Below are 144,179 nucleotides of genomic sequence, written 5' to 3' on the forward strand. Positions count from 1 at the left end.
GTGCACACCCGGCACCATCCCCGACATCGGCGATTCGCCATAGACATCGGCAAGAGCGGATCAACTCTCGGTTAGTCCTTTGGCATTGATTCAGTTTATGAAATTAATTTCGACACCGATGTCAGCAACCACTACACCGCTCTTGCACATTACGCGACGGATTTCCAACATCCGAGCCTGACACGTGTGTTCCTGCGAACGAGCACGTTCCCGCGATCGACGATCGTGCTTGCGACATGCGCGGGTGAGGTACCTCTATCATAGAGGAGTGACACCCGGCATCGGCACCGAGCGCACTGATCACCCTGTACGACATAGTTTACGGATACGACACCTTTGGCGGCTATTCGACTAGCATATTTCTGCCCGGCGGCAGAAATCGGCACATAGCGACACCGGAACGCAGGTTACAGGCTACAAGGGGGTTTTTCAGCCCATCACTCACAGATTCTCCAGGTTACCAGACACAGCGCTTTCACAGGCGATTTGGTAGTCATTTCGACAGCAGATTCTCTGCGGACACATGCGTTGACAGATGCATTTTGTTGAGAGCACACCTAGTGCTACTGAGCTCTTTTGAGAGCAGATATCCCCATAGGGATCACTGTCACTGCATGCAGTAGTTCTTGGTGCCTGTTTGAGCGCGATTTTACTCATGTACGTTGAGTTGCGGACACTGTCCACTGTACTATGTGTGGAGGCATTTTTTGCTATTTTGGCAGTTTTTCCCGGCCGTTTCTGAGACTCGGACCGGAAGAGCCCTTTCTGAGACTATGGCTAGTCCATTTGTGTCTACATTAGCCTTTGGAGGGTCGATAGTGTGAGGTTTTCTTTGAGCTGGGGAGTGCTCGAATGTTGAGACACTTTCGGTGATATAGGTAGCTGGAGTTCCCCTTTACGGTACCCTCGCCATAGTATATGTATCTGGACGGTTATTTATGCTTTTGACGTCGAGTTGGCACTCACATAGCAGTTGTTTTTGTGCAGCAGATGCCCAGTTAGTGCAGTTGGCACATTTATATGCATTTTGAGTTGAGTTTTGACTCCTCATACAAAGGAAACTCTGCCGGATTTATTTCCCGCGAGTCGTGACTTCCATTCTTGGCACTTTTGAGTCTATTTCGGTTGAGATGTTACTCCCGATACAAAGGTTACTCAGCCCAAATTTCTACAGCTTCTCGCCATAGTTTGGCACCTCTCAAACCCTCTTATCAGCGATGGCTTCCTCTTCAGAAAAGGAGGAGTATTTCATTCGGAAGTTCAATGGTAGCAACTTCACCATGTGGAAAGAGCGCATGAAAGATGTTTTGATAAACAAAGGCCTCTCAGAACCCTTGAAAGAGCGCGCAGAGGATGATGATTATACACAAGCTCAATGGGAGCTTTTGGATGCAAAAGCCATGGCTACGATACGTCTACATCTAGCCGAGTCAATCTTCTTCACTATCATAGGGAAGAAAACAACCAAGGAACTTTGGGATAGCTTATGTTCAGCATGGAGAGCAAAAGTGCATCCAACAAAGTTTTTCTCATGAAAAAGATTATGAAGCTCAACATGAAAGAAGGTAGCACAATTTCCAGTCATTTAAATGAGTTCAACTCCTTGTTCAGTCAGCTGACATCTCAGGGCTTTAAAGAGTTTGACGATGAACTCAAGTCTATCTTCTTATTATGCTCTCTACCCAGTTCATGGGATATCTTTTGCATAGCCATTAGCAATTCGACTCCGAATGGCAAGTTAGAATTCAATGTTGTCACACAGATGCGTTGCTCACTGAAGAGATTCGTCGTAAATCTCTCGATAATGCTAGTCATGGAGATGCATATATGGCTGGCAGTTCAACAAATCCAAGAGGCCGTGACAGGAACAAATACAAAAGCAAAAGTAGAGAGCGGAATCCTCGTAGTCCTAGCAGACACAGGAACCAAAGTAGAGACCGCAATGCCAAAAATGTCGAGTGTTACTATTGCCATGAGAAGGGTCATTACAAAAAGGATTGTCGCAGTTTCCTAAGAGATCAAAAAAACATGCAAAAGGATAATTCTGACAAAGGCAAAAGTACAGTAAAGATTGAGGAGCTCAATATTGTTGAGGCTCCCATGCCTACCACTGCAGTAGAGGATGCTCCTCCTCCAGTGATGCTCATTATGCCCACAGAGATTCATGCCTAAGTGACAACAGATGCCTCCGATGTTCTCATTTTCACTTCAGATCTCACTCTAGATGCTTTGGTTGCACAAGATGAGGGTTATGCACAGAATTGGATCCTTGATTTTGGTGCAAGTTTTCATGTCACACCGCATAGAGAGTGGTTTTCCTCTTATGCATCCATGCATGGAATAGTCAAGCTTGGTGATTCCTATGAGCTTGACATTATTGGCATTGGTGATGTGAAACTTCAGATGCATAATGGCACTACTTTTGTGCTGCAGAATGTCAGACATGTGCCCAAGCTTACCAAAAGCTTGCTTTCTATAGGGCAATTGGATGAACTTGGCTACACTACAGTTTTTGGTAATCGTTCTTGGATGATCTGCAAGAACAACCTTATCATGATGAAAGGCAATAAAAACGGATCCCTGTACTCTTTGTTTGTTTCGAGTGTCGACGAACACTCTATCTATGTTGCCGAGCTGCCGTCTCTTGAGTTGTGGCATAGCCAGCTAGGGCACATTAGCCAAAAGGGAATGAAAACACTTCAACATTTTGGCTACTTACATGTGTTAGATTACACGGACTTTCCAATGTGTGAGCATTGTCTATATGGCAAACAGACTAGATTGACATCTTCGCTATTGAATAAGAAACTAGCGAACCTCTAGACTTGGTGCACAGTGATTTGTGTGGTCCAATGCCACATAAAACTCTAGGGGACTTTCTCACGTTCATAGATGATTCTACCAGAAAGGTGTGGGTCTATCTCCTTAAGCGTAAGGAAGAAGTCTTTTCGACATTCCAAAAATTCCTCGCCATGGTTGAGAACCAATCAAGAACAAAGCTCAAAGCTTTTCGCACGGACAATAGGGGGGGATTCTGCCTCCACAGAGTTCAAGGATTTTTACAATAGAAAAGGCATTCGGCAGCAGTTTACTTCTCCATACACACCTGCACAAAATGGGATAGCTGAAAGAATGAATTGTACGATTCAAGAACGAGTTGTCTCTATGATGTCTATGGCGAAACTTACTCCAGAGTTTTGGGGGGAAGCTGTTCTGACAGCAGTGCACATGATTTTCAATGAATCAAAAATGCACAAAAAGCCCATCAAAGATGTTGAGTACAGATGTGTTCTCTTTGAGGATGTAGCCTCCGAACCAACTCAGTTCAGTAGTGTTTCACCTACTCCTCAAGTGCCAGATACTACTATTGCTCCGGAGAGAGCAGAGTCCAGCAGTCAGGCACTGAAACGCTCTGAGAGAGTATCACGTGCACCCGAGCGGTTTGAGCCGGGTATACACCACATTTTGGTCATTGACAGTGGAGAGCCAACCTGCTACAAAGAAGCTATACAAATGGATGATAGCGTTAAGTGGGAGCATGCTATGCAATCAGAATACAATTCGATTGTGGCTAATGAGACATGGGATTTGGTTGAATTACCGAAAGGCAAAAATACTTTACCTTGCAAGTGGGTATACAAGAAGAAGTATACAGTGGAAGATCCCGAGCCTAGATACAAGGCTCGTCTAGTTGCCAAGGGATTCAAGCAACAAAAAGGTGTGGATTTTGATGAGATTTTCTCTCCAGTAGTCAAGATGACTACACTTCGCACCATGATTGGCTCGGTTGCTATCCAGGACATGGAACTTGTCCAAATGGATGTGAACACAGCATTTCTTCACGAGGATCTAGATGAAGATGTCTACAAGAAACAACCCGAGGGATTCGTATGTGAAACCCAAAAACCAACGAGGACAGAATTGGTTTGTAGACTTAAAAAGGCACTCTATGGCCTCAAGAAAGGTTCAAGGCAATGGTATCAAAAATTCGTCAAATTCATGCAATCTCAGGGTTACATAAGAAGTCAAGAGGATCATTGCTTATACACAAAAAGATTGAACGATGGTTCTTTAATCATCTTGATCTTGTATGTAGATGATATGCTTATCGCAGGCAAATCAATTGATGAAATCAATCAGTTGAAAAAGATGCTAAGCACTCAGTTTTTCATGAAGGATTTGGGAGATGCCAATCACTTTCTTGGTATGCACATCAAGAGAGACAGGCAACGTGGAATTCTTGAATTATCTCAAGAAAAGTACATTCACAAAGTCTTGCAACGTTTTAGTATGCAGGGGGGGAAGTCATTGAGTACCCCAATGCAAGCATACTCCAAACTTAGCAAGGAAGACTCTCCCAAGACAGTGGCTGAGAAAGAGGAAATGGCAAAAGTACCATATTCTTCAGTAGTTGGCAGTTTGATGTACACTATGGTAGCCACAAGACCAGACATTGCACATGCAGTGGGAGTGGTTAGGGTACATGGCAAACCCTAGCAAGAAGCATTGGGAAGCAATAAAGAAAATACTCAGATATTTGAAAGGTACAGCTAACAAGTGTTTACGCTTCGGAAACAGTGATGCATCTATTGTAGGTTACACGGATGCGGATTATGCGGGTTGCGTGGATCGTAGAAGATCCACATCTGGCTATGTGTTCATGTTTGCTGGAGCAACTATCTCTTGGAGATTGTGTCTCCAAGATTGCACGTCTTCATCTACCACTGAGGCAGAATATGTTGCTGCGTCTGACGCCAGCAAGGAAGCCATATGGTTGGCTCGTCTAGTGGGAGATTTGGGCATTCACGAGGTTCCAGTACTACATTGTGATAGTCAGAGTGCCATTGCTTTGGCAAAGAATCCAGTGTTTCACTCAAAGTCGAAACACATAGAGGTCAGATACCATGTCATACGAGATGCATTGGCTGGCAAGCGTATCGAGCTTGTCAAGGTTCACACTGATGACAACCCCGCAGATGCTCTCACAAAGAGCCTAGCCTCGGAGCGATTTATACATTGTATAGAACTTATGGGTGTAGGATGAAGCCTCGGCAATGCTTCATCGATTTTGTATAGACTAACTATACTAATGCCACTATTGGCCACCATGACCTTCAAGTGGGAGGTTGTTGGGGTGTAGGCTAGGTGGCCGTGGGAAACCACCCTTGTACACTTGATTTCACCTAATCAATATAGGGAGAAAAAGAGGAAGAGTTGACTCTTCTCTTTCTTCTCCACTAACCCAACATAGGCTGTCTGTGTATCATCCCCTTCCCCATTCTCTTCTTCCCCCTCTCTTGCACACACTCCGTACACACACACGCGCACTCATCATATATAGGCCCTTGACTCCAACTATCTATAGACCCCCCATATCGCATGTGCATCCTAGCCCTTGGCCTAACATTACTCCCCTCTTGGAGAAGTTTTTTCACCCTCGAAAACAAAACGTGGGAGATCTTCTCAAGAACACTAATCTTTTCCATAGTGGTACCTCTCACGTATCCAACTGTCCATTTGACCGATACACAGTTCAGTAAGAGATTCAATGAAACCAAGACAAACATCTTGAATTTTCATATTGTTGTCCCTTTATAACCATTTCTGTAACTGGCTTATATTCAAAATAGTGTGTAGACTCTATTTATAACTCACTTGAGTATTTTAAATGAGTTACCACAACTAAGAAGGTGACTAAAAAATGACTAGTTTCTAGACTTTCTGAAGATGCTAGAACATGTAAAAATACCTCTTCTCAACTTTCCATGAAAATGAGTAAATGAGAAACCTCATCAACACAGATTAAGTTCTTGACTTGTTGTCATTCCTCATCAATAAATAACCCCGCCATAACCGGTGATCGAGGTTGAGAGCCTTACATAAACATGAAGGGACTAATTCTAATTGCAACATGCTTTGCATCATGATACATAACTCCAAACTAGAGAGGTAATCTTTTCAATTGGATTTTTTCTCACTAATGTATGCTCTAGCATCTCCTCTAGCAATAGATTAAAACTTGCAAGCTACACATCCATCTTTGGATGAGTGGTAGTACTGATATTGAGTTGTTTCTCCTCAATCGTTTACAGACAATCCTCCAGAAATGACTAATAAACATGGGGCACAATTACTCCCAATATATAGATTATGAACAACCAACTTGGTTAACTTCAGAGATTGAATAGTGATTTGAATAAACCTTACAAATTTTATTCAAGTTATGTACAAGCACCCATATCGAGCCATCACCTCGTATGGTGGTTGGGAGACCCACGATAAATCTCATAAAGATATTGCAATTGTGGTGCAAAAAGCTTCATAAGCTATCACATTCATGAATTTGCATGCTGCTCCAGGTCTACTTTTGCTAAACACTAGGGCCCATAGCACCTAGTGTATATGCTTTTAGCAAAAACCTAATCGAAACCTGTATTTTCATTACTATAGTTGCCAATGCTTATGGTAGATGGTATGCTCATACCACACATTGAAGAGGAGGGAATGAACGTGTAAATATCTCTACAAAAAGAAACTAAATACTTCTCACTCCAATTACTTGAAAGCCTTGCAAATCGTTTGAACCACAATAGAATATAAATAATAAATCATATTGAGGTACAAACAATGAAACAACAATATATAGCTTTGATATATGCATAAACAACCATCCGTTAATAATGTTTAATAGTATTTGTAACCATAACAAGTCTTACTAGGTATCCAACAATTTATGGCCACTAAAATTGTTCCCAATTGCGTACTCAAAATGGTCTAATAAATGGATTTGACCAGCATCTAGGGACTCTATTACGACACATAATTTGAGAAACAGACAATCCTAGAGACTCATATTCTCCACATATGGAATATGTCTCATATAGTGATGTTAAGAAATAGAAGATCCATCAAGCATAAAATGTACGTGTGTGTGGAGATAACGAGAAACACTTAGCGACTTTGAGTGAGAGTGACCCTCATAAACCTTGTTTTCATAGTGACTAAATCGAACTCCATGAGTTCCCAGATCATGTTGCACGCCTTGTGACTAACAATATGTCCTAAACAAAACCCTACCAAGTAGGTCTAGAATTTTTTCAATAGGGAGTGAACCCTTTATTGTAGCATAATGAACAGTTAAGAGAGTGTTGTCTTGGCAATCCAAACCCCTGGGTTAGATTCTGCAAATCCAAATCCCTTGGGTAGATTCAGCAAAGAAACTTCTTAAACTATCAGTTAATTGTGGCGAGCATAGTTTATCGTGTCACCAATAGGTATTGTAAGCAACTTGGTAAGGTGAACTTAGCTACTACCCCTTGGCAGTTGGCAATTTCTTTCCTTGAAAATATAAGTGTGAAGAGGCTAAGCAATGACCATCAACACATATGGATTGATTTGTCATTAGCTAGGTTATACCTCTAAAAAGATCACTTTTATAGACACAATTAGTGAGCAATTAGTGCTATAGACTAAGCATGAGGTCCTCTAAAGTTGAAATCTTATTCACAACTAGATATTTGAAACAATCGTATCTCCTTCTTGAAAAATTCCCCAAAAACAAAAAAAGAAGAGAAAGATTCCCAAAACAAAAAGGAAGATATTCTTTGGTGTACAAAACAAGAGATTACCTGCCTTGAGGCTCTCTTAGCCATTTCATGATATCCCATAAATTATTTACTTTATCTTGAGGTCGTGCCTATCTTCTACAAACAAAAATCATCATCTATAGTGCATGCACCTTGTTCATATAACCAATTATATAAAGTGCCTGTTGTTGCAATCATATGCAAATATCACAAACAAATATACTAGCCTCAATTGTTACTGAGTAAAGTTGACAGCTATGGGTAACCCCTACAAAAACTTCAACGACAATACCTTACCTTGTCTGCGACCGAGTAGCAAGTGTTATAGCGGAAGTGTAAAAAATGATTTGGTGGAATTAATTCCACCTTATATGGCACACCATGCATGCAAATTATAAAAATTAAAGCGATGAGTCCTTGGCTATAATGATGGCCTAAATAGTTTGAACCAATACTATACGTGCCTTACATGATCTATATTGTCATGGATACATCATAATTTGATGTTGTCATATGTAAAATGTGAGCTTATATCCTTTTATTGCCAACGCCCAAACCTATATGTCATTGCCCTTGAACCCAAGTCAATAAGCAGTACCTTGGCATGGCGTAGAAGCCTTGATTCTCATGATTGCTTGCAAAACCATACAGAATTCTCTCTCATAGAGATGTAGCAAAAACATAAGTCACATCTTGACCCAACTATCTTGTGTGTGGTCGTGACTATACCAGGTTAATTATGGCACTTTATTTGTTAATTAAGTTTTTTTTATTTAGGTTCCTTTTATTGTGTAATGCTTGTTCTTTGTTAGCAGACACCAGAATATACACTTAATTATGGCACTTTATTTGTTAATTAAGTTTCTTTGATTTAGGCTCCTTTTATTGTGTAATGCTTGTTCTTTGTTAGCAGACACCAGAATATACACCTAATTATGGCGCTTTATTTCTTACTTAAGTTTCTTTGATTTAGGTTCCTTTTACTGTGTAATGCTTGTTCTTTGTTAGCATGCACCAAAAAATACAATTCTCTATACCAAAACAAATAATGTAACGTATCGATGGGTATCCCAAACCCAATGTGCCAATGCACCAAAAAGAATGAGCTCATGATAGGCCATTGTTATGCCTTTCCTGTGGACAATGCTGTCATTAGTCTGGTCCCAAGCAATTGAAGTAAAGTTTCCGGCACTTTACCCTTTGAAATTTCAGTTCAGACAATCTATTCTTCATTAATATTCTATCCGAAAAATTATCTTGCTCACACTTCCCCACTATCTATGCTAGAAACTGAATTTAGACACGTTGCAAAGTCCCCCCCAAGTTCATATGCTGATAGCATATTCCAAACTTTGGAAGCCTCTATGCAATGTGCCTAAATTTGAAGCCATAAGTACATCGAAAGGATAAAACATGATGGACCCTTTGTGCTCATAGCCAACGGGTGCTTTACTGATATATGGATATCATGGAAAAATAAAATCGACCTTGTCAAATTACACCTGGTGTTGAGAATCATAAAGTGACTTAGATTGCCCAATGTTGAAAGGAGATAGCTCAAGAACCTTAGCTATCAAACTACATCTGATTGCAAAACCTTTTGTGACCAAAGCAACTTTTTGCTTGTGAACTAGTTTTGTAGAAAATTATACAATATGTAACAAGCTCAAAATTTTAAACGATAAATTGAACTTGTTGTAATGGAAATGGCCTATGAACTTTGAGAGTAGCGAAATTAGGAAATTAGATAAAGCCTTTTGTGAGATTACTTTGTGAGCATAGCGAGTGAACTTAATTGATGGTAGCAACATAAACATGGTACTTAGTTAACTTGGCATGAACAATACTTTTGCAAGAGAGAGAGTTTAGAGAACATGACGACAATTGAGGACCAGATTCATACGGAGCGGTTCCTCCCTCCAATAGGCATTTGTATTATAGTTTCTCCCAGCAAGAGAGACTTTCTACAATACAATCTTTGTGTTCCTTGTGACCTTGGTGATGCAATGAAGATGGAAAGCTTCATGCATCACAAGAATAACATAAACTATCCCAAGCCTCAGTCCCAAGGTCTCAAACACCTTCGAAGGTGGAGAGAGCTAGTGGGGAATGAGGATACGGAAGAGGAAGAAGAAACATTCCATAGGAGAAAGAAATAGTTCCTCACTTATCATCACTCTTCTTGCTAGCATACATAATAACATAGTAATGAAGATGGAGAAGATGGCAAGCTTAAGCATTGAAGCATGGCTCTTGGTTGGATTTGCATTCCATAGCCAAGAGTGTTGGTGTAGGCTCTCACTTCTCACAAGCTTGGAGAAGGAGGTGGAGTTCCTCTACTTTCACCAAGTGAGAATCAATCCACAAATGAGTGTGTGAGAGGTGTATACCCCCCCCAACACACCCATTGCTTGCTTGGGGTGAGTCCTACGTTTTGCTCGTGCCTCAAGCTCATTGGACCCCTCTCTCCCTATCCAATCATATGCACCATGCATTTTAAGTACATGAGTAGTCTTTGGACAAGTGTCCTACTGACGCCTTAGAGAGAGAGAGGGCTTGAAAATATCTAGATATTTGTTGAATGGAACTAGAAGCTCATTGGACCCCTCTTTAGCCCAACCAATAGCATTCAAGCACACCATGTGGCTAAGCATAGGGAGAGTCTGACATGTGTCCCATGTGCCCCTTGAGAAAAGGGTGCCCTTTGGGTGAGTGGGAGGTTAAGTACAAGATTCCCCTAACTTTAGGGCTTTCCTCCTCCTTTGTAGGGTCTCGTTTTGACTCAAGCACCTTACCCCCCATTCATAGGAAGCTTCTCAAGTACCTTCCTCATCAAGCATGACAAGCACCTCAAGTACCTTAGTCATCAAGCACGACAAGCACCTTAGTCAACAAGCACAACAAGCACCTCAAGTTTAGGTCCGGTTCCCACCTCAAGCTCACCTCAACCTCATCCCTAGCTTGCCTAAGGTCAAAGGTCTTTTAACACTAACTATTGGAGGTCTTTAATGAAGCTAATCCTAAGGTCTTTTAAGCTCCATTAGATGCATGCTGCTCTTTGATAGACTACCTCCTTTTGGACCCATATTGAGATCTAACCATCTCTCCTCTTGGTCCCCTATTGAGATAAGTCTAGAAGCACTTATTGCGCATTGCTCTTTGGTAGACCGTTTCCTTTTGGACCCCTATTGAGATGCAACCATCTCTCCTTTTGGTCCCCTGCTGAGATAGGTCTAGAAGTACATGTCTCTATTTGAAATCTTGTTCCCGTTTATTCTCCCACATTAAATAACTAGTTTAATATGAGAAAATCATTTGGGCTAGTTAGATATTATGATTTATGACATTACCTCTCTCTTGAAATCATAGTCGTCCTCGACTATAAGGTAGAGAAGATAAAGCCTAGTCATTAGTCCATGTTTCTTAGCAGGTAGAGGATTCCTTTTTACACTACGACATTATTCCAAGATGGATGACTAATCCATTTGGTGCTTGGGAGACGTAGCTGCCGCAAGTGTTAAGTATAGAGCCCGATTTACCCCTTGTAAATTTTTGTGGTAAAAGCGCACATTTGTAAGGCCCCCATTATGAAAAGATGCCATCGTGCGTGAATAAAAATCACTCGCCGAAAACCAAATTTTCATGGCCGGAATATTATGGCCAGACGACGGTCGAAAACTGGTCGGAAAATGACCAATCGGTTGGCTGGTGGTCAGAAGTCAATAGCCGATGGCCGAATTCAAAAGTGGACTTGTCTTCTCAAGGGCGGCCACACATGGGCGGATTGGAGGGTCCAATTTGGACTTTTCTACACAAAGGTGGCTACACATGGCTTCCTCTCATGAGAGAGGGCAGCCCTTTTGGCCTATAAAAGGAAGCCATTTCTACACACATTTCAGAGTGTGAAGCTGATGCAAGAAAGTGAGTGTGAGGTGGTGAGAGTGAAGCAAGCCGGGAGCTCTATTAAGGGTATAATCCCTTTGTAAACTACTTCTTCTTTTGAAGTACTAAAGCCATTGAGTGGCTGCTTTCTCGTGGACGTAGCCCACATTGGGTGAACCACGTATATCGTGTGTACTCTCTCTCTCTCTCTTAATCTCGTGTGTGTGAAATCTATCTCTCTCCATTAAGTGATCTACTCAAATAGCTATTTAGCTATGTCATCTTTCCTAACAGCAAGCATGTATGCTCTTTAGTCCATATCATACTTCCAAAGTAGAGTGACAAATTCTACTTGGTGTTTGGGAGACGTCGTCACCACAAACATGATTCTAAGCATGCATACTATTTAACTTTGTACATAATAAAAAGAGAACTAGTCTTATAAGACAAAAACATTTTTCATTTAAAATTCATTTCATATGCTTACTCTAGTGTAGCATTGTAAGTATTGACAAGGTTCATATTATCCTTAAGCTAGGTTCCTTGCATCCATTTAGTATCTTTGAAATGATAATTCTTTAACGTAATAAGATATCGTTAGATAATCTTACCATTTCTTAATACCTTGTCTTCATGTCATAGGATGGACTTAGATTGAAGTACTTCTTCTTGATCTTTGATTTTTGGAGGGTCTGCAACTATTGCTTCTTTTGATGGTGCTCCTTTGTAAGGCTTACGTAGGCTCTCATGGAAAACATGGTGCATGAGCCAATGGTTGGGCAACTTTAATTGATAAGCCATCTCATTGATTGGCTTAAGAATTTAAAAAGGACCATAGTATCTTTTTGCTAGTTTAACATAATACTCTTGATGGCCCGAAGGATTCTTGCTCGTAGTATGCCTTAGATGAGCCTTGAGAAAATTTAGCAAGACCTGTTACCATATACATGTGGTAGTGATGTGTGTGAACACACTAGGACCTCTGGGGCATTTTTTTCCTCTTTAGGAGGTTTTTTCCCCCGTGCATTGTATATACGCCCATCACTCTAGGGCTATCTATCTTTCCATTGCACACTAAGTAACACACTCTCTATTGTGTGCCTTGAGCTTCCTTCGTCTTCTCCAAGCTGTGTGTGTTTCTCTACAACCCTAATTCCAACAATTGGTATCAGAGCAGGTCACGTCCTCTTGGGCTTAGTCGCCAGCTGCTCCAGCACACGCATGCTCACCATCTTCGATTTCAGTGAGCTTTGGCGAGCGTTCGCAGGTCGACAAAAATTTTGGGCAAGCTCGAAGAGCTTGGTCTGCTCAAAATTTTGATTTGGGCTCATTTCGGCCTCTGTTTCCACTACATGCAGTACTACACATGCTATTTCGTCATTTTGTGCTAGTGTCAAGGATATGGACACTTTCCTTGCTAGTGTCAAGGATATCAATGAGCAGCTTATTTTTGCAGGTGAAGTCATTTCAGACACTTCCCTTGTGCAGACTGTTCTTGATGCCTTACCAGATTCCTACCAGACTTTTGCTACTACTTGGAGACTTATGACCCAAGGAAATCTTGAAGTTGTCAAGTTTGATGCATTATGCACATTGCTGTTGCAAGAGTCACTTTCCAGAAAAAACAGGACTAGGCAGTGTGCAGTTGAACATGCTTTTATTGCTTCTCAAAGAAAGGGTGGTAACAGTAATGCAGCCACTTCTTATGGTTCTGCTGCGAGTGGCAAAAATTCTGTTCATAATGCTTCTACTGGCAGCACTTCGTCTGGCAATTCTGGTGATAAGGGCAAAAAGAAGATGCGTTGCCATTATTGTAAAGCCAATGATCACTTGATCAAGTCGTGTCCTAAGTTGAAGGCCAAAGAGGCTAAGAAGAAAGAGGGTGGTTCCACTGCAAATGCTGGTTCCACTGCAAATGCTGGTTCCACTACAAATGCAGCCATTGTTGAGTCTTCTGTGAAACGAGACTGTAATGCTGACGTTGATGTAGAATGGTCTTTTAGCGCAGAGTGCACTTACAATCTTGCTGTCCATGATGCATGCTTGTCAGTTGCTGCAGATTCACATGTGTGGTATTTCGACAGTGGTGCTACAAAGCACATTACCTCACATCGTGAATTGTTTACCTCTCTTGAGTCTGTCCCTCATGGGAATTCAGTCACTTGTGCCAACAACGCCTCTTATCCAGTTCAAGGAGTTGGAAAGATTGTGCTCACTGCTGCTAATGGCAATTCCTTCACACTTGTTGATGCACTTTATGTACCTGGGATCAAGAAGAATCTCTTGTCTGTATCCGCACTTGCTAGACTTGGACTTGTAGTCAAATTTGTGGATGAAAGATGTACGCTTCATGATCTGAGTTTTGGTGATGAAATTGATGCATCTTGCCTTTTGTGCCGTGGGTTGTATAAGCTCACTTTGTATGACAAGTGTGGACAAAATTTTGCAAATGCTGTTGCAGATTGAAGGGCTATTTCAGATGCAAAACTTTGGCATGTACGTTTTGGTCATCTGAATTTTGCCAGTTTGCTACGTTTGCAGAAATCTGATATGGTTGCTTCTTTGCCGCCTCTTGAAGCACCTGTCAAACATGTTTGTGAAGGCTTTATTTTGGGTAAGATGCAACGTTCTAAGTTTCCAAAGGATGGTTCAGTTCTGGCCACATGCAGGTTGCAGCTTGTGCATAGTGATGTTTGTGGGCCCATGCAAACTCCGTCCTTGGGCAATTACCTGTACTTCGTGACTTTCATTGATGATTACTCCAGGCATGCATGGGTATTTCCGCTTAGAGCGAAGTCCGAAGTTTTTATGAGCTTCAAACAATTTCTGGCTATGGCTGAAAATGTCTCAAAATGTACTATGGGCACCCTCCGTTCCGATCGAGGGGGGGAGTATATGTCTCATGAATTTAATGCATTTATGGCTAGTCGTGGGATAAAACACCAATGTACAATGCCTTATACACCTCAGCAAAATGGTGTTGCTGAGAGGAAAAACAGGTCACTGACGGAAATGGCACGATGTACGGTCAAAAGTCAAGCTTTGCCGCATTCTTTTTGGCTTGAGGCCATTATGTGTGCCACTTATGTACTTAATAGGTGTCCTACGAAAGCTTTGCACTCTATTACTCCATATGAAGCATGGCATGATAGAAAGCCTTCTATTGAGCACATGCGTGTTTTTGGCTGTTTGGCATCTGCTTTGGTGCCACAAGTGCAGCGCAGAAAATTGGATGATAAGGCTGTCAAATGTATTTTTGTTGGTTATAGTGCTGAAAGAAAAGGTTACAAGTTGTATCATCCGCAAACAAAACGTATTCTGGTTTCTCGGGATGTAGTGTTTGTGGAAGATTCTGTTCAGCCCTTTCTGTCATGTACTAGAGACAGTAATGTAAGCTCACAGGACATTTATGACACTTTGTTGCCTCTTTTCAGTGGTGGAAATACGAATGTAAGTTCCAATGAGGCAAATGTACAGCCTATGGGGCTTTCTGAAAATGTTCTAGATCAGCCTATTACTGATGCAGATGTACATAATGTACTTGATGAGGAAAGGGCTGAAAATGAGCAGGCTAGAGGTATGCCAAAATGGCTAGTGCACACTTTGCGTGACAGTAAATTGGATGCACCTTTGTCTAGTCGTACTCTTTCAGGCTCTTGGCATGCATCTTATGCATCAGATTGTTATGCTTTGGCTGTGTCTAGCTTACATGATGTTGAGGAGCCTCTGACTTTTTATGAAGCACAAAATTCAGAAAATTGGATGGCTGCCATGCAATCAGAATATGATGCACTTATAGAAAATGACACATGGACTTTATGTGATTTGCCTCCTGGCAAAAAGGCCATTGGTACGAAGTGGGTTTACAAGTTGAAACGCAAGCCGGATGGTGAGATCGATTGCCATAAGGCTCGACTTGTTGCAAAGGGTTATGCACAACAAAAAGGCATAGATTATGAAGAGACTTTTGCTCCCACTTGTCATATGACTACTGTGCGTTTTCTATGTGCATTGGTAGCTCATTTTGGTTGGGATGTACATCAATCAGACATTGTTACTACTTTCTTGAATGGTGACATATTTGAGGAAGTTTATGTAACGCAGCCTCGCGATTTTGTCAGAAAAGGACAAGAGGAAAAAGTGTGCAAATGTAACAAGGCTTTGTATGGGTTGAAGCAATCTCCTCGTGCTTGGTATGAGAAAGCTGATACTCATTTGGTCAAATAAGGCTTTCGTAAGAGTCCAACAGAAAGCACATTGTATGTAAAGCATGAGGGTGATGTACTTCTCATTGTGGTTCTTTATGTTGATGATTTGTTGATCACTGGACCAAATGAGAGACATATTGCTGAATTTAAGGCTGATTTGAATGCTACTTTCAAGATGAAAGATTTGGGACTGTTGCATCATTATTTGGGTATACAGTTTAAGCAGTGTGATGGTGGTAGTTACATAGAGACGTTTCTATGCAAGTTTGGACTTGAGGATTGCAAACCTATTGCCACTCCCATGGAAATAGGTTTGAAGTTGAGTCTACATGATGATGGTGATCCTGCTAATGTCACTCTTTACCAAACTGTTGTTGGCTGCCTCATTTATGTATGCAACACGAGGCCAGATATTCAGTTTGCAGTCTCACATGTCAACAGATTTATGCATAGCCCAGGGTCTAAGCATTGGTAGGCTGTCAAGAGGATTTTCCGCTACCTTAGTGGCACTTTACATCTTGGCTTGTTTTATCCCAAGGGGGGATCATTGCCGCCAGACTTACATGCTTTTTCGGACTCAGATTGGGCTGGTTGTTTTGACACGCGAGTGTCCACAAGTGGTTTTTGTTTCATGCTTGGCAGTTCATGTATATCATGGTTGAGCAGTAAGCAACCTACTGTGGCCACTTCGAGTTGTGAGGCTGAGTACAGGGCAGTCTTCACATCTACGGTTGAGTGTCTATGGCTCAGACACCTTATGGCTGATTTGGATGTTGGACAGGACACTGCCAACACTATCTACAGTGACAGTCAGAGCGCATTGGCAGTTGTGAGGAACCCAGTTTTTCATGCTCGCACAAAGCACATTGAGGTGCATTACCACTATGTCAGAGAGAGGCTCTCAGCAGGAGAGATCAGCTTGGCTTATGTGCCAACACAGGACAAGCTTGCATATCTTTTCACAAAGGCATTGTCTCGTGAGAAGCTTGAAGCTTTCCACAAAGCTTTGGGCTCACTCCCCTTTGTGGATTGATCCTCTCCTCAGGGCATGGCACTTCCCTTTACGCATGTGCCAGCTCTCGTTCACCGCATCACTCCAGGGGGGATTTGTTACCATATACATGTGGTAGTGATGTGTGTGAACACACTAGGACCGCCGGGGTATTTTTTTCCTCTTTAGGAGGTTTTTCCCCCCGTGCATTGTATATACGCCCATCACTCTAGGGCTATTAATCTTTCCATTGCACACTAAGTAACACACTCTCTATTGTGTGCCTTGAGCTTCCTTCGTCTTCTCCAAGCTGTGTGTGTTTCTCTGTAACCCTAATTCCAACAAGACCCAATCATTTTTTTTAAGGCTAAGGCTCTTCTATGCTTATTAGCAGCAGCAGTCCTTTTTGTCTTTGCTTTGAGATGGATATAACCTCTTTAATCTTTGGAAAAAATTCTTGTGAGTCTCGGCTATATTCATCAGCAGGCGAAGATCTTCCCATGTACTTTAAGTAGTAAGAGACTTTTGGATCTTCCCTCTGTAACCTCGAAAGGTGATTTCCCATAGAACTATGTACAATGTCATTGTATGCATACTCTATAAGAGGTAGGTACTTCTATCATTGAGAACGTTGATCTAATTCCATGACATAGGCTTTTAGTAGATTCAAGAATCATTAGATTAGTTATTTCACTTTGGTCATCCGTTTGTGGATGATAGGCCAAAAGATAAATTTAATCTACTTCTTAGATTCCAAAAGAGACCCTTCTAGAAATTACTGGTCATTTTAAGATCTTTGTCCGACACTATGGATGTTGGAAATCCATGATACTTAAAAATTTGAGATCTAAAGAGGGTTGCCATTTGATGTGCCTTAATAGTCTTTTTGACAGGCATAGAGTGTGTTTTCTTGCTAAGCCTGTAGATTGAAACAATCCAAGTTGCTTCCCTCGATCAAATTTCAACTTTTGGTATACCACACATTTTGAAACGTACTCTTGTATGTTTAATTTTCATGGTAGACCAAAAGAAAAAAATTTCTACTCCTTGAAAAGTAGGTTATGGAATACCTCTTTGCCCCGCATAAGGAGAAGTATGGGATTCATATGTGACTTTCTTATTGTATGGGTGAGTAATACATAGCCTATTGTCGTTTGGAAGATAACCATCCTTCAAGGTGAATGGTTCTTTTTTCTTCCCTATTGAAAAGGCTGTAATTACGTACTTAAAGTCTCGATCAGTAGCATACTCATCTATCATAAAAGATAGATCATTGTGAGTTGCTATAGACACCACATTTACCCATGGTCGTTGTGAAAGTGCATCGACCACTTGATTGTGCTTGCTAGCAATCACTACAAGAGATTGTGTGCTCTTGTGACGCTGTTAGCGACGGAAATACACTGGGTTTTTATAACCCCCGGCGTGGCTAAAACTGTCGCTAATAGCGTCGCTACATGCGTCGCTATGAGCGTCGCTATATAGCGACGCATATAGCGACGTCTATAGCGACAGTTATAGCGACGTTTAAACAGAAGTCTATAGCGACGCTCATAGCGACGCTACAGAGCCATAAATAGCGACGGTTATAGCGACGCCCGAGAGAATTTTTTTTTTGTGACAGGGCATTGAATGCCCTGCCACCCATCAACCATATTGTACTTGATTCACTTTTTAAAAAAAGTGCAAGGGTAGATAATAGACCCAAAATAGTCACCCACAAGACGCATTGTTTGCAAAATTGACAAGCGTAAAATTGACAATTGTACACATCATAGGCAAAATGAATTGATTGGCAAATGTAATAATGACAATTGTACAACATCATAGGCATAAAGAATTGATTGGCAAAATGAACTGCGGTGACAAATGTAATAATATACATGGTTCAAAAAGACGTATAAAATCCGTCTCATGATACATTAGCTATGAGAAACCCTAAACTAATGCTATCTAGCTACGGCTAAACTGACGTCGTTTAGTCAAACGTCTCATCGCGTCCAAGCGGCGTATCTGTCGGATTTTGCAAAAAAAGACAATAAGACAGCTTTCAGTAAGTATAAACATATAATGACATTTATAAAACAATACAAAAAATAGAAAAGAGTAAACCCTAATACTAACCATGCCGCCGCGAGAACTGAGAATGTCCATCAGGGAGTTTAAGCCCTTCCTGCCTGAGTACGCGCGCTCGTACGGTGTGGGATCATGTCCTGTCATCGACCACTGTCAAAACATACAAAGATTTCATTATGTTAGAATTAAAAAACTCATAAACCCTAAACTATCGAACATAAAGAGCAATGCAAAAACACTTACAAAATCGGCCTCAAATGATGCCCATCCACCGCTCCCCAAGTGGTGCGAGCTCCCTGCCTCTACTCGCGCTCTGGCTGCATCCTTTTGTTGCTTCCACTTGTCGGGATTCTCGCGCGCTGCTTTCTTCGCATTCTTCCAATCTTCTTTGGCCAGCCAATCTGGCTTGTTCCACCCATGCTTGATTGCTTTTTGCACTTCGAAACGCTTGTGTTTGCAGTATTCGCGCATTCGAATCTTCATCCGGTCTTCATTGAAGCGCTGATCCCGTGTTGGAACGGGAAAGTCATCATGAAGTATGCTGATGACTCTGTTTTTTAAATCACTTGGTACTTCACTCCATTTGTTTAGTATGTAGTGTCTAAACAGCTGAGAGCAAAGACCACGCATGCGCGAGATCACCTTCTTGCCATCATCATCCATGATGATGCCGCCGCTGAAGTCGACGGAGTAAGGCAAGCCCTTTGGCCGGTGATGCGTGAACCTGGGTGTCCCGACAGGGGTCTCTAGCGGCGTGTCGATGGGGGTACGGACGTCAGGTGTCTCCACCGGCGTCTGGGCCCCGAAGCGAGGAGTGTCGAGTGGGGTGGCTCCTGGCGGAGTAGGTAGAGGTGTGTAGCTACTAGGAACAGTCAGCCGCGCAAAACTTGGCGTAGATGGCGATGTTGTGGCTGGTGTGGGGGCGGGCAAAGAAGGGGAGGGTAAAGAGCCTCGTCGAACACGAGGTGGTGTGGAGGAATCGGCGGCGGAATCCCCACAACAACCGCCACCGCCACCACTAGAGCGCCGGTGTCTAGACGAGTGTGAAGCTCGTCTCGTCGACGCCGAAGCTTCGGAGCGCGCCATATGCTCCGAAAGAGAGGGAGATGCGGATGGAGTAGGAACGCGCGATGATGCGCCAGAGCGATGACGCTCCACGTACCACTGTCTCTGTTGCGGTGACAAAGAAGAAAGAAACTCCTCATCATCCATACCTGCATTAAACACACAAATATTTAAACTTAATATTGAATGAATAGAGTAGACAATGACGCAAAGACCATTAAATACAATGACCTCTATGACGTACCACCAGTTTGATGTAGACTTTGTAGGATGAAATATTACCTGCCAGAGCCACATAACTTACATGAGAGCTTTCAAGCACATAACTTGTAAAAGGGGAATGTTAACTATTTACATACTTACTTGTTCACAATGCTCGGGTAGTACGAAAGTGTCTCTTATGTCATTCCATTTCTTAGTAGAATCCACCTCAAGAAAACCAGACTCTCCTCTACGCACAGTAGCGTTGCGACCCTGCATGATTATCTTGAACCATTGCACGTCGAACAAGTCGACAAAAAATCCTCTCTAATCGATCCTCAAAATCTCTTGTAGTGTGCCGAAGTAAGTGAGTTCCGCCACCACAGGATCTGCATCAGAGGAACGTCGTCGACTAGACTGTTCAAATTTTGCCATGATTCCACAATCTTGAGTAAAACGCTTTTTGTCGATCCGTTCCACCCTAAAATGTCGACCTTTACACCATGCTGCTGTGTATGACTTATACTACAACGAACAAAGATTATGAGTGGCCGTTCAAACGTTTAGAAATAAAGTCACTAGCTAGTCATACATTGCAAACTTACCTTGGTCGCGCAACCCCGAGAGTACTCCCACTCTTCCTCAGTCACTTCGTCACCGCATTGTTGTGCGCTTATCAATTGGTTGTGCAACCATCTTAAGCTCATGAATGTTGGTAGGCTCTCCAGAATTGTTGGATAGTGCATCGGTGGTCGTGTTCCCTGTCTCCACTCGATTCGTGCCCTTTGTCGCTCTTGCTTTGCATCCTCATATTGTGAAATCCACTTTTGCATCACTGGATTGTGAAGCATGCAAAATCGGTTGATTTTAGCCTCTAGATCTTCCGTCATCTTCTTCTCAACACCGAGATTGCACATGACAATCCCAGATATGCGGTCATCATCTATGGTTCGCCATAGCGTGTCCCGAGCTTTATCAAATCCGTCTAGCCACTCTCCAATGTACACTAGGGACTCTGATACCAACCAACCTTTTGCCATGCTACCCTCCGGACGTTCCTTTTGATGCACATATCCCTTAAGCGTTTTCATGAAACGTTCTAAGAAGAGCATCCATCTGGAATGAACTGTGCCAGCTATTTCCACCTCATCAACTATGTGAACAAGAAGATGCACCTGAATGGTTAGCATGGTAGTAGGAAAATGTTTCTCAAACATGCACACAAGCTCCGTAGCATTTAGTTTGGCGAATGGTATGGAGTCTACGTTGATCTCCTTTTGTGAGATCCATTGCACCAGCTTTGCAAGTTTGTAGATTGTGTTACGGATGTCGAGAGACAAACATCCCTCAATGGCAATCGGTAAAATAAATTGTAAAGTATGTGCAACAATGATATTAAAGTCCATATTTTATGAAATGATATTAAAGTCCACTATGAACGTACCTGACACATTTTATGCCAATCGTGTGACTTCAAACCGGTAAGCTTTCCTTCTTTAGTAAAACACGTTCGGAGCGAGTGCATTACGCCAGTGGGGGTCCGCAAAGATCGAATGGTCTCTTTTACTTTGCGTTCTTGGGCTCCTGTGAAAATCCATGGTGCTTTAGGGAGTTTTATCGATCCATCAGACGCTGTTTGCGGCCAATATTGCTCCATACGATCCACATTTCTAAGGTCAACTCTGGCTCCCAAAGTATCTTTCTTGCCGGTCAGATGGTCCCATAGTAGATTACCCACATTCTTGAATATGTGCATTGGATCGAGCAAGTGATTGATCATGAGTCGGGGCCAGTATGGTAACTCGTACCATAGAGATAGTCTCTTCATCCATGGAGGCAATCCGTCATCGCACATCTCCTTCTGCTGTAACCATGCTTGTGCAGACATCCTTGGTGGCTCTCTTCCCAAAAAGCCGTCGCGTAACACATGATTCTCTGGAAGATACGCTTGATGACCTTCGTAGATTTGCTTCTTCAGTGAGGGCGCCCTACGTGCATTCAGTCTAGGTCCACATGTGACACATGCTCTGTATCCGCTTGTTTGAAGCCCTGCATGTATACACATGATAATAGATCAACTATGGGAAAAAACAAGATTTACAGTGTCTGAGTGAGGAGTGTCAATAGATCACCTGAGCATTCTGTTAGCCCGGGATAGTCATGCATGGTCCACATTAGAATGCCTCTGATCAAAGCATTCCGTCGTCCTGTGTGTTGGCTCATATCCACCACCTCTATGCCAATCCACAATTGTTGTAGCTCTTCCAATAGTGGACGAAGATACACATCCATATTCTCCACTTTATATCGCCCTGGCACAATCAAGCTTAGCCATAGGTGCCCCTTCTTCGTAGTCAACCACGGGGGAATGTTGTAGTTGACGATGACAACGGGCCATACACTGTAAGATGTTGATCTTTGACCAAATGGATTTACGCCATCCATAGCCAGGCCTAAGTGCAAATTTCGAGCTTCCCTAGCAAAATCCGACCATGTTCCATCTATATGTTTCCAGGCTGCGCAATCTGCAGGAATTCGTAGCACACCATCCGAAGATTTATTCTCCTCATGCCATGATGCTAGGGCGGCCATGGACTTACATTCGAAGAAATGCTTGATGCGAGGAAGCAGAGGAAAATGTCACAAAACCTTTTGTGGAATTTTTGTCCCGTGGAGATCTACTCGATATCTTTCGGAATCACATTTCGGACACTTCTCCATGTCTATGTATTCCCCTCTGAAAAGAATGCAGTCATTAGGACAAGCGTGGATAGAATTGTAATCCATCCCCAAGTTTCACAAAATCTTTCTTGCTTCATCTCGGGAATCTGGCATCACATTGTCAGCTGATAGTATGTGCTCTTTAAGCAATCTACACAAAATAAAAATACGATACAGTCGTGTGAAAATCTATCAGATCATTATACATTTAGAGTTTTATTAAAGTAAACTAATTGTAATAGATCACCTGAAAAACACTGTGACGCTAGTGTCACTCCATCCAAACTTTGCTTGCATGTTGAGAAGAACCAAGAGTGCTTTCAATCTAGACATACGTGCTCCATTATACAATGGCGTATCGGCTTCACTTTTCATATCATCATAGATAAGCCTTTCTGAATCCATGATCGTCTCGATCATTTCATCAATCTCGGGCTCAAACATTGCCTCGTTGGGAATGTGCTCTGCATGATCATACCCCGAGCTGTCAGAGGCTACATCTTGTGGCCTCACATATGCTGCTTGACCAAAGCGCCTGCGAACACGTCTATTGGGTTGCAAGATTGCTCCTTGTTGGCCAGCGTCAGAGTCCGACGAGTTATAATTGGCAACAACTCGATCTATAATAGATGGATCGAACTCGCCAAATTCGCGAACGTGCTGCAAAGAAACACGTCTTATCCATCGCACAACATGCTTGCATTGATTACAAGGACGTAAGACCCTCGTTGAGAGATAGGTGTTTCGGTTGGACGGTCCCACATCCTCGTCTCACTACTCATAATGAGGATAAAAATCTTATAATCTGGACAACAAATTTAATATTCTATTGGCATTCTTCGTCTTATCTCTCTCTCTCTCTCTCTCTCTCTCTCTCTCTCTCTCTCTCTCTCTCTCTCTACCTCACATTCTCTAGTCATGTCCAATCCCCGCACACCTCGGTCTAGAGGTGCACGGAGATCAGAACCACCGGGTTATAATCTCGTCTTTATTGGTCAATACCTATATTTGTGGGTACAAGAAATCTACAGACCCACGTCTACATGATACTGCATGTAGTGGACAAAACCCCTTTGCCTCTTCTCTAGCTGTAGCACTTCACAGCATCTTAACATCTTTTCACAGTAGATCTTTTCACTGTTCGTCCAACTCTAAACCCTAAACCGTAAGTAATTCTTGCGTGTACTCGATCTAACGTAAATAAGCGTAAATCTAACTAAAAATAAACCTAAATCTAATTTAACGTAAGTCTACATCTAACCTAATCTTTAACGTCTTTTGGGATAGTTTCCTACGACGTTAAAACTCTCTTCTTCTTGTGTGTGTGTGTGTGTGTGTGTGTGTGTGTGTGTGTGTGTGTGTGTGTGGGTAAACCTAAATAAACCTAAGTCTAATCTAATATAACATAAATCTAAATCTAACGTAAATTATGTTACATTAAAAACAAAGAACTAAACTAACAAGGATTATAAGAACCTTAAAACTTATTTTTCACATAACTCGGCAAGAGTTGGCATTCTCATCAATAAAGATGTGAGAGTTAACTTCCGGCGGTGACGCTGCCTCATCTCCATCCACATCTGACGACAGCAATTGGCCCTTTGGACCGTTCTTGCTCTTGTTACTAACTTTGAAGTTGCTGTTGAATGACTAGAGGTTGTCTAGATGGTCATTGTCGGGGATGTAGTGACTCTTGCTGCCCTGAAGATCCACCTTCTTCCCTATCTTCTGAAGACATTTCACCAGTACTTTTGGATCAACGGAGCCCACCATGAGTGAAGGCAGCAATACCCTATATTCCATTGAGGGCTTTCTTCACCCGCTTCATGCAGGCATCGCAGTCTATGGAGATCTAAATCTAATCTAATATAACGTAAATCTAAATCTAGCGTAAATAAACGTAAATCTAACTAAAAATAAACCTAAATCTAATCTAATGTAACTTAAATAAACCTAAATCTAATTTAGCGTAAGTCTACATCTAACCTAATCTTTAACGTCTTTTAGGATAGTTTCCTACGACGTTATAACTCTCTTCTTCTTGTGTGTGTGCGTGTGTGTGGATGCGTGTGCCAATAAAAAGAGATAAATGGTATAACCTTTCTATCACCCATGCCAAGTATGATAGATTGGTTATGCCATTTCCCTCTTGAATAATAGGTCTTGAGTTCAACTCCTCGTTGGCTAGATCTTTAGGTTTTTTAATTTTAATTAGTTTCCTACGACGTTAAATTAGTTTCTCTCTCTTTCTCTCTCAATGTGTGTGCGTTTTTTTGTTTATGCATGTTTTCTCTCTCTTTTCCTCTCTCAATGTGTGCGTTTTTTGTTTATGCATGTTCTCTCTCTCTTTTCCTCTCTCAATGTGTGCGTTTTTTGTTTATGCATGCTCTCTCTCTTTTCCTCTCTCAATGTGTGTGTGCATTCTTTGTTTATGTATGTGTGTGTGCGTTTTTGTTTATATTTGTACTCTCTCTCTCTCTCTCTCTCTCTCTCTCTCTCAAAAACACTATGTGTGTGTGTGTGTGTGTGAGAGAGAGAGAGAGAGGGAGAGAGAAAGAGGGGAAGGGAACATGAGAGTGAGGAGAGGGAAGGAGCATACCTGGCTCTCCTTCCTCTCCTCGTGTGTGTGTGTGTGTGTGTGTGTGTGTGGAGAAGAAAGAGAGAGAGAGAGAGAGAGGGAGAGCGTTACCTGCTCTTGCTTGAGGGCGCCGAAAAACTCATATATGAGATCTGAGTTTTTGGACGCTCTTTGTTATTTTTTTAGCCCAATCGGCGTCGCTATGAGCGTCGCAAATTTACAAGTAAATTTGCGACGCTCATAGCGACGCTGGGAATTTTTTTTTGAGCGTCGCTGTGTGAGCGTCGCTAATATGAATAGCCTCTTGTAGTGAATGTGAGCAATATGAAATTTAAATTGCAAAAGAAAATTTTCCCACCTCATTTGTTTGTTGGAGAGCTTGGTTTGCATCATGAAGTTCTTGAGGCTTTGTGATCCATTCGTAGGATGAATGGAGTCCCCAAGAGATAGCGTTTCCACGTGTCTAGGGCATATAGAACAACTAGTAGCTCTTTTTCGTATTTTCCCAATACTCGCTTATTGGAGTTGAGTCTTTGACTCTCATATGCCATGGCATGCCCTTCTTGAAGCAAAACAAATCCAAGGCAATCATCACAAGAATCACATTGGGCCTCAAATGGCTTTGAGAGATCTAGTAGTGTGAGCACACGTTGAGAGATAAGCTTCTCCTAAGCTTCTCAAAAGCTTCTTGCTATTTTGTAGTCCATGAATACTTAACATCCCTTTTTGTTAAGTCATGTAATGGGCACACATACCTACAAAGCTTTGTACCTCCTGTAGATTCCTTGGATTAGGCCATGTTTTTATTACCTCTAACTTTGTTGCATCCATACGGGTGCCATCTTTAGAGATAATGTGACCTTAGCATTGAATCTCTTGTCGAAAAAAAATCACTTTTCTTTTTAGTAATGAAGAGCTTATTCTCTCTCACAACTTGAAAGATCACCTAGAGGTGTCGCTTGTACTCCTTAAGAGAATTTGAATGGCCTGAAGATTTTTGTCCATCATGAGTTTGAATGCATCTGGAGCATTTGCCAGGCCAAAACTTGTATCTTATCCAATAGATCTTTCACCTGCGGCGGCAGCATGGGAAATCTATTTTTGATAGTGATCTTATTTAGTGCCCTATAGTCGACACACATGTGATATGTGTTGTCTTTCTTTTGCACTAAAAGCAACGGTGAACAAAATGGAGAGGAGGTAGACCTCACCATCCCTTTTTCCACCAATTCATGCACTTGCCTCATGATCTCCTCTTGTTGAGCTTGTGAAACTCGATAAGGAGGCTTGTTAGGCGGTGAGCTTCCTAATAGGAGATCAATTGCATGGTCATCTTCCCTCATTTTAGAGGTAGCTCACTAGGGATGTCATCAATGAAAACATCTTGGAATCCATTTAGGAAATTAGACAACTCTAATTTCTCTTGATTCCCTTTATTGCAGGGATATGGTGTTCCCCAACTCATTAGCATTACATGCTCTTTTCCCTATAGGTGAAGTAGATTCTCCTTTCAAGGAACTTCATGTTGGAAGCCATGCGGTTAAACCATGGTGCCCCAATAGTAACATCCTCATGTTTGAGAGCGGAGATGAAGAAAAGCCTCAATTTTCCAATTACGGGAGTAACTGAGAGGTCTTGTCCCTTGATAGCTCCATTGGATTTCAATGTATCTACCGTCTTGTGGGCTTGTATGCCTAGCTTGGTGGTCAACTCCGTGGATGTGAAGTTGTGAGTTGAACCAGGGTGAAACGAAATAAAGGCATCATGCTCTTGCATCTTTCCCCAAGCATAGGAAAGGAGAAATCCTTGGCAATGAGCATCCTCTTTTGGAGCTTCAAACATAGAGGCTCTAGGAGTCTCATTGCGGGCATTTCTCTTGGAGCAAGAACGATAACCATGGACTTGCCCCCCACACTTAAAACATTTGTGGTCCTTACAAAAAGCTTCTAGCTCTTTAGGAGAGAGTTTATATTTACCTTTGTAAACTCCCTTCTCCTTGGACCAATTGTTGTTGTTGTTGTTGTTGGAATGGCCTTGGTAAGAATTTTGGGCATTGATTTTCCCCTTGGCATTACTTTTGTCTTTATTTTCCATGGGCTTGACATTCCCTCTAGCCCCTTGTTGGAAATTGATGCGCGAAGCAACCATGGTGTGGTGGATTACTTCGATGATAAAACCATGTCGTTGAGAGTTGACATACTCGGCCATCTCTTTGGATAATCCCGCACATAATTGTTTCTTTTGCATGGCAAAGTCTATCTTTTAAAAGAAAGTAGCCTTGAGATATAAACCCAAAACTTGTCTACATATTTGTGGATAGAATAATGAGAGAAAAGCCTCAAACTCCACCATTCGGTGAGCACTTTGTCCTTTGCATCTCTTGCAACGGATTGATTCATGATGGAAACTCATAGAGTTTTCCATGTCTTTGGGGCTTCGCCGTTGCCATGAAGGCTAGCCCACCATTGATGAGCCAATTTTTGGAAGTGCATAGCTGCATGGCATAGCTTGGAGAGCTCCGTGAAGCCCTCGTCTCCAAAGGCCGCATCAAATTGTTGGATGAAGGCCAATACTTTGTCAGTAGCACCAAAGGTGCCATCATTGGTGAGAAAAGATATACTCTTTCCTCCCTCTTTGAACTTTTTGAGATTTTGGGACCTTCACCATGCAGCGTAAGCTTTGCAATTGCCTCCCTCGTGTATTCTCTAGGAGAATAGCCATAGCTTTCATTGGTAGAGGAGGAAGGAGAAGAAGAATGAGAAGAGGGTGACCTCTTTCTTGCCCTTTTCTTCCTTTGTTTCCTCTCTTCCTTTTTGAAGTGACGAGGAGAAGGACTATGGGTTAGCCGTTTCCTCTTGGGAGGATTTGGCGATCGTTTAGTCCGCCGTCTTTGTGGAGACACATCTTCGGAGGAACTTAGGGATTCATTACTTTCTTGATCTTTGGATTCCTCCTCTCGTATGGGAGGGAGTCTTCTTTTGGGGGTCTCAGCAAGAGGCCTCCTAAGCTCTCTCTCCTCTTGGAGAGGAAAGGAAATCCGATAAGCACGAAGTTGTTGAGTAACTTTGGCTTGCAAAGCGGGGTTGCCCATAGCTTGTTGCGACCTAGTGACAAGATAATTAACAAACATGGGAGCATCATCATTAGCACCTTCATGTGCAAAATCAAAGTTATCAATGTTCATTCTACTCTCTTGGTTATTGTCAACCATGTTAATTAAAATTATGTGTTTACTTAGTGTATGCTTTGGAAATTCAAAACCTTAGTTGCTACTCCTCTTAGCCTTTGAAAATAGGCACTTAAGTATCTACACCCACGGCTCGAATTGGTTAATTATAGAGAGTAGTGGAGTGAGTCTAAGATAGCAAAGTTGCCGAGGGATAGCTCCTTTCGGACTTCTTATGGCTCAATAATGGTAAAGCCGTAGGCAAGTCGAAAAAGACTCCATTATTCATACCAAAGCTCCCAATGTGTGCACCACATCCCACATAGTGGGCTCAACAAAACCGATAATAGATCCCAGTCCCACTTACCCTAATATAATTAAAAAAATCAACCACTAATAGGTTACTTAAGGACCTCTCTTCTTAAGCAAGAAAAGAAAAACCAAATGCTCTGATACCAATGTAATGGAAATGGCCTATGGACTTTGAGAGTAGCGAAATTAGGAAATTAGATAAAGCCTTTTGTGAGATTACTTTGTGAGCATAGCGGGTGAACTTAATTGATGGTAGCAACATAAACATGGTACTTAGTTAACTTAGCATGAACAATACTTTTGCAAGAGAGAGAGTTTAGAGAACATGACAACAATTGAGGACCGGATTCATACGGAGCCGATCCTCCCTCCAATAGGCATTTGTATTATAGTCTCTCCCAACAAGAGAGACTTGGTACAATACAATCTTTGTGTTCCTTGTGACCTTGGTGATGCAATGAAGATGGAAAGCTTCATGCATCACAAGAATAACATAAACTATCCCAAGCCTTAGGCCCAAGGCCTCAAACACCTTCGAAGGTGGAGAGAGCTAGTGGGGAATGAGGATACGGAAGAGGAAGAAGAAACATTCCATAGGAGAAAGAAATAGTTCCTCACTTATCATCACTCTTCTTGCTAGCATACATAATAACATAGTAATGAAGATGGAGAAGATGGCAAGCTTAAGTATTGAAGCATGGCTCTTGGTTGGATTTGCATTCCATAGCCAAGAGTGTTGGTGTAGGCTCTCACTTCTCACAAGCTTGGAGAAGGAGGTGGAGTTCCTCTACTTTCACCAAGTGAGAATCAATCCACAAAATGAGTGTGTGAGTGGTGTATACCCCCCCCAACACACCCATTGCTTGCTTGGGGTGAGTTCTACGTTTTGCTCGTGCCTCAAGCTCATTGGACCCCTCTCTCCCTATCCAATCATATGCACCATGCATTTTAAGTACATGAGTAGTCTTTGGACAAGTGTCCTACTGACGCCTTAGAGAGAGAGAGAGGGCTTGAAAATATCTAGATATTTGTTGAATGGAACTAGAAGCTCATTGGACCCCTCTTTAGCCCAACCAATAGCATTCAAGCACACCATGTGGCTAAGCATAGGGAGAGTCTGACATGTGTCCCATGTGCCCCTTGAGAAAAGGGTGCCCTTTTGGTGAGTGGGAGGTTAAGTCAAAGATTCCCTTGACTCCTTTGTAGGGTGTCTTTTTGACTCAAGCACCTTACCCCCCATGAAGCTTCTCAAGCACCTTCCTCATCAAGCATGACAAGCACCTCAAGCACCTTAGTCATCAAGCACGACAAGCACCTTGGCCAGCAAGCACGACAAGCACCTCAAGATTAGGTTGGGTTCCCACCTCAAGCTCAGCCCTAGCTTGCCTAAGGTCAAAGGACTTTTAACACTAACTATTGGAGCTCTTTAATGAAGCTAACTCTAAGGTCTTTTAAGCTCCATTAGATGCACGTTGCTCTTTGATAGACTACCTCCTTTTAGACCCGTATTGAGATGTAACTATCTGTCCTCTTGATCCCCTATTGACATAAGTCTATAAGCACTTATTGCACATTGCTCTTTGGTAGACCGTCTCCTTTTGGACCCCTATTGAGATGCAACCATCTCTCCTTTTGGTCCCCTACTGAGATAGGTCTAGAAGCACATGTCTTTATTCGAACTCTTGTTCTCGTTTATTCTCCCACATTAAATGATCAGTTTAATATGAGAAAATCATTTGGGCTAGTTAGATATTAGATTTTATGACAACATGTTTATCAACTTTCTTGAATCATTGCCCTTGGCATCAAAATTCGTATCACGACGGGGTGTGATTTGACTAAGAAGGATGTCTAAAATAGAAGCCTTGCTTTATTATGTAGAATCACATCATGATCGACTTAATGAGTTCAAAGTCTTGCTTACACTAGCTTTTTGTATGGCTGTATTAAATGTTGAAAGCCCTCTTGTTGAGGCCATTTCTTGCACAAACCTTGCTTGATGTTGTGGTACTCAAACCACTCTTTGCTTTCATTAATCACTTATGCTGACTTTTTGTGATCTCCTTGACGGAAAAATGGCCTTGCCTTATTCTCGGCTCCTATCAAGGATCTTAAAAAATTTATTGCCTTTGATTCATCAATGATGTCACAATTACATATTTCCAAGGCTCTATAGAACCTAAAAAACAAGCGAATCTTTGGCCACCTAGAGAACCCCCTCAAATTTTGGTTTCATTGTCAAAGCTCGTCAAACAGCTTTGAGCGCATTGCATCTCTTGACTCTATCTCAACCCACGTGCAAAACATGTATATGCAAGCATCTTGGGTGTGTAAACTCCTCATTGACACTCCATGTGCTGCTTCTTACGCCTCTCTATGGGGCTCAACCCTTAATAAATGAGGGTGCCCAAAATAGGGCGCCCAAACCCTGTAATTTTAAAAGAAATATGTGAAAAAAATAGCTTGGCCATGGCAGTACTTAGAGTCCGTAGAGAGAGAGAGAGAGAGAGAGAGAGAGAGAGAGAGAGAGAGAGAGAGAGAGAGAGAGAGAGAGAGAAAACAAAAATCAATAATTGATGATTAATCTTCATACTTGTTGGATTACACATATTAGAGATTAGTCACTTTTGTGCACATTCTATTACGAACGCTAGCAAGTATCAACATATTGCACACATGATTGTCAGACAAGTGTGCAAGGAGAGGTGGTTCTCCCCTTGCTGAAATACTCTCCAAAAGGTATGCCCATTCTTCTAGTTAGTGTTGCATAGAGACAATGTGCTCATTTTGCAATGGATAGAAGAGTCTTCCTCCCTCGAAACACACATATTGCACGTAGGAGTAAACACATCTGTATTTTGTAATAGGATGGGGAAGAAGAGATATATATGTTTATTGGTGTGACTATGTAGGCAACAACCAAATGGTTGACAGATCTGAATAGGCACAACATCTGACGACTAGCCTTTGTCAGTTAACAAGAATTACTTAATAGCACTTGGCAAATCTGGTGGTTTCAAAAGGTCTTTTGAAGACTTAGACGCACCATCTATCCAGGACAAGAAATGTAGATAGACAGACTACAAACATGACTTTTCATCACCTTCACTTCAAAACATTAACAATCATAGTTATTGAACTTCAAAATTTGCTACACACTTGAACTCTGACCAAGAAAACTTCTGCAACATTTGTCACTTCTATTCATTGATTTTCTAGTACAACTTCCTCCTCTTTCCAATGAAGTTTAAAATGAGCACCTATTTTTACTTTATGACAATACAAAGTGAAAGAAAAAGAGATGGCTTGTGTAAATCAATGACTCACTGTTACACTTATTGCTTGGCTGATGTGATTTACTCCAGCTCCTTAAGATCTTCAACTATTTCCCCCGGATGGAAGCGGAGGTGGTAGTAGTAATGGACGTGGTATCGATGGTGGTTGCAGAGCAGATGTGGGGGTGTTGTGACTTCGTTCAAGGAGACAATTGCAATTGTAAGCAAGCAATGTGCGAATTTTTGTCATTGACCATAGCATCATTGTCAACTATGTACCCCTATATTGCCATCATCAATGCTTCTTTGGCATTCTTTTTGCTCTTTTGCAACATCTTCACTCATTTCTCTAGGGCATAACATCTTATCCTATCCAAATCCTTCTAATCAGCTTCCGACTTTATGTTCTTGTTTTGAGCGAGCCTCAACATCTCGTATTTTATCCAACATGGTCTACATTTTCTTGTTCTTTAGTTGCACGTCTTTCACCTCTGTTGTTAAATTGTCTAATTTATTATGGTATTCCTTTGTCTTGGCATGTTCTTCTACATTTTTTCCTCAACGTCTAAAGTCTTGGCAATGATTGTGTACATATTCATGCACTTCTAGTGTGTTCTCCACCAACATTTATAACACAGTTCTCTAGTTTAGCAGTTGTTGTGCAAAGATGTTGGCATAGATGTATTCACAAGATAGAGGTGTTAACTTTGTTGTCTCCATCATTGTTCTCATCGCATCTATGTTTCCATTGAATTGTTGCTTTTTTAATCTGATCGTTATAGTCTCCCTCAAGCTCGGGTGATGCTAATAATTTGACCCTATATTGGTATCGTCTTTTGGCTCAGGCATGCTCTAGCCTTTAGTTGTTTAGTCCTACTTACTTTTAGTTGTGGGTACCTAAGAAATCACAGCTCTAGTAGCATAATCTGACAATGACATTTCTTCATCATCCTCTTTCAGATCTACTTGGCAGGTTGTGAGTAAATCATACACTGGTGCAAGCATCTTCACATATTTTCTTATCTCTTTCTTGATTTCTATGGCCCGCTTGTTTTTGCAAATTTTGTAATTCTACTAGATCAAGCATAACAGCCTCCTCAGTGTCAGTTGTAGTGGACGCAACCTGCTCTAATACTAACTGTTGGAACTAGGGTTGCAAGAAAACACACACAACTTGGAGAAGACAAAGGAAGCTCAAGGCACACAACAGAGAGTGTATTACTTGGTGTGCAATGGAAAGATAGATAGCCCTAGAGTGATGGGCGTATATACAATGGACGGGGGAAAAAACCTCCTAGTGAGGGAAAAAATACCCCGGCGGTCCTAAGTGTGTTCAAACCATCACTACCACATGTATATGGTAACACAATAGCCAAGGGCTCAAAATTATGTAAAAGTCATAAAATACAAAACAAACAGCACCTAGTTCTCAAGTAGTCTCAAATCCTTTAGCATTAAAAAGGTACTCTTTCATTTAGAAGGTATACCTAAGCAACCTCATCTTTCTTAGTATGCAAGAAAAGGAACAAAGAGCAATCAACCCCTAGTCTTACCATATCCAAGCAGTTCTAAGCATCCCCAAGGAGAAAAGTAAGGTCACTATATAGTGCCAAGTTTTAATTTTTAAGATAATAACTGTCTAATTATTGAAAATCATCAAGGTCAAGAGACCCAAAATCATCAAATTTCACCAATCTAATATGCCAGATTTTGACCATAACCAAGAGATCATATCAAAATCCTTAAGTATTCTGAAAAGAAAGAAATCCAACACCACCAAAACCTTGCATTTTGTTCAAAAATCCCAGCACAATGCAAGATCTCTACTGAACACAAAAACCCTACATTTTGTTTAAGGAAAACTAGTTTTATCAAACTCATTGATTGTTTTACAAAATCAAAGTAAACAAGGTAAAAGCCACATGCTATTACAAAAAAATTAGAAAATGAGTCAACTTGGGAAGAGGGAGATGCATCCTCGAATTCCATGTTTGCAATAGGTATCAACAAGACCCACCAAATACACTTTCTCTCCTTCAAGCACAAGTGCAGATTTTGACTAAGTGAGAAAGAAAACCATAGACAAGGCTAAGTGAGGATGTCACCTTTATATAGGGGTTGAAGGGAATAGATTGGAATCCTCCTCCTCTCCTTGTATTGTCTCCAATCCCCAATGTAATCTAGTATGCCTATTTGAGCAATCATCCCAATTATTCACATGGTGGTGTGGCCACATGATGCCCCATAGAGGTTATGTAAATCACCAAGGGAGAAGAGAATAGTATGTCAAAGATCTAGAATCAAATTTACCATACATGAAGCAGTAGTCCATAGCCAACAAGGGGACGGTACAACAACTTGCAATATGCTGGGAAATGATGCCATACCATGCAAAAGGCAAAGATGAGATAACTCAGAGAGGCTAATCAAAGTGTGGGCTAGAGAGGCACGTGGAAATAGGTACCCACAAGCAAGGTGGGTGGGTAGTTAGAGCCCCTCTCCAATACCCAATTCAATTAACCACCAAGCCCGTAGAGGACCATTTCATACTAAGGTTCAACAATCACTAAGGGATGGCAAATGACCCTTGGTATCAAAATGTCCCATAAGAGAGGCTTTCCCAACTTTGTTTTAAGTTTTTGTTTTAATTCAGCCCTGGTTCTCACCATCACATGAGAGTACATCAAAGAAAACTTGAAGTCCTAGTTCATAAAAGGCCAGGTCAAAATAAGCTTTTATGCATGAAAACGTAGGTACTCTTTCATGATAGAAACAAACTGCCAAAATGTATAGCTACATGCATGCACACGTATGGCACTATTGAACAAAATTATTTAAAAGGTATTTTACCAAAAGGTAGTTTGTCAAAGGCAAGGTACTTCCCAGAAACACCTCATGTAGTCTGTGTCCAATTAAAAGGCCAGGGTATGACTAGGATTATATGGGGGAAGAGGCAGGAACTAGCTCTTATATTGTCGCACACGTACACACACACATACACATATATCCAATTCTAATTTAAGTACATAAGTAGGTCCTATATCATGATAAATACAAAGTACCCATGTTGGAAGGATCTATTATTGGTATTTAGGATATCATCCATGTATCTATAAGTTTAAGAAGAGACTAAGTGTTTTGCATGAATTTCTACAACAAAGTCCATCGAATTAAATGAAGTAGTTCTCCATCCAAGATTAACTTTCTTACAATTCAAAATCATTGAAATAGTATGATGGTTATAGATTTTATTTCTTAACCCATTTGGGTTTCCCAGTTAGTGAGATCTTATTATAGCCTTGAAGTTTTTTTTCATAATTTCAAGTAAGATATTAATGAGTCAAATTCATTGAAATAGTTTGATGGTTATAGATTTTATTTCTTAACCCATTTAAGTTTCCCAATTAGTGAGATCTTATTATAGCCTTGAAGAAGCTTTTTTTTTTTATAATTTCAAGTAAGATATTAATGAGTCCATGGCTTGGTTGATGAGAGCACTTTTAAGGCTTGAGGTTGCAGGCTCACGGACTGAGTTATCAACGATGAAGATAATGATGAGGCTTTGTGGGCTTGTGGTGCACTAGTCGAGAGGCAAATGGTGACCAATGCATAAAACATAAAAAAACTTCCAAGATATTAATGAGTCAAGGTTGCAGGCTCACGGACTGAGTTGTCAATGATGAAGATCATGATGAGGCTTTGTGGGCTCGTGGTGCACTAGTCGAGAGGCAAATGGTGACCAATGCATAAAATATAAAAAACTTCCAAGATAGTAATGAGTCAAATTCATTGAAATAGTTTGATGGTTATAGATTTTATTTCTTAACCCATTTGGGTTTCCCAATTAGTGAGATCTTATTATAGCCTTGAAGCTTTTTTAATAATTTCAAGTAAGATATTAATGAGTCCATGGCTTGGTTGATGAGCACTTTTAAGGCTTGAGGTTGCAGGCTCACGGACTGAGTTGTCAACGATGAAGATAATGATGATGCTTTGTGGGCTCGTGGTGCACTAGTCAAGAGGCAAATGGTGACCAATGCATAAAATATAAAAAACTTCCAAAAGACAAAGAAAATGGTTCCCACACAATTATTTACACACACACACACACACCCCTGATATGAGGATATTGATGAGCTTCAAATCCAAAGACTAGACAGGCTATGAAAAATCTGAAAATGTAATGTCCAATACAATGAGATGAAAAACTAATTGAAATTGCATACATGTAGAAAAGAGACAATAAACGATTTTTACAATGCTAATGATGATAATAATTAAAATGAGCCTCAGACTTGCTCTGATACCACTTGTAAGGCTCTAATTAAGGCGGAAAATAGTTAGTTGTATTCATAATTAATACATTAAATTAACATGCTAATTAAAAATAACGTAAGCAAGCAAGGCACAAAATAATACAAAGTAGGTAGGTTGATTGATAGTGTAATTATTTGTACAATGCTTCTCCATTTGTAGAAGGAGTAATACATGCAAAGCAGTGGAGTTGGAAGATGCTAATGCATCCACATAGGTAGCTAGGTGTAATGTGCATGAGGAGCTTTAAGACAAGTGTCTGCTCCATGTGGCATGCTAAGTGTAGGCATTCTTCCCACAACGATGTGAGAGTAACACCATAAGGGGTTGTTCACATAGGCATAGGATGGAAGTAGGTTTAAATCCTAACAAGAGTATGTCGTCTCATGTTTTTTGGGCAAAAACGTAAGGTCAGCCACCGCTAATACAAAGTCTACATGTTGGTTTATAGGGCTTGACACAATGAGACCTTGTTTCGGCTTTGGGTACAACAATTGCTGTCGAGTTTTGTTTTTTTGGTCAATTGGACATATCGGCATAGTGTTGCCCTCTGCATATTATATATGCACACACATATTTATTTGAATGTTTATGACTTCACTTGCCCATCACACATTTTGGTTGTTGTCTCGTTTGGCTATAAGTGGTGATGGTACGATTGCATAATGTAACACGACCAACTCTCACCGTTCTATAAAATGCGGTTACTTAAAGCCGTGAAGTATTCCTCGTTTGCCTTTACTTAAACAAAAGCTGGGAAGTAGTCGTTGTTTGGTTTTACTTTAAGAGTAAAGGCCGCAAGGTGTGAAGTCGTCATTGATTGCCGATGTGCATGTTCCCAAGTTACACAAGGTTGTAGTCGGTTGTATGGGGTAAGGATATGCTTACTTCTTGAGGTTGCCAAACAAACGATTGTTTATGGTCGACCTTGTCTACTTCTAGCTTTTTGCTATTGTTTACTCAAATCTGTCAATATGCCGTTCCATTGCACACTGTCCTCATCCATGTTTACGCGTACATGCCTTTTTATTTACTAAAATCCATCTCCATTCACTATGCTTAAGGTTATGAAGAGTATCATTGTTCACTCGAATTTGGCATCTTTCCCTTGTTGCATACAATCCTTGTCTATGTCTATCTGCACATTACTTGAGTTTACATTACAACCATCCCTATCCACTAAGTTTAAGGTAATGAAGATTGTCATTATCCATTGAAGTTCATGCCTGTCATAAGTACAAGAGTCATGAATGTGTGTTTGTTGTTATGTTTAAGCAAAGCTGCCAAGGTCAATAGGTCATACCGCATTTGTGCCTTTGTGTCCCTTGTTGGTTTACGTCACAAGGGGCGTCTCCACCATGGCAAATTTCTCATTACATTGTCATTGTTTTCTTATTTTTCACATGGTAATATACATGTTCCTTTCATGAAGATGTTTGTCATGCACTGTCTCAATGTTTACACATAGTTGCCAAGGTTACATGCACATAGGGCTACTCATGTTCAACTTAGGTTGTCCCTAGAATGTTTTGCGTATTTTCATGTGGCCATTGCGATGCATGTTTGGACACTCAAGATTGCACGTCAATGTTAACCAGAGTGGAGCTTGCCATAATGATCTGCACCTCAAGCCAACTCACCTTTGAGAAAACTTTCTTTGATCTGTCTCTCCACAATGCCAGCACCAACAAAAGGCACATTAGGGGAAATAACACATTTGCGATGAAGCAAAGACACAAATCCTGCCCCTCCTCCCTCTTGCAAGGCTAGCACCAAAAGAAGGCAAGGCTTAGCTTGTTTTCTTTGACGAGCAAAAGGCTTGCATAATGTTGCCACATTGTTTGCGGCTGGTCTTAATGTTGTATTTAGGGCGTAATTATTGGCTGTCCAGATTTGCAATTGCCACTACTTTTGACCTTGCATGTGGGGCTTTGGGTTGCTAGAAATAGACATTGAGAAAGACCCTAAACCCCACAATAAATGGAAAATGGAGCAGGTGAGATCAAGATGCATAGAATGCTAGTATATGTATGACAAAATCCAATGCACCGGCATAAGACAACCCTCGCCAAAGTATACAGTGAAAATTATAGATGTATGAGAATCCAAATACACACAAGTAAAATAGAATGCCATGCAAAAAAAGTGGAACTCATGCCACTTTCACCACGGGTAAGCATTACTAGGAGCATATACCCATTTCCAATGCACCAACATAACACAACCAAAAAATGTCCAGTCACAATTATGGTGCTCATTTTTTTCCTTTGGCGAACCTAAATAAAAACAAGGAAAGAAGATTTCCATGCAGACAAATTGAGCTAGTGCCAAGCCACCACTAGAAAGCATTGTCGAGGAGCCCTTGTGCAAGCATCCTTGCTATATAATATAATAGGTGGAGAAGCTACAAGCCCTACATCCACAAAGTGCTTATGGTACACCCCACAAATACACACACCCATAACAACGGAGTATGCGCATTCATTTCTGCACACGTCTCATGTCCAAATAACCATTGATACCAATACATTCCCTCATGATTCCCTCTACCTATCACAAGTTCTCTGATGCATATAATTCAAGGAATTTGCTTAGTTGCATGCATTACCCTAAACCTTAAGCCACCCAGAAAAGTTTGTATACAACAAGCACATCAAAAATTCCATTGACTCCAAGTGCAAAAAAACACTGCAAGCAATTTTCACGTGCACAAAATGAGTTTCCTTTGTGATTCAAGGACCATTTCAAGTGTTGAGCTGTTTGGAAAACAGATGGAGAAGGTTCTCTTCACTGTCTCAAGTTGACTATACATGCAATTGACAATCCTCCCCTCTTGAACATTGTCAACGAAGAGTGTAACATGTCGACGAAGAAGAGGAAATTCCGAACCAGTTGGCGCTTCCTTTCATGATAGGGGGAGCAATGCATGGCATGTGTGGCTCTCCATTAGATCCAATAGAAGATTCTTACTACATCAATGAGGACAAAATATCCGACTTCTCCTATTTTGAAAGCACACTCGGCTCCTTCTACGCTGATGCTTGTGCCTTAAAACACATGTAGTAGAAGCTCTAGCTAGAGGGATATAGACCATTTCAGGATCATCCCCCTATCCTTCATCAACACCAACTACTCGATGCACACCATGACCAAGCCGTGTCAAAGTAACATGAGCCTGGATGTGTCTAACTGAGCCCTTTGTTTGCATTTCATCTCATTCGGGACAATCAACCTAGAGATTCTATTTCTTGAGATGAGAAACTAACTTAGAGTTACAGGTTCCAGGCTTGATGTCACATTTGTGCATGTCCTCCTCTAGGGTTTGTAGAAGACCTCTCAAGTCATAGATGCAACCACTGATCTGTTTATCAATGCTCAATCTATCTCACCCAACCATCGTGGTTTGTGGTGCCTTTATAGACAGAGACCCTTGTTCCTCGGCTCCACCAATGCATTATACATCTATTGTAAGAGCATGCAAACTATCAAGGATTAGGAGAACAACTCGTAGGCGAGAAAAGTGCCTTTCAACAACTAGTTGGATCCCATGAAGGTGCTTGCACTCTGATCCCCACTCTAGACAATCACAGTAGTTGCATTGCATGCTCTCATGATACCATTGCAATGGAGAGGACATGCTAAGAATTTTAAAGCGGAAAGTGCTCTCATCTATCACTTCAAGCATGGAGGAGTCACTCTCAAATCTTTTGAGGATTGCTTCACCTACTGCCAATCAAGTGCCAATCTTGTGTGTTGCTTACTCTGACCAAACTGGCTAAAACAGACAGAATCCGTTGAAGTAAGAGCCAAAAGTCATAAGAACCTAAGAGCTAGATCCAGCACAATTGCAAATGCAATAAATCTCAATGTTGTGTGCTGGCTCTTACCAAGTTCTTGCTTTTTCTAGAAGAACTCTAGCAATGTTCCGTTGATGGCTATTCCATGTAGCGAATCTCCGACAAGCACATGCAAGAGAACCAAAATTTACATGTTTATCTTTGCATCGAGCAAAATATACTTGATATAGTACCATAATCTATCAACTAGGTTTGTAGTAACATTCCCATGTAGAAATAACGCATGAACCTCGGCCACCTTCTCCACCACATACATGTTGAACCACACCAACCATTTGCGACATAACGTTGTAAATTCTCCTGTGTTGAGTATGTATGCAACAAGTCAGTGCATCCCTTATCAAGCATCTCCTCTAGTGATGCATGCATTAGATTTGACAAGCGATTATACACATCATCCCGATTGTCTTTAGGGAACTGCATATACAAGTTGACCAATGTAGTAACAACTTGTTATTGCATGTCATGCCAAAAAAGAGAAACAATTGACCAACTAACGGATCACAAACCTGTGCAAGAGGTTCTCCACCCGTGCCTTCTTCACATGGAACCCTTAAAGCAACACATGGAATGCTACTTGTTGCCGTCCCCCTTCTTGATCTTGAATCCAACAATAAGGGTCTTCATGGACCAAGAATCGCTTGCAGCTCTTGTTGATTCTTGTGAATGACAATGGCAGCGGGCCAAACTGCACTTAGCCTTACAAACACCATCTTAAAGGTCAACTCCAAGGCCCATTTTCCTTGGCTAGTGCCCACATCACTTGTGCACATCATCAACCATATTGGAATCCCCACACCGTTTTGGTTGAGTAAGACAACGACATAGAAAGGCAACCCAAAAAATGTTTGGTTTGAATGTGCTGTCTATAGCCCATGCATTATGTCATGAGAAGCAAAGAGCCATTTTCGACATTCACTCATCTTGAATGATGAGGATGAAGGATCGTCTACTTTCATCAGATGCTTGTGTGTTGTACGGCTGCACAAAAGTACCTGATACAAGGCACGCTTCCATTGAGCAAGACAAATTGAAAATGAAGCAAGAAGATGAGCATCCAATGCGACCTTCTTTAGCTCTTGCAAGTGAACAGCTTTTGCAAGAATTGCAACCCAATCATGGTCTACAAAACCTCCTGAATTACACCAAATTAAAGCTTAACTAGTGATCATCCCTAGCCAAAGCCCGTACACAGTTGAACGTGCACTATCCATGAAACATTTTGATACACAAGTCCGTGGCCAATTGATGTACCTTGTACTTGTATTTGATGTGGCAGCATTTGAATCTCTTTTAAAATAAAAAATCAATAGATTGTGCAATCTAGCTCAGATACATTCTCTATGTGAAAAGCCTCCTTTGACTGCGAGATTTTTTCAACATGTCGGCATGTTCCAATTTGAACAAGTCATTCATGGAACATGGAACAATGGACAGATGCACTGGAAAGTGGTAGAGGTCAGCGCACGAACCAAGGAAGTGCCCCTCATGAGTGCCATGGACCATGATAATCACCTTGTCTCCATCATGAAAGTGTTGTACAACCACCTAGAATGGACACCCACATCTCTTAGACTTTTTTCGCCACCCTTTGTTTTCACCGTTATTCCTCCTTGCATTCCCACATCGATGACACATGTATTCTTGTAGCCACCTGCCCGCTCCGTGAGTCTTTGTTGACTGAACTAGCACCAACTTGTTTGATGCTTGAGCATCATGGCTGTAAGCTCTTGCTCCAATTGAGCCAAGCATGTGTCAATTGAAATGCTTGAAGAGGAGTTGAAGTTTTTTCTCTCGGGCCAAGAAGACATATCATGGTGAATAGCCTTCCCTTTCAGCATGCAACCACGATCAACAATCGAGTCTCTTATGTACTCAAGAGAGATGCCATACTTTCTTTGGTCCGTGCACCATTCTGCTTGGATTGCACTAATGGTGGCAGCCACTCCTAAATGTTTTCCATCCCTTGAAGGAGAATGGACTAGATGCACTATATGCCCCCAGCCTTCAATGTAAGGTATCTTGAAGTCAGATGATTTCAGGCACATGTAGCATTGCTATGAGCCTCCTTCTGTGGTTAGCCTCAAGTCTTCTCTAACCGTGCACTATTCTGCTTGGATTGCACTAATGGTGGCAGCCACTCCTAAATGTTTTCCATCCCTTGAAGGAGAATGGACTAGATGCACTATATGCCCCCAGCCTTCAATGTAAGGTATCTTCAAGTCAGATGATTTCAGGCACATGTAGCATTGCTATGAGCCTCCTTCTGTGGTTAGCCTCAAGTCTTCTCTAACCCTGCTCCATTTCTTTCGGTCCATCACTACTCGTGCATCATATGAATTAAGCACATCAAGTGACACCCTAATTGTGCCCTGCAAATCTGCTAGCATCAATGAGTACAACTTCTCATCGAATGAAAAAAGGTCTTTGAGATGTAGGCAAGCTACTGCCCTGGGTAACTGGGATCTTTCAAAGGGCTGGGAACTTCATTGACCTCAAACTTGGCACTTCTGACTTCGGAGAGGTCGTACATCTCAAGATGCTCACTCGAATCACCCTCGACAGATGTCTTGCAAGTGACATCTTCATGAAAATGATCATTGCGGTCCATCCACCCTCTCTGCAAAACCACAACATGGCTCTTTCTTTTGTAGCCATATCTCTCTCTCTCTCTCTCTCTCTCTCTCTCTCTCTCTCTCTCTCTCTCTCTCTCACACACACACACACACACACACACACACACACACACACACACACACACACACACACACACACATGTTACCGTATACATGTGGTAGTGATGTGTGTGAACACACTAGGACCGTCGGGGCATTTTTCCCCTCTTTAGGAGGTTTTTTCCCCGTGCATTGTATATACACCCATCACTCTAGGGCTATCTATCTTTTCATTGCACACTAAGTAATACACTCTCTGTTGTGTGCCTTGAGCTTCCTTCATCTTCTCCAAGCTGTGTGTGTTTTCCTGCAATCCTAATTCCAACAATTGGTATCAGAGCAGGTTGCATCCTCCCGGGCTTAGTGACCAGCAGCTCCAGCACACGCTTGCTCATTTTCTCCGATTTCAGTGACCTTCAACGAGCGTTCGTCGACAAAAATTTCAGATTTTTTATTTGGGCTCATTTCGGCCTCCGTTTCCACTATAGCCAGGTCTGCACATGCAATTTTGTCATTTTGTGCAAAATTTTTGTTAGTGCCAAATACTCCATAACCGGTCCCATACAGTCTAGCGCGGGTTGTGCTATATAGCACGTATTGGTCTCACTCAGTTTCTCCTATTTCGGGCAGTTTTTACATAAGGTGCAGGCATTTTCCATGGCTGACAACAACACAGATGTGTTCAAGATGTTTGCTGCTGCTGAGGACAGATTGGATGGGGACAATTACCCTAGGTGGGCTTACATGATGCAACATGTTCTTGTGTGAAAGGGCGTCTGGAATCTTGCGCAGGGCATTGATGTACCTCCTGGTTCTGAGGATGTAGGCGATGTTGAGGATGTGGCAGGTCTTGCTACAAGGATTGCTGCTATTAGAGTTGTTTCACCTACGGCAGAACAAGCTCGTTGGGATGTAAGGGATGCACATGCTCATGCATTGATTTTGTTGTTTGTGAAACGCACCATTACTCCTCACATCTGTTCAATGAAATCTGCAAAACAGGCTTGCGATATTCTGGCTAGTCTTTATGCAAGCTGCAATGAGGCAAAATTTGCATTACTGCATAAAGAGCTGGAGTCAAAGATTATGCATGAGGAAGATGATATGGACACTTTCCTTGCTGGTGTCAAGGATATCAATGAGCAACTTATTTATGTAGGTGAAGTCATTTCAGACAGTTCCCTCGTGCAGACTGTTCTTGATGCCTACCAGATTCTTACCAGACTTTTGCTAGTATTTGGAGACTTATGACCCAAGGAAATCTTGAAGTTGTCAAGTTTGATGCATTGTGCACATTGCTGTTGGCAAGAGTCACTTTCCAGAAAAAACAGGACTAGATAGCGTGCAGTTGAACAGGCTTTTATTGCTTCTCAAAGAAAGGGTGGTAACAACAATGCAGCCACTTCTTATGGTTCTCCTGCGAGTGGAAAATTACATGTTCCTAATGCTTCTGCTGGCAGCAATTCATCTGGAAATTCTGATGATAACGGCAAAAAGAAGATGCGTTGCCATTATTATAAAGCTAATGATAAATTATTAAGCAGTGTCCTAAGTTGAAGGCCAAAGAGGCTAAGAAGAAAGAGGGTGGTTCCACTGCAAATGTTGCTTCCACTACAAATGCTGCCATTGTTGAGTCTTCTATGAAAGGAGACTGTGATGCTGATGTTCATGCAGAATGGGCTTTTAGTGTAGAGTGCACTTACAATCTTGTTGTCCATGATGCATGCATGTCACTTGCTGCAGATTCTTATGTATGGTATTTTGACAATGGTGCTACAAAGCACATTACCTCACATCGTGAATTGTTCACCTCTCTCGAGTCTGTCCCTCATGGAAATTCAGTCACTTGTGCCAACAATGCCTCTTATCCGGTTCAGGGAGTTGGAAAGATTGTGCTTACTGCTGCAAATGGAAGTTCTTTCACACTTGTTGATGCAGTTTATGTACCTGGGATCAAGAAGAATCTTTTGTCTGTATCTGCACTTGCTAGACTTGGAGTTGTAGTCAAATTTGTGGATGACATATGTACAGTTCACGATCTCAGTTTTGGTGATGAAATTGTTGCATCTAGCCTTCTGTGCCATGGGCTGTATAAGCTCACTTTGTATGACAAGTGTGGACAAAATCTTGCAAATGCAGTTTCAGATTTAAGGGCTATTTCAGATGCAAAACTTTGGCACGCACGTTTTGGTCATCTGAATTTTACCAGTTTGCTACGTTTGCAGAAATTTGATACGGTTGCTTCTTTGCCACCTTTTGAAGCACCTATCAAACATGTTTGTGAAGGTTGTATTTTGGGTAAGATGCAGCGTTCAAAGTTTCCAAAGGAGGCTGGTTCAGTTAGGGCCACATGCAGGTTGCAGGTTGTACATAGTGATGTTTGTGGGTCCATGCAAACTCCGTCCTTGGGCAATTACCTTTACTTTGTGACTTTCATTGATGATTACTCCAGGCATGCATGGGTATTTCCACTTAAAGCGAAGTCTAAAGTTTTTATGTGCTTCAAACAATTTCTGACTATGGCTGAAAATGTCTCAAAATGTACTATGGGCACCCTCCATTCCGATCGAGGGGGGGAGTATATGTCTCATGAATTTAATGCATTTCTAACTAGTCGTGGGATAAAACACCAACGAACAATGCCTCATACGCCTCAGCAAAATGGTGTTGCTAAGAGGAAAAACAGGTCACTTATGGAAATGGCACGATGTATGGTCAAAAGTCAAGCTTTGCCGCATTCTTTTTGGCTTGAGGCCTTTATGTGTGCCACTTATGTACTTAACAAGTGTCCTACGAAAGCTTTGCAGTCTATTACTCCATATGAAGCATGGCATGATAGAAAGCCTTCTATTGAGCACATGCGTGTTTTTGGCTGTTTGGCATATGCTTTGGTGCCACAAACACAACGCAGAAAATTGGATGATAAGGCTGTCAAATGTATTTTTGTTGGTTATAGTACTGAAAGCAAAGGTTACAGGTTGTATCATCCACAAACAAAGCGTATTCTAGTTTCACGGGATGTAGTGTTTGTGGGAGATTCTGTTCAGCCCTTGCTGTCATGTACTAGAGACAGTAATGTAAGCTCACAGGAGATTTATGACACTTTGTTGACTCTTTCCAGTGGTGGAAGTTCGAATGTAAATTCCAATGAGACAAATGTACAGCCTATGGGCGTTTCCAAAAATGTTACAGATCAGCCTATTACTGATGCAGATGTACATGATGTACTTGATGAGGAAAGGGCTGAAAATGAGTAGGCTAGTGGTATGCCAAAATGGCTGGTGCATACATTGCGCGACAGTAAATTGGATGCACCTTTGTCTAGTCGTACTCGTTCAGGCCCTGGCCATGCATCTTATGCATTAGATTGTTATGCTTTGGCTGTGTCTAGATTACATGATGTTGAGGAACCTCTCTCTTTTGATGAAGCACATAATTCAAAAAATTGGATGGCTGCCATGCAATTAGAATATGATGCACTTATAGAGAATAACACATGGACTTTATGTGATTTTCCCCCTGGCAAAAAGGCCATTGGTTCGAAGTGGGTTTACAAGTTGAAACGCAAGCCGGATGGCGAGATTGATCGCCATAAGGCTCGACTCGTTGCAAAGGTTTATGCACATAAAAAAGGCATAGATTATAAAGATACCTTTTTTCCACTTGTCGTATGACTACTGTGTGTCTTCTATGTGCATTGGTAGCTCATTTTGGTTGGGATGTACATCAATCACACATTGTTAATGCTTTCTTGAATGGTGACATATTTGAGGAAGTTTATGTAACGCAGCCTCACAGTTTTGTCAAGAAAGGACAAGAGGACAAAGTGTGCAGATGTAAGAAGGCTTTGTATGGGTTGAAGCAATCTCCTTGTGCTTGGTATGAGAAAGCTGACACTCATTTGGTCAAACAAGGCTTTCGTAAACAGTCCAACAAAAAGCACATTGTATGTAAAGCGTGAGGGTGATGTACTTCTCATTGTGGTTCTTTATGTAGATGATTTGTTGATCACTGGACCAAATGAGAGACATATTGCTGAATTTAAGGCTGATTTGAATGCTACTTTCAAGATGAAGGCACTTTAAGCAGTGTGATGGTGGTATTGCCTTGTGTCAAAAAAGTTACATAGAGACATTGCTATGTAATTTTGGACTTGAGGATTGCAAACCTATTGCCACTCCCATGCAAACAGGTTTGAAATTGAGGCTTCATGATGCTGGTGATCCTGCAGATGTCACTCTTTACCAAACTGCTATTGGATGCCTCATTTATTTATGCAACACCTCACAGGTCATCAGATTTATGCATAGCCCAGTGTTTAAGCATTGGCAGGCTGTCAACAGGATTTTGTACTACCTTAGTGGCACTTTACATCTTGGCTTGTTTTATCCCAAGGGGGATCATTGCCGCCAAACTTACATGCTTTGTCGAACTCAGATTGGGTTGGTTGGTTTGACAAGCGAGTGTCCACAAGTGGTTTTTGTTTCATGGTTGGCAGTTCATGTATATCATGGTTGAGCAAGAAGCAACTACTGTGGCCACTTCTAATTGTGAGGCTGAGTACAGGCAGTCTTCACATAGCTACGGTTGAGTGTGTATGGCTCAAACGCCTTATGGCTGATTTGGGTGCTAGACATGACACTAGCAACACTATCTACACTGACAATCAAAGCGCATTGGCAATTGCGAGGAACCCAGTTTTTCATGCTCGCACAAAGAACATTGAGGTGCATTACCACTATGTCATGGAGAGGCTCTCAGCAGGAGAGATCAGCTTGGCTTATGTGCCAACACATGACTACCTTGCAGATCTTTTCACAAAGGCATTGTCTCGTGAGAAGCTCGAAGCTTTCCGGAAAGCTTTGGGCTTACTCCCCTTTGTGGATTGATTATGTCTTCAAGGCATGGCACTTCCCTTTATTCACGTGCCAACTCTTGTTCACCGCATCACTCCAGGGGGGATTTGTTACCATATACATGTGGTAGTGCTGTGTGTGAACACACTAGGACTGTCGGGGCATTTTTTCCCTCTTTAGGAGGTTTTTCCCCCCTGTGCATTGTATATACGTCCATCACTCTAGGGCTCTCTATCTTTTCATTGCACACTAAGTAATACACTCTCTGTTGTGTGCCTTTAGCTTCCTTCGTCTTCTCCAAGCTGTGTGTGTTTTCTTGCAGCCCTAATTCCAACACACACACACACACACACACGCACACACACACAAGCTTCGTGCCCTTCTAGTCCCCCAAAATTTTACATGACAACTTCTTAGGCTGCGCTTTTTGCATCACGGGTGGATATGTGAGTATGGCTTGGATTTTTTCATGCAAGCTATCCATCGACACTCTGCACTCGTGAACATTATATGAAGGACCATTCTTATGATAGTATTCCAAGAATTTTTGACAGGGCGCTCTTACCTCTACTAGGTCCATATCTCTCCAAGGATGTTCCAAACTCATAAAACAAGACCATTGCCTCTACAAGGTGCTCCTCAAGCACTATCCCAAAATCGTGCATACTTTGTGGAGAATGCAAGTGTCCATTATTGCTTCTAGAGCATGCATCATCTTGAAGCAAATAGGTCGACTGCAAACACACACAAAAAGAAATAGCAAAGAGAGCTTACGAACACCCGATGTACCTTGTTCCTTCAATCCATTGATGGGATCTTTACATAGTTGCCCTTTGTTGCCCCTTGCTTGAGAAGCCTTATTCCATGGACATCCTACTCTCCCTGAGGCTCAAGTTCCCCAACATCCCCACTCGCTCGTCGTCCATGCTGGTTCACCCTGTCTCAACCCACCCCCGTCCCATTACCTGCCAATTCAAATTTCACCTTCGAGCCAACTGTAGACGCTTTAGAATTCCTTGCCACTCTCAAGCTCCAACTCAACAAGTGTGATCGTACTGCCCCCACCCGAGAGCCCCACGTAAGTGCCGTTCCTTTTTTACTTTCTTGGTCCTTGTTTAATTTTTTTTGGTTTACATGGACGACGGAGATTGCCCCTGAAAGCGAGCCCAACTTGCCCTCCCACCTCACTGAGTCCCACGAGGTATTTAATGAAGTTAGAGAGATGGGATCAACTACTGTAATTTGAGTGGGGGAATCTCGAGGCAGTTGGACGGTAAAAAAAAGTATTGCGGTCAATGCTTGCGAGGTGACTCGAACCCACCACCTGCCCAATGATAGGGTGCTGCCCTCACCACGTGGCCACATAGCTTTTGATGGCACCTAAGGCAAAACACAACCTTATATTGTGAACGCAAACGAAAAAAAAACCTCGGCCAAAAAAAAACTTCGGACAATATCTGACGGTGCATGTTGTTTTTGATTTTTGAGCCTCGCTTGCGCGCCGTGGATCCCATGGCTTGGGATTTAGTGCTGAGGGCTCCCTTGATTCCAAGGCCCCGTGTCGAATAATGTGAGGGCAAAGCCAACCCTCAGAAAGCCAACCCAACCTTCAACAGGAAGTTTGGTAGCATAACCCCGCGTGTCTTCTTGATTTCAAAAAATGTACTGAAAATACCAGTCCCAGCTTGGTCCTCACGCGACGGGTTGGTCTCTCCCGCTCGCTTGCTCTCTCTCTCTCTCTCTCTCTCTCTCTCTCTCTCTCTCTCACACACACACACACACACACGGGGATTTTCTAGCTTCCTTCAACAACCAACATCGACAGGCCATCCGGTATCCACAGTTTATCGCTCAGGATTTTGCTCTCTCTACCACACAACCATGGTAGCTAATTCTGATTCTTTTGACGTCTTTCTATGACACGCATCAGACTAGCGTATCTAGAATCCTGTTTTACGCTTTAGGCGATCATGCTTTTTACGAATATTGTGCTCTTCATGCAGTGCCTTTAACTTATTCTGCGTATTTTCTTCATTGTTAAGCACCTTGAGAGCAGTTGTGGTCTAGTTGTTTGACTACTGGGTTCCGAGTGGGCATGCACGTGCTCAATTGTTATCGGGCTCATTCAGTTCAAGTGAACAAACATGTTTTGGAACGAGCAATGGCTCGTGTTTGTGCATGGCAGCGTCTACGATGTACAAAATATTTCTAAGCGTGGGTTTAGGTTTACTGGCAACGTGCTGTTGCAGCTAAGTTGTTGATAGACGATGCTTTTAATTGCTTTTGAGCTCAAAGCTCCTATGACCAGAGTGCTAGGTGTAACTTAGATTGGGGTGATTCAGTTATAAACTCCTTTTCTGCTGCACCTTTGACATAGTGTCAGAGCCAAGGCCTTCTCTGGAGTTAGAGTGGTAAGCTCTTTGAGTTTGTGGTGCTAAATTTTCGCAAGGGACTGATTTGGAGCTGTTTTGGGCTGATTTAAAGAACCCTCTTCATCCCAACCCCTCCTAGCCTCATCACATGCCCGAGTTTTCCTCAACAATGGATTGGGGTGATGATTTTGATTTGAACTCGGTCCTGACGAGATGAGGCTACCAATGATGGAACAACAAGCTTGGAGGAGTGCGGAGATTGGTACCGGTTCTAGTCTGGCGTAGGTGATCAACCAATCGATATCCCTACCCTTTCCACCTTTCCCACTGGTTGGCAATTGAATGACGACAACTATGCCATTTGGAGAGCAACTATGACGACGGTGTTCGACTCATATGAACTTCGTGGCTTGTCAATAGCAACTTTTAGAAGACAAATATTTTTGTAGAAGCAAAGCTTTGGGAGCGTGTCAATGCTTGGATTCGATTGTTTATTATCTTGAACAATACACCATCTGCCATCAATCACATTGGATTGATAAAGAACGCAAAGATAAAACTTGATGACGTGGCATTGCAATTGGACATTTAAAAGGGACTCCGGACATAAAAACTGAAGGCGTGGCCAAAATTAAGCAAATTGATGATGTGGAAGACCCTCTTGAAAAATCCGCCGCTATTTGCGCCGCAATTTACAGGCTGTTGATGTGGCATCTGTACAAGTAGATTTTTGGCTAGGTTTGGTACAACTTTTTAACTTTTGGTCCATGTATTTAGCATGATTGGGGCACCCAGCTCCTAAGTGCCCAAGGGGTGGATCTAGAAGATTAGCTTGGAAGTGATTGCAAAACACGCATCTTGGCAATTGTACTTTGTGGTCATCAATCAATCAAGAAATACCGAAAGGGGTGTCAAAGTTGCAACGGAAAAGGGTGAATCAACAAGGATAGGCAATCAAGGGGGGTTGTGGAAGACTTGGGAGCGGAAGCCCCCTCTCAAGGAATACGCTCGTTGAAGACCACCACATCACAACTCATTACAATGTCCACCAGATCATAAAGTCGATATCGCTAGGATAGACTATTGTAGCCGACAAAGAACATTCTGTTGGACTTGGGGGTCAAACTCTTCCCCCTTTGCATCTTCGGTATACGGACGTATGCATTGCTCCCAAATATCGGAAAATGAGAGACATCGGGCTTTCTATCAAAGTAAGCCTCAAATCAAGTCTTCCTTGAATGAAGACATAGAGACCAAGTGATAGTGTGAATTTCCATTGCAATTGCCTTCGCCATGATGACTTGCGATGCTCGAGCATAGTCCGTGCCATCTCTACCACAGTCCTATTCTTCCACCCCACACAACTCCATTCTTTGAGAGCGATCAGGTCTTTGCAAGCTCTTGCTTGATGCCACGGTCTGCACAAAATTGTGTAAAAGCTTTGGAGGTAAATGCCCCACCTTTGTCCGATCAAAATGTCTCTTTGTTGCTTTTCTTCTCCACGAGCCGATTTTTGAAAAGACCAAAGCCTCTATGACTTGTGCTATGGAAAGTATACTCAAGTAAAGTGGCTGAAATCATCCACCAGCAACATGAAGTAAAGAGCTATGCTTAGAGATGGAGTGTGCATAGGTCCACAAAGGTTGATGTGAACCAACTCCAAAACCGCAGTAGCTCGATATGTAGAGTGCTATGAATAGCCTCTCTATGTTGCTTCCCATGAATGCAAGTCATGCATTTCCCATGCTTACTCCCAACACTTCAATCATTTGTTCACAAAAAGCATGACGGAGCATCAATGCTCAAATGACCAAACCGATCATGCCATAAATCACCTGTGGGAGCATGGAGCCTGTAGAGACTGTGCTCCACCATGCCCCCACTAACCTCCTTGTCAGAGTCTCGATCCCGAATGGACATTGTAGCCTCTGAAAATCGCATCCATGCCTAACTTGCACACCTCATGCACATGCATAAGATGGAAACCCAGCTTTGAAGCATAAAGAACCTTGGAGGTATGCATACCCCCTCTGCCATCTGGAGTCAACTCCATGGTACCCTCGTTGTGAACAAGAATTTTCAATTTGTTGCTTATGAAAATGGAACCACAGTGTTGCCACATGTTGGATTGGAACCACAATGTTGCCACATGTTGGATAATTGATCCTTCAGAGGTGTCACGTATAGTAAATCACCACGATCAAGAATCCAATTCCGGCCATTTTGGACCACAAGAGCCGTCTCAACCTTTGATGTTCTAGGAGAATCTTCTAAAGGTAGTGTCACAAATTGATGATGTGGCAGACTTGAAGTACTATGGTCTTGTTGCGCTGCTTCCGATATCTCTTGGGTTTTCTCTTGAATTTGCTGTTTGGTCACAACATCGTGTAACTGCTCTTCTAGGTTGGAATCTGGATATCCGGGCTTCTTTGGTGATTAACTCCGACTTCAAGCTGGTTACCTCCTACTGTAGCCTCTTCAACTCGCTCATGATGAAGGTTTCCCATGGCAACTGTGGTTTGAGAGGGGGTGGAATGGGTGGGATACTTGAGGCCACGGTTGCCGCAAAAGTCTTCTTGGGTGGGCCCATGTTGGTGTGAGTTGGGGGGTGCTGTGTATGTCCACCCCACAAGGGTCCCCACTCCCCACTAGGGGAGGCAAAAGAAAAGACCCCCCCCTCTGCTTCTTCCTCTTCTGTAGCGGTGGGACGAGAAGCTTGCTGGCGGGAGTGGCGGACTGAGGCCTGAGTAGGCTGCGCATTGGCAAGGAGGAGCTGAGAGAGAGAGAGAGAGAGAGAGAGAGAGAGAGAGAGAGAGAGAGAGAGAGAGAGAGAGAGAGAGAGAGAGAGAGAGAGAGAGAGTATTGTTCTCGGAGGTGTCTCCTCTCTTATAAAGGAGAGGGAGAATGGTTGATAGAATTACTAGGGGACCCGAGGGTCTACAAGATTGGTTGATACATGGTGTGTTCACGACTGCCTTCTCACGATCGAGCAAAGTGGTTCAGAGAGCTTCTTCCGAAGATGGCGGCACATAGCCTGTGCCATACTCTCCTATCCGCTGCACCATAGCTTTCCAATACTCCGACCTATTTTGATCACACATGGAAGAGGTTAGTATCATAGTGGCAGAAACAAAGAGAACGGAAGAAACGAGTGGGAAGAGCGATAAAGCTTACCTAGCCGCGACAAATGGGATACGGTCATGATAAAAGAAGCGGGCAACGGTGGCATCCACCTCTTCCTTCTTCTTTGGGTCCCAAGAGGTAGCAAGGGTCATTTGGCGACGAATCAGGCCGGATGAAGGTCTACCTGGTAGAGTCGAAGAAGGGAAAATGAGGGTCTTTGGGTTGACCGCTTTGCGTGCGGGCTTGGGTTTAATGTTGAATTGCTGATCCTTTTCCGCAAGCTCCTTCCTCTTCTCGGCGCTTACGTTTGGTGCAAAATCTCACCTCACCTCATGTCCCGACACTCGAAGAAAGTGCCCTCACCTTGTCGTGGCCCCCTTTCCGATGGTAAGAGCATAGCTTGCATGCCCATGCTCGAGCACCTCCTGCCGTCGACAAGATGACCTCCGAAGTCACTTCATCCCACCATGACCATTCCTTCGGCTTTTGAGGGTTGCTCGCATGGATGGAGGGGGTTGTACGAGAAGAAGAAGCCATGGATGATGAGAGAGAGAGAGAGAGAGAGCTTCAGCGGCGAGCCTTTTAGCAATGAAAGCTTCTTGAACTTTCAATGGCGAATGCACATCATGTAGGCTTGAGCCTTGAGAGCTCGAGAGAGAGAGAGGTAGGAAGAGTCAAGACTCAAGAGGGAGAGAGAGAGAGAGCTTGATAGGGTGGAGGCTGAAAGTTTAGAACAATGCAATGGTGCATTCACTTGTAAGTTGTGAAAGGAAGGGATGAGGGGGGTTGCATTATATAGGCCCTTGCTCACTTTGAGAAAAAAACCAACGTCCAAAAATCTGCCCGTTTTTTACTGTTGGTCGGAATTATGACAGTTGACTTGAATCTGGCCGTTCGGCTAGTTTGCCTGCTCGTTGCTCGTTTCAGCCATTCCTTCCGTTCCCGGCCGTTCATGCCCGTTCCAGACGGCCCGTTCCGATATGACCACACCTGCCGGAACGCCTGTCCGTTCTAGGACGTTCCTCGCCAGTGCCAAGCCTCGAAACGCCTTCTGGCGTTCCAACCTCCTAAACCTACGTTCCTCGGTAACTCTTGTTCAAGGGTCTTCACGCCTAGAGCTTGGGTGAGGTTGTTGCTACTGCATGACACATACAAGGCACTCTAAAGATCGACAAAGCCCCACTACTGAGCCCTTTGGAGTACTACCATAGAAAGCGTCAACCTTTCGTGCCAAGTAGAAGTCCAGCAGCCCGGTTACCCCTACCCTCCCATGCATCTACCTCCATTCCCTCAACCAGTTTTTCACCTCCTAGGGGAGTACAGTTCTTACCCACTGTTACAACAAGCTCTTGAGCAACAAGCTCGTGAGCAGGAAACCATGGAGGAGCTCTCAAGCATTCTGGCTAAGGTAAACATAAAGTTTCCGACTTTGAGAGGACTATCCACCATAGAGGATGTAGATGACCATGCTAAGAGATTTGTATCCCTCTGCAGGGGTTGTGGCCTCAACAGAGAAGACGCCTACCTAGTGCTCTGTCCATCAACCTTGGACGGCTTAGCAGATAAATAGTACAGTCAGTTTGCTGAGAACCACTATACTACTTGGGCAACACTAAGGCAGCAGTTGTGTGAAGCTTTCAGACCAAGTGACTTCCAAGAGAAGGTTCTATATGAGTTGGCAAACCTAATGCTTTAGCCAAATGAGACTTCTGCAGAACTCATGACTAGAACAAAGTCACTGGTCACCAAGCTTCCTTAGCAACCAGGAGAATTCATAATCAAGAAGTGGGTGGAGAAGGCTCTCCCCAAGAGAGTCTTTGGCCTGAAGCCACTCTGGAGGAGGTTGTTGCTGTTGCTACTAGGATAGGAGCAAGAAAGCTATTCAACAACTCCCCTCAGGTAGAGAGTGCCTTTGTACTCTTGGAAACTCCATTTGACCCCTTGACTTCTTTACGTAGGCAACTAGAAGCACTAAAGTCACAACGAGCTCTTTAGGAGGAGAGAATCGAGGTCCTCTCTGCGACTTGAGAAGCCTTCACATCAAGAGGCTTTGAAGTAGAAGAGCCAAGGACTCAACACGAGTTTAAGGTTGTGGTCTGGTGTAGCTCATGCCGCTCTCCAGGGTACCCTCCACATGAATGCCCCTTTCGGGCTTATTGCCACTTTGGTGAAAAGTCTGGACATGAGGACCAGGATTGTTGCTACCTAAAGGGATTGCGGCAAATACAACAAAGTCTTGGTCCTACTCTTCAACAAGGGTTAGCACTTGCATCCAATATGGTTGCCCCCTATGGTCATCCAAACCACATGCCACCTTTGCTGACAACCCCTTCTATGCAAGGTATGCAGAGCACTTTCCCATCTTAGAGCTTTTATCATGTGAATGCAAAGGGCTCTGCAAGGTATGCAGAGCACTTTCCATCTCATAGCTTTTATCATGCGAATGCTCCCTCAGTCCCTCAAAGCTTCTACACCTCCACCTCCATCTCCACCTCCATGCACCAGGAGCAAGGGCAAGGATCACCTCGGCCTTCGACTCGCCCAGCCAATCGGCCCATTTTGTGCTACAGATGCAGGGAAGATGGGCATTACCAAAGCCTACGAGAAGGGTCCCCTCCCTGCCGTCATTGCATTGAAGCTAAGGATCGCTACAGTAAGGATTGTCCCAAACTTCGCGCATCCACGTCTTTGTCACGTGCACATCTAATCCTATGTGCATGTGGACAAGCTGTGTTAGGTGCAGCGGAATGAATGTTGTTTTTTCTCAAGATTAGTGATCTTTATTGCTCAAGGTTCCTTTTAGTTCTTAGGGAAAGAGAGAGCTTTCCGTCTTATGGAGAGTGCTATGATCACGAACAAGTGAGTGGATATTGTGCGTGCCAGTGGATGAGACTGAGAGAAGGAGAGAGAAGAGATACGACACCCGAGAGGTTGTAAAACCCTTCTCCGAAGGCCCCACTCTCGTCGGTGAGAGTGGTCTATTCTTTGATTGCACAAAGGTGTACAATGCGTATGCAATGGACTATGCAACTTGGTCTATGCCGATGACGACGACGGTGACGATGATGACGACGATGGCCGAAATCTGAGATCTTCTAATCGTTGAATTTCGGGACTGTTTCGGTGGCTGAAAATGACTGTTTTGGCTGCGTTTTCTTGGCTGAAAAATGAGGTTTCTTAGGGCTGAAAACTGATGCTCTTTACGGGCTGAATCTGCTACACTTTAGGTGAATGATGCCGGTCCTAATTTGCTGCTGAAATCCAAAAACGCCAGGGGCTGAATTTGGTCCTTCTGTCGCCGGGGTTCTGCAAATGCAAAAACGCTAGGCTGATCTACTGTGTCGTGATGACGCTGGGGCTGATCTGATGTGCACAAATCGCCAAGGCTGATCTGATGCAAAAACGCTAGGTCTTCTGTGGAGAAAAACACCAGAGTAGTTGCGGGGGTTGGTCTTGCTAAGAAGTTGCCTGTTGAGCAAGGTGCTCCTGCTGCCTCTTCTGCCAGAAAGTGCTAACTTGGGTTTGCTTATATATTAACTTAGCAGAATTGCCCTACCTACTTTTGTTGGAAAGTCACTTAAAAATAATAAGTGAAAATCCCAATAAATAGGAAAATAGGCTAAATGCATTGGAAAATTCCCCTAACTGATGCTAATGGATTCTGATGGGAATTCCGATGATCATGCTGTGTGCAACCGGAGGATATGCATCTATGCTAAGTGATTGGGCATGCACGGTCTACGAATAGACTCACAAAAGTGCCAGATCATTGCTAATCTAAACTGACTGGACTGACTGAACCTTGCTGTGGTGTAGCTTGTCCACGGACACATAGGGTTGGGATGTGTCACGTGACAAGCTGTTTCTACCTCTAGGGTTTAGGAAGCCTAGGAAGTGTTATGGCAACCTCGTGAGCGTGTACGCGGGCCGTGCATGTCCAGACACTTAAGAATAGTTGCATTGTTGGGTTTCCAAGCCCTAGTCCAGTTTGGTGTTAGCCCGTGGGAAATTGCTCTTATGTAGCATGCAGTACAACCTCAGTTTAGTGGAGTCTTTTTGCATGGCAAGATTGCTCTATATATCATGTAAGGCTTTTCATAAAATATACACAATACATAGCGGGGTATTTTATATTTCGTGTCGAGCTGCTCTCTCTCTCGTTCCCTCTTCCTTCTGTACTTCTACATATCTCCCCAAGCCGCCATGGCTTGCCCTTGATGGCATCCACCATAGCCCCGACGCCTACAAGTGGTATCAGAGCCCAGGCGAGGGCCCTAGGCGCTAGACATGCGTTCTGAGCGCAAGCAGCTAAGCCAAGGTGTTGGCGCCAACACAACCCGCAGGAGCTTATCAAAACGCCATCTGAAGCTAAGCGACTAGCATCTCAAGACGTTGTGTTGCATAGCCAAAGTTGGCGTGGCTAGGTCAAGGCGCTCGTGCCTACTGCATTTCAAAACGTTGTCGAAAGCAGAGGAAGCAACTCTTCCGGCGCTCCCGGCAACAAGGACTTGCATAGGCAGTTTTTTGGTCGGCATATCAAAACGCCTACTACAAACGAAAAAGTTGGTGCTTCTCCTGTGTTCCAAAACGTTGTTAGGCCTGTTGACGGTGCAAAACAAAACAATCAACGGCAAGTCTTGTCGAAAGGCAACACAAACTCTTTGCACACAGCATCTCAAAGCGCCTATAAATTGTGCAAGCGAGTAAGGACTTACACCATTCTGCTGCTTCACAAGCATGTACGGCTAGTGTGCCTCCAGGCTGGCGACTCTTTGCATATGCATTTAGACTGCATCACTGTCCGGCCGCCCACTTTTGTCCGGGTGCCCACACATATTTTGGGGTTGTGGGGATTTTTATCAGGCCTTGGCTGCCTCCCCTTGGGCACCTATTTATAGGGGCAGGGGGGTAACCACTTCCATACATCTGGTTGTTGTATTGGGTCTTCTGCTCATGGTAGTCATGGGGGGCTGATCGCCCCCTCTTCACCATACCTTGCGTTTGTGGTCTATTCTCTCTCTCTCTCTCTCTCTCTCTCTCTCTCTCTCTCTCTCTCTCCTGTGCTCGTTTGGATGAAGACCAAACGAGCACAGGATCATGAGGGTTTGGTAGCAGAGCACATTATACATGCTGGGGACTTGTTGGCAGAGATGTTTGCACGGTTGTTCAACCGTGTCATGTGTGAGGGCTTTCTTGAGTCTTGGAGATTGTCTACTATTGTACCTATCTTCAAGAGAGGAGACCCCACAGTGCCGGGGAATTACCGTACTATCATGATAGGACACACATTGGCACGGTTGTATGCATCCATCCTTGAGCATAGGCTGAGCAGTTGGGCACAGACTATGGGCATACGGGCACCTGGATAGGCTGGTTTCAGGAGGGGTTTCTCCACACTGGATCATGTCTTTACACTCAGAGCTATCATTGAGGAGGGTCGAGCACGTTTAGACGGATATATTGCAGCTTTGTGGACTTCCGCAAAGCTTTTGACACGGTACCAAGGGCCAGGTTGATGCACCGACTTATGGAATTGGGGGTACCCAAAGAGCTGATAGGGGGGATTATGGCATTGTACAGCTCCGTGATGGGTCATGTACGTACCCCAAAGGGGATATCTGACATAGTTCACTCCACTATCGGAGTGAAACAGGGATGCCCATTGTCCTCTACTTTATTTGGTATGTATGTTGATGAGGTCTCTGATTATATTGACAGAGGAGGAGATAGAGGTGCTCAGCTTGCAGGGACATGGATCCCTCTTTTATTGTATGCTGACGATATCGTGTTGATATCAGACTCTACCAGAGGGTATGCAGAGACATTTGGATGCATTGCATAGTTTTGCAGTGAATAGTGGATTGTTTGTCGACCTTGGTAAAACCAAGGTCATGGTATTTAATACCACGCCACAGTGGGTCAAGAGATCAGCACCTACATTCACATATGTTCAGGACAGTATGGAGTACACTGATGCATACACATATCTTGGGGTGGTCATTAGTGGACCGAGGTTCACACTGAAAGTGACAGCAGACACTAGATTGACTCGTGCCTATGCAGCCCTAGGCGGTTTAGAGAGGATTTGTTCGCAGGTTCAGCTCCAGGAATCTCGAACAAAGCTCTGCCTCTTCGACACTTTTGTCGCTCCAGTTATGCACTACGGGGTTCAGGTTTGGGGACCATCTGTTGACAGTGCTGGATGGAGTAATATGGAGAGGCCCTTGGTATCTATGATTTCTAGGCTGATCAGAGCCAAGGCCTCAATTCCACATGACATCATATGAGCGGATCTGGCTGCCCCACCTATGGAGATTGAGGCACTTACCAGATCAGTATCATCTGTACACAGCTTATGGGACACCACCAAGGACATATATGCTAGGCTTGCTCTTGAGTCATCCAGACAGCTGGCATTACAGGGAGATACATCATGTTGCTATGCATAGATGAGCTCATGGTTTCAGAGGCATGGTTTCAGCATGGACAAGCTGCCCCCTTTCCAATATTCTCTTGATGCACCATCTTTGGCTCTTACACGGATGGAGATTACTAGACTCATTCGGCAGGATCTTATCCAGCTTGATACTAGGAGGACATGGATAGAGCCATCACGGGAGTTGGGTATGAAGAGGGCTTTCTATAGAGAGCATCTTCTCCAACTCACGATAGACGGAGTTGTCACACGGCCCAGCTACATGGACACACATCTATCTCATGGTTTACGATGTGCCATAGGCCAATACGCACATCTTCACATCAGCTTGGGATTGAGACAGGTAGATTCAAAGGCATACCAACAGACAGTAGGATATGTCAGTTATGCCATGCAGAGCCAGAGACAGAGTTTCACTACATATGTCATTGCACAGTCGACTATGAGATACGGGGACGCTTTCAGTGTTTATTTAGAGATGGTTTTGACTCGTTAGATAGAGTCATGAGATATTAGGATGAGAGATGTCTCGGATTATTTCTACTTGAGATACAGAGACATAGAGACTCTCTATTGAGAGGGCATAGACAGAGACAGTCCCAGAGACGCATCTCAGATTTCTTCAGTCCGAGTACCACAGAGGCAGAGGGGCCACCACCACCACAGAGCTCGGTTCCCACCCATACACACACCAGTGGTACTCTCATTGACCGAGCTATAGAGTTGGGGAGATCGAGACGACCACGACTGAGGAGGGGAGCCACGCAGCACCGATGGGGATTGCGGTAGAGGATCCACAGGATTCTAGCACGACAACCAAAGTGTCGATCAGGATAGACTTCATGCTACTGCTATATTGTATCATGGTGACACTTATCCCCATTTTGTACCTTTGTGGCATTATACCATTGCTCAGCTTACCAGCCACCCATAGGAGTCGGTAGCACTCCTATCTGAGTTTGTAGTTTGTAGTTTTCTTTGTTTGTACCCAGACTTGGTACTAGACTCACCATTGTAATTAGTTTGGTCTCATAGGTCATTTTGGCCTTTTGTAGACGTTAATATATCATTTCATTTCATTTCTCTCTCTCTCTCTCTCTCTCTCTCTCTCTCTCTCTCTCTTTGTGTGTGTCGACCTAGCGTAATCTCCTCCTTGCTCCACTGTGGGCACAGGGGCGGCACCCTCAGGAGGAGGTCAGATGCAGAGCGGCCCCCTCCCACCCCTAAGTCGATCTCTTGCTGCGCCCTGCCCGAGCGGTAGACAGAGCCGACACAAGCCACTGCTCGTTGTTCTCTTCTGCTGTGTTCGCTAGTAGCTCGCTCTCTTCTGCTGCCTACAGTCCTTTGCTCGACGACCCCACCACTGCAAGTAGTTCTCTGCTCAACGGCTCATGACACAGACCTCTTGTTATTTTCACTTAACTTTAACAAGGGGCTCTGTCATACCTGGCGTTCATGGCTGCGGCCACTCCAGCCTCTTCTCGAGGCAAAACCTTTGCTGGGGTTGTGGCGACACCCCCAAAGCTCGACGGTACAGCCTACCTACAGAACGAACTCGAGAAACTTCGCAATGAAAACAAGGATTTGAAAGAGAGACTCATTATGATTGAAGCTCGTCTCACCGCAATGGAGGAAGGGAACAAAGAAACACAGCCGATGGAAGCCATTCTCATCGAAGCAAAAGGGGAAGTAGTGACCATGCTCACAAAGGAGTTCAAGAGTCAAGTACATGAGGAGGTCTGTCGTAAGATTGAAGACAAGGTGGCATCCACGCTACGCGGACAAAAATGGCAAGAAGATAAAGCTCTCAATGTCCGCATTGGTGGGCTCCCAAGCGATTGGAAAGGGGAGGGGGACCTCAAGTTCAAGGAGTCCCTTGCCCGAATTCAGACAGTAATCCCTACAGGAGTACAATGGAATCAAGCAACAATCACAACTCTTGTGCATGAACATCGTTTCAACCATGCGGTCCTCACTTTCAAGACCAAAGAAGATCGAATCGAATTCCTCGAGCAATCGAGGCTTCTCAAAGGCACCACTCTTTGGTTTGCAGAAGATCTTACACCCTCCCAACTCAAGCAGAAGAAGGTAGAACTCCAAAAAGTGCGTGAAGCGCGCATTGCAGGAAAATGGGCACTTTACCAAGGAGGTAAAGCCATTGTCCAGGAGTTTCGAACTCCAAAACCGGTTGCCCCCTCACCTCTCCCTCCTTCTTAGGTTTCATCTTTTTTGCCCTTCTTTGGACCCTCAGTCCTTAATTGAGATGTATTTAACAACTCCTCTTCGTAGACGAAACCCTTTGTATAGTTTTGTTTTTCGGTCCCATAGGTCATATATGACCTCCATGGACGATAATATCTCTCTCTCTCTCTCTCTCTCTCTCTCTCTCTCTCTCTCTCTCATGTATGGGGCAGCCATATGGGGACCTGGCTTGGCAGACTTGATCTGGCCTTTGATAGAGCGCCCACAGGTACTGATGATCTCCAGGATGATCCGCAGCAAGCCGTCCGTTCCACATGATATAGTCAGAGTAGAGCTAGCAGTCCCACCTATGCTAGTAGAGGCACTGTTTCAGACGGTTTGCTTGTTACATAGATTACAGAGTATGGATAGGTACCGCATTGCCTATCGAGCACTACAGGCATCACAGTCTATGGCACTTGCGGGAGATGCCTCTTGTTGGTATGCACAGATCAGCGAGTGGTTCACTAGACATGGGCTTGATATAATCGACTACCACTCCTCCAGTATGACATCCATGCACCTACTTATACTCTCACTCATCAGGAGAGGAATAGGATCATCATGCAGGAGATTTTACATATTTAAATTGAGAGGACATGGATCAGCCCCAGGCAGCCACTACCGACGAAAATGCTCCACTACCATGAGCATTTTCTCCAGATATCAGATCAGGGCTTCATAGACACCCCTCAGTATATGCAGCAGTACATGCCACATCACCTACGGGTAGCCATCGGCCAGCTCCGAGTCTCATCACACCAGCTTGAGATTGAGCGGGGTAGAGCCAGAGGCATACCACGAGAGGACCGGACTTGCCCAGTGTGTCAGACAGAGGTGGAGACGGAGGAGCACTCCATGCTACGTTGCCCAGCTTACTCAGAGCTTAGACAAAGATTTGGGATTGAGGGCACTCTCCAAACATGCATGAGGAGGAGAGACCAGACTCATGTGGGCCATTTCATCACAGGAGCACTCCACATACGTGAGGAGTCTAGACTCTATAGGACCACGACCACATGACACTGGAGGTGTTCAGCAGACGATCACTCAGTTTTTCCAGAGAATGACTTCAGGGGATCCCACACCGCCGCCGCCGACTGGGTTGACACTCGAGCAAGCAAAGGCACAGCGAGCACGACGCCGACCCCGGGAGCCAGGATACCGACGGCCCCGTCTATACCAGCAGGATATACTGAGGATCCGTATACTTCATGAGCAGCAGCTGGAGAGGGCCCGCTCCACCACACATTGGAGCACCCACTTACATCGGGTTTTTCAGCCCCTCCCCCCCATGTACCACTTTTTATACCCATCACCCATTACACACTACTAGCCAACTCTGATACGGGTATGTCCTCACACTTTTACTTTCACTCAGCACGAGGTAGTCGTTTTCTACTGTGTGACAGAGCTACATCCACAGCCATATATTCATATGGTCAGTATTTGCAGTGCCAGAGCCATATATACTGTCACGAAGTGATGACGTGGTGGACAAGAGAAACCCTAAAATTGTTGCAACCCTAATTTCCGGAAATCGTAGAGGCTTTATTAAAAAATTTGAATGATGAGCGACGCGAATCTTGCTTTTTCTCCACACCATGAGAAAGAGAGAGAACTTGCTTTTTTTTAATAAAAAAAAAGACTCTAAGAGAGAGAGAGAACTGATGCTTTTTATTTTAAAAAGCTTTTGGGGCTCTGCTTTTGGGCATCCCTTGTACCTTTAAATACATGGTGAGGGCTTCACTTCTCAGAGCATCTGGACGCACAGTCTGAGAGTGAATCCCTACCCACTCTGTTGTACCTTTATCTGATTAATATAAAAAGAAATACCGAAAGGGGCGCCAGTCTTTGGGGCCAATATCTCTAGGCACGGAACTCCGCCGGGCCAGTGTACATCTATTGTGATGTGTGACTTGTTTTGAAGTGGTTATTTGGTGCTGTCGCGGTTGATTCTTGACTTGGAGTGTCCAAGTCTGTTACAGTGGTATCAGAGCACGGCCGATTTCTCTTCTACGGGAAATCCGATCCCCGAATTTTTTTTCCGTGGCACCTATGGCTTTAGGCAATGATCAATCGACTCCCTTTGCATCTGGAGATGCGGGCAGGGATCACAACTAAGATTCCGGCAGAGAGTATGGCCCGCCTTGGCCTACTTAGGCGGAGCGACGAGAGATGGAGCGTCGCCAGTTGATTAGCGATGCAACAAAGATGATGCTCAATTTTGCCAACGACCCAAAGATGGCAAAATATATGAACCAGACCTCTTTGGAAGAGGTACAGATGGAGTGGCAGAGAACCACAACACCACTCCTGAAACCCGCTCTCAAGAAACCTTCTGCCTCCAAGAAATATACGGAGAAGGAACTGGAGAACGTGGTTGATGCACAGATTGCTCAGCTTTTCGACGTGCAAAAGAAAGACAAAAAGCATGGCAAAGAAACAAAAGAAGCGTGTCAAGTTTGAAGGAGTACCCAGCTCTTCTTCTTCTTCTTCTTCTGACAGTTCTTCTAGCTCTTCAGACTCGAGCGAAGAAGACAGAAAAAGCAAAAAGCGAAGCAAGAAACAAAGCTTCGGAAAGGGCAAGAAAAAGGCAAAGAAGGCTACATCTCGCCCGAAGACTTATAGTTCTACTGAGGACTCGTCTACAGACAACTCAGATTCCGATGACGGAAACTTTTATGCGAACAAGAAGAAATTTTTTTACGAAGCTAATCAGTGTGACTTTCTCGAAGATAAAAGCAAGAAAGTCCGAGAGTTTAAAGGAAGGTGGTCACTCGATCAAGTTTGATACTTTTTCAGGATACTCAGATGCTTCGAAGGCTTTGTCTTTTATACAGCAATTTGACATCGCTTTCGCGGGAGGACGTTATTCAGAGCACTCCAAGATTCGGAGAGCTACCTCTTACTTTAAGGGGAATGCTCGTACTTGGTGGTCCACGCTTCTTTTAAACAAGACTGCGCCAGTTAAATGGCTGAAATTTAAGAAGCTTTTTATTTCTTCTTGGTTGATGCTGTAACAAACTTGGACACTCCAAGTCAAGAATCAACCGCGACAGCACCAAATAACCACTTCAAAACAATTCACAGATCACAATAGATTTGCACTGGCCCGGCGGAGTTCCGTGCCTAGAGATATTGGCCCCAAAGACTGGCGCCCCTTTCGGTATTTCTTTTTGTATTAATCAATCATCAAAGTACAAGAGAGCGGTTAGGGTTTCACTCTCAGACTCTGCGTCCAGATGCTCTGAGAAGTGAGGCCCTCACCACTAATTTAAAGGTTACAAGGGATGCCCAAAAGCAGAGCCCCAAAAGCTTTTAAAATCCAAAGCATCAGTTCTCTCTCTCTCTTAGAGAGTCTTTTCTCTTTTTTTTTTTAATAAAAAAAAGCAAAAGCAAAATTCGCGTCGCTCATCATTTTCCAAAAAAAAATAAAAATTTTTTATTTTTATTTTTTTAAAATAATAATCTGCCTCCGCGATTTCCGGAATTTAGGGTTTTTGGCAAAAATTAGGGTTTGCAGGAATTTTAGGGTTTCTGGCAGAAATTAGGGTTTTTGCTGTCCGCCACGTCATCACTTTGTGACATACCCCCCTCTTGAAAGCATTGTAATCGACCGCGATTACGCCTGCAAAACCGACAAAAGCCATAAACCGTCTTAGCAGACACTGACTGTTAGTACCTACGTACTAGGAACACACATCTAGCACATGTACAAAATCGACAGTCACATCACACGACATCACAGGACATCACCAGACATCACAGGACATCACATGACATTCAACATTCATTCGGATCTTAGACCATGATTTATCGGCAATGTAGCTAGCAATCACATCTAGGTCCAATCGGGACCTCAACGATGTCCGATTGACTAACCCCTATTGCAACCATGTCTATTCGAGATCAATCAGACCAAAATGCTGCAGTCATTTCGTCTATCAGTTCCTGTACTCACAAGAAGTCAAGAACAAATCAGTATCATAATCAGGAATTCCATTTCATAAAGTCATCCAGCAGAATACTGTCAGCTCTCAGTATCCCTGAAGCTCAAAGAGACATCAGTGACTTTAGTATCAAAATCGAGGCATCTGTTGACAAAGGAGTGGAGTGACTCCCCTCTTGTGCATCCCACTGCACCAGATCTCCGGCCAAGCTGAATTCTCCGGCCAAGCTGAATTCTGGGTTCCGTTTGGAGTAGACTATGCTAAACCAAAACATCGAGGTAAAGTTTCACAATCCGAGGAGTATCTGCTAGGTCCTCCTCCTCCATCCACTTCGCATCAAATGCAGGAAAGTTCTTGAACTTAACCAAGAACCGCCTTCGGACTTTACCTTTCTTCGTATCATTATGTGCCAAAATCTGTTCAGGAACAAGGATCTCCTCGTTTTCTTCCACTTCGGGTTGCTCATCAGGCTCCCCATCATCAGGCACATCACCCTTAACAGGGTTCAAGAGACTCACATGCAATGCATTATGAATCCTCCAAGTATCTGGCAGGTCCAATCGGAAGGAGACATCATTTATCTTGTCAGTAATCTGGAAAGGTCCGTAGTATCACATACTAAGCTTTGGAAAAAGCCTCTCCTTTCCCTTTTTTTTTTCTTAGGCGTGCCTTCTCAAAAGTAAGAGCACCCAATCATCCTCCTTCAGTTTCCAGTGGCGACGATGGCGATCCGCTGCCTTTTTCTGTCGTTCTTGAGACTTCTGTAAAGTCTCGTGAACCTTGGCAAAAGCCGTATCCAAATCTCGCGAATATTCATCCGCTTCAAATTTCTAATCTTTCGTGCTCAGGAAGGATGGAACCTTCGCAGCAGTTTCAACAATCTCTCATGGCGTCTTCCCCGTCGAAGAGTGTATCGTGTTATTGTAGGCAAATTCCACCAAAGGTAAGTTCTTTTCCCATTGAGTCTTCTGATGCGAGATACAAGACTTCAATAAATCTAAAATCACTGAATTGGCAATCTCAAATTGGCCGTCAGTCTGCAAGTGGAACGATGACGAGAACTGCAACCGCGTCCCAATGTTCTCCCAAACTGCCTTCCAAAACAAACTCATAAATCTGGGGTCTCTGTCGGAGACAATCGTCTCAGGCGTGCCATGTAATCGGAAAATCATCGTGATCATTCTGTATTCTCGGGAGATAAAAAAAAATGAAATCCATTTCAATATTTTCCCAGGGGCGGGTGGGTGGGTATGGGTAAAGGCTGTAACAATCCCTGTGCCTTATGCCTGTCAAACTTGACCTTCTAGCATACCAAGCAACTGCGCACAAACTCTTCCACATCCTTCTTCAGTCTCCGCCAAAAGAAATCTCTCTCTACCCCTTTCATGGTGGTAGCAATGCTGCGGTGACCCGTAAAAGGTGGACAGTGGCAATCAGTCATAACCTTTTCCCTCAACGGCTGTGTAACGCACAACATAGTCTTTTTCATCAAGTAGCCTTCTCGAAGGGAGTATCCAGCTACTGTCTCCCCATCCCGTATCCGTGTTAAAATATCTGCAAAATCTGTATCTGTGGCACACTGATCGACCATATCCTCGAAGGTCCTATGATGTATCGCGGAAATAGCCAGAACCAACGGTTTCCGAGACAAAGCATCTGCCACCACATTCTTCTGTCCCTGCACATGGACAATCTGGAAGTGAAACTGTGACAAGATGTTCGCCCACCGCATCTGCTTTTCCGAAAGCTGCTTCTGTGACAAGAAGTAGCGCAAACTCTGATGGTCTGTAAAGACAATAAAATCCGCTCCGAGTAGGTAATGCCGCCACTGAGTAAGAGCATGGATAACCGCCAAAAGCTCTTTCTCATAAATCTGTGCTGTCATCTCCGGCCTAGAGAACAAACGGCTCTCGTAAGCTATGACATGGCCTTCTTGCATCAAGACCGCACCCAGACTACGACCACAAGCATCACAATATACTTCGAATGACTTCTGCAAGTCCGGCAAAGTCAAAATAGGTCCCGTAGTCAATTTCTCTTTCAATGTCTGAAAGGCAGTCACCTCTGTGGGTCCCCACGAAAAAGGTACTCCTTTCTGTGTCAAGGTATGCAAAGGGGAAGCAACCTCTGCAAACTTTCGTATGAACCGCCTGTAGTACAAACACAGTCCCAAGAAGCTTCTAACTTCATGGACATTCCTCAAATCGGGCCAATCACGGATAGTCTCTATCTTGGCCGGGTCCATTCGCACTCCTGCTGCTGACACAATGTGCCCCAAAAAGTGTATCTCTGGTAGGAAAAATTCACTTTTCTTTGCATTGATCACTAACTTGTGATCTCGTAATGCCTGAAAGACTTGAAGCAGATGATCTCTGTGTTCTGCCTCATTCTTGGAGAAAACAATGATGTCGTCAAAGAAAGTGCCAACAAATAGTCTGTACTCTCGAAAAATCCTGTCCATCATCCGGTTCAATGTCGCAGGAGCATTGGTTAAGCCAAAAGGCATCACCAAAAACTCAAATAACCCAAAAGTCGTCGGAAAAGCTGTCTTGTAGACATCTCCTGGTGCTATCCTGATCTGATGATATCCACTCTTCAAGTCAATCTTGCTAAAGCACGAGGATCCCTGTAACCTGTCGAGTATATCATCGATCCTAGGAATCGGAAATCTGTTCTTGATGGTGATTTCGTTGAGAGTGCTATAATCGATACACATTCTCCAAGATCCGTCTTTCTTCAAAACCAACAACATTGGAGAGCAATACGGTGAAGTACTAGGCTGGACAAGACCCTTTTCCAAGAGGTCTTTCACTGAGTTCATAATCTTTTCATTCTGTACTCGGCTCACACAATAAGGTGGCCGATTCCGTGGTGTGCTTCCAGATATCAGATCAATGGTATGATCTTCAGGCCCTCTCAAAAGCAATCGGCATGAGCGTGGAGAAAAAAATCTTGGCGTTCTTTTCTTCAGGTCAAAACATATTCAACTTTTATCCATGGTTCAGTTCTCCCAAAAGAATGAGTAAGAAAACTGAAGTTCATCAAGTACAATCTCTAAGCCCTTCATTTATCAAAGTCGCTTTCTCGGCCCGGTAGTCAACCACGGCGTAGTTCTTGTGGTACCAAGGGATCCCGAGTAGAACGTCACTCACGTGCCCTGAACACCCCTGTCATTGCAAACGAAGTTTGCCAATGCTCGGTGTAATGGCAACATCCCATCCGGGTGCCAGTCGAACTACCTCCGCTTGTGGCGTCAGTCTGTCGGGCGTAGTTCCAAATCGAGCCGCCAATTCCAAGTGAAAAGAAGTTGACCTTGGCTCCTTCAAAAGAGCTTCCTGATCCTTCACTTTGCCCTGAAAGCGGCAAAGTTTGTACTTTCATTCATTAGATTCGGTGCAAGTCCCACGCCATGTGGTACCAGTTCTGCTTTTCTATCTGCCTTTTCTGCCACATTCCTCAGCTGCTCTCGAACTCTCAGACCTGTCGTCGTCTTTATCATTCTGTTCTTTCTGTGCCTTATCAGGGCACTTTGCGGAAATATGTCCATGTTTCCCGCATCCAAAGCACTTCCCCTCTCTGATGAAGCGAGCTCTCTCCTCAAGAGTAAGCTTGGGTCGTGCATCCTTTTTTTTTCTCTGGGTTGCTCTTTTTCATTCTACTTTCATTCCCAGAAGTCTGTTCGGCTCGTTGTGTCATGGTCTCATCTGTGGGGTAGGTCAGACTGCCAGAGTGAATGGCAAAGCTCCGCTTCGCATGACTCATCAACTCCTGAATAGAAGCTGACTTCTGTTCCAAGCAGTGATCTCGGATCTCTGTAGGTAGACCCAAGGTAAACCGCTCAATCTGTTCTCAGAATGAAGAGGCGGGTAGAAAAGAGCTCCAGAATCTTTCACAATAAGAATTCACTGTATCGCTCTTGGTCATCCGGAGATGGTTCCAAGCAGCTCGTATATCTCGCTCAAACTCTTGAGTCAACCAAGAAGAAAAAAAAGCCTCCTGAATTTCAGCCATGTAACCGGCACAGTCTTGCTTAATAGAAGCGTGGACCACCAAGTACGAGTATTCCCCTTAAAGTAAGAGGCAGCTCTCCGAATCTTGGGGTGCTCTGAATAGCGTCCTCCCGCGAAAGCGATGTCAAACTGCTGTATAAAAGACAAAGCCTTCGAAGCATCTGAGTATCCTGAAAAGTATCAAACTTGATCGAGTGGCCACCTTCCTTAACTCTCGGACTTTCTTGCTTTTATCTTCGAGAAAGTCATACTGGTTGGCTTTGTAAAAATTCTTCTTGTTCGCATAAAACTTTCCGTCATCGGAATCTGAGCTGTCTGTAGACGAGTCCTCAATAGAACTGTCAGTCTCTGGGCGAGATGTAGCCTTCTTTGCCTTTTTCTTGCCCGTTCCGAAGCTTTGTGTCTTGCTTCGCTTTTTGCTTTTTTTCTGTCTTCTTCGCTCTAATCCGAGGAGCTAGAAGAACTGTTAGAAGAAGAAGAAGAAGAACTGGGTACTCCTTCAAATCGAACACGCTTCTTCCGTTTCTTTGCTTTGTCGAATGTCGACTGACGACCCAAATATCCCGGGAAGTCAGTGCCTTTCTTCTGCTTTTTGCCGTGCTTTTTGGCTTTCGTTTGCGCGTCAAAAAGCTGAGCAATCCGTGCATCAACCACGTTCTCCAGTTCCTTCTCCGTATATTTCTTGGAGGTAGAAGGTTTCTTGAGAGCGGGTTTCGGGAGTGGTGTTGTGGTTCTCTGCCACTCCATCTGTACCTCTTTCAAAGAGGTCTGGTTCATATATTTTACCATCTTCGGGTCCTTGGCAAAATTGAGCATCATCTTTGTTGCATCGCCAATCAATTGACGACGCTCCATCTCTGTTTGCTCCGCCTGAGTAGGCTGAGGCGGGCCATACTCTCTGTCTGAATCTTCGTTGTGATCCCAGCCCGCATCTCCAGATGCAGAGGGAGTCGACTGATCATTGCCTGAAGCCATAGGTGCCGCGGAAAAAAAATTCGGGGATCGGATTTCCCGTAGAAGAGAAATCGGCCGTGCTCTGATACCACTGTAACAAACTTGGACACTCCAAGTCAAGAATCAACCGCGACAGCACCAAATAACCACTTCAAAACAATTCACAGATCACAATAGATTTGCACTGGCCCGGCGGAGTTCCGTGCCTAGAGATATTGGCCCCAAAGACTGGCGCCCCTTTCGGTATTTCTTTTTGTATTAATCAATCATCAAAGTACAAGAGAGCGGTTAGGGTTTCACTCTCAGACTCTGCGTCCAGATGCTCTGAGAAGTGAGGCCCTCACCACTAATTTAAAGGTTACAAGGGATGCCCAAAAGCAGAGCCCCAAAAGCTTTTAAAATCCAAAGCATCAGTTCTCTCTCTCTCTTAGAGAGTCTTTTCTCTTTTTTTTTTTAATAAAAAAAAGCAAAAGCAAAATTCGCGTCGCTCATCATTTTCCAAAAAAAAATAAAATTTTTTTATTTTTATTTTTTTAAAATAATAATCCGCCTCCGCGATTTCCGGAATTTAGGGTTTTTGGCAAAAATTAGGGTTTGCAGGAATTTTAGGGTTTTTGGCAGAAATTAGGGTTTTTGCTGTCCGCCACGTCATCACTTTGTGACAGATGCAAGAATATGAACGAGATAAACGAGTTGCTTGGAACCATCTTCGGATGACCAAGAAAGATACAATCAATGCTTATTGTGAAAGATTCTGGAGCTCTTTTCTACCAGCCTCTTCATTTAAGAAGATCTCATTCATAGAACAGATTGAGCGGTTTACCTTGGGGCTACCTATAGAGATTCGAGATCACTGCTTGGAATAGAAGTCAGCTTCTATTTAGGAGTTGATAGGTCATGCGAAGCTGGGCTTTGCCATTCACTCTGGCAGTCTGACCTACCCCACAGATGAGGCCATGACACACCGAGCCGAACAGACTTCTGGAAATGAAAGTAGAAAGAAAAAGAGAAACCCAGAGAAAAAGGATGCACGACCCAAGCTTACTCCTGAGGAGAGAGCTTGCTTCATCAGAGAGGGGAAGTGCTTTGGATGCGGGGAACATGGACATATCTCCGCGAAGTGTCCTAAAAAGGCACAGAAAGAACAGAATGATAAAGACGATGACAGGCCTGAGAGTTCGAGAGCAGCTGAGGAACGTGGCAGAAAAGACAGATAGAAAAGCAGAACTGGTACCACATGGCGTGGGACTTGCACCGAATCAAATGAATGAAGGTACAAACTTTGCCGCTTTTTGGGGCAAAGTGAAGGATTATGAAGCTCTTTTGAAGGAGCCAAGGCCAACTTCTTTTCACTTGGAATTGGCGGCTCGATTTGGAATTATGCCCGACAGACTGACGCCACAGACGGAGGTAGTTCGACTGGCACCCGGATGGGATGTTGCCATTACACCGAGCATTGCAAACTTTGTTTGCAATGACAGGGGTGTTCAGGGCACGCGAGTGACGTTCTACTCAGGATCCCTTGCTACCACAAGAACTACGCCGTGGTTGACTACTGGGCCGAGAAAGCGACTTTGATAAATGAAGGGCTTAGAGATTGTACTTGATGAACTTCAGTTTCTTACTCATTCTGTTGGGAGAGAACTGAACGATGGATAAAGGTTGAATATGTTTTGACCTGATCAAAAGAACGCCAAGATTTTTCTCCACACTCATGCCGATTGCTTTTCAAAGGGCCTGAAGATCAAACCATTGATCTGATACCTGGAAGCACGCCACCGAATCGGCCACCTTACTGTGTGAGCCGAGTACAGAATGAAGAAATTATGAACCAAGTGAAAGACCTCTTGGAAAAGGGTCTTGTCCAGCCTAGTACTTCACCGTATTGCTCTCCAGTGTTGTTGGTCTTGAAGAAAGACGGATCTTGGAGAATGTGCATCGATTATAGAGCTCTCAACAAATCACCATCAAGAATAGATTTCCGATTCCTGGGATCGATGATATACTCGATAGGTTACAAGGATCCTCGTGCTTTAGCAGGATTGACTTGAAGAGTGGATATCATCAAATCAGGATAGCGCCGAGAGACGTCTACAAGACAGCTTTTCGGACGACTTTTGGGTTATTTGAGTTTTTGGTGATGCCTTTTGGCTTAACCAATGCTCCTGCGACATTTAACCGTATGATGGACAGGATTTTTCGAGAGTACAGGCTATTTGTTGGCACTTTCTTTGACAACATCATTGTTTTCTCCAAGAATGAGGCAGAACACAGAGATTATCTGATTCAGGTCTTTCAAGCATTACGAGATCACAAGTTAGTGATTAATGCAAAGAAAAGTGAAATTTTCCTACCAGAGATACACTTTTTGGGACACATTGTGTCAGCAGCTCGAGTGCAAATGGACCCAGCCAAGATAGAGACTACCCGTAATTGGCCCGATTTAAGGAATGTCCATGAAGTCAGAAGGTTCTTGGGATTGTGTTCGTACTACAGGCGGTTCATACGAAAGTTTGCAGAGGTTGCTTCCCCTTTGCATATCTTGACACAGAAAGGAGTACCTTTCTTGTGGGGACCCACAAAGGTGACTGCCTTTCAAACATTGAAAGAGAAATTGACTACGGGACCTATTTTGACTTTGCCGGACTTGCAGAAGTCATTTGAAGTATATTGTGATGCTTGTGGTCGTAGTCTGGGTGCGGTCTTGATGCAAGAAGGCCATGTCATAGCTTACGAGAGCCGTTTGTTCTCTAGGCCGAAGATGACAGCACAGATCTATGAGAAAGAGCTTTTGGCGGTTATCCATGCTCTTACTCAGTGGCGGCATTACCTACTCGGAGCGGATTTTACTGCCTTTACAGACCATCAGAGTTTGCGCTACTTCTTGTCACAGAAGCAGCTTTCGGAAAAGCAGATGCGGTGGGCGAACATCTTGTCACAGTTCCACTTCCAGATTGTCCATGTGCAGGGACAGAAGAATGTGGTGGCAGATGCTTTGTCTCGGAAATCGTTGGTTCTGGCTGTTTCCGCGATACATCATAGGAGCTTAGAGGATATGGTCGATCGATATGCAACAGATACAGATTTTGCAGATATTTTCACACGGATACGGGATGGGGAGACAGTAGCTGGATACTCCCTTCGGGAAGGCTACTTGATGAAAAAGACTATGTTGTGCGTTACACAGTCGTTGAGGGATAAGGTTATGAATGAATGCCACTGTCCACCTTTTACGGGTCACCGCGGCATTGCTACTACCATGAAGGGGGTAGGGAGATACTTCTTTTGGCCGAGACTCAAAAAGGATGTGGAAGAGTTGTGCGCAGTATGCCAGAAGGTCACGTTTGAGAGGCATAAGGCACAGGGATTGTTACAGCCTTTACCCATACCCACCCGCCCCTGGGAAAATATTGAAATGGATTTCATTTTTGATCTCCCGAGAACACAAAATGATCACGATGATTTTCCGATTACATGGCACGTCTGAGACGATTGTCTCCGACAGAGACCCCAGATTTATGAGTTTGTTTTGGAAGGCAATTTGGGAGAACATTGGCACGCAGTTGTAGTTCTCGTCATCGTTCCACTTGCAGACTGACGGGCAATTTGAGATTGCCAATTCAGTCATTTTAGATTTGTTGAAGTCTTGTATCTCGGATCAGAATACTCAATGGGAAAAGAACTTACCTTTGGTGGAATTTGCCTACAATAACACGATACACTCTTCGACGGGGAAGATGCCATGTGAGATTGTTGAAAGTGCTGCGAAGCTTCCATCCTTCCTGAGCACGAAAGATTAGATATTGGAAGCGGATGAATATTCGCGAGATTTGGATACGGCTTTTGCCAAGGTTCGCGAGACTTTGCAGGAGTCTCAAGAATGACAAAAAAAGGCAGTGGATCGCCATCGTCGCGACTTGAAATTGAAGGAGGATGATTGGGTGCTCTTACGTTTTGAGAAGGCACGCCTACGAAAGAGAAAGGGAAAGGAGAGGCTTTTTCCAAAGCTTAGTATGCGATACTACGGCCCTTTCCAGATTACTGAAAAGATAAATGATGTCTCCTTCCGATTGAAACTGTCAGATACTCGAAGGATTCACAATGCATTGCATGTGAGTCTCTTGAAACCTGTTAAAGGTGATGTGCCTGATGAGCAACCCGAAGTGGAAGAAAACGAGGAGATCCTTGTTCTTGAACAGATTTTGGCACATAACGATACGAAGAAAGGTAAAGTCCGAAAGCGGTTCTTGGTTTAGTTCAAGAACTTTCCTGCCTTTGATGCGAAGTGGATAGAGGAGGAGGACCTAGTAGATACTCCTTGGATTGTGAAACTTTACCTCGATGTTTTGGTTTAGCATAGTCTACTCCAAACGGAACCCAGAAACTCAGCTTGGTCGAAGATTTGGTGCAGTGGGATGCACAAGAGGGGAGTTACTCCGCTCCTTTGTCAACAGATGCCTCGATTTTGATACTAAAGTCACTGATGTCTCTTTGAGCTTCAGGGATATTGAGAGCTAACAGTATTCTGCTGGATGAATTTATGAAATGGAATTCCTGATAATGATACTGATTTGTTCTTGACTTCTTGTGAGTGCAGGAACTGATAGCCGAAATGACTGCAGCATTTTGGTCTGATTGATCTCGAATAGACATGGTTGCAATAGGGGTTAGTCAATCGGACATCGATGAGGTCCCGATTGGACCTAGATGTGATTGCTAGCTACATTGCCGATAAATCATGGTCTAAGATCCGAATGAATGTTGAATGTCATGTGATGTCTGGTGATGTCCTGTGATGTCGTCTGATGTGACTGTCGATTTTGTACATGTGCTAGATGTGGGTTCCTAGTACGTAGGTACTAACAGTCAGTGTCTGCTAAGACGGTTTATGGCTTTTGTCGGTTTTGCAGGCGTAATCGCGGTCGATTACAATGCTTTCAAGAGGGGGTTATGTCACAAAGTGATGACGTGGCGGACAACAAAAACCCTAATTTCTGCTAGAAACCGTAATTTCCGAAAATCGCGGAGGCTTTATTAAAAAATTTGAATGATGAGCGACGTGAATCTTGCTTTTTCTCCATGCCATGAGAAAGAGAGAGAACTTGCTTTTTTTAATAAAAAAAAAAGAGTCTCTAAGAGAGAGAGAGAGAACTGATGCTTTTTATTTTAAAAAGCTTTTGGGGCTTTGATTTTGGGCATCCCTTGTACCTTTAAATACGTGGTGAGGGCTTCACTTCTCAGAGCATCTGGACGCAGAGTCTAAGAGTGAATCCCGACCCACTCTGTTGTACTTTGATCTGATTAATATAAAAAGAAATACCGAAAGGGGCGCCAGTCTTTGGGGCCAATATCTCTAGGCACGGAACTCCGCCGGGCCAGTGTACATCTATTGTGATCTGTGACTTGTTTTGAAGTGGTTATTTGGTGCTGTCGCGGTTGATTCTTGACTTGGAGTGTCCAAGTCTGTTACATATACCCATACCACCACACATTACCATCATACCACCACGCTGCACATCCTGGTTCTAGATTAGCTTTCATTTTAGTATTTTCTTTTCCGGACACCCGGACTACCACTAGATGTACATTGATTTGTCTCATAGGCCGACTTCGGCCTTTAGAAGACGTAAATAAAGGTTTCTTTCTTTCTTTCTTTCTTTCTCTCTCTCTCTCTCTCACGCTTCTGCACACACGCACTCTCACATGGTATCAATCGCCAGTGTTGAGGGCGCACCTAAGCAACATGTATTCTACCCAAGGGATCAACAACTGCCAGCGCTACTGTTTTTGGGCAATTTCGTCGCGGAAAACCTCCTCCTTCCATTAGCGTTTTTGGGTGCCATCTGCGTTTTTGGACAGCTGCTTCGTTTTTGCAGCAGAGGGGGCAGCCCTCAGCTGTGCTCCATATGATCTTGCCTACGATACACAGCCTTGCATCTTTTCGCAATGCCGGTCAAATTCCTCTTCAGATCTTCAGATTTCAGCCAGCAATACCTGCTGTTTTCTCTGTTTTCAGCCCACCCGGGGTTGTGCAAGGGATTCACCATCCTTCCTACACCCTCTGCTTCGCTTCGGACCTTGCCGGGAGCATACGAGCACGCTGAAACTCGCGTTTTCATCACCTCGCAGTTGCATTTTTGGGTGGACAGCAGACACTTGGCTTGTGTTTTTCCACAGAGGATGAAGTTACCTCCTGGTCCGTGCGGTCTCTCACCAGTACACGGTAGTTTTGATATGGGCTTGATCATCTATGGGCATACGATCCAGCCATCATTCGGTGGTTGCGCACTCCAGAGGGGGTGGTGACTTGTGATTTGCTATGGACACACCTATGCACTCATCACAGGAGTTCACACGACATATGGGATTCACAACATTCCCAGAGAAGACACCACCATCTTGGGTGGACATACACTTACCACTTGACCTCGACACGTCAGATCACTTGCTTACACAAGAGCATCTACATGGACTTAGGGAGAGGATCTTGGATCTCTTCTTGGACAAGTTCATTGCTTGGATCTACAGACTGGAGTGGGACTTCAATTCTTTTGACTCTCTTGGAGAGTTTACCCGCAAGATACGGGAGATCAAGCATCACATGACTACATCCGGAGTCACTCGGAGCTCGGCTTGGATGGTAGTGCAGTTGCTCTTCTACACTCCTGATCATTTGGATTGCTACCTTCAGAGTTGCTTACACTCACCCTCGGTAACCTTACAACAGACGTATCCCCCGACCTGGGCAGTAGGCCACTCCCAGCTCATTTACATTGAGAGCCACACCGAGTTGCGGTTTGGTGGCGTTGTTGGCACGGATTCTGTTTTGGTTGACATTTTGGAGGATTGGAGGCAGGAGATATAGGCAAGATGGCGCAGACAGATTGGTCTGGCCTTTCCTCTTCTTAGAGGATCTTCACATCGCAGACTATTCAGTCTGGCTTCCCTACTTCTACAGGATAATTATGGTGCAGACAGCTTAGTCTGACCACACCTCTTCTCAGAGGCCCTTCAGAGTGCAGACTGTTGAGTCTGGCTTTCCCCTCATCTTGGATTACCTTACCTACTGAAAGGACACCATTCGGTGGTGGTCTGTGCGGTCTCTCGGTGACTGCTGCAGCTTACGGTAGCTTCTACAGTGCAGATTGTTTAATATGGATTTCCTTGTTTCGGAGGACGTTTACGGCGCAGATTGCTACATCTGGCCTTCTTGGAGTTTTTCATAGCTTAGCCACATGGCTACACTTGGTTACAGGTTCATGCATTGACAACCTTCCGGTCATTCTCATGACGGTTCCTAGGCTTCTCCATTTTCTCCGGCTGGTTTGACTACAGACACCACAGATCCTATTGGACAGGACACTTGTAGGTCTATTGGCACTTCTTTTACGACAAGGAGTTGTTTTCACACTCAATTCGGGACCTTCACGCAGTATTCACCCTGTATCGGCGGAGTACAACAATTTGCTACAGTGCTCGTGACGGCACTTTACCATGGAGATCTCTCGGCGGTTGGAACACCCCAGACTGCTCCTACACTCGCGGAGTTCGCCGGAGTATTGTCCTCCAGTGGACATCGCAACAGACATCTTCATCATTTGCCTCAAATCTTCGGCTTCATGCGATTTGTTTAGCATCAGGTGCTGAGAGGGGGTGTTAGACCTACACCACTTTGTTGCTTCACAGGTCTAGGGCATGCATGTACGGCTAGTGGGCCTCCGGGGTGGCCACCCTTTGCATATGCATTTAGACTGCATCACTGTCCGACCGCCGACTCCAAGCCGGCCGCCCACTTTTGTCTGGGCGCCCACGCATATATATTTCCATATAACATTTTTCTGTTGGGTCGTGGGGATTTTTATCAGGCCTTGCCCTACCTCCCCTTGGGCACCTATTTATAGGGCCAGAGGGGTACCCACTTCCACACATTTGGTTGTTGTATTGGGTCTTCTCTCTCGACATCGTAGTAGTAATATTTTTGTTTTAGTCTTTTTGTACCCAGACATGGTATCAGATTCACAATTTTGTAATAGTTTGGTCTCAAAGGTCATTTTGGCCTTTTGAAGACGTTAATATAACATTTCATCTCTCTCTCTCTCTCTCTCTCTCTCTCTCTCTCTCTCTCTCTCTCTCTCTCCGAGAGATCATGGACTCTTGAGATCAGAGACAGCTCGGACGGTTCTTACTAGAGATACAGAGCCATCGGGACACACTACTACAGCCACACACAGCTACACAGACAGAGGGGAGACAGTCGCAGCTCACAGACTTCTTTCAGAGGATTACCGCCCCTCCCCCACCAGACACTCAGAGGGGAGTGACACTCCCACAGGCGGAGGTGAGCCGAGCTAGACGACGACCACGAGTCACAGGCTACAGGGGCGCGAGCTCCCACCACCGACAGATCGAGGAGATCCGAGCCCGGGAGCGCCGTGCCACTGAGGAGCGAGTGGCCCGGATGAGGGCCGACCCGACAGCTTTCATCCGGGCAGCCTTGGCACCAGACCCGCCCATGTACCACATCTTACATCCCCCCATTAGTACAGGATGGAGCTAGATAGCTTGATGCATTCTCATGATTGTACTACCTTGAGCATATAGACATGCATATACCCCTAGAGATAGAGCTCCATCCCTCCTCAGATACCCCACTACCTACACTCAGTTCAGTTTTGTATCAGTTTTTGTTTCATTTGTCTTTCCGATAGACGGATGACATACACACCATGTACATTTGATTTGTCTCATAGGCCGATTTCGGCCTGACATAGACGTTAAAAATCTTTCTTTCTTTCTTTCTTTTCTCTCTCTCTCTCTCTCTCTCTCTCGCATAACTTACAACATTGCTATAGCATGGAGGATCTTGGAAATGATTTTTGGAATTTAGATAGCGATGGCAAAGAAGATCAAAAGGGTGACTGCAATATTAAAGCTCATCCTGATAAGAAAGCAAGTGGCGACATTTTTGACGATTTTCTTCGAGTACTCGATCATCAACATATGCAAAGTTTTAAAACTGTTTTTCCAGTTCAATGTCATACTTTTGTTCAAAGTTTGTCTTTTGTCAACAAATTCAATAAAAGCCTTCTTTTAGCTTATGAATCATGAGTAACTGCCATGACACAAATTTGTATGGGTTGAAGACACTGCCACACACATAAGTGGTAAGACCTCCCAAAACATCAATTTTTTGTTAAAGTCCTCATTTCTGTAAACCAGTTCTCATGAGGTTATCGGGCACACCTTAAACCCAAGGTTTGGCAGTGAACCAAAAACTCCATTAGTGGGTAGCTTAACAGTAGCACCAGGTTATGGGTACACAAAAGTCCTTGGTTGTGAGAGAACCTAAAACACATGGTTGATGAGTACACCAAAAACTCGAGATATCATGAGAGTCGTGTATCTAGTTCGGGCTTGAGGGGGAGATTGTTGGGTTTCCAAGCTCTAGTCCAGTTTGGTGTCAGCCCGTGGGAAATTGCTCTTATGTAGCATGCAGTACAACCTCAGTTTAGTGGAGTCTTTTTGCATGGCAAGATTGCTCTATATATCATGTAAGGCTTTTCATAAAATATACACAATACATAGCGTGGTCTTTTATTTCTCGTGTCGAGCTGCTCTCTCTCTCTCGTTCCCTCTTCCTTCTGCACTTATGCACATCCCCCCAAGCCGCCATGGCTTGCTCTCGATGGCGCCCCGACACCTACATGCATACCCTTTGATTGCACACCTAGCATGAGCATGTTTTACCATTTGATGAACCCAAGTTGCTGGGCATATGAACCATCTCTTAAATGGGGTCATTTTTCAAAGTGACTTTTAATTTTATGAATCGTGGGGCTATCTAGGAGGCTGCTCGACCCACTCCTTGGCAAGTAAAAGGAGGCCTCTTGATGCTAGGAAAAGGTAGAAGACAAGAATTGAGAGCATAGTGCCCTCTAGCGTTTTCTCCATCAAAGATGCTGTTTTCAGCAGCACCTCAGCGTTTCCAAGCAAGCTAGGTCAGTGTTTTCAGTCCTTGGTGTTTTTGCCCAGAAGATCAGTCCCGGCTTTGCGGTACCACACCGTCCCGCACTCTTTCCTCGCCGGCTTTCTCCAAGTGCTATCAGTTCAGCCATCTATTTCAGATTTCAGCCCATTAGTTTTCAGCATAACCTCATCGTCACCGACAATTGCAGATTTCAGCCCTACGACAGAGCTCAGATTTTCAGCCAGCTTCAGCCCTAGTGTTTTTCATTTTCAGCCCTCAGTCTTCAACATCATTGTCGTCGTTGACATCACCGTCGTCAAGTACCACAACATCTTGGAGCATTGTACTAGACTTTGTGCAATCTAAAGCAAATACCTCTCTAGCAATAGAGAGGGGGGCCCTTGGAGGGGGTTTGGGACCCCTCCCATTTGGCATACAAGCGTAGGCTCGTCTCTCTCTCTCTCTCTCTCTCTCTCTCTCTCTCTCTCTCTCTCTCTCTCTCTCTCTCTGCACTTTGCACTCACAGTTTCCACTCTCTTGTTTTGGTCATTGCACATTCTCTCACTAAAGCACGGAAGGCTCTCCCTTCCGCTAAGTAAAAAGGAACCTTGAGTACCACTGATCACACATCTTGAGCCTACACCATCATTCACTTCCGTTGCACATTACAGTCTTCGAGCCCAAGTCAAAGCCAAAATGAATTTACCTTTCCCAAGATCAATCTGATAACAGTTAGCACAATCCCTTAGCTGCCACCTTAGGCTTGGTAGCTATAGACATCAACATTTGCATGGCACTCCTTTTGAGAAAAACAGTGACTCGAAACAAATCTTGGATCCTTCTCTTGCAAGTGATCTTTTTGGCTTATGCCCTATAAGACATGAGCGGTGAAGATTGAAGCGTGCCTGATGCGCGATGAAGTAAGGGTGGGTGTGACTAATAAGTCCGGGGTCAACTAATAAGTCCGGGTGTCACCAGGAGGTGTATTTTTCCTGTTGCCTTCCGTAAATAAGTATTAGATATATTTATTTTATTTTTAGTTGTTTGTCCCAAAACCCTTGAAAAGGTGCAAGTGGACATTGCATGGCCAGTGTGAAACAGCTGCAGCCAAATGGGTTTCTCACATCGGGGATCTAGGTCGGTCAGACAGGGACTGCCCGGGCCAGTTAGCACTAAATTCTGATGAGTATGGAAGCTCGTGTGCGCCAAACTGGAATTTGGGCCACTCGTAAAGTCAATGCAACTTTATAAGTTGAAAGGGGTCAGTAAATTAACCCACATTGTAGATGTTGGTCAAATGGTATCTTCAATGATGGTCAGGAGACCGATAGGGATGCCATGGAAGCATCTCCTAAAATTTAGGGAACTCCTATTTTTGACCGGAAAATGTGTTCGCGTCATTAGCTCTGGAATGACAAGGAGAACATTTTATTGCTCTGCTGCCAAGTCAACTGACGCACCAGTTGAGATATTTTTAGCAGGGAAAGCCCAAACTCGGAAACTGGGCGACGTGTCAGCCTGTGAGCGATTCTGCCACTCTGGGAGGCAAAAACGAGCTGCATATCAACAAAGGGGGCGCCATTTTCAGCCTCAGGTGGATTGTAGCAGGTACAGAAGCTATGGAATGCTTACCTTGCCCTCTATGCACAGTATGGTGACGGGAGTGATGCCCCGCACGCTACATACTGCTCTCTTTCTCCCCTACGTACAGTATGTTATGCCCCACTAGTGGGCTTCTCATTTGACCTATGTACAGTTCTGGGGGTTTATGCGCGTTTGCCAAGGCAAGAGCCTTCTGAACAGGAACCGGATTAGCTAATTGCTAATCCCCCACAGGTATGCACAGTTCCATCACGAAAGATTGCGAGTTTGGAGAGTTTTCTCGTGTGAAAACTCGTCCAATTCATAGGGGAACTGTCCCATTGCGTGCGGGAGCCCTTGGGACACGCGTAGGCGTGTTCGCTCCGCTAAAAACGATCCGACACAGGGAATTACAGCCTGCTGGGTTTTTCTGCAGGTTTAGGGTTTCGCACCTAAACTGCAAGGGAATATCGGGGGAGCCTCGTGAGAGCCTTGGGATGCGTGTACAGGCTTTTGGGCTCCCGGCAGTGAAAAACAGAGAATTACAGCCTGCTGAATTTCTGTGACAGCTCACCAGAAAGCTTCCAGATATCGAGGGAATCCGTCCTAGACAGGTGTTTTTGACCTACAGGGGTTTTTGCGTCGTTATGTTGTCGAAATCCGGTCGAAAACCTGCGTTTTCAGCCCTCGCCAGGTTTGGACAGCTTTGTGAAAGCTTGTGCTAAGTGGTCGGATCGTCTACCTTAATTTGAATAAAGAAATACCGAAAGGGGCGCCAGTCTTTGGGGCCTACAGGGTGTCGGTCTCGTGTGCGCAGTGACATTCTAGTCGCTGGACGTAACTGTGTTCTCTTCCCTTCTCAGTGCTCTGTGTAAAGTTAACAGGTAATTGAAATAGTACCGCCCTCTACGTTGTATAGGCCGGTTATACCGGGGTCGGGCCACGAAGATACTTCAATTAACCATTTCCAAAATTGTGCCCAAGTGTCCTGTCTGCTCTTTGATAGGACCGGTATGCTTTTAGAAAAGCACACGGTTGATGCTTTGATACCACTGTCACAAGATGGGCACCACATGCCAATAGAAAAGAACAGACTGAACAGACTTTTAGCACTTCAATAACAACTGAACTGAAAGAGAGAGACGGCACGCGACATGGAGTGGCGGAATTTCACCCCAGAGAGTATTGGCTCCAAACCTTGGCGCCCCTTTCAGTATTTCTTTATATTGCATCAACACAGTACAAGCCGATACTCCACGTTCTGCACCTTCTCCCAGAAGTGTGCTAGAGAATGAGCCCTAGCCTCATATTTAAAGGCCCTTAAGCTCAAAAGCAGTTTACATGAAAAGTATTCTAACTCAAAAGCAACTAGCCTAAAAGCCGGCGTTGAAAATCAGCCAGCGTAAATCACGGAAATCCGTATAGGCTGCCACGTCAGCACAGTCAGCGTGAAACGTGGGAATCCGTACAGTTCTGCAACGTTAGCAGTCAACAAAAAATTTGGAATTCCGTACAGTTGCCACGTCATCAGTCCAGCGCAGATTACGGAGATCCGTACAATTGCCACGTCATGAACCTCTCCGCGCGTGTGTGGCGCCTTGCTTTATTTTGATGCCTTTATGTCACTTGGGCCCCATCAGACGGGGTCCCATATATTGGTGGGAACTTCAACTCCTTTTGCTTCATAGGGTTTAGGCCCCTTAGCTGGGATCTGCACAGTGGCTCCGTTCTTCAGTGGCTTGACACGTTAGCAGTTTGTGACAGACACCGTGGCCAGATCACCACCACTACAGTTTGGAGATAGGCTTAGCTGGATTGGGATATTTTGCTAGCCGTTGGTGTCTCTTTATGATACATATATGTGTGTTTGGTTCCAGCGTGGTATATTATATATATCATCATCCTCTTTCTATGGTCTAGCATCTTGAGTCTTGAGTTTGAGTCCAATACCGCATACTTGCACTCTCCCTGCACTTTAGAGCCTCGACACCCCCATTGTACTTGTGAGTCCTGGGCTTGGGGTTGAGTGTGCTGCCAGGCAAAGTCTGTATGGTTCTATGAGTTTGTCGAGTTCCATGGAGTTCTGAGTCTGTTGTTGTGCTTTGAGTTGTTGTTCCATTGTTGCGTGATGTTTTTTCCTGTTGGAGTGAGGTTTCATGCTGTCACAAAGTGATGACGTGGCATGACCAATTGGAAGAAAAATGGTCGAGTGGACAAGAGAATCTGAACTAATCAACTTAAAGAACTTAAGGAGCTCGGCCGAGTGGCCTAAAACCCTAAATACCAAAAGCTTGACCTCTAGAGAGATTTCCGTAAATCGTGCTGACATTCTGACATGGCAGTCCATACGGATGGTGACCTGGTAGACTGTACGGAATTTCCGTAATTTGTGATGGGTAGATTTTATGCTAGCTTTTGACAACAAATGCTTTTGGGGTTTAGTGCTTTTAAAGTGATTGCTTTTGGTGCTCGTCTTCTGGGAATCCCTTGTAAGAAGAAAAGAGTGCCTGGGCCCAACGCAAATTACGAAAATCCGTACAACCTACCACGTTAGCACATCAGTGCAAAATCCAAAAAACTTGTACAGTCTTGCCATGTCACCATTTGTACGGACTACCACTCATCATGATGTGCGATTCATGGAAATATCTTCCAGAGGTCAAGATTTTGGTAGTTAAGGTTTTAGGCTTCTTGACGGATTCTCCATAGGTTCTTTAACTTGATTGCTTCAGTTTCTCTTGTCCACTCGGCCATTTCTCTTCTAGTTGGTCATGCCACATCATCACTTTGTGACACGCATACTGCACTGAGGAGTACCCACTGTAGAGAGCACGACACACTTTCCCCGCTACACATGGGGGGTTGATGAAGCAACCTTATGAAAATAAAAAGAGGGGTGGGGCAACTAAGTAGGGTGGGTGGTGTTGCGTGCGACCTATGAGTGTGAAACTCTTTGATAATGGCCCATCCGTTGTAGATTGCCCACTTACCCTTTGCATGAATCACAACCACCTTCTTGAGCTCTACAAGGCTAAGGTGGATAGGCAAGAGTTGAAAGAGAGCATAGTAATTGCATTAGATTGAATTTGTGAGTACAAGGAGTCTTCTTATGTAGGCATCACAGATAGCCTTTGAACTTCTCCAAAAGGCAGTTGGCTCTTCCAAAGGGCAAGATGCTAAGTGCTTACTTGGCCCTTATCCTTCACATGGCCTATAGGGCATCACATGGCTTATCACATGGGCAATGCTTACATGGCTGATACATTGGATAGGGAGAGTTGTTGCTGTGCAACAAACCCGCATCTCAACAACCCTCTCCGTGTGGGTTTTGTTGCACAGTAGGTTGATGATGATAAGTAGCACTCACACAAACTGCCTCCCCTCAAAACACACAAAGGGTGAGGTACACAAATTGTCTCCCCTAACAGAAAGGGTGTAGACACACAATCCTCCCTTAGAACACAACTAGGTAGAAGGAGCACAAAACCTCCCCTACACAAAGAGGGTGGCACACAATTGAAGCTACACATTTTTACATAAGAGTTTATTTTAGGTTGGTTGATTTGGAGAATTTTCTTAGCAAAAACAATCCGAGGCATATCTGATCTTCATTCTAGCCAGTGGTCCAAAGCCCTCTCTCAATAGACAATGAAAGCGGCCTTGTATCTCATAGTATACCGGACAATAACATATGTGATGTTACTGTGTCACTGGCTCTTCATGACACAACTGGAAATCTTGGCCTTTGCTGGTACTCTTCGAAATGTGCTAGTCTCAATTTCTAGCAAGTCCTGGCATGTAGTTTTTACTACGATCTGCAGCATCACTCCCTGGACCGTGTGAAGCAGCTTATTGTGCCCACATTCTGAGCTCATAGTCTTCCCCTACATCCACCACTTTGACAGCTATTTGGACTGAAGTCTGAGTTGCTACATACTCTTTGTAGCGACTGTTTGTGCCCAACAAGAAGAGAGAGAGGATGGATTCATGATGTGGGAAGCCCCTCATGAAAGAGTTGCTTGCTGAAGTTTATAGAGTGAGCGGAAGTGATTGTAGTCGCACAAAATAGTATTGGGTTATTTGGACTGATATTGTGCAATTAGATGCAGAGTGTACATGGTTCAAGCCTTCAGCCACTGGCACAAAAATGGCGCATATGACTGTTTCCACACGCCTCTCTGGACGGATAGCACCCTCAATACCAATGGCACCGCTGATTTTAAAGGCGGAGGCATAAAATTAAAAAAAAAGGTCGTTGGGTGCTTTTGCGGTAAAAGAAGGCAAGGATTAGGAAGTGGAAAGGTTGAGAGCATCTTAGTCTGTAGCTCAGTATGAAGTGTTATAACTTATGGCTCTTTTTATTTTGTGCGACGGACAATTTCTAATCATTTTAACTTGCCAGCTAGATGGACGAATCAGATGCATATCATGTAGTTTCTTGTATGGATGTATGTTGCATAATGGATGCTTCTGATAAGAAACATGAGGTCATGGCTGTATGTTGCATAGTGGATGCTTCTGACAAGAAACATTAGGTCACATGGTTTGATTCAAGGCTTCCAACTTTTGAGGATACACTAATGGTGGCATTATGAATAGTTTATATTAAAGCGAAGGTTCAACTTGTTGTTTAGAAAAGATTTCAGCCCCTCAAGTGTTGGGTAGCTCTTATTTTCAACTACGTGCTTGATATATCGATTTTTTTTATCGCATATATATCATTGTAGTACAAGCAGAATTTTATCTTTTGGGTTGTTCTCATCGTATTATACATGCAGGTGATCACGATGACAGCAGCCCAATTTTATGGCAAGATACTGAATACTGTACTGGTTGTTAGTACATTGGCTGCATTGTTCTCTCATACTGCTGCAAATGATCCTATTTTACTGAATATACCCGATGAGGAGGGTTTCAATGCAGCAAGGCGATCCTTTGATATGTTGTCCTTAAGTGGAACTGTGAGTGAAGATGCAATGCAGCTCTTGCGGCCTGGCAAGGGGCACGATCGCTTAGAACTTAGTGAGATTGTGTTAGCAAAATTGGCTCTCATAGAAGACCCCATATCCATTGTGGGGATTGTTGGACCTTATCATTGGTAAGATTCTGTTCTAATAATCATTTGTTGATTTGGATTTATGGGGTTCCCTTTCATGAAAGCTGGGTGTCTTGTGCAGCGGTAAATCCTTTCTACTAAATGTGCTACTCAATTCCACTCATGGTTTTCCTGTCGGTGTTAAGCCTGAGCCTGAAACAAGAGGAATGTGGATACGGATCATCTCCAAAGAAAGATTAAAAGGAAAGGATGATTCGCAGGTGGTTTTACTTGATACAGAGGGATTTTATGGGGAAAGGGCTACCCGGCTATATGATGCAAGAATTTTTGCAGTTGCTACCCTGTTAAGCTCTCATCTTGTATATAATACTCTCAGAACACTCGGTAATGAGCATATACATTTTTCTGAACTTAATGTTGTTTTTTTAGTTAATCATTGTTTGATCTCAAGTCTGTTCACATCTATCGAAGATAGTCAATCTGTGCTCACAATGCACATCATTGTTTGATCTCAAGTTTGGTCACATCTGTAGGAGATACTCAATCCGTGAGCGCCCTTGCTGACCTTGCCAAACAAGCACAAGTATTCAACCTTCAAAATTGGCTTCATTCAGGAGACATCGCTTCAGGTGTGTTGATGTTCATGCATTGGTTGGTGTTAGCAGACTGTGGTCAATTGTTCCTGTTGGACAGCTGCTACAGTTGTGTCAAGTACTTAAGGAGCTTGGTTAGAGTGTTGTTGTACATTAATCATTCGTGTGACCGCTTGTTTTGTTGTTATATTATTTTCATGAAGCCAGAAAGCAGCAATTCATATGCTGTTTTTCTTTGTAACAGATCAGCCTTTTATGTCAACAACTGTGGATCCATCATTACTTCTAAGGACACTGGATTTCCCCCCTTTAACTTGGGTGGTTCAAGGCTTTGATATAGATTTGGATTCTTCCCACACTCCCATGGACTATCTCCAGAGATATCTTTCTGCTTTTTCTCATACAGGAGATAGAACTCTTGATACACTGTTCACAGCAGGAATTTCTTGCTATTCTCTTCGCACTCCTACAGACCTGAATTCACTGCGTGAGCAATATGGCAGTAAGGTACTCGCTGCTGATGAAGAACTTTATTCCAGGCTACACCCTGGGTATGTCTCTGACCTTGACAAGCTGCGTGCTGGTGTTTTTGGAAATCTTACAACCAAAGGAGGTGGAAAGCTTACGGGAAAATCCATTGCTGCCATGTTACCCCTTCTGGTCCACTATGTTAATGAAGACTTTCCTCTGCAAGCAGATAGGAAACTCAAAGATGTTCTTATGGATATAGTTGTTGAAGGTGCATTTGCAGGAGGTGTAGAGTACTTCCAAAAGTGCATGCATGAAGTTTCGATGATTGATGCAATAGTTTCGTCACAAAGAGGGAAAATATTACATGGAGATAGCAATGAGGTGGCATCAATGTCTCATCTCGCTACTTCTGCGTTAACTGCTGAAGAGCTGGAGGCAGTAATGACTGCTGCAGGTTAGCATGCTTCTACTTAAGTTTGCTTGTATTCACGTTAGTGCCATAATGCTCAGCCTTGAATGCTCTTACTCATAAATCCAATTTTTCTCATCCAATCCTTAATCTCTCATCACCTACTCTTGCATAACACTCTCCAATCTTGTAGGAGATTCCCCTTTTTGGAAATATCTTCTATTGATAAAACACCTTGAAACTACGAAGCCATGGCCAAATACGAAATATTTTCTGGTTTTAGTCAAAAGCCTTAACAAAACCATCCAAGTTTACACTTGGTTTTCACTCTTTTAGATCTCCCAGGCTCCAAATTTAATAAGATTCAGGCACCCTTGCTTTTTTTTTCCTTTCTTTTGGGTCACTACGATGAATCATGTGGTTTGAGGATCAGAGATATTTGAAGGTTTTTTTCCCCCAAGAAAAAGGTCCTCCTACTAGTTAATAAAACTGCCCAGCGGGCTACAAACTGCCCCGACAAGAGGGGGCTACATCAGCATGAGGGGAAACTCCCAATGAAAAAGTGAGATGTGTACAATGATGGCTAAATCAGGATATGAGAGGAGGAAACAACCACGCAGGTGGCCAGTAGTGTCATCTAGGAGCCCCGTGGACCATGGTCTAGAAAGGCCCTGGACGCCAAAACCATAGGAATGCCTCGCGGCGCTCTCGCATAAGATCAGAGCTACCTTGCAGCCTCTCGAACTGACCCGAAATGTATGGATCAGCTCGAGCCATATATCTCATACAGTCTCCATCGGTGGGATGGGGCGGGCCTCAAAGATGCGGAAGCAACGGGCTCTCCATATGAACCAGAGTCAGGCTGCAGATAACAACAAAGCTCTCTATCAGTGCCCCACTCGTGAGGCGTAAGCTCTATGGCAGGCTGGAGTGTAGGCCGGCCCTCTTGTATCACAATCATCTTGCTAGCTGAGGACAGCTCAAAACGAAGTGCTGGATCCGTGGGGGTGGACCAAGTAGCAACACCCCAAGTGTACTGCCTAGCTGACGACAAGGCTGGTATCAGCCGTAGAATCCGAAGCCAAACCTGCTGCGCCATGGGGCAGTCCAATAGACAATGCCTCTGTGATTGAAGTGGGCGGCACAGCCCGCCGGGTGGCCACTGTTGACTAACCAACTTCCAACTGCAGTAGCTCAATGGGCTACTAGCCACTAGAACATGGTGACTCTCCTCGGATGTCTGCTATCCCACAAGCGCTCCCATAAGTTTGTCAGGAACTCAGCTGTAAGACCCTCCTCTTGCCAGTGACCTGCTGCAGCAGGGCGGGCCTCTCTCCGAGCAGCCAGAGATGCCCCAATCGTGCTGTGTATTGGAAGAAAGGGATCCCTGGGTGATCAGCTGAAGCAAAAGACTCCCTCCAAAACCACTCCCCAAGGTCCCACTGCACTCACGCCAAAGGGCGACTCTCCCAAGCCCAAAGCCTCCAATGTCCAGTCTCAAGATCTGCCGGGTCAGGATCAAGCACACAAATCCTCTCTCTGATGCTGATAACTCGAATTAGTTGGAAACAATACTTTGCTACCTCTGGTGCCTCAATAGTAACTTTGTGGAGGCGACCCTTTTGCCGAACCTCAAAAACATGCAAAGGTCTGAGTCTGAGCAGGCCCTATGTCACAAGACGGGCACCACGTGCCAATAGAAAAGAACAGACTGAACAACTTTAAGCACTTCAAATAGCAACTGAAATGAAATAGAGAGAGACGACACGTGACACGGAATGGCGGAATTCCACCCCAGAGAGTATTTGCCCCAAACCTTGGCGCCCCTTTCGGTATTTCTTTATATTGCATCAACACAGTACAAGCCGGTACTCCAGACTCTGCACCTTCTCCAAGAAGCATGCCAGAGAATGAGCCCTAACCTCATATTTAAAGGCCCTTGGCCTAAAAAGCAATTACAGTGAAAAGCCTTCAAAACTCAAAAGCTCCTGGTCCAAAAAGCAATGCCAAAAGCTGCCAGCTTTTTGTAAATCGCGCTGGTGGTCGTACAGCAGGCCACGTGTCAACCCGCCACGTCAGCAAATCAAGGTTAGGTTAGGGTTAGGGTTTCTGATTTTAGGGCTAGGGTTTCGGGCAGAATTAGGGTTTTTGATTTTAGGGTTAGGGTTTCAACAGAATTAGGGATTCGGGCAGAATTAGGGTTTTTGATTTTAGGATTAGGGTTTCAGCAGAATTAGGGTTTTGGACAGAATCAGGGTTTTTGATTTTATGGTTAGGGTTTCGGCAGAATTAGGGTTTCGACACGTCAACAGTTTGTTACACCCGAACTGCGATGAAGACCTCAAGGCGAGTGAGGGCTCCCATCTAGCTGGGAGCCGCCGCCTCGAGAGGCGTGTGCCACTATGCTGGTAGAGCCTCGACGATGTCCGGACACATGCTCTGTACCCCCCTCATACCGCATAGCACGATGCTTTGACTCTCCTCAGGAAGTGGTGTAAATTGCAACCATTTGCCTGCTAGAGTTCATGATCTCTCTGGATTCGTCCAGTTGGTCCTAGTTTCTCCCAGGGACAGTGTGTTAGGGAGCAAGGACTGTTTTGTGGCTGTGCCAGGCGAGTGTGAGGTTGTTTTTTCATGTCGGGTTGTGTCTAGCCATGTTTAGCCTTGGCTTTTGGTTTGGTTCCATGGCCATGCTAGCTCTTGATGCATGGAGGATTTTTCCCCCGCTTCCCAGAAATTTTCCTCTATTTTGCTGGGTCGTGAGGGTTTGGCATGTGGGTCGGGCAAGCTGAGATTTGGCCTATATATGTGAACAAAGGAGGGGGAGGGGGAGTTAACTCTCAGGCATTGCAGACCAGCCCCAAAGGGGGGCGCCCTCCCTTGGGTGCCCTAGTGGGCAGCAGATAGAGATCGGCAGCCGGCAGCTCCAGCGTTTTGCTGCAGATCAGCTAGCGTTTTGCTGAGGTCCAGCCCAGTGTTTTGCTGTGGATCAACCCAACGCTTTTGAGCAGCCAGCCTTGAGCACAGGTCGGAGATGTGTGGAGCATGAGGGGCAGCCAGTCAGGCATGCGATCGCCCTTCCACACCCTCGTTGCAGTCTTTTCCCATGTGCCGGGAGAGGCAATGCTAGATCCCGTGATCCTCAGAGCATTCCTACCTTTGCTAGGAGGAGATCTATTCATGCCGTCGTCGTGCTTGCTCAATGGTTTCCCAGTTATTGCTAGAGGTCTCGTGTGCAAGATCAGTTGGCAGTGTCAGTAGCAGTCGCAATTGTGTGTACCTCAGGTCTATCCAGTTGGCATGTCAGATCTATGCCGAACCACCCTTGGTCACTTGTATGAGCAGCTTGTTAACAACATGGAGAGCCTTTCCCAGATCTCTCTCTCTCTCTCTCTCTCTCTCTCTATCTATATATATATATATATATATATATATATATATATATATATATATATATATATATATATATATATATATATATGAATATGAGAGAGCAGGCAAGCTCAGCAAGATCAAGGATGAAACCATGTATGAAAAGGTTCAGATAATGATTTGGGTTGAACTCAATCTCATGAGAGCAGACAGGGAAAAAGAACTTGTCAAAGCCAAGGAGGCATGCAAAGTCCAGTTGTATAACGAACTGACAACAGAAATGCAGAACAGGATGAGAGCAGAGATAGAGGTAGCATAGGTCCTTGGAGAAAGGATTTGGATGCAACAATCACCACGTTTGCGGTTTGGAAATCAGAGATTGCGAAGCATATAAATGAAAAGGATGCCTTGATTGAAGCTCAAGAGAGAGTTTGCAGAGTGTAAAAGTAAATCAGAAAAAGATAAAGATGACCAGCCCACAATGATCGAGGAATTGAACAATATCGAGGAATTAAACAATATCAAAGAACAGGTAAAAACTCGTAAGGAGGAGGAGCAACAAAAAACACGGGAAGAAGGCGGATGAAGCAGAGAAGTGGATTGAGACTGCAAAGAAAGGAAAAGGTGGAATGTCTACTATCACCCCCCCCATCCACCATCACTAACTTGACCTTGGAGGAGGAGCAAAAGAGGAAGATGAGAGCTCTTCATGTACGTGTCAGTGGCCTCAAGGACACAAACAATGTGGAAGAAGAAATTAAGGAACTTCTGAAACAAATGAACATCCCCGAGCCTACTCACATAGGGGCTTGGAGAGTGGGGAAGAAAGGGAAGGGTGGGATAGGTAGCTCCAAAGAAAGAGCGCTCATTATACGCTTTCCTACTTGGGAGGCTAGGAAGGAGTTTTGGACCAGCACTCAAGAAGAACGGGATTTTCTTGGGGATTATCTCACCCTAGCACAAATAGCGCACATGCAAGAGAAGATGCTGGAGATTAAGGCAACCAGAGATTAAGTAAAAATTGCTTTTTACCGAGGGGGGAGAGAATTGATTCTGGAAAGAAGCACCGGATGAAGGTGCGAGACCTATGGGACAAGCCTAAAACTAGCAGCAAGGGGACTTTAATGCCAGGACAGGCCACTCTCAGACAGTCTTCTACAATCCCTCAGAGGAGATGTTGAGAGAATTGGATGTCAATGATATGGGTTTGGCCAGGTGTTTGTAGGATGAGGAGCACATTGGTTATGGGCTATTTTATAGACATGGGGACTGCACATGCACTGGCCATTTTGAATAGTCTACAGAGATTTCCAGCATCGAGTGGGTTCACTTGTTTTCCTCACAGACACGGGGGTAGCACAATGGATTATGTTTTGGCTTGGCCCAGTTTTATACCCTCTATTCAGGATTTTACAGTCGGGCCCATGCCTATCGGGGTAGCAGTAGATCATGCCCTTCTCACGTTTATTGTCTCTTATCAGTTCAACACAACTTGATTGGCACAAACATCCACACATACTCAATACAGTTTCACAACAGAGACTGATTCTGTCTGCATAGATGGCATATACAGACGCTTAGCTACTGAGGAGCCAAGACTTCCATTAGAGTAGCTTACCCAGATACTGACATAGACATTACATGATGCAGCAGCAGAGGCATATCCACACAGCCAGCCTGAGCGCAGACGCCGTTCTGGGAGCATGCCTCAAAACAGTTGGTATGATGAGGAGTGCAGAGAGACGAGAGCCACACTTCAGGGAGAGGTGTTTTTGGGAGTCATTACTCATAGACAGTCATAGATTTTCTTTCGACGGCTTGTGCGACGGAAGAAGGGGGCTTATCTCGCTCAGCTAGAGGAGGAGTTGTATAAGCTATTTTTGAGTTAGGACTCAGGTGAGGCATGGAGATTCTTTCATGAGCACTCCACTCCCCTCCACCCAAGGTTGCATGCATACGTACATACGGTACCTTTCTGTACGGTACCGTATGGTTCTGTACGGTGGCATGGGATAAATTTGGGCGAATTCAGCGTGCATCGTGGCGAACAAATAACGCGAGCCCTTTGGGCCTTTTGTGTGGTCTAGAGAGCAAATTGAAGTGTGTGCTAACGGTTACTTTACCTTACTATTTCCAGAGAGCAAGTTTCTGCAGAGAACTTCACAGACAATCACATAGAGACTTGTACCACAGACAATCACGACCGCAACAAGGTTCTGGCACACGCTTATGCCAATGCAAGTATTGTGGGGTCCAACACACTAGTACCATAATGCGAGTCAAGGGGACCGGTAATTTGAGCATTGTAATGTGAATTTGTTTATGAGTCTATGGGTTTTTCAATAAAAAATCGGTTTTTTACAAATGGTACGTACTTGTTACGTACCTGAAAGATGGTTTAGTACGGTAGTACGTTCCCTATGTACCTAAAACATGCCGTACACTACGTACCTTTCCACCTTGCCTCCACCGGCTATCACATCCACTAAGACTTGGGGTAAGTACGCAGTATCTCTTTACACAGTTCCGGGATAGCTGCCCCTACCAGACCCCCCAATACCATGTCCAGAGACATGCATTTTCTTTACTGCTGAGATGGTAAAGAAAGCTATTGACAGGATGAGGACTAGGAGAGCATATGATCTACCATCGTAGCCAATCTCGCAATCTTCGAGGCAGGCTTGGATGGGGAGTAATCCGCATCGGAGTGACCTCGAGAGAGCCGTGTCTGGAGTGTCTGTCAGAGCGAATGGCTGGCTATGCAAACGCCGATGCCCACGAATGTTACCGGCTAGCCTATGTTGCCCCTGCAAGGGAAGATTGGCGAGAGCAACACCGAATGGGAGACGAAGATGGGTATGTCCTTTGGAATGGCCACGAACCATGACAAGTCCTCTTTATGATGTCTCATGAGACTGCCAAATAACTCCTCAAAGATGGAGGCTCCTCTTGGGGCTTCGACTAGATTGCTGTATGATGGAAGCTCTAGATGAATTCTCGTCTCGGCAACTGATGTGACTGCGAATGCAAGCTCGCGGTGTCTTCAAACTCTTGCGGTGGCTGCTCAAATTGGAACCCTTTGCCTCCGAATTGATGGCTACCGATTGCTAAGAAGATGTAGATGGTATGGACCTGATGTTGCCAAAGATGTGTACAGATCGATGACGATGCACAATGCGTCTCTTAGAATGATGGAATCCTCCAAGCAGATGGGAGAGATGGTTGTGCAAACATTGCCAAGACTCCAAAGCTAATAGGCTTATCTGGATGGCACCTTCCTTTGTCGTCATAGGCCGCTAGCAAATCCTGATACTCACAATCAACATCTTCATGTTTCCAATGCATGTCTTCAATGGTGCGATTTGTCATGTCGAAGAAGTTATGACTGCAAATACCCATGCTAGGATTTCTTAATGTCAAGGTAGTCGCGCGTGCACACCAAGTCAAGTACCCTCTCGTAGGCGCACCACAATTGTACCCCCGGTATACAATATTTGCATTTCTTACGCTCAAGGTGCAGGCACTGGCAGGTCTTACAATTCCTTGAGTGAGAGTAGCGGCCTTGGGAAATGCTACAACATACACTCAAATACTAGAGGGATTTTTTTTCAAAGATTAGCGGATTAGTGCAACCTCATGGAAAGACATCCACACTACTGTCTTAGTACCCCAATAATAGTGAGAATAGAACTAGATACCAACATTGGCTCCCACCCGCACACACATAGCATGAAGAGTATTCTTATCAAGAAAATCCATTGTTGTCGTTATATCTTTCTGAAAATATATATCAAAGAATTTCTGCATTTCCTAAGGATAGTGTTCAACATAAGGTTACATAACTCGCAAGTGGCTAATTTTTTACATTTACGTTTTCAATTTTTCTAGTAACTGGGTGTGTGCCATCAGAGTCTCGGGCCATTGCATATTGCAAACGGCGCTGTGTTGGTGTGCCATCCCACTTGGTATCATTGAGCTGCGAAGCACAACTGGGTATAAAACTCAACAATATGAAACCTTTGTTCAGGTCAGTTTAGAAAACAAACCGGCGGCACAAAGAAAATGTGGTGGTCTGCAACTGGTGACAAGGGTTTGCTTTGATGGGCAGGGAACAGAATGATCGGAAAGTCAAGGAGGTTCTTGTTCGATTGGGAGAAGGTCTCTATGGTGCTGCCGGGAAAAAAGTTCAGGAGCTAAAGCTGCCTATGGCGGATTCTAGTTTGCAACAGGTGTGCAGCAGCATTATTCACGATGCTCTCCTTGGGTATGCTCTTATTGAAACGTTTGTTGCAGCTTTGGCTATTCTCGTAACAAAACTTTTTCCCTGATGGGTGGTTTTTCGGCTAATAGGAGAATTTATTTTGTCAAAAAAAAAGGGATTGTACTTGACAATGATTTAGGATTTTTTTGGTGGATTATGCCAAGGATTGGAACCTGGTCAGAGGTGAAGTTTTGTTTTGGCTCTACAGATATGAAGCTCTTGTTGGTCCTCACAAAGCAAGTCATTTGTACCGTGAAGCATGCACCAAAATGCAAGAAGAGATTCAAGTTAGATGTGAGAAAATGGCACGCATCAATATGGAAAAAATCTCTGCCATCTTTTCTGCAGCAAAAGGTTTGTTCCGAGGTGAGTATGAACATGGATTTTTAGCGCGAACTCATGCAATTGATGTCCAAACTGGAGATCAAATACCATCCACTGTCGAAGAGAGTTTAAAAGGAACAGATGGAAAGCCCCTGCCACCAAAGAAGCTTGAAGAAATTCATGCACTGAATGTAAAGGTGGCTGGTCTAGCCTATGAGAAAAGTGTGAAGGATGCATTACCATGGATGGGATCTGGTGATGACCTTTATGATTTTCATCACTTTCAGTGCTTGCAATGGCTCAAACAGCGCTATGCTGAAATCCAGGTTTCTCTTTTCACTGTCTCTCTATTTATTATATGTCTTCTGTAAAACTCTGATATTTAATGTAGATATATTTCAATGGCAGGCTTATAATAACATGCTTATTAGAGCATTCTGTGAAAAATGCATGGCTTCCTTGGTTCTTCAGTACAAAACTGATGTCTCAAATATTACACCATTTCCCGATAATGATGAAACCATTTCAGAGAAGGTAAGCAGGTATAAACTCAGTTTTTGCAAACTTCGGCTACAGCATAAATGCATAGCTGTTGCGATTTGTCTCCATGGCTGCACTGTGTAGAGGATCTATCATGCTTTGTACCGCATGGAGTGTTCATGCTCCTTACAGGAAAGAATTCCCTTGCCAACCTATTTTGCAGGCAGAGGAAATTGCTAAGCGGCTTTTACAGGAATATAATACCATGACTAGCGACTACGCTTCTATGACAGCTGTCGAAGAAAAAAGAAAGGAGTTGGTACACAGCATTGAGGATTTTCTTGCCCACATTCTCAAGAAGAATACAGCTCTCATGGCTGCTTTTTGCTATGATCCCCTCATGGATGCATTCAAAGAACTTCGTATGCAGGTTTGGATTATAGTTTGACTTTTATAGCTACCTGTTAAAAGCTGACTGCTTGTATGCACGTGGCTTGCTTATGTGTGCTAAAGATACCGTTCAAAATCATCTTCAAGAATCTTTGGTGATCTGTAATGCTTGATCCTGGGAAGCCCTAGTTGTGTTGGTGGGTTAGTATGCCGCAATGTAGGAGGGCTAAGTGCTCTTTGATCTCAGATTGAAAGGATTTGTGTTGGTTATTAGTAATCAACTGAGGGTTCTTACAAGTCCTGCTTGGAATGTTGTGTGCCCTTTGTCTCAAAGTGGTTGAGTGCTTTAAGCATTCCAACTTTCCTGAGTTCTTGGTCCACCATGTTGGCACTCTCCTTTGCTCTCGGGGTGTGGAAATCGAGCTCTATAATCTGGCTATCTTTGGAGCATAGCAGTGTATAAGGTCCTATGAAAAATGCATGTGCATTAAAATTTTGCACTTATCAAAGCTCTTTCAGGCTTGTTTTGCCTAGTCAGCTTTGTGGCAGTCATTTCCTAGTGTAATCTTTTGTGTTGGCAATGACAGGATTGCGACAGGACGTTTCATCATATGTGGGTTTCCTGGTCTTTCTGGTCTCATAGATGTCTGTGGCCAGGTCCAAAGTACATGTTTGGTTTCAGATATGCTGCCTACAAAGCGGCTCGGAAGCACTTGGATAAAGCTCAATCATCTGCAAGTGAAGGCGCACAGTCTCCTGGTTCTAATCATGAAATTGCCAAGGGTGTGATTCTGAGTCCATCAACACGCAATAAAGTGATCCAAGCGTGGATTGAACATGACTTAGCACCCTATGCCAATGTAGTTCTTGTAAATTTTAGTATTCTTACTGCTTCTATAGCTGTGATTGTGGGTTGTTTATTATGGATGCTAAGAACGGTGCATAGCTCTGTGAATACCCATCACAAAGTTGAACCGGAGGGTGATAATGCGTGGGCCTCCTATGGAAGTTACATGCATCAAAAAGCTCAGCAGAACCCCCCAAGAACCTTTCAAAGACACTAAATGGAGAAGAGTGCTATCAAGGCTCAATACTCAACACCTTTTATGTGAGGTGTCATTTTTGACAATAGGTTCTAAAAAGTACACATAAGGTCTTTGGACACCTTTTTAGTGTTCCTCTGATGGAACCACTAAAATCTTAAGATGAGCTTCTTCAAAAGTTCTCAACTCTAGGCTAATCACTAAGCATTCAAGAGCTCATAATGCATTAGTTCAAAATTCAACTGTGATCAAATTATTATAACGCTGATACGCCAAGCATCACTTACATAGTTGAATGTTAATTTATTTTTGATAACATGAGGTAAATTTTTTTTAATAAATAATTCATATTCCTATTACTGCCCCTTATATTTATAATGCCAGCAGGTTCTCTTTAGGCATGCAAAGTACACATCCATGTTCAACCCCCCCCCCCCCCCCCCCCCCCCCCCCCCCCCCCGACGCCGTGCTCACAAATTTACATTTTTTTTTTTTTTTGGGTCTCTCTCTCTCTCTCTCTCTCTCTCTCTCACACACACACACACACACACACACACACACACACACACACACACACACACACACACAGTATTAGAGCTAGTTCCCCCAATCTTAACCTGACCTTTCCTTTCTAATGGGATTGCATGAGTAAAGTACTTTGCCTTAAGAAACTACCTTACCTTTGGTAAATACCTTTCAACTCATTTTGTTAAAACACCCCCCCCCCCCCCTTCAAAAAAATAAAATAAAAATTTACACACACACACACACACACACACACACATGTAGCTCTACATTTAGCAACCTATTTGTACCTTGAAACAGTACTTGCATTTTCATGCACAAAACCTTATTTAGACCTGGCCTTCTCATAGATAATTAGGGAGTTCCTTGTCTTTGGGAAGCTTCTCGTCAAACTTGTTTTTTAAACCCGGACCTAGCATTTCATATGTTGGTGAGAACCAGGGCTTGACTAAAATGAAAACTTTAAACAAAGTGAGGAAACCCTCTCCTATGGAACTATTTAATCCTAAGCGACATTTAGTGGGTCCCTTGGTGGTTGTTGAACCTAAGTGGGAATTGGCCTTGTATTGGCTTTGGTTGTTAATGGACTTTGGTATGGAGGAGGGGCATTAATTGTGCATCCTCCTTAGGAGCACTAATTGTTGCTTGCCTCTTTGGTTATCTGCTTGGTCTTTTGCATGGTATGACATCATTTCCTTTGCGCATCTCAAGCTATTGTATTGTCCCCTTGTTGGCTATGGACTACTGCTTCAAGTATGGTAAACATAGACCCCACCCCCCTATTTTGAATCTATCCTCTCCTTTGGTGATTTACATTGTGGACATGGCACCATGTGATTGCTTAAATAGGCCTTATTCAATTACACCGGGGATTGGAGATTACTTCATATTACGACATGTTGGATTAGGCATGGAGAGGAGTAGTCATCCACTCGATAGCCTTCAATCTCTATGTATAGGTGTAAATTTCTCACCCTCACTTAGCCTTGTCTATTGTTTTCTCTCTCATTCAAAATTTGTACTTGCACTTGAGTAAGAGAGTGTATTTGGTGGGCCTTTTGCCTCTTCCCAAGTTGACTTATATTTTTATTTTTTGTAACAACACATGGCTTTTACATTCTTTACTATGAGTTGTTAAAACATTTCAAGATTTGATAAAGTTGGGATTTATCAAATTTTAGAATTTAGGTTCTAATCCTTTCTTGTTGGTTTTCTTAAACAAAATGTAGGGTTGTGTTAAGTGGATATCTTTTTTTGAGAGTACTTAAGAAAATTGACCTAAACTCTTGGTTATATGGTCATGATTTTGCAAATTAGATTGGTAAAATTTGATGATTTTGGGTGTTTTGACTTTGATGATTGTGAATTTTCAAACGTTCATTATGAGTTGTGGTGGTCTTAAAACCTCAAACCTAGCAGTAAACATTGACTTAATGGTTTTTACTTTTCTCTTTGGGGTTGCTTAGAACTGCTTGGGAATGGTAAGACTAAGAAAGATGGGGATGCTTAGTGGTTTTTATTGTTCTTTGAGACCATCTTTGACCTAATGCTAAGCTCTTGATTGGGCTTATACTTTTTGATTCTAATCTAGTTCTGGCACTTCGTTATGGAATACTAAGGTAGAATAGGTTGGTCTAATCTTTTTTTCTTGCTCCTTTTGGTTTTGAATTGTCTTCTACCTAATGTTAAGCCCTTAGTTATGCCCATTTTCAAGAATATAAAATTTTGGGAAAGCTTCTTGGATACAACCGTACTCAAGATTTGATCCATGAATCTTAAATAGAGGCTGAAGCTTGTAAGCCAAGACATCCTCCTCCTCTCTATGATATTTCGTAGCATTTGAGATCATTTGGAGTACTTTTATAGCATATAACTTTTGGGTTATTGTCATGGAAATTGGCAGTTCAAAGATCTTCTTGGATACACGCAAGCCAAAGCATGTAGGGAAATCACATGCATTCTTGAAACTTGGAGAATTTTTAAGCCAAGATTTTGATTGCAATGGACTTTTTAACTTTTCCTAAAACCTTTTGGGTATGTTAAGACTTATGGCCGCTTACCCTTTTTACTAGACCTTCTAATTGAAATGGTATGTTGTTGTATCTTTTAATGTTTAAAGATTTGAGAGTGCTTGGGAACTTGTATTTGCTTGCTTTGTATTCTGTGACTTTGATGTGGTTATGAGCCCTTGGCTATGGCTTGCTATGGGATATGGGGCTGCTTATGGATTTTTTCTGAACCTTTTGATCTTTGATGTTGGCCTTGGGCCTAATGTTGTGCTCTTTGTTTTCCTAGACATTAATAGTGCCCTCTAAACCAATATAATGGTCTTTGACCTGATTTTAATCCCTTGGTTTTGGCATTCTATGGAAGATAGGGATGTTTTGAAGATGAGGTCTACTTTGGGTTCATACTAAACCTTTTGATTGTGTGATGACTGTCTTTTGCTTGGCTCTTGGTGTTACTACACTTTCAAAAATTTCCTTTTGTATGTAAAGATGGGGATCATATAGATCAAGGAAAATTGAGCAAATGGTTTCTTGTGTCTAACCTTCTAGACATTTATTGTTGCCTACTCTTTTATTAAAAATTTGGTGGCCTATACTTAGCATTAAATACAATTTGATGGCCTATACTTAGCATTAAATACAATCATGCTATTTTTTCTTCAAGAAATATCAATTTTCGAAGAACCTAGGCATGCTTGCTGTCTTGTTTGATCCATCTGATTATATACTTGTTGGCTTGGACCTTGATTTGTTACCCTCGGCCTTAGTTATTTTGTGATGGATTAAAACTAATGATTCTGCAATCTAAAAACTAGATTGTTTTTTTGATGATAACTTTAAACAAACTATGATAAAATATGGATCTTGGGTATCGCTTCTCTCATGTAACACCCAAGAGGAAAATTTGGGTAATCTTGACTAGCTCAAACATAATTGTTTGTGCTTTGGTTATTGACACTGACGCTGTCAGCAATGCCTGGTTGCAAGCCTATTTTGCAACCATGGGCATACATCTACTCAAAGGTCCTTCGTTTATAAATAGTTTTTTATCTTCTCTCTATGTATGCCATCTTAACAAATACAAAATGTTTTCAGAATAAGGGATGGGAAACTATTGCTCACTCCTCTTGGATGATTAAAAATAAATAAAAAAAATAAGAAGTCTTTTTGGTTTGGTTGATACTACTCTGAGAGATTGAGAGTAAGCTAAGCCTCAACTTGTTCAAAGAGTTAAATAAATATGGAAAGCCAAACCTTGCCATCACATTGAACTCAAGGTTCTCAAGAGAGTGCAATTCCTTGACAAGGGGAAACTTATCTAAGTTCCTTTCAATTTAAACTTTCAAAACCCCTCCAAATGTGCATCCAATTTTGAACTATACATTCAAACTAAATGCTACTATACGCAATATGTTAGCAATGTTTTTAGACTCTTCCTAAAATTTGATTGCAAATTTTTGAAGCCAAAAGCGACTTGTGAATCTAGTATTATTTGGTTTGACCATGCAATGTGGTATGCTTTGAACTACTTAGAGCTTTTGTTCCCGGATAAACCAACCAACTTTCATCTCTCTCTTTTTTGCTCTTGGCTTGAACGTCAAGCTTAGTCATTGGTTATTGTCGAGATAGCCTTCAACAATTTCAAAAGCCTGATGTTGGACGTTCTTAAAGAGCTCGAGTCTAATGAACCTAGCACCTTTTTTACCACAATGGGAATTATAAGGGTTCCAAATTGGAGACTAACTTGCTTAAACCCTGTATTGATGAGGAATCAATACCTTCTCTAAAAAAGACCTATGTCCCTGTATTGATGAGGAATCAATACCTTCTCTAAAAAGACCTATGTCCCTTATTTCGCCCAACAACTCTCTTACATCTTTGTTAACTCCTAGATCTTCCTCTAGGAAAATTAGAGGACCTGCTAGAATTTCTACTAGAGGCATAGGCTAGAGTGCTCCTATTTGATATCTACTTCATAATCAGTTTGGTTTGATTGTAGGTGATTCTAAGGCCGTGGGGGCGAAAGACGATATTTAATAAATTGCAAAACATGCCATCATGGGAGATCAGAGAGCTTGAGGCTTTTTATATTAGAGATTAGGATATTAGAGAGATAAATGGTTTTAGGCTATGAGAAAGAGAAAGGTATGGCAGGTTGATTATGGTAGCATGATCGAGAGCTATTGAGCATGAAAACTATGTAATATTTAGTATAAATGGGTGACATGGAGCTTAATTTTGTAATATGGAAGAGATTAAGAGAGCAATTGCCCTTAATTAACTTGGTTATGGTGGCTTAATCCTCCTCTAGGTGTCACACACACACACACACACACACACACACACACACACACACACACACACACACACACACAACTTCTCTTTTGAGAGCTTATCCCTTCAAGGAATGACTCTAGGCGTCAACAAACACACACACACACACACACACACACACACACACAACTTATCTTTTGAGAGCTTATCCCTTCAAGGAATGACTTTTGTACAATGTTTGTTTGAAAATGATTTTTTGGATTGGTTTCTTCCCAAAACTATCTTTTGTGAATGTTTTGAGAGTATCTTAACAATGTGATGGTGGGTTGGAATTATCATTATCCAATCAAGCATTTAGTACAATACCAATTTCCTTAGGAACAGTCTTGTGCTTGACTACAAATTTGATAAATTTGCAAAATTTTGTAGATTGTTTGATGGCTTTGGGGAACATGTTTGCACTTGAGATATGAAAATTTTGGGTAATTCAACAATAAGAAGATTATTGGCTAAAGATTTGAACCATATTTTGGCTCAGCCTAGAAACCCTCATCTTGATTTTTTAGCCTTACTTGGTTGTATGATCGACTTGGTTAGTATACTAGAATCTTCGCTCCATTTGAACCTATGCATGTACTTGTTGAAAGAGTGCTTTTTTAATAAAATTGTAAACGTACCTCCTCAATGGCTCCCGTAAAGCTACTAACCTTTTACAAAAATGGTTCATTTTGGGCTTAGCAAAGCAACCGATAATGCTACCTTCATGTGTAAAAGGCTTGGTTGGTGCATAGCTCACAACAGACTCATTGGAACTGAATTTGTTCCTCACAATTTCTCCTTTACTCTCATCTCATGTACCATTGATAAGTGCTGTAGCAATATTGGGTATTCTCTAGATACCACAACATTGTCATTCTCTTTTCAACTTATAAAAGTCATAGATACATCTTGATATTTGATGCTTTACTGGCATTTACACAAATATCACCAAAGACATCACAACCAATCTCAATTTGATACTTTCAAAATTTAGACTCATTTGTGCAGAAAAACCAAAACTCTATAAAGAATTTTTGCAAACTACCCCATTTAGATTGTTGAAAAAGGGGAAAATTACCAAAATGCAAATTCTTGAAATAGCCCTCAAAATTAAAATTTTCCCAATATACCCTTGTATCATTTTGGGATAGATTTGCCCCAATTTTACATAGTCTAATCTTTATGATAATGGAGTTCTATCTTCAAGTGTCTTAGACAAAACTATTCACCAATGAGCTCACAAGGAGAGGCATATGTGTCTAAAAATGATGAGCAATTTTATATTTGAGAGCCCACAATACCATTCAGAATCCGATTTCTATCATCTTCTATCGAGGCAGAACCAATCTTCTTATGAAGAGTTGGAATAAAAATTGTCTTTGAAGATGTTTGCGAGGTTATTGATTGGTCTTAATAACTCAAAAAAAATCATCTCTTCACACATGACATTTGTTGTAACTTGAGCTAGGGTGGGTGGAGCCGGAGGATAGCCATGGTGTGGTGCTGAGCAGCAGATGCGAGAGAGAGAGAGAGAGAGAGAGAGAGAGAGAGAGAGAGAGAGAGAGAGAGAGCAGAGATTCGACACAGAGATGCAACAAAAAAAATAACGCTATATTAAGTTTATTGAAGGAAACCTTTACATAGCCTTTTGAAGTTGATGTCTACCTCACCTTTTCAACATGCAAACTCAACTAATTTGATGGCCTATAGCTGTATGCTTTGAGTCCTGTTCTCACGGGCTAACCAACACGGGCTTGAACCCAACAATCCCCCCCTCAAGCCCGAACTAGACAGACCCTCTCATGAAACACCTCGAGTTTCTGGTGTACTCATCAACCGTGAGTTTTAGGTTTTCTCACAACCAAGGATTTTTGGTTTATCCATAACCTGGTGCTATTTACCCCCCCTTGAACAGATAGGGTGTAGGTCAAAAAAGTTAGCTACCAAAAATGGAGTTTTTGGTTCACTGCCAAACCTTGGGTTTAAGGTGCACCCAGTAACCTCATGAGAAGTGGTAAAAAAAATAGACTGAGAACTGACAAAAATTGGGAGGTCTTACCACTTATCTGTGTGGTGGCAGTGTCTATATCCCGTACAAATTTTGATATGATGAAAGCTGACAAGCATGACAATAACCGACAATGTAAAAGAAAAAGCTTTGACTGAAAATTTATGACAAAACAAGAGTATAACAATGAATTGGTAAACTAAGCTGTGAAAACTTGTGCTGCAACCTCGAAGGAGATCTTTATGGTGTAGCATTTGTTGATGTACCAAAAGCTCGAAACAAAGTGTTGAAAAAGTCATCGGGGGCTTTCTTATCACATAAGCTATGAATTTGGATTTACCTCCTTGCTCTTCTTTGGCATCACTATCCAAAGCCAAGTTATTCACCAATTGGTCAAATAATTCAACATCAATATTCTTACCATCATTAGACGGTTTCTTTTCAGATGTATCAAACGCTGCATGATGCTCATCCCTCAGAAAATCCTCCATGTTGTAGTAGTCGGTGTTTTGATTTGCACTAAAGACCACCTCTTTGCCGATTATCACTGCTCCATTATCATTGCTGAGATCCTCCATACGAAATCTGCATGCAAAACCTTGTCTATTTGCTATGACCGAGCACTAAAAGATGTGGCTGGTCTTGCAAGGTGTGAATGAGCTCTCACTTAAATCCAAAGACTTCAAATAAGGGGGACAGTTTTATAAACAGGAAATAAAAAACCTGAAATGGCGAATTCTGTAACAGCAAACAGTGCGCGATGGCGTTTTTCTAGTGCAGAGCCTGTAGAGGCCGAATCGGCAAGGGTCAAGAGGAGAAATCTTCCCAGCAAGCCAGGGCGAATCTATTGACAACAATATCGTCCAATTCTGAGCATGTCGACTTTCTCTACTCTTCACATGAGATGGTACCCGCGAGCTGATGCTTAAGTCGAGGCTATGGCAATTGGACGCCAAGAGGCTCTGATACCAGTTGTTGTAACTTGAGCTAGGGCGGGTGGAGCCGGAGGATAGCCATGGTGTGGTGCTGAGCAGTAGATGCGAGAGAGAGAGAGAGAGAGAGAGAGAGAGCAGAGATTCGACACAGAGATGCAACAAAAAAAATAACGCTATATTAAGTTTATTGAAGGAAACCTTTACATAGCCTTTTGAAGTTGATGTCTACCTCACTTTTTCAACATGCAAACTCAACTAATTTGATGGCCTATAGCTGTATGCTTTGAGTCCTGTTCTCACGGGCTAACCGACACGGGCTTGAACCCAACAACATTATCCAATGTTATGAAAATACCCCACTTACTGGGAAGTTTGGACTCATTAATATCTTACTTGAAACTGTATAAAAAAAGCTTCAAGGCTATAATAAGATCTCACTTATTGGGAAACCCAAATGGGTTAAAAAATAAAATATATAAACACCAAACTATTTCAATGAATTTGAATTGTAAGAAATTAAATCTTGGATGGAGGACAACATTTAATTTGGTGGACTTTGTTGTAGACAATGTAAAGGAATTTTGATGGAATTTAAACAATGTGAAGGAATCTTGATGGGCTTTTCATGCTCGCCAATTATTTGTAGCTTATATCTTGCCTTTTTTTTGGTATAAATGGTTACAAAAAAAATGGCTTACAAAAATTCATGCAAAATACTTAGTCTCTTCTCTGAAACTTATAGATATATGGATGGTATCCTAAATACCAATAATAGATCCTTCCAATATGAGTTACCTTGTATTTACCATGATATAGGACCTAGTTATGTACTTAAATTGGATACAGGTGTGTGTGTGTGTGTGTGTACGTGCGCAAGCGCATGCACGCGCGCGCACACACACACACACACACACACACAATACAAGAGCTAATTCCTACCTCTTCCCCCATGTATCCTAGTCTTACCCTGGCCTTTTCATTGGACACGGACTACATGAGGTGTCTTTGGGAAGTACCTTGCCTTTGACAAACTACCTACCTTTTAAATAATATTGTTTAGTAGCGCCACACACTTTTTTAGTAATGTAATAGTGCCACACACACACACACACACACACACATGCACGTGGGTGTGCGTGTAGCTATACATTTGGCAATTTGTCTCAATCGTGAAAGAGTACCTATGTTTTCATGCAGAAAAGCTTATTTAGACCTAGGCTTTTATGAACTAGCTTCATGTTTTCTTTGATGTTTTCTCATGTGATGGTAAGAACCACGACTGAATTAAAACAAAAACTTAAAAAAAAAATTGGGAAACCCTCTCTTATGTGACATTTTGATTCCAAGGGTTACTTGCCATCCCTTGGTGATCGTTGAACCGTAGTTGGAAAAGGTCCTCTATGGGCTTGGTGGTTAATTGACTTGGGTATTGGAGAGGGCACTAACTACCCACCTTCCTTGTGGGTACCTATTGCCACTTGCCTCTCTAGCTCACACTTTGGTTAGCCTCTCTGAGTTATCTCGTCTTTGCGTTTTGCACGGTATGACATCATTTCCCTGCATATCTCAAGTTGTTGTACCGTCCCCTTATTGGCAATGGACTATTGCTTCATGTATGGTAAATACACCCCCTCCCCCCCCACTCAATTCTGGATCTTTGACATACTATCCTCTTCTCCCTTGGTGATTTACGTAACCTCTATGGGGCATCATGTGGCCATACCACCATGTGAATAATTGGGATGATTGCTCAAATAGGCATACTAGACTACATTGGGAATTGGAGATTAAACTGCAGTACAAGGAAAGGAGGAGGATTCCAATCTATTGCCTTCAACCCCTATATAAAGGTGACATCCTTACTTAGCCTTGTCTATTGTTTTCTATCTCACTTAGTCAAAATCTGCAGTTGTGCTTGAAGGAAAGAGAGTGTATTTGGTGGGTCTTGTTGATACTACTGCAAACATGGAATTCAAGGATGCAGCTCCGTCTTCCCAAGTTGACTTATTTTCTAGTCTTTTTGTAACAACAACAGGTGGCTTTTACCTTGTTTACTCTAAGTTACTAAAACAATCAATGATTTAATAAAACTAGTTTTCTTAAATAAAATGTAGGGTTTTGGTGTTGAGTGGAGATCCTGCATTTTGCTGGTTTTCTTAATCAAAAAGCAAGGTTTTGGTGTTGAGTGGATTAAAAAAAAAAAAAAGAATACTTAAGGATTTTTATCTAAACTCTTGGTTATGGTCATGATCTAGCATATTAGATCGGTAAAATTTGATGATTTTGGGTCTCTTGACCTTGATGATTTTTAATAATTAGACATTTATTATTGTATATTGAGTTGTGGTGGACTTAAAATTGAATCTTGGCACTGAAGAGTGACCTTACTTTTCTCCTTGGGGCTCCTTAGAACTGCTTGGGTGTGGTAAGACTTTGTTCCTTTTCCTGCATGCTAAGAAAGTTGAAGCTGCTTAGGTAAAGCTTATAAGTGAAAAAGTACCTTTTAAATGTTAACAAATTTGAGACTACTTGGGAACTTGGCGCTATTTGCTTTGTATTTTTTGACTTTGACATAATTTTGAGCCCTTGGCTATTACATACTATGCAATACGCGGTTGCTTATGGATTTATTTTAACCTTTTGATTTTTTATGTTGGTCTTGGGCCTAATTCTAACCCCTTTGTTTTACTAGACGTTAACAGTGTGCACGAGATCGGTCATTGCCCCAATGTTAATCCCTTGGTTTCGGCATCCTATGCAAGATGGGGCTACTTTGGGCTTGTTATTGAATCTTTTGATTGTGAGACTATCTATTTCTTGGCTTCAGATTTTACTAGACTTTCAAAAAAGTGTCGTAAATATGGGGATCACATTAACTTAAGTAACTGGTTTGTTGTGTCTAAACTTCTAGACATTCATTGTAGCCTACTAATTTATTTAAATTTTGGGGGCTCATACACTATATTGTTGTTTTTTCTTCAAAAAAATATCCATTTTGGAAGGACTTAGGGATGCTTGTTGTCTTGTATTGGTCCTTTTGTTTATACTTGCTGACTTGGACCTTGATTTAGTACCCTTTGGGCTTAGTTATTTTGAATATAAATGGGAACTGATGATTGTGCATTCTGAAAATTGGATTTTTTTTTTTTTTTTTTGGATAGCTTCAGAGCAAATTGAGACGAGATAAGGGTCTCTTGTGTAACTCTTGGTTGGGGTAATTAGAAGATTGTCTATGTTTCGACCCTAAGAGCAATGCCTCATTGCATGTCTTCTTTTGCAAGCCGGGTCATACACCTACTCAAAGGTCCTTTGTTATAAATATTTTTTTATCTCTTCTCTCTCTTTGTGTCATCTTAAGGTTACAAACAAACAAAACCAGGATTCCATGTTTTTATAGTAAGGGGATAGGCTATTGCTCATTCCTCTTTGATGTTAAAAAAAAATACAAAGAATTGAAAAGTCTTTTTGTTTTGATAGATACTACTCTCAGAGATTGAGAGCAAGCTAACTGACTTCGTTAAAAACACTTTAATTTGTGGAAAAGGGCCTTAAGGATTGGTTCTTTATTAGTAATACATTGATGGACACGAATTGCTGAGCTTTTTTATGAGCTATGTATACCTAGATTTAGTTATACTTTGATGGGCAAGATCTGTTGAGTTGAGGATGATTTTTGAGCCATACCTTTCTGGATCTAGCTATAGTGATGTCCACTGCTTGACTATATGTTGACTAGCTGGTTCTAGTTTTTATGAAAGAGTTTTTTGCCTGCAAAAGGGATTGTTACATTGGAAAAAAAATTTGCAAACATCTTTCTTATGTGAGACAAACTTGTGGAATGGTCAGCTTATGCTGGTATAAAAAGCCTAGAAATTATTTGCTAGTCAGTACTCTTTGACTTAGGAGTTAACTTCTAGCAAAAAATTTATGAAATATAAATTTGACCTTGAAAAAAATGAAAAATCTATGTAAAATTGTGGAATCTTGTGTCTTTAATATTAAAAAAAAACCATTGGTCTTGTTGGAACTAGCGTTGCAGAGAAACGCACACAGCTTGGAGAAGACGAAGGAAGCTCAAGGCACACAATAGAGAGTGTGTTACTTAGTGTGCAATGAAAAGATAGATAGCCCTAGAGTGATGGGCGTATATACAATGCACGGGGGAAAAAAACTCCTAAAGAGGGAAAAAATGCCCCGGCGGTCCTAATGTGTTCATACACATCACTACCACATGTAAATGGTAACAAATCCCCCTGGAGTGATGCGGTGAACGAGAGCTGGCACATGAGTAAAGGGAAGTGCCATGCCCTGAGGACATGATCATCCACAAAGGGGAGTAAGCCCAGAGCTTTGCGGAAAGCTTCGAGCTTCTCACGAGACAATGCCTTTGTGAAAATATCTGCAAGGTTGTCCTGTGTTGGCACATAAGCCAAGCTAATCTCTCCTACTGAGAGCCTCTCCCTGACATAGTGGTAATGCACCTCAATGTGCTTTGTGCGAGCGTGAAAAACTGGATTCCTCGCAACTGCCAATGCACTCTGACTGTCAGTGTAGATAGTGTTGGCAGTGTCCTGTCCAACACCCAAATTAGCCATAAGGCGTCTGAGCCATACACACTCAACCGTAGCTGTGAAGACTGTCCTGTACTCAGCCTCACAACTCGAGGTGGCCACAATAGGTTGCTTCTTGCTCAACCATGATATACATGAACCGCCAAGAATGAAACAAAAACCACTTGTGGACACTCGCGTGTCAAAACAACCATCCCAATGTGAGTCTGAAAAAGCATGTAAGTTTGGTGGCAATGATCCACCCTTGGGATAAAACATGCCAAGATGTAAAGTGCCGCTAAGGTAGCAAAAAATCCTCTTGACAACCTGCCAATGCTTAGACCCTGGGCTATGCATAAATCTACTGACCTGTGAGACTGCAAAGAGTGACATCTGTAGGATCACCAGCATCATGTAGACTCAATTTCAAACTTGTTTCCACGGGAGCATCATGTAGACTCAATTTTAAACCTGTTTCCATGGGAGCGGCAATAGGTTTGCAATCCTCAAGTCCAAACTTACATAGCAATGTCTCTATGTAACTTTTCTGACACAAGGCAGTACCACCAAGTAATGATGCAATAGCCCCAAATCTTTCATCTTGAAAGTAGCATTCAAATTAGCCTTAAATTCAGTAATATGTCTCTTATTTGGTCCAATGATCAGCAAATCATCTACTTAAAGAACCACAATGAGAAGTACATCACCCTCATGCTTTACATACAATGTGCTTTCTGTTTGACTGTTACGAAAGCCTTGTTTGACCAAATGAGTGTCAGCTTTCTCATATCAAGCACGAGGAGATTGCTTCAACCCATACAAAGCCTTCTTACATTTGCACACTTTGTCCTCTTGTCCTTTCTTGACAAAACTGCGAGGCTGCGTTACATAAACTTCCTCAAATATGTCACCATTCAAGAAAGCAATAACAATGTCTGATTGATGTACATCCCAACCAAAATGAGCTGCCAATGCACATAGAAAATGCACAGTAGTCATACGACAAGTGGGAGCAAAAGTCTCTTCATAATCTATGCCTTTTTGTTGTGCATAACCCTTTGCAACAAGTCAAGCCTTATGGCGGTCAATCTCACCATCCGACTTGCGTTTCAACTTGTAAACCCATTTCGTACCAATGGCCTTTTTGCCAGGAGGCAAATCACATAAAGTCCATGTGTCATTTTTTATAAGTGCATCATATTCTGATAGCATGGTAGCCATCCAATTTTATGAATTTTGTGCTTCATCAAAAGACAGAGGTTCCTCAACATCATGTAAGCTAGACACAACCAAAGCATAACAATCTGATGCATAAGAGGCATGGCGAGAGCCTGAACGAGTACGCCTAAACAAAGGTGCATCCAATTTACTGTCACGCAAAGTGTGCACCAGTCATTTTGGCATACCTCTAGCCTGCTCATTTTCAGCCCTTTCCTCATCAAGTACATCATGTACATCTGCATCAATAATAGGCTGATCTGTAACATTTTTGGAAACGCCCATAGGTTGCACATTTGCCTCATTGGAATTTCCATTTGAACTTCCACCATTGAAAAGAGGCAACAAAGTGTCATAAATGTCCTGTGAGCTTACACTACTATCTCTAGTACATGACACCCAGGGCTGAACAAAATCTTCCACAAACACTACATCTCGTGAAACCAAAATACGCTTTGTTTGTGGATGATACAACCTATAACCTTTGATTTGAGCACTATAACCAACAAAAATACATTTGACAGCCTTATCATCCAATTTTCTACGCTGCACTTGTGGCACTAAACCATAAGCCAAACAGCCAAAAACATGCATGTGCTCAATAGATGGGTTTCTATAATGCCATGCTTCATATGGAGTCATAGACTGAAACGATTTCGTAGGACACCTGTTGAGTACATAAGTGGCACACATGACAGCCTCGAGCCAAAACAAATGTGGTAAAGCTTGACTCTTGACCATACATCTTGCCATTTCCGTAAGAGACCTTTTTTTTCCTCTCAGCAACACGATTTTGTTGAGGTGTATAAGGCACTGTACATTGGTGTTTTATCCCACGACTAGCCGAAAATGCATTAAATTCATGAGACATATACTCCCCCCTCAATCGGAACGGAGGGTGTGCCCATAGTACATTTCGATACATTTTTAGCCATAGCTACAGTACATTTCGATACATTTTTAGCCATAGCTAGAAATTGTTTGAAGCACATAAAAACTTTGAACTTCGCTTTAAGCGAAAATACCCATGCATGCCTGGAGTAATCATCAATGAAAGTCACGAAGTACAGGTAATTGCCCAAAGACGGAGTTTGCATGGGCCCACAAACATCACCTATGCACAAGCTGCAACCTGCATGTGGCCCTAACTGAACCATCCTTTGGAAACTTAGAACGCTGCATTTTACACAAAATACAGCCTTCACAAACATGTTTGCTAGGTGCTTCAAGAGGTGGCAAAGAAGCAACCATATCAGATTTCCGCAAACCCAGCAAACTAGCAAAATTCAGATGATCAAAACGTGCAGGTAAGTTTTGCATCTAAAATAGCCCTTGAATCTGCAACTGCATTTGCAAAATTTTGTCCATACTTGTCATACAAAGTGAGCTTATACAACCCACAACACAAAAGGCCAGATGCAACGATTTCATCACCAAAACTGAGATCATGAACTGTACATCTGTCATCCACAAATTTGACTACAAGTCCACGTCTAGCAAGTGCAAATACAAACAAAAGATTCTTCTTGATCCAAGGTACATAAAGTGCATCAACAAGTGTGAAAGAACTGCCGTTTGCAGCAGTGAGCACAATCTTTCCAACTCCGTGAACCGGATAAGAGGCATTGTTGGCACAAGTGACTAAATTCCCAGTTCGAAAATTCACACTCGGCGTTCCGGGAGCGTTTCCATTAGGTGACCTGGGGTTTTACCCCCCTTTCGAAGCCGTTTATGCCCTCAGAATTTCGTTCTGAGCACTACAGCAGAAGATAGATTTCAGCCGCAAAGAAATCCGTCTTGTGTAGATTGGCAAGCAGGAGGTGGTCGACATCAATATCGACATCGACATACATCACTTATTCGTCTTCAGAGCATCATCTATAGACCAGGTACACATATATATCATCAGATATATATATTGCAGTCTGCATTGCTACTTCTTGTGCTTGCCAGGTTCCAGGGGAGGTGTGGCCATACGACGGCTTGACACCACTGGCATGTATTGCAGATTGATGTACTGTGATTGTGGGTCTGCTAGTTGTGAGTCACGCTAGCAGACAGACCGCCGCAGCGGTCATAGGACAATGATTGGTCTATTATAGGATGTATGCTAGTTCTGGGCAGTTTGCTGAGCCATCTGAGAGGGTCGTGTGTGAGGTTTTTTGAAGCCAAGCACTGGGGGCTGGGTTACCCAGTGTGAGGTGGATTAGGTTGCTGGAGTTCCCCTCTACACGCATCCTCTTCGGCGACTTTTATCCCTTAGGATGTATGACTTTGTGTAGACACTGGATTGCATCTTATGCGTCAGGCCGTTGAGGCATTGTTCAGGGTTCAGTCTTGAGACAGATACAGGTTCTGTCATCGCCCAGAGAGGAGACAGTGTATGCTTACAGGACAGCATATTACAGGGATTTTTTAGATTTGTCATTGGTCAGCCATTTATGATTGTTTCTTGAGCTATCTTTTGGTTCCCAGAGCTCAGTTTACAGGGGAGACTCTGTCAAAAATTTTCAAAATACTGACAGTTCCTGAGGAGAGGTGTTCAGCTTGTTGATTACAGCTTGTTTACTGTGTACAGAGGCCAGTTTACAGGGGAAACTCTGCCGGATTTTTCTCAGGAGTAAACAGTTTGGCAGATATGGCATCTTCTCACAGTGAGACTCTTTACAACATAAAGAAGCTGGATGGCACAAACTTTCCATTCTGGAAGAAGCAGATTTGGCAGGTTTTGGTGCAGAAAAAACAAGTGAAGCCACTGAAGCTCAAAGGGGAGAGACCAGAAGGTATGGCTGAAGATGAGTGGGAAGAGCTTGACGAGTTAGCTTGTTCCACAATCATGCTGACACTGGCAGAAAATGTTTACTTCAACGTAGCAGAAGAGACTACAGCGTATGGTGTATGGCAAAAGCTATGTGATATGTACGAGAAACAAAGTGCTGCTTCTCAGATTTACTGGCTCAAGAAATTGGTGGATTTGAAGATGAAGGAAGGGACAGCCATGTCAAATCATCTGAATGAATTTCACTCAATTTTCAGCCAGTTAACAGCACAAGAGATAGTCTTTCCAGATTCAGTGAAGGCTATGTTTCTCTTAATCACTTTGCCAGACAGTTGGGATACTTTTCGTACAGCGTTAAGTAATTCTGTCGCGCCAGAAGGTCTTACAAGTGCCAATGTAGAAGGCAGCTTGCTCACAGAGGAAGTGAACAGGAAGAACATTGACAAAGGCAAAGGCAATAGTGCTTTGGTCGTTCGAGGGAGACAACGGTTTAAAGAGAAGAAGGGTAAGAAGGCACAAAACCGAAGTAAGTCTCGTGATTCGAAGTCAAAGGATGACATAGAATGCTACCATTGTGGCAAGAAGGGTCACATGAAGCGAGACTGTACGAAGTGGAAACAAGAAAAAGGCAAAACAAAGAGTTTTGAGCAAGATGAAAAGAAGAGTTCAGTGAAGATTGAAGAGGTAAATGTCACAGGATCTGGTTCAGACAGTGATTCTGGTATAGCAGCTGGTGACATCTTCCTTACAAGCAATCTTGATTCTGTTTTCTTGACTGCAGAGGATGGACATGCTATGAGTGATTGGATTATCGACTCAGGGGCATCTTTACATGTTTCTCCGCACAAAGAGTGGTTTACGTCATATGTGGCTACTAAAGATTATGTCAGACTTGGCAATGAGCAGGTTTGTGACATACTTGGAGTGGGAGATGTGCAGTTGAAGTTTCAGAATGGCTCTTCTTTATGGCTCAAGAATGTCAGACATGTTCCAGCAATCCGAAAGAGCTTGATTAGTACAGGGAAGTTGGATGATGCGGGTTATGTGACAGTTTTTGGGAACAGCGCTTGGAAGATCTCCAAAGGTTCGATGACTGTAGCACATGGCAGCAAGTCAGGAACTCTGTACACTTTACATGTTTCAGAGGTTAAAAACCATGTAATTAATGTGATTGAGCAGCCAAGTGTGTCACTGTGGCATCGTAGGTTGGGACATATGTCAAAAAGAGGAATGGAAATACTTTCTCAGTATGGTTATTTGCCTGGCTTTTCATTTCAAGATTTCGAGTTTTGTGAGCATTGTGTTTATGGTAAGCAAACACAGGAACCGCACAGATCAAAGAGGAATCGTAGGGACGAACGGTTAGCTCTTGTACACAGTGATCTATGCGGACCAATGCCTAGTTTGTCACTAGGGGGAGCAACGTACTTTTGTACATTCATAGATGACTATTCTCGCAAAGTATGGGTTTACTTCTTGAAGCACAAGGATGAGGTGCTCAAGGTCTTTAAGACATTCTTGCAGCTGGTGGAGAATCAGAGTGGTCAGAAGCTGAAGTGCTTGAGAACTGACAATGGTGGAGAGTACGTTTCCAAAGCTTTTCAAGACTTTTGTCAAGAAAAAGGGATTAAGCGGGAACTTACTGCACCATATAATCCTTCACAGAATGGGGTTGCAGAACGTATGAATAGGACCATACAAGAGAAGGTCAGAAGCATGTTGTCAAATGCTGAGTTGCCTGATGGATTTTGGGCGGAAGCAGTGGCTACAGCAGTCCATTTGATCAACAGGTCTCCTAGTAGGGTTCTGGATAAGAGTGCAGTGGCCGAGATGCTATGGACAGGCAAGGCACCTTCGTATAAGCATCTCAGAGTCTTTGGTTGTGAAGCTTATAGCCATATTCCTAAGGAGTTCAGAAATAAGTTAGAACCAAAGAGCAAGAAGTGTATATTTCTTGGCTACGGAGAATCGGGCGAGATGGGTTACCGGCTTTGGGATCCTGAGTCCAGAAAGCTTATTCGTAGCAATGATGTGCATTTCAATGAAGCCAAGTTTCACGCTAAGCCAGAGAAGACAGAGGAGATCAGAAGAGTTGTCTTCAGGGAAGATGGACCTAGTGCTAGCACATCAAGACAGCATGGTCAGGCTCAGGAACAGCCTATAGTGGCTAGAGAGGCAGAATCAGTTGTGGTGAGACGTTCTGAGCGTGTCTCCAAACCACCTGATCGTTATATGCCATCTCTAAATTATGTCATGCTCACAGATTGCGGAGAACCATCTTGTTACAAGGAAGCATTACAAGTGGTTGACTCGAAAAAATGGCAGTTGGCCATGCAGTCAGAGATGACAGCTCTGCATAAAAACCAGACATGGAAGTTGGTTAAATTACCACATGGCAAAAAGGCTCTACCTTGTAAATGGGTTTACAGGTATAAGATCACCGCTCATGATAGTCAGCCAAAGTACAAAGCAAGGCTTGTTGCCAAGGGCTTTAAGCAAGAACAAGGCATTGACTTTGATGAAGTCTTCTCTCCAGTGGTCAAGATGACTACATTGAGATGCTTTCTTGCATTGGTTGCTATATTGGATTTGGTGTTGCACCAAATGGATGTCAAGACAGCGTTCTTGCATGGTGATTTAGATGTGGAAATTTACATGCAGCAGCCAGAAGGGTTTGTTGAGAAAGGCATGGAACATTTGGTATGCCAGTTGTTAAAGAGTCTTTATGGCTTAAAACAATCACCGAGGGCATGGTACCATAAGTTCCACCAGTTTATGCTTTCTCAAGGCTACAAACGTAGTGAGTTCGATCACTGTCTATATACAAAGAAGGCTAAGGATGGCAGTTGGCTGATCCTTATTTTGTGTGTGGATGACATGTTGATTGCTGGCAAACACTTGGAAGAAATTTCAGCTTTGAAGTCAAAGATGGCAAAATCGTTTGACATGAAAGACATGGGTGAGGCAAGTCATATACTTGGTATGCGCATTGAGAGAGACAGATCAAAGAAGTTGATTTGGTTATCTCAAACAGAGTATATTGACAAGGTTTTGCAACGTTTCAATATGGAGAAGGGAAAGGCATTGAGTGTTCCATTGCCACCATATGTGAAACTTAGCAAACAAGATTGTCCTGTGTCTGAGGAAGAAAAGGCTGAAATGGATAAGATTCCATATGCGTCTGCAGTGGGTAGTTTGATGTATGCAATGATTGCTACACGTCCGGATATTGCATTTGCAGTGGGAGTGGTTAGCAGATATATGTCAAATCCCGGCAAGAAACATTGGGAGGCAGTGAAAGGTATCATGAGATACTTAAAACATACAAAGAGTATGCGCATATGCTATGGTAGTCAGGATTTGAGTGTCAGAGGATACACTGACTCAGATTATGCAGGAGACTTGGATAAGAGGAGATCTACATCAGGCTATGTCTTTACATTGGCTGGAGGTGCCATATCATGGCGATCTCGATTACAAGATTGTGTTACGCAGTCTACTACAGAAGCTGAGTATGTTGCAGCAAATGAGGCATGCAAAGAAGCTATTTGGCTTGGTAGATTGGTTGCAGACTTGGGAATCAATGCAGATATGCCAGAGTTATATTGTGATAGTCAAAGTGCTATACAATTGGCAAAGAATCCAGTGTTCCATTCGAAGACTAAGCATATTGATGTGAAGTATCACTTCATTAGGGAAGTACTTGAAGACAAGCAGATACAACTGCTGAAGATCCACACCAAGGACAATCCTGCTGATCTACTCACAAAGGGACTTCCAGGAGAGGGCTTTGTGCATTGTCGTGAGTTATTGGGCATTGGATAGATGGCAGCCATGTAAATCTTTGTACATTTATGTTCATAGATTTACAGTTACTTAAAGTGCCACATTGGACTTTAAGTGGGAGGTTGTTGGGATTAAAGCCCAAGTGGCCTCTTATGCGGATATGGCCGGCCGCCCGCCTAACTCACTTACCTCTAACTCTTTGTATATACTAACATATTCTTTGTGAATACTAAGGATTTTTGGGAGATAACCCTTCTAACATCTCTCTGCGTACTGTACTGTGTAAGCTCACTGTGTGTGTGTGTGAGAGAGAGAGTCGACCCACGCTCCGCTCCGCGACTTCAACATCAATGCCCTGCACATTATTCCAGACCCCCTTTGACACAAGAACATGTTGCATCATGTAAGCTCACATAGGGTAATTGTCCCCATCCAATCTGTCCTCAGCAACAAACATCTTGAACACATCTGTGTTGTTGTCAGCCATGGTAAATGTTTGCACCTGATGTGAAAACTTCCCGAAATGAGGAGAAACTGAGTGAGACCTGCACGCGCTATATAGCACAACCCGCAATAGACTGTATAGGACATGTTATGCAAAAAAGGACACTGACATAAATTCTGTACAAAATTATGAAATTGCGTGTATAGACCCTCCTGTAGTGGAAACGGAGGCCAAAATGAGCACGAATCAGAAATCTGAGCAGACTAAGCTCTACAACCCATCCCGAAATTTTTGTCGACCTGCGAACGCTCGCCAAAGCTCACTAAAATCAGAGAAAGTGAGCCAGCGTGTGCTGGAGCTGCTGGCGACTAAGCCTGAGAGGACGCAACCTGCTATGATACCAATTGTTGGAATTAGGGTTGTAGAGAAACGTACACAGCTTGGAGAAGACAAAGGAAGCTCAAGGCACACAATAGAGAGTGTGTTACTTAGTGTGCAATGGAAAGATAGATAGCCCTAGAGTGATGGGCGTATATACAATGCATGGGGGAAAAAACCTCCTAAAGAGGGAAAAAATGCCCCGGCGGTCCTAATGTGTTCACACACATCACTACCACATGTATATGGTAACAGGTCTTTGACAAAACAACCAAGAAAAGCTAAACGATTCCTTTCTCTTATACCATTTTTTGCTATACCCATTACGAGAGGAGATGGTTCTTTTTAAAGACAAGCAATGGCCTTTGAGGATGTTAGTACCTCTTTGTGTCCCAAAATAGTGTATCAAAACCTTGCTCTTAAAAAAAGGCTTTAAGTTTTACTCCAAAGTCGTTAAAGTTTGAACTAAGTAGGGTGGTAGTTAATTTAAGAGTTTGTAAGTTTTGACGAGGGTTTGACATGGCTAACAACTGATAGTCTCTAAGGATAGTAGTAGTCTAGGTGTTTTTAAGTTTGACACGGATAACAACTAATGGGCTCAGTGGCAGGTGTGTTAGATGTGTTCAAAACTAATCGCTTGATTATTTTGTTGGCATGGATGCATGTGAGAAGTCTATCCATTTTTAAATGTGCTTAGGGTAATTGTCGTTTGACATTGAAGATGAAGACCAATGATATCTACTTTTGTAATTTAAGTTCTTGATAGATAGGAAAATTGGATGCACCTATCATTTTTACTTTGAAGTAAAATTTTGTAAAATACAAAAGAAGTTTTGTACTCATTGTCTTTAGATAAGGAGTCTTGTGGCTTTTGAGCATGTAGAAGTGTTCTTTTGTGGATAAGTAAATGGATTATGTTAAAAAAACCCACATGTAGACTCTGGTAACTTCAGTTTCTTGAGTTAGCTCAAACAACTCCAGTAAACTTTATCATAAAGGGATATATGTGCCCACTATTAAAATCCTTTGATGAGGTAAGTAGGCGTTATTTGGTGTGGAATCTATCTATGATGGGGTTTCTACACATAATCACTATTGTATTTTGATGAATGGTTTTAGGATCTAGAGTTAACAATTTGACTTTCACTCAAGAAGGATTTTTGAAAACATGTGACAAGACATGTACTAGAATATTGGCTCACATAGCCTTAAAGCTCCTATTGGAATACAATGTTCATAGAACCATTGTTTGTTCTTATACAAGCTTTGGGAGAAACTAAGGAACACTCTTACTTAGTTTTTTATTAAAGATAACCAATAGCCTCACATCAAGCTTTACTTACATACCAAATTTATCTCTCACAAAGCCTTGAGAGGTAGTGTGTGTGTGTGTGTGTGTTTTAGGGGAAACGATGAGAACAAGAAAAAGGGAAGAGGGGGAGGGGGTTGTGATAGCGTACACTCTCCGAAGGCCGGTAGGCAGGCTTAAGCTGCTAGAAAAAGGAGCATGTGGCTAAGTTGCTAGACGCGGGTGGGGTGTTGCAAGTAATCTTACAGTAGCTCGCCATAGCTCTTCCTTCCAACGTCCCGATGAACGTTCTCTGCCACGTGGTTGAAAATGTCCTCACCACTCATTTGGAGTGGATCTACCGTCCGATATCATGGATGATTGTCAACCATCCAATTCCTTAGCTTCTTTTGTATGGTGTTGGTTGTGTGTGCCCGTGAGAGAGAGAGAGAGAGAGAGAGAGAGAGAGAGAGAGAGAGAGAGAGAGAGAGAGAGAGAGAGAGGGGTTGTGTGTCTGTTTGTGTGATTGAGAGCCGATCTTGTCAGTTGGTGCGTCGCAAGCGACAATTTTTATGAGTGTGTGTTTGGGTGTGTGCAAACAAAGGTTTGCGGAGAAGTTTGAGTTTTTTTAGAGGTGTTTACGCTTGAGCTGTAGAGAGGCATACTGTGTATTGTCAGGTGTATTTTCCCTTTCCCCGCTTCCAAAATTATCTTGACTTCATTGGAATTGGAGCTGATCTCTTTAGATAGCTGATTCCGGTGTTAGAATTCACAGCTACTGGGTATGTCGTCAGTTCAAATAATGAGATTGGAACAGAGCATTGACTAAAGTGAATTAGATAATTGAACTGAAATGTGATACTGAGACGAGAGACATAGCTGGAAAACTAAGAAGAGTATTTGCCAGTTCAGGTTAATAACTCAAGGTTAACCAGTAGAGTGTGTAACAGTTCAAGCTCACATGATTACAAAATTGATGATTACAAGTGAGGCTAGAGGCGAAAAGCTTGAAAGTACTAAGAAAGCTATAGCCAAGTATAAAACAGTTCGGAACCCCATTACAATGTAGCGGGTCCTATTTATAGCTCTCCTGAATTACTACAGTAACTGCCTGTAATTATTGCTAGTCCGATTGCCTCCCGCTCGTCGATGTTCTAAGGGACAGTTCCCACCTGCCAGGACTGTCTTTGCCTTCTACATCCTTCCCCCCTTTCTTGAATTTTGGTATGATTCCAAAAATTTTGAAAAAAATATTCACCGCTTGACTCTGATTTAGTGCTGCTGAGTTGGATGATGTTCCTTATGAGTGTAGCCAATGTTCCTCATGATGGTACTCTTTCGGTATGGCCTTATGCCATATTTCATGCTTGTTGAGTGCTTGACACCCCTATAATTGTAATTCCAAGGGTGCCCAGCCAAGGAGATCCCAAAGCCCTACTGGAAAAATCCACCGTTTGATTCTGCGATGGAACTACTCAGTATCCTTCCACTGAACCCGCTTCCTCTTGCCCTTCTTTGATGTTGGTGCCTCACAAGTCCGAGTGCCAACATTGTCCTTGCACTGAACCCGCTTCCTCTTGCCCTTCTTTGATGTCGGTGCCTCACAAGTCCGAGTGCCAGCATTCTCCTTCTGGATAAGTCTGTAAATGGCCTCCTGCTCAAGTTGATCCTGCCTTTCAGTGGACATCTCAAATTCATAAGGTGTGAGAGGATTAAGTTTTGGTGTCGAGATCATACATAGTGCATTTTTCCTTTGTCAGACGGGTTCTGGCCAATTTGTGACAGTGCGAGGCAGTGTGGATTCATCCCTATGGAAGAGGCTGATTCGACCTTGGAAGAGAATCTCAATCATTTCCCTGGCTGGCCGTGATATCCTTTTCAGGGATTTTGGAAGACTCCACAGTCAGTTTTGTAGCAACTAATTTGTGATCTTCGTCAAACCTCGGAGCTGGATCTTCCACTGTCCCATACAGAGTTTGACCCTCTGCATTTTGGCCTGCAACTCCATGGCATCATTCAATTTGAGGGCATCATTGATCAATGTTTGCCAAGTTTTCCATTCCACAGTGGCCCGCTCATTACAATCTTGAAGGTCATTAGTGATACCAAAGTAAGTAAGCCGGTCCACTAGTTCTATGGATACAAGGCCGGAAAGAATCTGGTCAGTTCAGCTACTTAAGCAGGTAATGCATACAGGAGAACTGGAGAATCAACCACAAAATCCATAAAATTTAACATGGTTTGATTCTCCTGCTGTATCATCTTTCTGGTAACCCAGACTAGCTGAAAAGTCTTCGGAGAGCAGTTACCTGTTCTTCTACTGTCATTTGAGTCCAAGGTCCCTTGCTACTAGAAGCCTGTTCTTCATGGCCTGCACTCGCTGGTCTTGAACTCCTCTAGCAATTTGAATTTGAAGTAAAACTTCTTTCAGCTGAGTTTTGACTTCTTTCATACATTTGTATGTTGGCCTATTTCCAAGGAGCAAGTCCAACTCCAGGGCTAGGGAATGTCGGTCTGCAGTGGACTGTCGTTGCCAATGTGGATTGGCTAGCCTATCATCAAAAGTTAGCGCCCACTCAGGTACCGTGTCTAGTAGCTGGATTTTGCTGAGATGCTCAGGCAATTGGCACACTTCTTGATCATGAAAGGCAGCCGATTTCCAGTGTTGTACCATTTCTCTGGCTCCAACATACAACATTTGAAAGCGTGCCAGATCAAAGATCAAAGTATCATCCTCCAAATACATCCTAGTAGTAGGAGCATATTGATGTCTTAATCTATTATTCAATGTGATGAACTGTAATGAATGCTGCTCATCATCACCCTTGAGGGACTCAGTCACAGCTTTGGCTTTTCCTTTGCCGTCAACAAAGTGCTATGACTGGTGTACTAGATAATCTTTGGTTTGGCCCTTCTCTCCACGTCCTGGCTGCTGATCCTCAGACCTCTGGTTCCCCGTCTGCTGGTCTGGCTTGTCTTTGTACTGGTTTGGCTGGTCTCTGTTGGGCTGATTGCCTCCTAGCAGCAGATCCACCAACTCCAGATCCTGAAGGTGGAGAAGCAGGAAAGTCATTGTCTTCACCATCTGGCTTGTCGGCCTGGTTGTCCTCTCCTTCTTCACTCTTCTCTTCCTCCCTCTCAGAATCCTCATCAGGATTATTCTGTTTTTCAATGTAATCCATGATGGCTTGATTTGCCAACGCTATATTGTATTTTGAGAGCTTATCCTGCAGATCACTTTGAATAGTCTCCATCAGGGCTTTCACATTGTCCATATTCAGAGTGACATTCCCCTCTGGATTCTGAATATCAGCAAGGTTATTATAGACATATCTCTCTGTCAGAGAAGTCTTGATCGCAGTGTGAGCTATTATCAGTTCTTTGTGATTTGTTCGCTTTATTCGGAGCAGAGTCTAAAAGCGATCAACATTTCTCAAAGCTGCTGCCTTGTCCTCCTTTAACTGTGATGATTTTTTATTTCTACTTTTAGCAACTTTGTTTGTAGATCATTGATTGTCCTTATTGACCAATTATCAGCAATGGTATGCGTGAGTCTTTGTGCAGCCACATCCTTCTAGAGTTTCTGAACGTGCTGCTCGCTGCTCTCCAAGTCTTCTTTGAGCTTAACCACTTGCTCACTAGGTGATGATGATCCATCATCCGACCTAAGGCATTGAAAATGGTATTCCATGATGATTGGATTAACATTGAGCATCCATCAGCTACATTTGCTTGGTCAGATTGAACTAGCTCATAAACCATTACGGGAGCCATGTATGGTAAATGTGCTAAATCAGTAGGTTGAAATGTGAGTTTGCCTCTAAGGGGATTATGTTGCAATTACTGTCCTTTATTTTTCTTGGCTATTGACAAGGCTAATTCACTGAAAAGAATTCCGTTTGGACTATCAGGTACGGGACCCTTGCCCTTATCTTTGACTACAGCCTGTTCATCGCTTGTCTTTTCTTTGGAGCCCTTTCCAGTGCTACTGTTCGTTGGAATCTGTTTCTTTTACTGGCCCTTCCTCGCACTGGTCTTTGTTGGAGTTTGTTCTTCAGTTGTGGCTGAAGCAGCCTGCTAAAGCTTTCCCAATAGGCAAAGACTTTACCTGATTCTCAAGCTACTTAATAAAAGCAGTGCTCTTGGTGAGCATCATCCTTGGTTTCTTGGAACCAGTAGCTTCCCCCTGGGTGCCCTTCCTCTTGTGTCCAGTTAAGGCCAACTGATTGCCTGACTCTTCTTCATCTGAAGACAGCTCGACATTGGCAGTCTCTGGGATTGGCTTCTGACTCCAAGCCATCCGTACCTAATCATTGGCCTCTGGCGCAACTACCCATTATAAAAATTGCCAGACATACCAAGCTTTGAATACACTCTCGGATTTCAGCTTGGCAGTCTGCTAGAGCACATTATGAGACAGAATCTGACATAAATTTATCTTAGCTGTAGCATCTAATCGTTTTGCCAAGAGTATAGCAAAGAGATTTTTTGACACATACATAGGGTTGTTTTTCTGACTAACAGCCTTAGCCACAAACCTGTAAACTGAAGGGACGTTTAGTCCTGCTATACTGAAACCCCTTTCACTGGCTTTGCATTTATTCTTAGCTGCTTCATCTTCTTTTAGTGCCTTGCTTATCTGTTCCGCAGAGGCTGTGGTCGGCTTTGGATCATTAGGCATTTTAAAGGCATATGCAATATCGTCAGGAGTTGTTGTGACTCTGACACCTTTGATAACAACACTACCATCCTCATCATTAAAGGAGTCAAGAACCTGCTTGATTATAGCCAAGGAAAAATCTATTCTTGTGGCCTGTACTACCACATGCAAGTGCCAAAGACTTAGCAACACTTCGGCCTGCTCAATGAATACATACCTTTGTATCTTGCTATGGAGAATAATTGGTAAGGAAGCTTTAAGAGAAGATATGATAGCCGAAGTTTCATCTATGGTTTCTTGCATATTCTCTGACATTTTCTTCCTACCCATACACTGTGAAGATGGTAAATCTGTAGAGGAAGAAGACTTACTCGGATAATCAAAACCGTAGCCAGGTGTGTTAGGTAGAGATAGGTAGTGTTCGACAGAGTTTGGTGACAATGAAGTTTGCGGTTGTAGTGAAGACTCCTCAGAGCTTAGCGATGGCGAATGTGTAACAACAGGGAGATGTTGTGCAGGAGGTTTATGAGGAAGAATACCCACCCTCCTTACTGTTATATGTGTTCTCACAATAAAAGCTCCACTACTTACCATTCCTAGAGTTTTATGCATCGTCGACGATGTGGCATACATACATTGGCTTATACCTCCCATGACCCATTAATGATTATCACTGGCCCTTTTCCTCGTAAAAACTTGTACTAACTCTGACACTAGCACTGGTTTCTCATGCTGGGACTTTTTTGTCACCTTGACTGGCTCTGGTACCGGTTGTAAATGGAAAAGGTTCAAAATGGATGGTTCTGAAAATTCTTGACCGTCAGTAACCAGAATAACAATATCATCTTCTTGGGAAGCCTTTTTCTCATTAGAGTAATATAGCTTGATCTTGGCCCCATTATAAACACCTGGCAGCAGTAATCCAGATAAATCCTTCAGCCTTACTGTGCCATTGGAAAATACCCAGTCCACTTTATGGACTAGCCCAAGCTATCTTTAAGTTTGGCTTCTTCGGGCCCAATTTGGATTCATAGAGCAGAACCAAGTCGCCTTTCTGGATTTCCCAAACTTTGATTCTCCTATCATGCCAGTGCTTCCTTCTTTGCTGAATAATCTCCTGTTTCAGCATAGCCCGTTGTCTTAACTCATCCAAATGTGTTAGTTCCTCCTGTCTCTGTTTAAGATTGTGATTAAAATCCAATCCATATTCCACTGCCATCCTGAAACTGGGAATTATGAATCCCATAGGCACTATAGCTTCAGTACCATATATGATTCTGAACAGTGTTAGTCCAGTGGTAACTTTGTAAGCTGTCTTGTAGGTCCATAAAGCGGTTTGGAGCTTAATATCCCATTGGTGTGGCTCCTTCTGCACAATCTTGGTGAGAATGTTCTTGATGGTTTTGTTATTTCTTTCAGCTTGCCCATTACACATGGGATAATATGGCGTTGACTTTCTGTGTCTCACTGAAAGCATTTCCATCAAAATATCCATAATATCATTAATAAAGTGTGTTCCTTGAGCAGATACAATCTCCACAGGGCATCCATAACGACAGATAATATTTTCAAATAAGAAGACAGCAGTGGACTTTGCAATGTTATCAGGAAAAGCCTTAGCCTCAACCCACTTGGTGACATAACAAGTGGCCATCAATATATACCGGTTCGTCCTAGGAGTAATCTTCTTGAATGGACCCATGAAGTCCATAACCCATTTCATAAATACTCCCAGTGGTTGAACTGGAGTAAGCGGAGTCATATCTGTTGTTGTTGGTCTGCCCATCCTCTCACATATATAACATGTTTTACAAAAACTTTAAACATCATATATCAAAGTTTGCCACTACAATCAAGCCTGCAAAATCTTGTTGTAGGTAATATTAGTGGAGAAATGTCCTCCAGAATCCCCTTCGTGTGCTTTGAAAATAACTTGCATCCTTCCTTTCATCCGACACACACCTTCAAAGAACCCCATCTACTCCCAATCTATAGAGCAACCCTCCAATGATGGTGAACTTCAGACTCTTAATAATTAGAGCCTTCTTTTGATTTTAAGTCCAATTTTCTGGGAATCCTCCTTTGGAAAGGAAATGATATACATCCGTCCATTTTGGATCTGTGTTCTCCTTAGTTGTTACCTGGAACAATTCTGCATCCACTGGCTCATCTCTTTAGGATACTTCTAAATAACCATCAATGCTTCTGGATCAACTCCACAATGGGATTTACTGGGCTTATGGAATATACGAAATTCAAATTCCATGAGGAACATCATCCATCTAATCAATTGGCCTTGAATAATAACTTTGTTGATCAAGAATAATAATGCCTGATGATCCACATAAAAATGAAACAGCTTGCCCACCAATAAATAATGTCGAAACTTAGTGGCACTGAAAACCATTCCTAAAGCTTCTCTTTTCGTAGCAGTGAATCCTTGCTCAGCCTGACTGAATCTCCTAATGGCAAAATATACTGGATAGTTAGTCCTTCCTTCTGATTGAGCCAATATTGCCCCCATTGCCAATCCTGATGCATCGACATGCACATGGAAAATCACTTCCCAATCAGGTTGTCGGAGTACTGGCTTACTGATAATGGCACTCTTCAAACATTGAAAACTCTCCTCACATTCAACAGTGCAAATGAACTTGCTGGTCTTCTTTGTGAGCTCATACAAGGGTAATGCCTTAGAAGCAAACATATGAATGAATTTTCTATAAAAATTGATGTATAGCAAGAATGAACTTAACTCTGATGCTCTGCAGGGTGCCTTGGCATGCTGGACACTCTGAATCTTATCATTGGCCATCTTGATACCATTCTTGGACATTATATGTCCCACTGGCTGTCCCTTCCAGACCAAAAATATAGATTTGAATGGTTCAAATAGATCCTCCTTTCCTTACATCTTTGGAAGACCATTTCCAGAAATAATAAATGCTTCTCTTCCGTGGAAAATTCAGTGAAATCATCCATAAATATGGCAAGGAATCAGTGAGGGAATTCACTGAATATTTCCATCATACACCGTTGGAACGTTGTTGGAGCATTGCAAAGACCAAATGGCATGACCAGATACATGAATGCACCCCATTCAGTATTAAAAGTGGTTTTACTCCGATCTTCAGGAGCAATCTTTAGCTGATTATAACCACTATAGCCATCCATGAAGCTATACATCTCATGGCCTGCAATCTCATCAAGAAGCATGTCTGTAAAAGGATCCTTGATTGTTTGAGCATTCAGCTTTTGTTAATCCACACAAACCCTGTGCTTGCCATTCTTCTTGGGCACAACCACAATTGGAAACAACCAGTCACTACTGGCTACCTCTATGATGAATCCAGCCTTAAGAAGGTTGTTGATTTCTTATTTGACCTTCTTGGCATAATTTGGATTCATTCTATACCGTTACAGACGCACTAGCATCTGGCTTCAGAGGTATTCTATGTTGAGAGACCTCTAGGTCTACCCTTCTAGATCAGTATGTTCCCATGCGAATACATCTTTGTACTTTTGGAACATGTATCGAGCTTTTTCTTTCATTCCTAAGTTCAGATGCTTGTTTACCTTGATGAGTCGAGGATTTTTGTCAGAACCCAGATTCTACTCTTCGATTTCCTAGTTATCTGGAAGCAACCACTTAGGCCCACCTCCCTTCCCTTTAGTTGACTCCTCAGCGTAATTCCAGGAAGGTCCTTGTAGTTCTGGACTGTCATTCTAAACTTCAGAAACATTTTCATAGTGCGTTTCTTCAGTGGTCACCACTGGTGTACTGGAATCTAGCAACTCTTCTTTGGAGTCAACTGGAATCTCTGGCCGTCCAGTTAGGTGAAATGATCTTTCTCCAGGATTCAATTCAGTGAACTGATCTGGAAATTGCCTCCTTTGCTTTTCAGCCTGGTCCTTGTCAAATAATACTACATTCAGATCTATCTCAGCCAAAGGAAAAATATTCATTGTTGCCAGCATTCTCTCAATTTCTTTACCCCATATTTTTGACAAAGCTCCTCTGGTCGCAATGCCTTCCTCCAGTTTCTGGTGTTGGTTGTCTGGACGTGAATTCTTCGATTGGAACCTTGTATTGTCAAAGTCTGATTGGCATAGGCGTGAACAGCTTATGCCGTTTGCAGCCATGGCCGTCCCAATAACATCCCATATGCGCCTTGCACATCCAAAACTAAGAAACTGGTCTTGAAATTTTCTTTTCCTACCCTTATCTGCATATTTTTTATCATCCTAGTTGCTTGCACAACTCTGTGATTGGCCATGTGAATCTTGAATGGTGCTAGTTTCAAGTTTGTTATACCTATTCTTTGCTGAAGGTGTGTCCCCAGGATGTTGACACCTGCTCCTCCATCCAATATGACACTGGATAGTGGTTCCCATTGTTTTCTGACTTTGTAGTCTACCTGGATCATCGGCACTTCATCATCCCTGACAGCTGCAAGGTCAACTGCTCTAGCGTCAGCTTCAGTTTTCCTTCACTGTTTGATGAATTTCGCTACTTCAAGCAAAGTTTTCCAGATGTCTTCCAATTCAACTATCAGTTTTTGAATTCTCTCACAAATCTTTACATGTATTTCCTCTCTCTCGTGATGAGAGTTATCCTCAGCACTTGAGGAAACTGAACCATCTGCACAGTGCCAATCCTCTGCTCTGTTGTCATCTTTTCCTTCTCAATTGTTTCCTATTCTAGTTAGATCTGATTTGACATTTTCTAGATCCCCCGCAGTCCTTGGACCACAGCTAGCATGGTCTCAGAAGTCCAGATACTAGCTGATCTGACCCTTTCTCAGAAGATTGGGCTAGTTTCTTTTGAATGACTCAAGCCTCAGAACTTTCTGGCTGCTTTGGTAGCTTCTTGGCTAAATCTTCAGTGATCTTAGCCGCCAGTTCTCTCTGCTCCTGCCATTCATCGACAACCTTCTCTATGCCCTTTGCCTTCCATACCTCTCTCTACTGAGTCCATTTGCTAGTTTCATCACCGACTGGTTTTGCCTGCTCATGTGGGATTTGCTCAATGACTACCCCTTTACTGTGTGTAACTGCTCTCACTGGAACTAGCTCTGGGACTTTCGCCTTAGTAGCCGCAATAGTGGGCGTCTCTGGACACTGAGCTGCAAAGTGCCTATACTTGCCACAAGTATAAAAATTCAGGCTTCGGTTTTGAAAATTACCATGACCCCGACCTCGGCCAGTACCTCCCTAGTATCTGTCGCACCCAGTACCAGTACCAGTACCACTGGTACCTGATTTCTCTTCTTGGGGTACATTGGTTATTTCTACTCTAGCTAGTTCAGCATTGGTAAATGCTACTACTGACATATCCTTTCCCTTCTTGAAGTGATGAATGAGAATGCCACAATTGTTCCATAAATGACCATATGCTTTGCAATAGGTACATTGTGAACATTCATTGGAAACATGATCTTTAGTTTTGCACCTTGAGCACCAAGTTTCCATTCACCTAACCGGTTGTCAGGTTTGGCTGATTTCGGCAATTTTTCGGGCCATGTCATCAATTTTTCTGGACCAAGGCCCCTTCTTAGCCTTGTCCTTGCTTTTCTCATTTGAGCCGCTGTTAGAGATGTTGGAAGTCCCACTAGAATCAAAATTCTCAAAAGAAGAATTGTTGCTACTAGACCTCCTCTTCTTGTGGCTTCTCTCCTTTTTAGCTTGCTGTTTGAGTTTCAAAGCTCTCTACACCAAATCTTTGAATTTCTTTGTTGGTGCAGGTACTTCTTGTTCCCTGAGCTTCTTACTACGAAACCCATTTAGAAACCATGCGCATAGCCTCTTTTTTTTTTGATGGTGGCTTCTGCAACTGCCTGGTTAACTCCTTGATATTTTCTATATAACTCCTCACTAACAACTTCCCTTGTCTAATCTTATCTAGCTCGCAGAGGATGTCCTCACCACCCCTATTATCTGAATCCTCCAATCTGAAAGCAGGGTAATGTAGTACCATTTTTTTGCTGCATCTTTGAGTGTCTGAGGAAAATATTCCCCCCAATCGTCTTCATCAATATTCTTCAACTCAACATACTGTTCAAAAGCATGAATATGAGCATTTGGGTCATCTTTCTTCGCTCCTTTGAACATTGGAAAAGAGATTTTCAATGAAGAAGTTTAATCATGCCGGATAGCATCATCCCTGCTTCTTCTGCCGTTAGAAGTCTGACTTCGGCGAGAAGACTTTTTGTAATGATCTATATCAACTTCCCATTCAACTTCTTCTTCAGTCTCAGTCGCTGTCTCTTCTTTGGCTTTTGTGCTGGAACTATGACGACTGTCCTTACTGCCTTTGGCACCTTCTGACTTATGCGTGGACCAAGAACCCCTGGTTTTGCATTCTTCCCACTCAGCCCTTCTCCTTCTGGAATGACTGGAGTGCTGAGAGTCCTTAGCCTCATCAGCATGACTATGCTCCTCCTGAGCCTTAGTCTCCCTCTTCGGGTCTTTCTTATGCTCAGACTCTCTTTTTGAGACCTCAGGAATGGGGTGAGCGCGATAGGAATCATTGCCTAACCGGGTTGGCGATTTACAACTACGATTGACTTTGGCGCCATGTGATCAGTTGAAAATTCAAACGGGGAGAGAAGAGTTTACTGGTCGAAGAGCGAATAACCACCGTGATTGCCAAAATGGAATTGGAGCTGATCGCTTCAGATAGCTGATTTTGATGTTAGAATTCACAGCTACTGGTATGTCGTCAGTTCAGATAATGAGATTGGAACAGAGCATTGACTGAACTGAAATAGATAACTGAACTGAAATGTGAGACTGAGACAAGAGACATAGTTGGAAAACTAAGAAGAGTATTTGCCAGTTCAGATTAATAACTCAAGGTTAACCAGTACAGTGTGTAACGGTTCAAGCTCAGATGATTACAGAATTGATGATTACAAGTGAGGCTAGAGGCGAAGATCTTGAAAGTACTAAGAAAGCTATAGCCAAGTATAAAACAGTTCGGAACCCCATTACAATGTAGCGGGTCCTATTTATAGCTCTCCTGAGTTACTACAGTAACTACCTATGGTAATTACTGCTAGTCCGATTGCCTCCCGCTGGACGATCTTCTAAGGGACAGTTCCCACCTGCCAGGAATGTCTTTGCCTTCTACATTCATCCTCCTTGTGTTTTCTGTATTGGGGGAATTTCGAGGATATTGTATGTTTTCTTATAATGCATTGGGATAGACTTTAATACTTACCATAATTTATACCTTGGCGTACTCTTGAAAATGATTATATCTTTGTCCAAAAGGGTGACCCTCTAGATGGCATGCATAAATGTCGGCACCTTGGAAAGATAAATACGAAAACTGTGAGATAGCTCTCGGAGCTTAGGAAAAATTGTCCTTGTCCACTTCATATCAATCTCTGCCAAAGTGTAATTTGGGACTATAGGTTTGAGTGTCTCCTTAGACCTTAGACACCCCAGAGAAATTCTCTTGTTAGACATTGGCTTCAATTTTATGGGCTTAAAGGATTTTCTCTTTCTTTCTTATTGTCACTAAATGCTTGTCACCCTCTCACCTTCCTTCAAATCCTTTCCTTGCTTAGTTTTGTTTTCCTTACCTTGTCCAAATCCTTGCCTTAGTGTGCTTTGGTTTGTTTTCTTGTTGTGACTTTGTGTCATTTCCTTGTTGTGCTTTGGCCTCCTTGCTCTCCTACGTTTTATTGACCTTTCCTTGCTCTACCTTGTTGGGGCCTATGGAAGATTAAGCAAAGTAGCATTCATGATTAACTTAGCAACTACACATTACAAAAAATTTATAATGTAGACGGACCTTTATCATTAAACTAGATCCAAGATAGTACAAAGGGGCTCTCTTATAGCTTTGAGTTAAGCTTGTGCATGGGTAGTACAACTTTCAAAAGTTTGAATGAATGTGTGCAATGGACCCTTGAGATACACACACTAAGAGACTCGTTTTAGTAGTCCACTCGAGGGAAGAGAGTGGTTCACTATATGTGAATCATATACGGCTATAGAGTGTACAACCATTGTGTGTCCAACAAAAAGCTTGGTATGTTCAGAATTATGGACTCGCAATTAAATCATGTTATGCCTTACGGATCGTACTCTCTCTTCCTAAGAAGTCAAGAGGGCCAAGTTTCCTATCACTCCAGTGGTCCTCTGAGAGGGCTGAGGTGGGCTCCAACCACACTAGCATGTGCCTGTAGTAATAGTAGGTAGCATCCAGATACAACGCATCCATGAAAAGATGCCAAAAATCTCAGCAGCATGGGAGGGAAGACACCTTGGGTTCACTCCTGATAAGTTAGTGCTTTCCCTGCCAACTATACAAGTACGTAAATGGGTGAGATTGTCATTGGCTCATACTCAGCACATGCTTTTGAGCTATTGAAGTTTGGTTCTAAAGACACCTTTTCTCTTGCAATCATGAAATTGTCTTCTTATTTGATTGCATTGCTAGTGACTACTTCCCAAGTAGTGATACATCTAAGGATTAGGTAATTGTAGATATTTCATGTCACAAACCTTTAGTGAATCTATCAAGCAGCTGGTTATTGTTCCAATGCACATTTGGGGTACAAAAAGAATTGAGATGTTTCAAGCGACCAATAAAATCTCTCACTGTCTCCCATTCCTCCTATTTGGATTTTTGGATTTGAGAATCTATGCCCCAAAGCAGACCCTCTCATTTGGACTCTTCCAAGGAATCACATATGTGTTCAAATACCTCAATATGCTTTCTAATGTCTCCATCACCGGCAAATTTTTGGATGAGCTTGGCTAGTTGTACCGCCTTGCTTCTAGGCTCTCTCTCAAGTATGCCAAATCACGTAAATGGGCAGGTACAATAGGTGTAGGCACTCTCAAAACCATATGTGGAATGTGGGTTGGCATTGGACCTGGCATACGCATGGTCCTTGGGTCCCATGCTTGGTACACCATTTTGCTAGGTGGTGGTCCGAAGCTCACATGTGGGGCCCTTGGCATAGCAATGGCACGATATGACACATTATTCTTTATTAATTAGCACTAGATTAGTAACAGGACACCTTTATGTCCTTGGACAATTTGCTCTTAACAACTTTCTAGAATTATTGCGATGTTTTTTGTTATGTCCAAAGTTATGTTCTATTTGTATGCAAATGCTCAGTCATCTATAGCTATAGAAAGAAGTGATAAGGTTCTAATTGTGTGTTAATTTTATGTTTTGTTTTTGTTAATTTTTGAATATTTTAAGGGACAAATGATATTTAAAAAATGCCAACACAAACCGAAAGAAAATTTGAACCATTTTGTTTTTGGAAAAAAGAAAATTTGAAAAGAAAAATCCCAATTTTCCCTGAGCCACTTGGTCATGGTCATGGTCACGGTCTTGGTCTTATAATAAAAGATATGTTTTGAGTTTATATCTATAACCTATTTCTCCAAGGGATGAATAAGCCATGTGGGATAAAGGATCCACCTTTTTCTCCACAAGTCTCCCTTGAACTTTTACTTCCACCCACTTGTCTAGATAGAAACCATTTGTTTTGAGGGTTACGAACATCTCGGTTGGTCAAAAGGTGTGTTGTCAATTGCACCACGACCTCCCAAATAAGAGGCTTATTTTGAGCTATTGCATGCTCTAGTCAAATTGCGAGCTTTAGAGACGTATTAGACTGCTCATAGTGCATGCTGCATTTAATGGACTGCCCGCCGTGCATGCGCTACCCAATCAAGGCTACGGCGCGGGAGAGCCCAGTCAAGGCAAGCGCATGAGAAGATCTCAAGGAGGGTGGGCTTCTTGAAATTGTATCAGTCGAGGTCCCCTGCTGCTATAGCGTGTGAGAGTGAGACAAAGAGAATGAAGAAGAAGAAAAACTTGACGTCTGTGCGAGAGAGAGGGAGAGGGAGAGGGGGAGAGAAAGATAACATCAAGGTGCACGGCTCGCTGTGTGTGCGGCTTGAGGTCAATAAGGTTTCTCTCTCTCTCTCTCTCTCTCTCTCTCTCTCTATCTCTATCTCTCTCTCTCTCTCTCTCTCTCTCTCTCTCTCTCTCTCTCTCTCTCTCTCTCTCTCTCTCTCTCTCTCAACCAACTCCTGCTGCCTCCTCCATGAGAGCAATGGTGGCTTCGTATCGTATGTCCGGCGTGTGTCTTCTCTGTCCACCTTGCAACAAGGTGTCTCCTTTCATCGTGCCCTGCAGTCTCTGTCCAGCTTGCAACAAGGTGTCTCCTCCATCGTCCCCTGCAGGACTGCCCCCCTCGACACAAACTGTCTCCTCGCATGATCTGCAAACACCATCGCCTGCGTCCCCTGTAGGACTGCCCCACTAGACACAAACTGTCTCCTCGCATGATCTACAAACACCATCACCTGCGTAGGGGTGAATCCAAGATCCTCCTACTCAGCAGGCTGTGATCGAGGAGAGCGACAGCCATAGAGACAGACACAAGAAAGAAGCAGGGCTCTCGCAGGCAGAGCCAGGGGGACAGAGAGAGACCGTCGCAGGTCTTGGAGCGAGAGCCTGAGACGGAAGGAGACGGCGTCGTAGGTCTTAGAGCGTGAGCCGGAGACGAAAACGAGGACAGGCCTCACCCTGGATTCGCGCTCTCTCTCTCTCTCTCTCTCTCTCTCTCTCTCTCTCTCACCCAATGCAAGGCAGGAAGCGGGTGATGTGGCTTGAGAATCTCTCTCTCTTTCTCTCTCTCCTCCAAGTGGCAACCTCTCCCTTTTCTTTTACTACCTTCCAAAAAAAGCATCTTTAGAAATTCCATGTAATAAAACATGCATGCCAACCAGGGCTAGAAAAATACATTTTTCCTAACCGATCAAAATAAGGTCCCGATTTTTAGGTCAAAATTTGAAGCTTTTGAAGGTAATTACACTAAAATTTGTGTAAATTTGTTGGTTTTCTTAAAGGCAACCTCAAAATCTAACTGGGATTTTATAATTTTAGCCGTTTAAAATACACTAGACCCCGGTTTTTTTCTAACACTGGTGCCAACCTATTGTATGGCTATTTAAAAGGGTCCATTCACAAGAAGATTTAGAAATTTTCTCATGTAGGAAAAAGGAGACTTTTTCAGTGTTTTTCATACAATGCATAACATCATGAGCTTTTGCTCAGGATGCACCGCGTACCTAGCTAGGTACGATTTGGGGCACGGGACCAGTGGTTCCCCCGTCGGGCCGGCAGTCCCCTGCCCCCAATCGTACCGAGCTAGGTATGCCGTGCCTCCCTCACAGAAGCTCATGATGTTGCGTTAAGTCATAATATGGGAATTTATTGTGAGAATCTATCCAAAACTTATTGTGATTGAGTCTACCCTCCAACGCGAATCATTTGCGTTGTGCATGAGACAATAAAAAGGGTTTGGGGTGGAGGCAAATCATTATATGCCATAAAAGGTGAGAGTGAGCAAGGCGACGGGCTTGCTGGAGTGGTTAGATGCGCGCAAGGATGGGGACGGGGGCAGGGGACACTCAGAGTTTAGGGTGGAGGCAAATCATTATATCTTTTTTTTGCATAGATTGCCAATGTGAGCCATGCAGCGGGCTTGTTGGAGTGGTTGAGTGCGATTGACGGGCGCGGGTTAGAATTCCGACCTTTACTTTTGTAAAGGTAGGAGATCCTTGGGAGAGAATCTGGTAGAAGAATCTGAGTGCAAATTGAATAAAATAGTAGAGGAGCGAGTAGGCACAATATAAGTAATTCATGGTGCTCTTTGATGACTCAAATTGTTTCGCATGGATATGGTTTCTTTACCATAGGGATGAGACTTGTGAGACCTTTATAAATGGCACACACTTGTGGAGAAGTACTTCCAATGCAATGATGTAGTTCTGCTATCTGAGGGAAGCAACATAGAGAGACTTTATGAAAGTAATCTATTCGGTAAGCCTTGAAGATTTTGGAGCCTTGGTGTACCTATGCACGTTCCATCACGTGAGAGTGCCCTTTATTTGATGTTATTGGTTGATGACTCCAATCATTTCACCTGGATATGTTTTCTTTATCGTAAGGATGAGACCTTTGATAAATTGGTATAGATGCTCATGAAGCAGTGCTTTCAATGCCTCAATCCATTTCCAAAGAAGTAGAGGGGGAACTTGGGAAGTTTGTCTTGAAAGTCCAATAAAATTATATATGCTAGCTATAACACTTTTTCCAAAAGCTAGCGCTTTTATGGTCTGGTGTAGGAGGATATCATAGTCAAGAGAGCTGATGTCTTTGACAAGCATCTTCTTAATGAAGCAGCACAAAAAATATTTAGGGTGTAAAAAATGTTTTTCAGACATAAAAAATTCCTTTCCTTTAATTTGCCAAGAGGAAATTTTGAAAAAATAAGTTTATTTTTTGAACTTTTTACACTATTTTTGTCTATTTCGGAGCGGAATTTCACCTTTTTGCCTTGCCCTCAACCGGCATGTGCGCTCCTTGCCGCACTGTCGAAGCAAGGGACTTGCCAATACACCGTATGCGAGCCACAAACGGCTCCAAGCACACAACAAGCCTAAACTAGCAAGCTCAAGAAAACAAAGGGTGTGTCACTCACCGCTCTACGCTCGCCTTCGTGGTGGATTCCTCGCCGCGATGAAGAAGAAGCTGCAGTCGTGCCGCGCTCAACCGCTTCGCCGCCGTCGTGCCTTCGTAATGCTCGATCGCACACACACTCTCCCTCTCTCTCTCTCTTTCACACACACACACAAGGAGGTGAAGAAGAAGAAGATGGAGATGGAGCAAGAGCACTCTTCAATTGCACAAATGAGAGAATGAGTAAAAATTAGGTTTAGTTGGCTTTTATAGGAGCTCACCCCATTCACACTTGGGCGCCCATGCTTAACCAACTAATCCCTTGAATGTCCAAGTTAAAGTGCGCCTCTCATCGGCGATCACTCTACCTTTCCCTATTGGTCCGACAAGCCCGGTACCTGACTCTACCAAATACATAATACGCGTCCATCGTAGGTGATGGGTGTCCGTGAGCCGTGAGGGTTAACATGCCCCCCTTCCTGATGTAGATTCCGTCCTCGGAAGCTATTGAGTTGAAGCTGGGTCGTCGAGGTGGAAGAGCATTTGAGATGAATGTCCTTAGCCTTCTTCAGTCACTGCAAAATCAAACAACATTGGCACAGTAATTGCATTCTCTTAAAAAGCATATGCAGTTTTAGGTAGACACATTGATTGGTCAAAGAATTTCAAACAATTTGTTAGCAATGAACATTAAATTTCAATGTAATCAAATGCATAAACAGATGTAAAGGTAAAAAATTAAACAAGTCTGGGGTCGCTAATTTGACGGTCGAAAAGCACTAGAGATCGAATATTAATACCATGGGTAAGCTTCTTAACTTTCTGTGGTCAATTAAGTTGTTTAATCGCGAGAGCCAGGTATTCATGTTCGAGGGCTGACTAGAGGCTATATCTAGAAAACCTTGTAGTTAAGCTACCATAAAAGGAATTTCTCATGAAATCATCGCCTGGCTGATTACTTTTTCTTTGACCCCCCAAGGTCTTTTCACAGTGATTCAATTATGATGTGTGTGCTTATTTTGTATGCCTTGGGTTTTTTGCTTTTCAAGGAAAAGCGCCCACACTGGGAACCTCTAGGGCTCTAGTACCATAGGCAATACATGTGAGTGAAGTACCAAATCAAGCTGAGATTTCTCTTCCAGCTTAAAATTTTACATTGTAGCACTTTGATTTTTTGTTTGTTCATTTTCATCATTTTAATTTTGTAACTTTGGGAGGTCATATAACACTGTTACACTCCCCAGGCTCATCACATTAGTAAACTCCCTTTATAATACTTAAGCTAAAGGTCGATAGGGTTAAGCCCACTAGAAAGCCCTAGTACATTTCATACAATGCTGCCTAAATCGGATTAAGAACCTAAGTAACCATTGTTTATTAGGAAGGCATTCCCCATGGTATTAAGAGAAGATTTCTAATACCTAGCTTGGTCAAACTAGCTTAGTCGGACTGCTTGATTTTTACACCTAAACAAGTGATTATGACAAAAGATTGCATTGAATTAAATGTTGGATACTAAGCCAATGCGCTGAATAGTATGCTACCAATCACAATCAAAGCAGACAAACATGGATGCAAAAAAGATAAGGGCAATGATAATGGACAAGAAACACCAGTTTGTGTTGATGGTCGCGCTTGATTTGAAGAGTGAACGAGAGAAAGGTTCCATGAAGGTCCAAATCCTATCAATAGCAACACGCTCCTGTACACACTAGGAAACAAAAACAATACCTCTAGGAGGCACATCAGTGGGAAAAGAGATCTTTGCTAATCACTCAACTCTAAAACAGAAACACTCCTATCGTACTAATCTTACTTACCCTCCATCACTCAAGTGATGAGGATCAAAGGTGTTTTATGGCATAGGTTTCTGTTTCACTGTACCAAATGTGACATGTGTAGGTCTGAGTCAATGTTTTGACTTTTATTGTGCATACTCGTTTGCTAATTGCTCTTGCTCTTTTTTTTTTTTTTTTTGTGAGTATAAAGCTTTATATGTACATTCCCTAAGATTGGAATTGAGAGGTCAGGGAAAAAGGTTGAGAGGGAAACTAGTGAATGATGACTGTCAGCAAACACTCCCCCCTTCCTTGGGTAGATCATACCGTTTGAAATGAGCTTGTCACCCTTTGAAACCAATTGTTCCAGTTGGTAATAGGTGAGGATTTTTGCCAGTAGTTTTCTATTACCCTAGGTGCCTCGTCAAGCTGCAAGGGTGGTAAGGTACTCTCCCAGGATCGAACTTGAAGTGGTTCATCAGGTGATTCTTGAACACTGGGAGGTGTGGATTCTTTTGTAGCTTCATGGAGGTCCACTACTATAGATGGAGGCTGTGTAGAAGCTTTTACCTCTATGGATGTATTACATGATGAGCTAGAATCTTCATGGGATTCCCCCCTTCCTGAGCTAGGTGGAACAAATCGTTCTTTCTTTGGTACCCAAACTAGCTCGGGACTAGGTGTGTAGCATTCTGTGATTTTTTTCTTTCCACGATCATTGATTCGTTTTGGAGCTACGGGATTGGGCTCACTTGGGTCAGGTGATAGGTAAGAGCACAATCTACGTTTTGGCACCCAGATTTGATCATTTCCTTGATAGTAGCCTTGGGCTTCCAATAGTCGTTTAGGGATCCATCGCAACATTTTCTTACTTTTCTTGGAGCGAGTGGTACGTTTCTTACAAGGCTTCTGTTTTTTAGCACTAGTTATGGTCACTAAAGAAGCTTTAGGGACCCACTTGTATGTTTTCTTCGTTACATTAGGATGAGTCTTGTCAGAAGCGATATGCATTGCTTGTAGCATATTTAAGGGTATATGCATTTCATCCCCCTCAGGTGTTACCCAGGTCGTCCCCCTATTTCCCCAAGTGTCTATGGTTGATGCTAGGTGGACCCAATCCACATTGTCTGATTCCGTCATACCCGGTAACACATCCATATAAGGAGAATCTTGGCCAATGTCTGTATCCTTCTTACAAGTGTAACAATATTGTAGTGGGGCCGAGTGAACTGTGGTGTCAGAGCGATGATCAATAATGGTTTTACTCCCTAAGGGGTGTACCTTACCAGTCACCAAATCCACTCTAAGGACAGAGTCTTGGAATTGCAAATAGACATGATTTTTAGACCAATCGTGAACCATTTGTGCTTCCCTCATGAATGGTCGTCCTAAAATCATTTCATATGACATAAGGTGTTTAGAGAAATCCATTACAATGAACGTATGTCGCACCTTGTATCCTAGAACTTTGATCTTAAGATCCTTGAGCATCCCCATAGGTTTGGCTATGGTACCATTTGCCATCTTTACCACAATGTTAGTAACACTGAGGCGGGGTTTTCCCATGGATTCCCAACAATCTTTTGTAACGATGCTAACTCCCGCACCACCATCAAGAATTCCCTTTATAGTTAATCCCTTGGTAGTGATGGGTAGGGTCGCATTAGACTCATCGCCTTCAAAATACTGCCCTAATTCGTTAATGGGTACCTCGATCACAGACTCGTGTCCATCTAAGTCAAGTGATTGCACATGATTTTCTTCATCAATCATAATCGAGTCAGGCCTATTTGGTTGTGCAAACTGCGGTAATCCCATTCGTAGCTCTCCGTTAAGGAATGCTCGAAGTGCAAGGAATAACTCAGGATCTCCATACAGCTTTGCTATGATCGTGGTTCGGACCTCAGAAGACATGAAGTCCACTAGTTTGGCAACATTCATTGGCGTTTTGCAGGGTGTAGGTCCTTGACTAGGAACTGGTGAGGATGGAATCTCATATTCCTCAATGGGATCAGGTATTCCTTCGTTAAACATCCTTTCCAACAAGAAGGGTGTATGCTCACTTTCTGATGTCCTGTCCTCACTCCCTTCTTGGATGATACTAGATATGGCTAACGGTCTATGGTTCATGTGGGTTGGATGAACTTGCGTGGGAAACACTGTGTCATGAATTTTTACATGCATGGGTTCTGGTTCTAGTTTCCTTTGAGTCTCCTCCACTAAACCTCTTAGATGTTTCACCTGCTTAATCTCGTCTACTGGGTTTGGGTACGTCCCAATCTTCTTTTTACGATTCTTCCCTTTTTGCCCCTGCGGTTTATCTTGGGGGTCTTGGATTGGATTTGGAAACACTTGTGGTGTTTTGAGAGGCTCTTTATGGTTTTCTCTTATTCGGTTTTCATTTGGTCCCATGTTACGGTTTTCCTTGTCGATCTTTCCCTTTGTGGTATTGGTTCTAGTCTCCATTGTCTCGACTGAATCTGAATCATCCTCGAGGTCATTCATATACACGGGGTCATCTCCTGTTCCTATGTTTGTTTTGGAACTTGGCTTTGAATTTTCCGTATTCTGCGACTTCTTCCTTCGTGTCTTCTTTTTCTTTGCTTGGATAACTGACGCGGTATCTCTCTCTTCGAGCATATTTTCCGCGATAGATCGACCTATGGTTTGAGCAAACGCTGCCAAGTCACCTATGTGAGGAGGTAGGGCCGGTGGAGGTACTCTTGGAATCATATGTGGGAGAGGAACGGGTACCGGTCTTGGCATATGTGTAGATGATGCAGGATATGGAACATAACCGGGCATAGGTCCACTCGGATAAGAGCTAGGGAGCGGCACTCGAGGAGCATAAGCAAGTGGTACAATTGGAGGTGTGGGGGCCATGTGTGCATAAGGGGCTAGAGGCACATATGGTCGAGGCCCCATATTAGGTACTACGACACTAGGTAGTGGCACTGCGCTAACCGTAAATGTCATCGGTACATTCTCTGTCAGGCTTATCCCTGGAGTGAGCACTGTGTTTTCCTTGATAGAGGGTTGAGCCAAGTTAGGGAAGCTAAAGTTTTCGCTCGGAGGCTCAGATTGCATAGAGACCCCAGGTGAAATGACGTAAGATGGGTCCATGGGGCTCATTAGAGGAGTCTCCATTTGAGATAGAGTAGGCTGTTGAGCCTTGCTCGTATCCAGAAATCTCATGGGGCCAGTTGAGAGTATATTTACCCCTCGGTTTTGCCTTTCTGATTGAATAATGCCATGGATAACATTACAGATCATTTTCTGTTGATCTTCGATGCTCGTGGCACTAGAGGTGGATTGTACAATCTCTATCCATCCTACATGGTAGGCGTGGCCAGAGTGTAGATCCGTCAACACCTCAGTGTGGAGGTCGTATGTCCAATGATCATTAATGAACAATCCTTCTAGAGTCGACGTGTTAACGGTTTCTTGTGAGGTAGAAGCAATGTTGCTCCCCGTGGTTTTACTTGCCACCAACGGTACTCTAGAGGGAACTTCTGAAGGAGGCAGCTCAACAGGGCCTTCTTGGTAAGAAGTTGGTAGGATATCCACATGGACACTCTTTGGGGGTGTGGGGTCCACGTGCGATGTGAAAGGAGATTCCACTTCCCCACCCCCTTCGCGTGCTTCATCTGCATCAGGTTCCGAGCGAGTAGCTCTACCTAATGTTTCCATGAAACGGCTAAACATACTAGTACTAGGCTGTGGAGCTTCGGGAGGTGCATGGCCTTCTCTCTCAGTGTTTTGGGTAGGGTATGCTTCCATGATTTCTGAGTCGGAGGAGGAATCACTAGCGGCTATTTTAGGGTCTTGGGTGGTGCTACCTTGTGTCCCCGCTGAGGGTCTAGAGCTTATCGTGGATGGGTAATGGGTGTCCGTATGAACAGAGGCACCCTCAATATGCTCGTGTTCTAGCACCCGCCCAGAGCGTAAGTGCATGTGCTTTTGATACCCTAAGGTGTCAAAAAGCTGCTCTAGGAGGCCTTGTGACTAGTTTTTAACGTGTCTTTTGTTTGTTTTTTTGCTAGATTTTTTAGAGCGTGTCGTGGAATGGGCCGTGTGATAGCTCAAAACGAGCGTATCGGTCAGAGGGTCGTGCCGTGCTTTACAGCCCTCCGTTTGGTCACTCTATGTCCTCGGAATCCCTAAAACTGTCAATTTCCAGTAGGGAACTAGGCCCAAACT

General features: G+C 43.1%; 1 protein-coding gene and 1 pseudogene across 3 annotated transcripts; both read left to right on the forward strand.

Moving 5' to 3' along the window:
• Nucleotides 1-49,333: 49,333 nt before the first annotated feature.
• LOC147428858 (uncharacterized) lies at nucleotides 49,334-99,115 on the forward strand. 3 transcript variants are annotated; one of them, XM_086495226.1, is made up of 11 exons: nucleotides 49,334-49,466; nucleotides 87,179-87,498; nucleotides 87,578-87,840; nucleotides 87,990-88,085; nucleotides 88,294-88,974; nucleotides 96,190-96,328; nucleotides 96,410-96,565; nucleotides 96,771-97,212; nucleotides 97,295-97,420; nucleotides 97,590-97,796; nucleotides 98,344-99,115. In XM_086495226.1, the coding sequence occupies exons 2-11, from the start codon at nucleotides 87,188-87,190 to the stop codon at nucleotides 98,818-98,820; spliced, it is 2,898 nt and encodes a 965-aa protein (XP_086351352.1). In that variant the 5' UTR covers nucleotides 49,334-49,466; nucleotides 87,179-87,187; the 3' UTR covers nucleotides 98,821-99,115. The 3 variants fall into 3 exon arrangements, with proteins under 3 accessions (XP_086351352.1, XP_086351351.1, XP_086351353.1); XM_086495225.1 differs by lacking the exon at nucleotides 49,334-49,466 and adding an exon at nucleotides 49,473-49,647; XM_086495227.1 differs by lacking the exon at nucleotides 49,334-49,466 and having other exon boundaries at nucleotides 87,173-87,498; nucleotides 96,211-96,328.
• LOC147428859 (uncharacterized) lies at nucleotides 61,903-63,271 on the forward strand (annotated as a pseudogene).
• Nucleotides 99,116-144,179: the final 45,064 nt, after the last annotated feature.

The sequence above is a fragment of the Adiantum capillus-veneris genome, chromosome 22 (assembly GCF_014529385.1).
Source record: "Adiantum capillus-veneris isolate H3 chromosome 22, ASM1452938v2, whole genome shotgun sequence".
NCBI lineage: Eukaryota > Viridiplantae > Streptophyta > Polypodiopsida > Polypodiales > Pteridaceae > Adiantum > Adiantum capillus-veneris.

Excerpts from the sequence above, each read along its gene's own strand:
- LOC147428858 (XM_086495225.1), top strand. Across the intron at positions 88,086-88,293 it reads TTCAGGAGACATCGCTTCAG|ATCAGCCTTTTATGTCAACA; the intron begins GTGTGTTGATGT and ends TCTTTGTAACAG. Across the intron at positions 96,329-96,409 it reads AATATGAAACCTTTGTTCAG|GGAACAGAATGATCGGAAAG; the intron begins GTCAGTTTAGAA and ends TTTGATGGGCAG.